This window comes from Coenobita brevimanus, chromosome 32, assembly GCF_032717465.1.
Source record: "Coenobita brevimanus isolate Jiangsu-jjx chromosome 32, ASM3271746v2, whole genome shotgun sequence".
Lineage (NCBI taxonomy): Eukaryota > Metazoa > Arthropoda > Malacostraca > Decapoda > Coenobitidae > Coenobita > Coenobita brevimanus.
The window spans coordinates 11,507,329-11,651,507 of record NC_136985.1 but is presented as its reverse complement, the minus strand read 5'-3'; positions in this window follow the sequence as shown (position 1 = coordinate 11,651,507).

Sequence of the window (144,179 nt, the reverse complement as noted above, 5' to 3'; positions counted from 1 at the left end):
TTACAGATTCCAGAGATCGTCTGTGGGAATCGGTACATATGGTTGGTTCAGTGTTGGAAGCTTGGCTACAAGGGAGTTGTTTTCCAATGCTGCTTACGGACAACATGGGAATAAATAGCACCATAATAAAGGTAATACAAAAGAACATGTTAATGGATGTTAAATAAGGCACCTTAACTGGATGAGATCATTACTTTGATAGCTAAGTTCATTAACAGTGTGATGGTCTTACTGCTAGAATTGAGTTTCAACACCAAAAGTTTCCTTTGATACTCAATAATACACAGAAAACAATTTATTCTTTTGCAATAGACATTACTGTGCTGTAATAAATACCTTGATAATTAGGGAGGATGTACAGAGAGATAGACAGGGTTATAAAGAAGGTAGTAGGGGAGTGAAAGATAGAAATGGTAGATTGTTAGTAGAGAAGGGAGAGAAAGTGAGCAGATTGAGAAAACATTTTTAGGAATTATTAAACATAGGGAATGAAAGTAGTGCAAGTACAAGTAGCTGGGGAGTGGCTGGGACGAGGAGGGAGATATGGGAGGAAGTGATCTGTATGATGGAAGTAATGGAAGCAATGAAGAATGTCAAAACGGGGAAACTCCAAGGCCTGGGAGGAAGGTAGAGTCCCGGAGGATTGGATGTCAGGTATAATTATTCCCCTGTGTAAAAGACAAGGGGAAAAGGAAGTGTTTTTAATCATAATAGCATTTGTCTTCTTAGTGTAATAGGAAAAGTATAAGGTAGGATACTTACTGACAGAGTTAAAGAAATACCAGAGGAATGAGTTCGAGAAGAATAGGGAGGTTTTGGAAAGGGAAGAGGTTATGTAGATGAGATATTTATTCTAAGTTCTTCAGTGGAAAAGTTTCTGCAGAAAGGAAAGAAGTTGAAGCAGCCTTCATGGATTTGGAGAAAGCAAATGATAGAGTGGATAGACTAGGATTATGGAAACTACTAAGAATATAATAATGGAGTTAGTGGGAAGCTGTTGAATGCCCTGAAGAGTATGCATGACAGTGCTAAGGCTGCAGTGCGTGCAGATAGTGAACTGAGTAAATTTTTCTACCTGAATATTAGATTGAAACAAATATGTATCATGTATCCATGGTTGTTCAATCTGTATATGGATGGAGTTTTAAGAGAGATACAGGGTAAAACAGTGGATGTAGGAGCGGTTCTAATGAGAGAGGGCAGCTTTTGGAAACTTCCTGTTCTGTTTGATAAATTACCAATATGCTGGGAATCGAACCAGGGACTCTCAGATTGTGACAACGTGAGTTAACTTTTACCTGGTCATGGTGTAGTGGTATGTTCCTGTTCTGTTGTTTTGTGATGACACTGTATCGCTAAATGTGGACGAAAGGACATGGGAAGGCTTGGTGAATGAGTTTGGGACAGTGTGTAAGAAACGGAACCTAAAGGTGAATGCAGGGAAGAGTACGAGTATAATTGTGGTCTTAGAGAAAATGAAATCACTGAATGCACATAGAGGCTGGATGATGTGAAAATGGAAAATGTGGGTGTATTTAAGTACTGCGTAGTGTGATGACTAAGGATCGAAGTTTAGAAGATGAAGTCCATGAAAAGATACAACAGGGAAGGAAGGCCCCTGATTCTTTGAAAGCAGTGATAAGGAATAGGGAAGTGAGCATGGAAGTAAAAGGAACGCTGCATTATAGGATTGTAATACAAACTCTAACGTATGGAGGCAATAACTGGACCTTGTTGGAAGGGTAGAAGTCAGGGGTGAGTGCAGTGGAAATGGGTTATTTGAGATGACCATGTGGAATTATATGGAAACACACACTGATTAATGGAAAAGTGAAGAAGCGTTGTGGTGTAGATGTTGATGTGGTAAAATGCAATAGGAGAAGTACATTAAGGTCATTTGGCCACGTGAAGTGTATGAAGAGCGAGAGACTGACAAGGAGTGTATGTGAGTAAGGTGGAGAGGGGGGAGAGGGAAGAGGAGACTGAGGATGAGATGGAGGGATGGATTGGAATGGTTTATGTGAGAGTAGGTGTGAGTTGGGGGAAGACAGCAAAATGGCTGAGAACAGAGTGACATGGAGCCGATTTGTCTGTTGCCTTCCCTTACGGGACTGAGACATCTGGCTATAGACAGATAGACTGATAGATAATTAGGAAGAGATTTTAAAGTAATAATACAATTCCTTCGCCGGCTTCTTAACCACATGAAAATTAATTTACTCTGTGTAATTATATACTGTTTTTTATTAGGGTATTGGTGATTTTGGCGCAGCATGGGGTGTCGGTCTGTTTGAGGTGGGTGTGGATGGCCAGGACGCTAACGTGACGCAGGCACAGCTCTGCCGGGTCGTCAGTCAGGCTCGTCAGGTAGGCTGCTCTTATATTTCTTCCCAAGTGGGAAGATCACTCTAACATTTCTATTGTGTTGGGAAGGCCACGCTCACATTCATGCTGGGGTGGGTACGTCATTTTAACATAACTGTTGTGGTGGGTAGGTCACTCTCACATTACTGTTGGGGCAGGCTAGTACTCTCTGTTACTGAGGTGGGTTCACCACTCTCACATCACTGTTTGGGCGGGTGGTTCGCTCTCATGTTACTGATGACGTGAGTAGGTCATTCTCACATTACTGCTGAGGCATACAGGTCACTTTCACATTAGTGCTGAGGCAGGTATGTCGCTCTCACTTCACTGCTGAGGTGGGTAGGTTATTCTCTCATTACGCTAAGGTGGGTTGGTCAGTTTCACAGTAATGCTCAGGCAGGTAGGTCACACAGCTAACCTGTACCATGGTGACGTCAACAGCTGCGGCAGGTGTCATCATGCGTAATGGTGGTGGTGGTGAGTGACGATCCTGTCTTCCTCACTGCCTTCGCCAATTGGTCTCTCAATGGCCGCCTCCTGGTGTGGTCGACGAAACTTTTGGTGGTTACTCACCTGCCCAACGAAGACCTCGGGGCTCTACTCATTTCCCACTGGACATTTTCCATGATGAACACATTGGTTATCAATGCAGAAACCTTAACATCTGACAGTAGGTAAGTATTCAGCAACAAAGAACGTACCTCTAATGCTAATATTTTTATCTGTAGTTTTTTGTAGGATGCCAAGTATTTGAAAGTGGCATGTACTTACTTTTTTTTTTTTTACCTTAAGGGTATAATTGTTGAAATCCTTTGCCAAGCTTATACTAATCTTGATTTTGTGTAGTACATCAACCCTCCTTCAACACTTAATCATTCTAGTCTTTTATATTCATTCGTCTCTGCTTACACAACCCTTTTTGGTCTCCAATGCCATACAAAGAATTTCTCTTCAAAATCTAATTTCCATTCCCAGTGCTACCTGTCCTACAGTATCAGTGTTGATCTACTCAAGCCCCCCAAACATGGCTTCAGTCACCATTGGTATCGCTCCTGTTCATTATGATATCTCCGACAGCTTCAGATTGTAATTACTAAAGTATTACACTCACTTAAATCTTAAATCCTAAACCTTGGGGGTCTTACAAGGCAAGCCCTTCTCATATGCGTTTTTTTTGTTTGTTTGAAAGTATGATTTTTCAACCAGTCATAATTGTATAATTACAGCACATCGAACTCTCAATTAAAAACCAGATTATTCACTTATCCTTCATCTCTCTGTTGTAAGTGTCCACAGGTCTGCTGTAGGTGGAGGCATTGTGGAGGTAGGAGGTGATGGATGGAGGGAATTTGGGGAGTGACAAAAGGCTGTGTTCATACGGGGGTGAGTTGGTAGTTACGGCCCACAGCCCTCGCACCAGCCTGGGAGAAAGAGGGATTCCGTGCTCGCATACACTCATTGCTCCCCCTTGCCCCTCTTGCCATTAACATTCCTCTCCACTGCCCCTGGCCACCGCCTTGTAATCGGTTTATTTGCTCAATTTTTCTGGCCTATCAAGAGTGTGTGGTGTGAGACGAGTGGGTGATGGTGAAAGAAAAGCAAGTGAATGGTGGTGCGAGGAATTAAGTATGGCTGTGGCTGAGAAGAGATGTGCATATGAAATGTGGCTACAGAGGAAGGATGAGGTGTCATATGAGAGGTATAAGGAAAAGAGGAATAGGGCGAGAAGGGCTCTGCGTGATGCTAAAGTGGCAGCAGATGAGAGGTGGGGTAGGCGGCTGACTGAGAATTTTCAACAGAATAAGAAACTGTTCTGGAAGGAGGTTGAAAGGGTGCAAAAGGAAGAGTCCAGGAAGGAAGAGCAAATAAAAGCAGAGGATGGAAGGATGTTAACTGAGATGGATGCAGTAAGGAAGAGATGGGCAGAGTATTTTGAAAGATTGTTAAATGTAGAAGAGGAAAGGATGGCTGAAATTGTGGCGGATGGAAGGGTGCAGGGAATAAATGTGTTGGGAGAGTTGGATGATTCTTTGATCACGAAGGAGGAAGTGGAGAAGGCAGTAAAGGAGATGAAGACAGGGAAAACTGCAGGTATGGATGAGTGTGCTGTGGAATGCCTGAAAGGTGGTGGAGTGACTATTGCTGACTGGTTAGTAAGATTGTTGAATGTGTGCTTTGAGAAAGGTATGGTGCCAATTGACTGGGAGAGTGTTTGTGTAGTCCCGTTGTATAAAGGCAAGGGTGATAAGTATGAATGTACTAGCTTTGAGGGTATAAGTCTGTTGAGTGTTGTAGGTAAGGTGTATGGTAGAGTGTTAATTATGAGAGTTAGAGAGGGTAGAGAGGGAGTGATTGGTGATGAGCAGTGTGGCTTTAGGAGAGGGAGGGGATGCGTGGATCAGGTGTTCGCTGTGCGACAAGTGTGTGAAAAGTATTTAGCAAAAGGCAAGGATGTGTTTTAGGCATTCATGGAGTTAGAGAAAGCGTATGATAGAATTGATAGGCAGGCTTTGTGGACTGTTTTAAGATTGTATGGACTTGATGGTAGGTTACTAAAAGGGGCGAAAAGTTTTTATGTAAATAGTAGAGCATGTGAAGAGTGGGAAATGCTGTGAGTGATTGGTTTCCCGTGAAAGTGGGGCTGTGACAGGGATATGTGATGTCGCCTTCGTTGTTTAATATTTATGTGGATGGTGTTGTAAGGGAGGTGAATGCAAGAGTTTTAGGTGGAGGTCTGAGTCTGGTGAATGTTGATGGTGGAGAGTGGAATCTGAACCAACTGCTGTTTGCAGATGAAACTGCACTGGTGGCTGATTCAGAGGAGAGATTGAGACAGTTGGTAGAGGAGTTTGGAAGGGTGTGTGAAAGGAGGAAATTAAAAGTAAATGAGAATAAGAGTAATGTCATGAAGTGTAGAAGTTGGTAGATGGTAGGGGGATGAATATAGTTTTGAATGGTGAGTTGCTTGAGGAGGTAGAATGTTTTAAATATTTAGGGTCACTTGTTGCTGTGGATGGAAGAATAGATGCAGAAGTGAAGTTTAGAATAAATGAAGTAAGTAAGGTGCTGGAAGGATTGAAAAAAATGTTTACATGTCGTTTGCTTAGAATGGATGTATGAGGGTGTTGTTGTGGTACCGACTGCGTTATATGGGGCTGAAACATGGAATATGGGTGTAGCAGAGAGGAAACGTTTGAATGTAATGGAGATGAGGTGTCTGAGGAGTATGTGTGGTGTGATGCGTATGGATTGAGTGCAAAATGATGAAGTGCGAAGGAGAACTGGAGTTGTTCGGGAGATGGTTGGTAGAGTTGAGCAGAGGGTGTTGCGATGGTTTGGGCATATGGAGAGAATAGATAATGAGAGATTGGTGAAAAAGATAACTAGATCTTATGTGAGAGGTGTAAGGGTGAGAAGGAAACCTAGAATAGGATGGATGGACAGTGTGAAGAGAGCACTGGATGTGATAGGGATGTCTGTTGAGCAAGGAAGAGAAATTGTGAATGAATAAATGTTGACGCAGTACTGAGAAGATTTTCTCCTGCATTTGGTCTGATCAGCTAGTCAGGTCAGGCGCGGATAAGAGGATGGGTCTATTATGATGTGGCAGGGGTAAACCAGCTCTGCTGTCGGGCCCTGCTGCGGATGTCACTGATTGCACTGAGCAGTTGACCCTTGTGCTGTGTGGTGCGGTGAGGATCTGTCCCTTCTCCCCTTTGGGGCTAAGATGCGAATGAATGTGTTTGAATGGATGTGTAAATGGGAAGTGTGCCGTCCTGTCTCGGCTACCTCCCTTTCCTTGGGGGAAGCAGCCTAGGTATACACATAGATAGATCAAGAGTGACAATGTGCATGACTGTGTCGAATGGAAGAGAGAAAAGAAATTCCAAGGTTTATTACACATGACTTGCCATTACAATTTCTTTACTTTCTCTGCGAGTACGTTTTCTATGTCGCATAAGATGACTTGAGCTATCCCTGTGGCCATGTCCATTTCTGACACATAGTTTTCTTTTTTTTTTTTTTTTTCTAAACCACTTCCTTGGCTAAGTTCTTATTGCACAACAGATCCTGAACTAAAAACAATACTATTTTACTATAAAAACAAATCCACTTTCCATGTATGTTTCACTGTTTTTCAACAATTATTTTTTTTATGGAAGTAAAAGAAAATAAATGCCAGAAGCTTGCAATTTGCTCCCGGTAAGCAAAAATAACTACACAATAATACAGAGCCAAATTCAAGATCTGTTTATTTCAAGATGCTTGGACACACTGTGTTGAAAAGACTGGAAATCATAGGCAGTAGGAAATACAGACAGAAGGAAACAGTTACAGAGTTGACCTGTTGCCTACATGAAAGAATGGGATTAATGGTTAACTCTTGCATTAGAGTGTTGGACAGAAAACAGATGAGAGTTTGTTGCTAGACGGGTGCTACATGTCTGCTACAGTGGTAGAGGGATACAAGCAGAAAGTTCAGGCGGGCAGAAATAATTAAATTAATGATAGAAAATATATAAAGATGCAACAGCGCAGTAAAGAAATGGAGGTTGAAGGAAGCCAGCAATAGGAGAAGAGTTAATGAAATGAAAAATCTTTGACTCCACTTTGCTGAGAAGAACTGTATATGGGAAGCCTCTCCTCACATAAGAGTAGTAGTCTACACCAGGGCAAATAAAACCCCTGGTTAAAGTCAACAACTGTGTACGAGTAAAGAAGGTACAGAGTCGACTTAGCAAACGTAATCTCTTTGAAGCAGATTTTGAAACAGAGGTAATACGAACTTTTCCAGGATAAATTCCAAGACAATGAAACCTCAAGTATGTTCAAAGATGATGCAGAATGAAACTGAGTATTGATAAAAATTAGAGGATGTTCCTGTGGTACATTATGATGAGTCGAAAGATGTAAGGAATGAGTTTTTGATGCAATAAAAACAACAAAATTACTTTTACCCGAATCAAGGATATGAGCCAAGTCAGATATTAATTGTGCAGTAGTCTCCTCTCGTTTGGTAAAGTGACTGCTAAGATGGATGTTGAGGGAAACGGATGGAAAGGTGAGGGCTGGAGTCATCAGCATATGAGTGAATAGGGTTAGATGTAAACCTTAGTAGGTCATTCTTGAATCGAAGGAAGAGAGTTGGTGATAGGCCAGAGCCCTGAGGAACACCATTATTGATATCCCGAGATAAAGAACAGTGGCAGTCTACAACAGCAGCTATAGATCGACTATACGATAGATACAGGCACAGATAGGACAGAAACTGTAAGAGGTAAGGAAAATAAAGATTTATGCCAAACTCAATTGAAAGCTTTTGAGATGTCTAGTGGAATGACAAATCTTTCACCAAAGTCCCAAAAGAAGGATGACCAGGAGTTTTAAAGGGAGGTGAGAAGATAGTCAGTGGAACACCCCTCTCTGTACCCATACTGGCAATCAGAAAGTAGGTTATGATAGGATAGGTGCTTTAATTGTTTTTATTAAAGAATAGATTCAAAAACTTAACAAAGACAAGATGTTAATGTAACTGAACGATTGTTAGAGGGCTGGGAATGATCACCCATCTATGAAAGCAAAAGTCTAGCAAGAAGGAAAGGTATAAGTTAGTTGACAAAGATGAAAAAGTTTACCAAGGCAGTGTGTAAGCACAGAAGTGCAGTTCTTGAGGACAACTTGAGAGACCCCATCAGGCCCACGTGCCCTGATAGTAATAATGCCAGTGACAGCAGAAAACACATCAACTGATTAAATCTTAATGTCAGCCATGAATATGCAAGAGGGAGGAAGAAATGGAGGAACACCACCAGAATTGTCTAAACTGAAATTACAGGAGGAAATCTGAGCAAAAAGTTCTGCTTTTTCATTAGAAAAAACAGCTACAGAGTCATCAGAATGGAAAAGGGGAAAGGGTGATGAAGTTAAGTTGTCAGAATGGTTTTGGTAAGCACCAGAATGAGCTGGAAGAATTTGAGTTAGTCTGACAAAAATTATAATTAGCAGAGTTAAGGACACACTAAACACAGTTCCATCCAGAAACATAAAAACGACGAGATTCAGGGATGTGTTGGCTCCGGTACCATTTGAAGGCCCTCTCCTTGCTGTGGACAGCATTAGAAAAAGTGTAAACTTTTTTTTTTCAGTAGTAACATGATAAGAGAAAGGAAAGTATGTTTCCATGCCTGGGTGAGTTTGTTGCTAGACACAATGCGTGAGTCACATTCAGATGGCTCTCGGCCACGGAAGCTAGAATCATTCCAGGGAAAATCAAAGAATGACTGCCTGAGGTTTCCAAATTATTAGAGATAAGAGACTATACCAAAGAAATGGAACCTCATATTATCTGCCTAACTGACACAAAATTAATCCCCTTACCGGCAGGCCGTCACTACCGTGACACTTGTTACACAAGTATCATACCACGGGGCGTCACTTCTGTGATCCAGTTTTTTCTTTTTAATCGCCCTGGCTTTCAAGTGCCGTCTTGTATCATCTATCAGTACTGCCAGTGAGTAGCTATAGGCAGCGCTGCTAATACTGCTAGTACTTGCATCCAGTGTTGCCAATTTAGCCATTTTCCTGTATTTGCCTCGCCTCCCCACCTCCCCTCCCTTACCCCTTACCCTGCCTAGCAATAGCCTGGCCGCACAATGCAACGCTTGGCTGTTTGTTTCCATTCACTTTTTCCATGGAAATGCGCCCAATGCCCTATTCTCATACTGAAAATATACACAAATAGGGAAATGGCTATTCGATACTGCCAATGCCATGAAGTAGATAATTTATAACCTGGCAACACCCATGTGCACTTGGTTGCTAATTTTCCCTGTTCATTACCCATTGAAACGTCCCTAATGGCCTATTCTCATAATAATAAATATATATAAAAAAGGAAAAAGGCTAAATGATACTTCCATTTACCTGGAAGTAGCTGATTTATCGTGTATTGTCCAGATTTCCTGATATCCCCGCGGGAGGGGCACGGCGCGGTCCAGCCATCCCCGCGGGTAAGGTGTTAAATGACACCCAAAGCTGTGCAGATTGCAATGAAGAAGAGGCAGAAATTTGAAAAAAGAAGAGTTCTGGTATTAACAAAGAAAAATCTACGAGTCAAAGAGATACAACTAGAGATAGCCTCACAATTAGAAATGATTGCAGTACAGACTGACCCATCTGGAGGGAAAATAATTGTGGCAAATTTATACATGCAACCCAAAACAGACACCTAGGAAAAAGATGAATATGAAGACTTGTCAGAGTTTAAGTGCCCTACTATACAGAATGGAAGAGAAATATGAAAGAATTATATTAACTGAAGATTTCAATACAAATATAAATTGGAATACTCTATATGTAAGAAGCTAAGAAAACTGTTGGGATCAAAAGTTTGTAGATCTTGCACATAAGTTTTTCTTAACACAACATGTAAAGGAAAACACGAGAAGTGGATTTGATGATGCATCATTACTAGATCTTTTATTTACCAGGCAAGATCATGATATCGACAACATAATGTATCATCCTCCATTCAGCAAAATTGACCATGTAGTATTAATTTTCAACTTCAGAATTCCAAATGAGATACTTAGCAGTAATGATAGTTACAAAAAGAGTCTAAACTACAAAAAAAGGGCAACTGCCATGCCCTAAAGAAGTACTTCACAGAAACACAATGGGAAGAGGGGCTTAGAGGACAAGATTTAAATGCTATATATAGAAAATTCTGAGAAATATATGAAACAGGAGTCCAAAATTATGAAACTCAGCACAAAGAAACAGAATTAAGGATAAAGAAGTAGTTTAACACACAAAGCAAAAAAATCAAAAGAGAAAAGAGACTTGCTGTGGAACATATACAGAAGACACAATAGTGAGACGGCATATAACAGCTATAAACAGGCAAGAAATGATTATACAAGGATAAGGAGAGAAGCTCAAATGCAATTTGGTGAAGACATTTTATATAAAAGTAGTGATCAACCGTATCGTATTGACAGCTACATTTAAGCAAAACCAAAGTTAAGGATAAAATTCTGTCCATCATGGATAAGGGAATAACTTATATCCAAGAAAACGATATTTGCGAAGTTAACAAGATTTTCCAATCAGTTTTTACAGCAGAAAGTAATTCTGAAGAGGTGATGCATGCTCACACATTACCTGACTTAAGATTATCAGAACATGAGGTACAGGCAGAGTTGAGTAACTTAGACAAAGGAAAAGCAGATGGTCCTAAAGAAATTTCAGGCTGGGTGCTACATGAATGTGGAGAAGAGTTAAGCAGACCAATATATTGTTGTGTTCCTGTTCCACACTGCCACAGGCTCCAAGAGCAGTAGCTCAGTATTGGAAGGACGTTACCCAGTGAGTTGTTCTTCCCATGGCCAGTCTTTCGGTGTACAGCACACAAGGTCAGGTGGGGCAAAAATAAACACTGGCTTCTTAACTTCACTGTCTTTATATTCCAGATAATTACACTTAATGGTTTCCAACTTCACCTCACTATTTTCACAAGCACCGAAGATACACAAACTGCAATAACACTTCATTGTTTTTCAACAATACTTCACTGTTTTCCACTGTTACCGATTATAGACAACTGAAAAAGTGGCTGAAACTGCTCTAGTCTCTTCCACATCCTTATATATTGTTCCTGTGTTCTAGAGTGTTCTACACTTCTCCACATGCCAGAGTTTTCTTACAATTCATAACACTATAACTTGTTTAGCATAAAAATTTGAATTAAATTTCATAATTTAACAAACAATCATATAAGTAAAACACCATAGAGAAAAGCAGCACAAAAACTGTTGCAAAACTTTAAAAATAACTACACTCACAAACAGCAGGCTAACTGGCAACTCTGACTCGTAAAGGAACTACAACAACATCGGGAATTCTCCAGAACAATCTAGCTAGCAATCCTGCTTCTCAGCACTAACCCCTCCCTATTCCTTTTGTCGCCCAGACAAAACTACATAATGTGTGTAAACATAGTCCTTAATCCAAACTAAACATTTAATCATACACAAAGTAATCCTTCAACTTATCAGGTCTTCTATTATGCCACTTCCAACGGCGTCCCTGCTCTTCCACACGGTCCACTCCTCCTGGAATGTCTTGGTCCTCTTCCCGATGCACTTCTTTTCTTTGGAGACTGTCACCATCCTCTTGTACTTCAGCTTCTTGGTCCTCCTTAACATCCTCGGCTGAGGGAGAGCACGCTTCCTCGGAGACGTCCCAGCTGTACAATTCTGGCCCATGGTACTGCCAAAGATGGTTCACGTGTATCACCTTTAGGCGAGACTTCCTGCCTCCCTGAATCTGGTATGTCACGTCGTACAGATGGTCCAACACAGTGTAAGGCCCGTCCCATGGGCTCTGCAGCTTTGGTGACTGTCCCTTCTTCTGCTGTGGATTATACAACCAAACTTTGTCACCACATGCCTTGGCATCATCACTTTCCCTGAAAACTTTAGAGCTTATCACACCTGATATGTACCTCAGCCATCCTTTCCTGAAAATGCTTCGCATAGAAGGTGCCTGTAGGCAGCTCTTCATTAGGTGGTATTCCCATTAACAAGTCTACAGGTAAGCATAACTCGTGGCCCAACATCAGTTTTGCAGGGGTGTTGCCGGTAGAATCATGGGATGCAGACTGATATGCCATCAGCAACACAAGAAATTTCTGGTCCCATTCCGCCTGTCCCTCTATGCAGTACATGGCCAGTTCTTGTCCTAGGGTCCAGTTGAATTTCTCCACCATCCCATCTGACTGTGGTCTTAGTGGGGTCGTCCTGGTCTTCCTGATCCCCAGTAACTTGCAGGACTCATGGAACACATCAGACTCAACGTTTCAGCCCTGGTCTGAATGTAACTCCTGTGGCATCCCAAAATGACAGAAGAACTGGTCAACCAACACCTGAGCAACAGTCGCAGCCTTTGATTGGGGATAGTATAGGCTTCTGGTCACTTTGTGGAGTAGTCCATGGCAACACATATATACTGGTTTTCTCTTTCAGTGAGTGGCAAAGGTCCAGCAATGTCCATCGCAACTCTCTCTATTGGTGCACCCACTTGGTAGCGTTGGAGTGGGGTGCAATTACGTTTCTTGGGTCCCTTCTTGGCACAGCATACATCACAGGCCTGACACCACTCTTCAACATCCTGCCACATACCAGTCCAGTAGAACCTCTGTCACATCTGGCTTAGAGTTTTCTTCACTCCCAGGTGCCCACTAGTGATTGCGTTATGAGACTCATCCAAGATCCCAGACCTCATTTTCTTGGGAACCACCAGTTGCCAGTACTTGCTGAGGCCATCAGGTGTCTCCCATTGACACTCCAGTGGTCCACTGCTCAAACGAAGAAGGTCCCACTGACATTTGGTGGGGAAGCTACTACAAGATATAAAAGCCACTCGACCACAAGTCTAAAATATACTTCTCTACAAGCAACTACAAAGTCTTTATGACATTTGGTAGCAGCGAACGTATACGAACCTCGTCTACGAATCAACATTAAATTCCTACAAAATATCAAGATTGAAAACAAGAATATCTCTCTTAACCAACAACATAACCTGCTCCTGACGCTTCTCTCCATCCAGCCCCCTCCGTCTTCCAGATCGTCATGCTGATGCAGAGGTCAAGAGATCACACGACGCCTTGCAAGTAGCTTAACGACAAACCAGCAAATCTACAGACATCGTCTCCGAATTAAAAGCAAATTTCTATAAAAGCAATAGAGACTCTACAAGATTAGCTTCAGTTCTACATTGAATCCTACAAAATACAGCCTACAGTGCAAATAGTCTACAAGTCTACGACGAATCAGCGAACTACAGCCATCTACAATCAACTACAATTAACAACTCTACGTCGTCTGTATAATCTTCTACACGCACCTACAAGTAGCGGCAGTCTTCATTCTACAACGAGTAAATCACTAGAGAAAAGGACCGAGAAAACATCAACATAGAAAAACGGAACAAACAAACGAAGAGTGAGACACGACTCATAACTCATCTTACTCACTCATCTTCACTCAAGTTACTTATCGCTACTCATTCACTCACCACAGCTACCAGTGTGGGAAGTTGAGGTCATCATGCGTGCTTGCTGAACAGACGCCACGTCAGTCAACACACCACCTGCACCACCACTCACACCATTCCCACCACGGTAAAATTAGTGAGTTACATAGTTACTTCATTTATACAATACACAGTGATAGACAATAAGCTTCTGCACAAACATATAAAACGTGCTGTATAGTTACAGTTTAAATACACTTACTTACTTCAGTTATCTGCATAACTCAATCACTAAATAATCACCAACAATAAATATTTTACACTGTATATATTCATTCATTTATTATAACATTTATTTACTGTCAACGAGTGTTACCATTTATACCTACGTAAAATACGTGGTTCATACATACAACTATACATTATTATATCTACAAAGTGATAAGGAAAATATCCAATCACAGTTACTCAGTGAGCAATTAAAAGAACTGTATTAAACATTTATTAATTAAAGCTACCTAGTGGAAACAGATAAATTAACTTACGAAAAAAAAAAAAAAATGGCCAACACAAATGCCGTTAGCAAGAGTGAACATCTTCAACACAATCGTGAAGACAATGATTTCCACACAGTGCTGACACACATAGTACCCACGATAGGTACAGGTGAACAACAAGTCAGTGTGTATAGTTAATACTGTATATAGTGTATATATATTTTTTTTTTATATAAAATAACAAAATATGGGACTATATAATATCATTTTATAGTATCAGTGCAATATAAACTAAACTTTAAAAAAGTATCCCAAGAAAATTAGCCAGCAATTATGTAACCATGAACAACATGGAAAAAGTGTACACAAGCAAAGAAAAACAAACTATAGAAAATCAATACATAAAAAAAGAAAAGAAAAAGAAAAGGAAAGGAAAGAAAGAAAGAAGAGTGAGAAGGAAAAAAGAGAAATAGAGTAAGATCACATAACAAACAAATGAAAATAAGTGTAAGTGTTACTACATATGCCAAAATACCACATAAACTACAAACAAAAAAGCAAATTGTGTCTCCACAAACAAGTGGCATGACACATCATCACTATCATCGATCGCAGCATATGTTAGGACTGCAGTTATTACAATTATGTTACACTTATTACAATTATGTAACTACAAACAATACTACAAACAATATGTACCATTTCTGTGACAGTTGCATTAACAAGATGTAACTTTTATGTAACTTTAACTACAATTATGTAACTACAAACGATATGTAACAATTATGTAACGACAAACGATTGCATTATGTTACACTAACTACAATTATGTACCTATAAACGATATGTAACAATTATGTAACGACAAAACAGTTGCATTAACAAGATGTAACTTTTATGTAACTTTAACTACAATTATAAGGCCAAGACACTTATGTAAGAGTTGCATTAACAAATGTAACTACAATTATAAGGCCAACACAATTATGCATTAACACAATATTTAGTAACATTTCATAAAATGTTACAATTATATAGTACCACAATGTTAGTACAATATTATAAGTCATACAATTATAGCACAATTCTGTATTACCAGTATCATCATACAAGTTAGGTGAAATATTAGACATTACTAAAGTGATAACTCTAAGTAATGTATAACCTAGCAGTATTACCATTGCACAATTATATGCGTACGTCTGTTGTACATGCACGTCTTACAAAGTGTTATACAACAACCATTGCATTTATTCAAATATGTATACAACTTGTTTAAATGTATTATTACTGAATAATCACTATTTACTATGAATATTATATGTATACACATATTCATACAATTATGTTACTTTTACATTATTATATATTTCACTTAATTAGCTTATAAGTTCATTATAATGTATATATAATATGTATTAATATATTATAACTATTAAATGTCGATGGTACGCCATTTTTGCGCGACCGAGCAGATGTAGGACTACATAATAGATAGATAGATAAATAGATAGATAGAAGCAGGGAGTCAGATGATGAGAAGGTGTTGTGTCTGCGAGAATCGAGCAGTGCTAAACATGCTTACACACTCTTAACACTGAGGAAAGCTGACGACAGCGGCCAGTAAGGAGATGATGCAGTTAGCTGTCAGCAGTCCTCTCGTGAACAAAGACCTAGTCCATCCACGAGGAACACACGTGACACAACCCTGCTACACCAGAATTTAGGAAAGAGAGCTCAGACGGAGATTAGCCACAGAAGAGGCAACAGAGGAGTAGACAGGCCTCAGAGGAGACAGGTGACGGGAGATGGGCTTAGCGATTTGAGAGAGAGAGAGACAGATAACGAGACAGGGAGGTAGCTACCCGGGACTTATACTCGTTCCGTGTGAGAGACTTGTTAATATTTCCAAGACAAATAAAAATAGTCCCATACTATTCTTTACCTCTCCTGTCACTACATGACAAATGGGAAAGAAGATTAGCTACTTACGAAGCTACTCAAGTATAACAACCGCTCGTCCATAAGTCTAATATATATATAACTTCTCTACAAGTAACTACAAAGTCTTTATGACAGTAGCTCTTGGTTGCAGGGCTTAACCTGGAAAGTTCTTCCCAAGATGGTCACACTGTACTCCATTGTAGCCACTGTAGCACTGTAAATCTGCATCCTCCATCTGTATCCTCTCCAGGTCTTCATCTGATGATGACCCTGTCACTGCAGCACAGCTGCATTTCTTATTATCTTTTTTACTATACTGTTGGCACTCTGGGTCACAAGGCCGACCACTCAGGCTGTCAGCATTGCTATGTACCCACCCAGGACGGTGCTTCACCTCATAACTGTTCTGGTCTAGCTTCCTGAGCCAGGGTGCCAGTTGTCCTTCCAGATTCTTCAACGTCTTCAGGCACTTGAGTGCCGCATGGTCTATCCTGATGATGAAGTAGGACCCATACCAGTAGTGACAGAAGAAATTAAGGCTCTTCGTTACTGCCAAGAGCTCCTTACGAGCCACACAGTAGTTTTGCTCCGGTGGGCTGGGTTTCTTGCTGTAATATGCCACCACATACTCCTTGTCATCCTTCTTCTGTAACAGGACTCCACCAATACCATGGTCAATGGTGTCACAGTCCAAGACTCTGATCAGGGTACGGTAATATTACAGAGTTTGCCAACACATGCCTGAGTTCGTTGAAGACTTTTGAGTCGTTGCAGAACACATAAACTTCAGCTTCTTCCCCAACAGCTCATGCAGAGGTGCAGCTATCATTGCAAATTTCTTGACAAAATGCCAGTAGTAGGTGCACAAGCTCAGGAAACTCCATAGCTCTCTCATACAAGTTGGAACTGGCCAGTTTTCCACAACTGCCACCTTCTCTGGATCAGTATGGACGCCGCCCTCACCTACAATGTGACCCAGGTACTTCACATCCTTCTGAAACAGGTAGCACTTCTTGGGGTTCAGCTTCAGGTGCGCTGCTCAGCTCCTGTTCAACACCACTTACAGTCTCTCCAATTCCTGGTAAAACGTCCGTCCAAACACAGTTACATCATCCAGATAGATAGAGCTGTCTGCCAGTGCAGGCCTTTAAGTACGTGATACATGGGACACTCAAAATTAGCTGGGGCTTGTATAGGCCAAATGACATCACTTTAAACTGCCATAAACCCTGCCCATATGAAAAGTCTGTCTTTTCCTCATCCTTCTCTGCAACCTTGACCTGATGATATCTTGCCTTCATGTCTAGGGTGGAGAACTGCATGGCACCTGACAGAGCATCCAAGGTGTCATCAATTCTTGGCAAGGGGTATGCATCTTTCACTGTCACATCATTCAGGGCTCTATAATCTACACAGCACCTTACTGAGCCATTCATTTTCCTTACCAGAACTGCTGATGCCCAAGGACTGCTGGACTTTTCTATCACTCCTTGACTTTGGAGATTCTTCATCGCTATCTACATTTCTTGCTATTGGGCTGTTGGGCTGGCGCCATCCTCTGTGCTAGCTGTTTAATCGGGTGGTGATCCCTAGTGTGTATATTATGCTTCACCAGATCAGTGCACCCCAGGTCTAGGTCTCCAGTGGAGAAGACATTAGCAAACTTCGTCAGCAGCTGCATCACCTTCAGCACTTGTGAGTCATCCAGGCATTGGCAACTCCTAGAAAATAGGTCTTGTAAGTGGTCTGGCAGATACCCATCTTCTGTGACTACACACCTACAGGCCTTTCTCTGATGCCACTCAGGGTCCACTGCCTGGCAGAGTCCCAGAACTTCTCCCTCATTGATCTTCTGTGGCTCACTTGAGAAATTGGCCACCACAACCAGTAGACTGTAGCACCAGTCGAGCAGGGCAGTACTCCCAAGGTGGATAGAAAGCTGATGACAGGGAGAGCTGGAGCTCCCGTTTCATCAGCCCTCGGGACTAGGTCCCGACCATCCCCTTTTGCTGAAATTTTTCAGTGTCTCAGTAACACAGAGAGTAGGCCAGCATGCTCTCCAATACAAGTTTCTCTAACTATCAACACCAAACTACATTCACAGTACACACTTCACTTCCTTTCCCAAAATTAAAAAATCATGGCAGCACTACACGTGGCCTCAGAGTTCCCGGGAGGGGGGGGACCATAAATGCCCCCACCTTCTGCCCCTCTCCCAGTGACGACTCGAGCTGCCTGGAACCACTGTCCGACTCTCTTCTTCATTTCTGCAACATTCGTGGCCTTTCCTCTAACTTTAACTCTGTTGAGCACCACCTCTCCTTCTCTAAACCTCACTTTCGTTTTGTAACTGAGACTCAGCTGTCTGAGGCAACTGACAGCAAACACTTTTCTGTATTCTCATACTTTCTCTATACTCATTTCAAAGCCAAAGGTGGATGTTGCGTATAAGTACACAACGACCTATCTTGTTCTTGTGTTCCTGAATTCGATTCTTCTGAATTCTCTACACTCTGGCTTCGGCTTTCCTGTCGTTCTCTGACTAAATATATCTGCGTTGTTTATCTCCTTATTCTATTGACTATCAAAAATTCTTTGACTATCTTACTTTTATGATGAAACAAATTCTATCCATTTCTCCTTTCTCTGAAATCTCCATTCTAGGAGATTTCAATGTTCACCACCACCTTTGGCTCTCCTCTCCTTTCACTGATCCACCTGGTAAACTAACCTACACCTTTTCTATCCTTAATGTCCTAGAGCAGCTTGTACAGCACCCTACCCATATCCCTGATGGCCCTCGGGAGAGCTCCAACATACTTGACCTCTTCCTTACTACTAATCCTTCTGCTTACACTGTTAATCTTTTCTCTCCATTGGGCTCCTCCAATCACAGTCTTATCACCTTGACCTGTCCTATTGCTCCGGTATGGCCTGTGGACCCTCCAAAGAAACGTCATCTGTGGCACTTTGGAGCTGCGGATTGGGAGGCCCTAGGCATTACTTCTTTGATTTTCCCTGGAATGATTATTGCTTCCATGGCCGGGAGCCATCTGAGTTTGCCTTGTGCATTACGAAGGTTACTCTCTCGGGCATGGAAGCATACATTCCTTTCTCATATCCTCTGACTAATGCAATAAAGCCTTGGTTTAATCACGCTTGTTCTAATGCTGTCCGCAACAAGGAGAGGGCCTATAAAAGGTACCAGAGGCAACCCACCCCTGAATCTCTTCACTCGGACTTTCTCCTCCAATTCCAACTTAAACGATTCTGGTGCTGTTCCTCCATCATTTCTCCCCTCTGACTTCCTCATGGCTGACATTAAAATGTCTTCAGCTGATATATTTTCTGCCATTGCTGGCCTGAACACTGATAAGGCATATGTACCTGCTGGAGTCCATCCTGTTGTTCTCAAGAACTGTGCTTCTGTGATTACACCCTGCCTAGACAAGCTCTTTCGCCTTTATCTATCAACTTGTACATTTCCTTCTTGCTGGAAGTTTGCTTTCATTCAGCCAGTCCCAAAGAAGGGTGACCATTCCCAACCCTCTAACTATCGTCCAATCACTTTAACATCCTGTATCTCAAAAGTTTTCGAGTCAATTCTTAATAGAAAAAATTTAAAGCATCTTTCCTGTCACAACCTTCTTTCTGATCGTCAGTATGGGTTCTGTCAGGGATGCTCCACTGGCGATCTTCTCACCTACCTTTCAGACTCCTGGTCATCCTCCTTTCGGTACTTTGGCGAAAGCTTTGCCATTGCACTTGACATCTTTAAGGCATTCGATCGAGTCTTGCACAAATCATTAATTTCCAAACTGCCCTCTTACTGGTTCTATCCTTTTATCTGTGCCTTCATCTCTAGCTTCCTTTCTGGTCGTTCTATAGATGATGTTGTAGACGGCCATCATTCTTCTCCTAGATCTATCAACAGTGGTGTTCCTCATGGCTCTGTCCTATCACCTACTCTCTTCCTTTTATTCACCAATGACCTAAGCTAAACATCTAACCTTATCCACTCATACGCTGATGACTCCACCCTTCACCTTTCCATTCGGTTCCCACAACGTCCATCCCAGCAGTTACTTCAACAAACAAGGGATGAGGCTATGGCACACCTAATGTCTGACTTGGCTCGTATCTCTGACTGGGGTACAAATAATCTGGTTGTTTTTAATGCATCAAAGACTCAGTTCTTACACCTATCAACCCGACAAAATCTTCCACGGGTATACCCACTAATGTTTAATAATATTCAGCTTAATCCTGCATCATCCTTGAACATGCTTGGGGTTTCATTCACTCGGGACTTATCTTGGAAAGATCATAGTACATCTCTTGTAAAATCTGCTTCCAAGAGATTAGGTATGCTAAGCCGACTCTGTTCCTTCTTTACCCCTGCACAATTGTTGACTCTATACAGGGGTTTTATCCGCCCCTGTGTGGAGTACTACTCTCATGTGTAGGGAGGCTCCTCACATACAGCTCTTCTCAATAGAGTGGAGTCAAATGCTTTTCGTCTCATTAACACTCCTCCTCTTACTGACTCCATTCAACCTCTGTCTCTTCGTCGTACTGTTGCATCTTTATCTCTTTTCTATCGCTACTTCAATGGTCACTGTTCCTCTGAACTGTCTGTGTGCATTCCTCCACCTCTACGACGGGCATATAGCACCCATCTAGCAGCAAACTCTCATCTCTCTTCTGTCCAACTCTCTAATGCAAGAGATAACCATTACTCCCAGTCCTTCATTTATGCAACAGGTCAACTCTGGAACTGTCTCCCTCTGTCTGTATTTCCTGCTTCCTATGATCTCCAGTCTTTCAAATGCAGTGTGTCCAGGCATCTCGAAATGATAGGATCTTGAATTTGGCTCTTTATTGTATTTTGTTTTTCTCTTGGAAGGAACAACACTAGTGGGCTCATGGCCTTTGGTTCCTTCTTCCTTGCATTAAAAAAAAAAAAAAATCCCACAAAAGTTCTCCTGACCATGACTCCAGCCTTCATCTTGCACCGCACTTCAGGCTCCACTACCACTAGACAACTGTCAAAAGAGCCACTTACCTTACTCTGGAGCAGTAGTTCTGATTTTTGAGGTATCACTGTAGGGCGGAGCTTCCTCACCTCGCCACCAGAACTGATACGTTTCACTGCTGTGACAGGAACCGACTTTCCTCGAACCTTCAACTTCATGGAGCAGAAGTCCAGCTCACATCCCATGGACATCAGATAGTTCAGACCAAGAAGGCAAGGATCCTCCATGTCGGCCACATAGCCTTTTGATCCGGACATCCAGGGGTCCCCTCAGTTCTGCTCGGTGCCCAGTAACGCCACACAGTTCTTCTGATGATCCAGGAAGATACAGATGATGTAATACATCAGGCCTCACAAAGGTCTGCTCTGAGGTTGAATCAATCACCAGGGAACACATCTCTCCATCTATTCTTCCGTCTACTCGCACACTGTCGATTGCCGTCCTCTTGCATTTTCTCGGTGGTGGGGCTACTTGGAACAAGCCAGCTGGTGGTTCCCCTTTAACACCAGCCTCCACCAGTTATCCGCTTCCTTCTGGTCTTCTGCAGCCTTCTTCTTATCCCCCTTTTTCTTCTTTGGGCAGAACTGAAGTGTCCCACATCATTACATTTCAAGATGCTTTTGTTACAATTTTAGATTTCCTTGCACTGCCCTGTTCTTGCCCCTTCTTCCATTTGAAACAATCGTCCTTCTTGTGTCCCAGCTTCCCACACAACCAGCAACTTCCTCTGATCTCCTGTTCTCTCTTCCACCTGTAGCAGTCCTCTTTTCTATGTCCTGGCTTTTCATAGTACCAGCAACTTCCTTCAGAATTTTCCACTTCACATACCTGAAAGGTCCTTGCTCTGAATCCTGCACTACAACCTGCCTGGAAAGTGGAAGTACTGGGCCTGACGTAGGACTCAAATTCTAGAACCCTGACTAGTGCTTCTTGCATGCTTCTGGGTTGTGCCTGTTTCACTTGTGTTTTGAACTCTGCACTGCCAAGAGTATCGATGAACTGGTCCCTCAGAAAAATAGCCAACAGGTTAGGTGCTGCTCCAGGGTATGCCTTCTGTGCCATACTCTCCAAGTCAGGAACAAGCTGCTGTAGGGATTCGCCTCGAGCCCGTACATGGCTCCGGAACCTTGCTCTGTAAACCTCAGTCTGGTACATGGTCCCATATCTGCACTCAAGCAGTTCTACTAAGGACTGATAACTGTTCCTCTACATCACTGACATCTGGCCCAGAATTTCCACTGAGGCACCCTTAAGGCTAATAACAAGCTGCTCAGCCCTCTGCCTATCATCCCAACCATTTTGATCAGTAGGTAACTCGAACTGTGCACGGTAAGCTTCCCAAGATATTCTACCATCAAATTCCAAAAGTTTCTTTTTAATTGGACCCTCATTATAGCCATGTACTTCACTGGTTTTGAGCCCCAAAACTGGGGCATCATAATAGTCAAGGACTTAAATCTCCTACATTCTGATTAATAAACTCTGTAATGCTACCTTTAGGTGCTTGGGATCTGTCAAGATTCACCATACACTGTCCATTATTTTCATATACTCCCTGTACACTAACCTCAGGCTCAGCAGTGCAATATTTCTCTACAGCCTCAATTTTCTCACAAATTATCTTTACATGGTCGACTACATGCTTCAACTGGTTATCTACATGCTGTCTGCACTCCATCACTATTCCCTCACTAATCTTCAGCTGGTTGTCAACATGTTGTCTGCACTCCGTCACTATTCCCTCATTAATCTTCAGTTAGTTGTCTACATGCTTCACCTGATCGTCTAAATGCTGTCTGAACTCCATCACGTTATTGCTTACCTCACACTTCTGCTGCTGTAGCTTAGCATATACTTCTCCCTTCAACTGCTGCTGCTGTTCTTCCTTCATTTCCCCCATGAAAACATCCAGCTGTCCTTGCATCATCAATTGTAATTCCCTCTGTTGCTCCTGTAATGCTTCCTGAAGCTGTTCACATCGTTCTTTCTGTTCTTCATTTTGTGTCTGTAATTTTTCTTTAAGTTCTTTCTGTCCTTCATTCTGTGCTTGTACTTGGACACTTTGTGCTTGCACTAGTTTCATAATTGCAGCCAAAGACACCTCGTCCTCTTGCCCAGCTCGGGATCTTGTCTGCACATCCTTTTGCTCCATGTCAAAGATTAGACTTACTGCAGCACTTGAATGATCCATACTCCTGACACCAGTGTTATGTCCCCATCCCACACTGCCACATACGAAGAATGTTGCCCAGTGAGTTGTTCTTACTATGGTCAGCCTTTATGTGTACAGCACACAAGATCAGCTGAGATGAACATAAACACTAGCTTCTTCAGTTCACTGCCTTTATTTTGCAGATAATTACACTTAATGCTTTCCAACTTCACCTCACTATTTTCACATGCACCGAAGATACACAAAGTGCAATAACACTTCACTGTTTTCCAATGACACTTCTCACTGTTTTCCACTGTTACCGATGATATACAAACTTCACTGCACTGACACTGCACAACACTCAAACTTATTTGCAAACTGACTGAAACTGCTCTAGTCTCATCTCCATGCTTATATAATCTTCATGCATTCTAGAGTGTTCTACTCTTCTCCATAGTTCTTGTGCATTCTCGAGGGTGCAACAGTAACAACAGTTACCAACTCTGATACATCCGAAACATGCCAGAGTTTTCTAACTTTCATAACACTGTAAATTATTAAGCATACAATCTATCTATCTATTGTCAGACGCCTTAATTCCGTAAGTGGTGGTCACAAACAAATCATCTCCATGTCGCCCTGTCCCCTGCCATTTCACTGTCAGGTTCCCAGCTCACACCTCCTTCTCTCATAAACCTCCCCACTCCATCCCTCCATCTCATCCTTGGCTTCCCCCTCCCTCTCTCCCCCTTCACCTCACTCACATGCACTCTCCTCATCAGTCTTTCACTCTCCATCCTCTCCATATGGCCAAACCACCTCACTGCATTTCTCCTAATGCTTCCTATCACATCCATATCCACACAATAATGTTCCATCACATTCACATTTGTCAGTCTGTCTCTCCATGTGAGCCCATATGCTCCTGTCAAATAACTCATTTCCACTGCTCTCACTCATGAATTCTGTTCCTCCAACAAGGTTCAAACTTCACTTCCATATGTTAGAGTTGGTATCTCAATACTGTCATGTAGTAACTTTTTCACTTCAATACTCACTTCTCTGTTTCTTATCACTGCTTTCAATGAACTAGCAACCTTTCTTCCTTGTTGTACTTTTTCAAACACTTCACCCTCCAAACTTCCATGATCCATCTTTACTCATCACACTACCCAAGTACTTAAACGCACTCACATTTTCCATTTCCTCCTCATCTAACTGTACTGTACATTCAGTGACTTCACTTCTTTGAAGACCATTAACTTTACTCTTCCCTACATTCACCTTTAGAATTCGTTTCTTGCACACTCTCCCAAACTCATCCACCAAGCCTTGCAGCTCCCCTTCGTCTTCACTTAACAACACAGTATCATCTGCAAACAACAGTACAGGGAGTTTCCAAACACTACCCTTTTTTACTAAGTCTGCTCCAATATCCGCTGCCCTCTCTTGCATCTCTTTTATAACTCCATCCATGTACAGATTGAACAACCATGGAGACATGACACATTCCTGTTTCAATCCAACATTCAGGTAGAAAAATTCACTCAGTTCACTATCCACACGCACTGCAGCATTAGCACCCTCATACATACTCTTCACAGCATTCAACAACTTCCCATCTACTCCATATATTCTTAATACTTTCCACAGTCCTTATCTATCTACCCTGTCATATGCTTTCTCCAAATCCATGAAGGTTGCATACAACTTTTTTCCCTTCTCTAGAAACTTTTCCACTAAAGATCTAAGAATGAATATCTGATCTACACAACCTCTCCCCCTCCTAAAGCCCCCCTGTTCATCTCCAACAAATTCCTCTGTTCTTTCCCTAACTCTGTCAATAAGTATCCTACCATACACTTTTCCTCTTACACTAAGATTACCACACACTTCTTTTTCCCCTCTTCCTTTGTACAAAGGGATAATTATACCTGACTTCCAATCCTCTGGGACTCTACCTTCCTCCCGGGCCAATCTGCACATCTTCCACATCCATTCTACTACTATCTCTCCCCCATGCTTCAGCATTTCACCACACACTCCATCAATTCCTGGGGCTTTCCCCAATTTGACTTTCTTCATTGCTTCCACAACTTCTATCCTACTGATTTCTTCCTGTCTTCTCACCTCACTCCTTCTCCCAGTCATTCCCCAGCCACTTATACTCGCATTACTTTCATTCTCTACGTTCAACAATTCCTTAAAGTGTTCTCTCCATCCGCTCACTTTTTCTCTCTTCTCCACTAGTAATCTACCATTTTTATCTTTCACTCCCCTGCTAACTTCACTGCCACCCTATCTTACTCTTTTCACCTCTTTCCAGAACATTTTCTTAGTCCCTCCACTTTACACTCAAATTCCTTCCAAATGCCTCATCCACTCTCTTCTTACTCTGTCTTACAAATCTTTTCACCTCTGTCTTCCTTTCTACATCTAACTCTCTCTTCCGCCTCTCAACTTCTTCCACGTCCCTATTTCTCGTCCATTCATTGTATGCTTCCTTCTTTTGTGCCACAGCCTGTCTCACCTCGTCATTCCACCACGCTGTTCCCTGCACCCCCCTTCGTCTTCTCTTCACCCCACACACCACATCACATGATGCACATATTTCTTCTGTGAATATCCTGCACACACCTGCCATTTCTCCCATCTGCTCCAATCCATATTTACCTAATCGCTCCTCCACTTCTCTCTTATATTCTGCCTTTTTCTCATCTTGTAACCTTTCCACTCTCCTTACATACAGACTTAAAGAATTTACATAATTTAACAATCAAATAAGTAAAACAATATAGAGAAATGAGCACAAAAATAATGCATAACTTACAAAATAAGTACCCTCACAAAAAGCAGGCTAACTAGCAACTCTGACTCGTACCGGAACTACAACAAACATCGGGAATTCTCCAGAACACTCTGGTTAGAAATTCAGCTCAACAATATATAATATTCAAGGAATCCTTAAATCAAGGTAAACTACTATTTGAAAGAAAGCAAACATTGTTCCCGTATTCAAAAAAGAAACAGATAGAATCCACTCAGCTACGACCAGTATCCCTGACCAGTGTTGTACACAAGGTACTAGAAAAGCTAATAAGAAAAATTTGGATAAACCGTCTGGAATAATACAGTATGATAACAGAAAGACAATTCGATTAAAAAACAAAAAAAAAAAAGGAAAATCACGTGTTACAGATCTATTAAGTTATTGTGATAGAGTTGGAGAAACATTACAGAAAAGAAAGGGATGGTTGGACAGTATCTATTTAGATTTTAAGAAAGCATTTGACAGAGTACCGCACCAAAGACTTTTATGGAAACTGTACCATCAAGGAGGAATCCAAGGTAATCTGTACTGTTGGATGCAGGATTTTCTCAGAAAAAAAGGAATTGAGAACGTTACTAAGGGGTAATTACTAATCATGGAGGGAAGTGACTAATGGAGTTTCACAGCACTCATTGCTGGTACCAATTATGTTTTTAGTGTATATAAATGATATAGACAGGAACATTGGAAATGGAAGCTATCTAATTATGCTGGCTGATGATGCAAAAATACACAGACTCTTGCAGAGAGCTACAAGAAGAACCAAAAAAGCTTCATGAATGGAGCAATAGACTGCAAATGTAATTCATTGTGGAAAATGCCATGTAATTATGTTTGGCAAAAGTGGAAAAAGGCCAGATTGGGATTATAAGCTAGGAAGTTCAACCCTACAAATATAAGAAACGGAAAAGGACCTAAGAGTGATTATCAATAACAGACTATCTCTGGGTGGCCGCATAAATGAGAAGATACGAACCATGCACGCACTGCTTGCTAGTATGAGAATACCATTCACATACATAAAAGAAGACATTCTGAGAAAGATAATAACATCATTCATCAGACCAACCCTGGAATATGCATCAGTGGTCTGGAATCCTCATATCAAAAAATACACAGATAAAACAGAGAATGTACAAAGGACTGCTACAACATGGGTACCAAGCTTCAAGGATCTAAGCTATGAAGAAAGACTAGGAAACCTGAACCTACCAACATTACAAGAGAGAAGGAAAAGGGGAGACATGATTACTCTTTATAAATGCATCTCAGGGAAAGAGAAAATAGACATAAATGGGTATATAACCTATGGGGAGGCATCAGGAAGAGGACACTGCAAAAAAACTGTATCAAATAAGAAGTGACAGAGACTTACGGAAATCAGTTTCCCAAATGGGGCAAATGATTAATGGAATGCAATACCCAATGAAATGGTGTGTGCCAAAACTATTCATAAATTTAAGGATATGTATGATAACAACACAAATTTAATACGCTGGACAGTATGAGCTTGACTCATTCCTGTAAAGATACAGTTAGGTAAGAAGACACACACACACACACACACACACTCAGATCCAGGCGGTTACATTATCGTCTCGCTAGGTGGTCGATAACTATAAAGTTCAGCATATATCCAATCCTATGGTCACAAGCAACAAAGAATGTGATGCATAAGCAGTGACGTTTGGGCAATGTGTATTGGATAAATGCCAGTCAACCCAAGAACAATACATGCGACAGAACAATACAAAGGCGAAAAATGGTGGAAGATCCTTCTAGCATGGCCAGAATTGGGCGAATATTGCACACCCTGTCATTGGGTAAGGATCCCACATTGGGGAAAAAGTGCAGGACCCGTAGTATGGCAAGTGTCACGGGGTTTTTATAATATCACGGTAATTTTGATATAAATGGTTAAATATTATTTAAATTGATATTTATATTCAATAATATTGAAGCGCAGAGACAATGATTGTCTTGCTACATCAAGCAACGATTACTTTACGCTGGCTTGTGCACGATTCTCTAAGAACGAGAATTTATAAACTTTCTCAACAGTACACAGCAGAGACTAATTACTCACAATTGCTGAATTACTGTACTGTTAGCCTCTGGAGAAAGTTACATCACCCCTGACAATAAATAACTAATACTAATAATAATAACATCAGGTTCTTGCTGATGCATTAACTCCTGGCACAACGGATTTTAAGTTAATACAACAAGACTGGTCTAAGTACCAGTTATGAAAGCAAACGTTTATGCAAGCTAGAGCTATATGGAAAATAAGCTTAATTATGGAGAAATGAAACAAGATTTTTACTCTACATTAAGCTCAAGAAATAGAACTGTTAAATTTATTAATTACAAAAACAAATTTAACATTACATTTCAAATCAAATTAAATGAGACGCACTCGCTCACTCACACAGAAGCTAAATACTTACGCCTAGGAAAAACACCTTAACTAAACTCTTAAGACTACAAAATACACAAAGGAAATACTAGTCAATGAATGCGGTGTATCACCCAAAGCTGGAGAACTAAAGGTGGGAGCTTGGAGAAACTGTAAGTGGAGTTTGGGTACTAGCTGACCTCTCGCACTGCTGCACAGGTCCTGTCTCCGTCACAGCAAACACTAAACTGAATTCAAATAATGCATAGGCAGGACGACAAGCCACCAAAAGAAGGCGTGGCTAACGGTTTATGCAAGCAGAGGCGAACGATAAAGAAACAATTGTATCGCTCAGTAACGCACTTAGTGGCGTGCATTAAATCGGTCACTTTTGAAAGTGACGAATGATTTGGAAAGTATACCCCGAAATGGAGAGAGAAACGGTTAACTGAGCGATACACAGTGAGTTTTCCACTAATAGTTCGTGGCTTCTCACAAAAAGGAAATGTTGCGAATTGATTCGTGACAGCAAGGTTCTCTGTAATGTGCCATGTACCTCCCAAAGACATGGCTATGAGGTCGCCCATGACCCAGTAGTCCTATATGGCGTGCTTTTTAATGTGTGCCACCAACATGGTCAGAGGTAACCACACTTAAAATTCACCGACTTCAACAGGATACCATTCCGTCATGTTGGTTCTTGTCATTGGAGGGCAGGTCAAGCCAGTGAAGGAAGATTTTCTGGTGATACTGATCTTGTGCCTAGGTATCCCATTATGGACAATGAAAGAAATGCCGTGAAAAATCCATGATGCACGAGTTGCATGTCCTCAGAAAATCTGCCCAAATACATGCCTGAGGATCATGAAATGCAGCCTCTGTGGACTGAAACCCGTCCCCCTCTTTTCACACAATAATTTTGATTGTCCTCACACTTGGCTTGTGGGAAATGGTGCAATGGGCTCGTGCATCACGTATACCTCGGCCACAGACATGCGTAAATCTCTGTTATTATCTAGGAGTCTGTATTCCCCTTTGTAATTTAAGTATACTGTCATTTGTGTCGATTTTCCATTGGCTTATGAGAGAGGATGGATTCTTTTTCCTTACTAATTTTGCATGGGACATCCTCTTATATGCTTGTGTGTCATTTAAATAGCTTTAACTATGATGTATACGTAATCAGAGACGAGATCCTAGCACCTTAAGAACTATAACGTCTCATTAATTTTAATCAAGAGTAACACCAAAGAATATAAATTGATTTTTGGAATGAGTATGCATTGCGAAATATTTGATGGAGGCTATAATCCCGTATATTTAAAAACTACGAAATTTAATAAAATCATCTACCAGTTGTAAGAATCCCCCCTTCACCCCCTTCACCCCCAAAAAAAAAACATGCCATAATATCTAGGTGGCTAATATATACGGTACGTACATTTTTGAGTAACAGTATCTGCCAGCCCTCTAATATTCACAACAAGTAAAAGGAAATTGTAGCCAGAGTTCCATACTGAATAAAAGCCCACTGTCCAGTGATGAGTTGGTAGTTCAAAACTTTATTGGACTGAAGAGAAGACAATGCACAACGATATTATTATTTTTGCATTCTATATTCTCATTTTGTTTCCTTCATTATAACTTGTCCCATATTTTTTTCCTTTTGCATCTTATTTCACACAGCAAAGTGGCACAATAACAATTTTGTGGTTATACTTCCTTTCTATGACAGTTTTCATGACTAGCAACAAATTATCATAGTGCTAATATCTAGCCACAGCTTAGCATTCAAGATCGAGAGGTACATTAGGCTAAGTTAAAGCCAACAGAGTAGATTAATCCTTTCGCGCACTATGATGCAATGCAAATCATAGTCCTTGCAATCTGAGGAGTAACCGATGATACAGAATGATGCAACTTCCCTATAAATGATCATAGAAACTTTTCCTATGGCTGAAAGTGCGTCAAATTTTGGTGAGTCAAAGGTGAGGGTGGCCAGGTCTGAGGGAAATATATGACAACACCTACTAGCTTATTGAAGGAAAAGCGGCCTATTTTTAGCTGTGTCCTCTTGGCAGTCAGTCTAGGAAGGTATGTGAGCACCCGGCCGGCCATCATATTCCTCATTTTCTATTACTGCACCGACCATACCTTACGAGTATTATAGTGATAGTGCGCTATATATATAGTGCAGTGTGTTTGTGAAGAAGGTTTATAAGTGTTTCTTATATTTTTTTCAGAGACATCCAAATTTGAAATTTCATAGCCGATTTTGACCATTCCCCTCCTGTACACTGAAGCTACGAATGCAGGCAGGGGTTCATCAGAGGAGGAGTATTTGAAATACTAGTTCAGTGGGATGGAAAGAGAAGAATCTATTGTAGGACTCGCGTACGTTTGCGGCTGTGGTGTGGCCCGCACCTGTGTACAATGGTGCCACGTTTCCCCAACTTGCGATGTGAAACGGAAGCTATTTATGTACAAGGCAACACAAATTCGATAAATTCAGATGAATAAAACTTACACTTGTGTATTTTGATGGATGAATCAACAGTAATCTTATTATGCATAAAATATTTATACAGTAACAGAAACATGGCATACATATTGTACAGTGTTGCTAAAAGAAATTGTAGTCACTTTTAATGGTTTTTAGCGTAGTTTTAGGGTGGGTAATAATATCACAGTTATGGATATAAGATAATGAGCCTGAAAAAAGAAGAAATATGCCAATATCCAAAGTAAAAGAAATAATTCATGTAATTCTTGTGAGTGGCAACACTTACACACCCAGTCTGGCCTAAGATAAAGTAGTATCCCTCCGTAGACCCAACCATAGCTTGTACAGGTGTTGCTAGGGAAAAAATGCTCACATTTACTGGCTTTTACCGTAATTTTAAGGGCGAGGAATAATCACATTTATAATCATAAGCTAATATGTAGGAGAAAATAGTAGGCATATGCCAATACCAAAGTAAAAAAAAAAAAAAAACATTATTCACTCGCGAGCGGCAACACTTCCACACCCAGTCGGTGAGAGAGAGAGAGAGAGAGAGAGAGAGGCAGGAGAGGGGCATGCACTGAATGCATTGTCGGCATCACTAAATATAACAAAACCAAATTAACAAATGAAAGCACAATTATAAATAACTTATAAAAGAATAAAAAGTACTCAGGGTGGCTCACATTTCCCGCCAGGAGAGAGAGAGAGAGAGAGAGAGAGAGAGAGAGATAACGGTATAGAAAACGTGGCATCACTGTACACAGGTGCGGGCCACACCACAGCCGCAAACGTACGCGAGTCCTACTATAGTGATAGTGAATGTGACAGTGAATTTGGTGAGGAGGAGAGAGTGAGGTAGAGGAAAGGGAGAGGAAAATCCTTCCCCAGGGGAATAGATAAACCCAAAGCCGCGGTCAAGGCTGCGGTGATTAGCACTACAGGCAGTAGCACCATCACTACCACCACGCCTATCACCACTGCCACCACTGGTCTTACCACCTGCTATCACCACTGCCACCCTATCACCACTGCCACCACTGGTCCTACCACTGCTGTCACCACTGCCACCCTATCACCACTGCCACCACTGGTCCTACCACTGCTGTCACCACTGCCACCCTATCACCACTGCCACCACCGGTCCTACCACTGCTGTCACCACTGCCACCCTATCACCACTGCCACCACTGGTCCTACCACTGCTGTCACCACTATCACCACTCTTATCACCACTGCCACCACTGGTCTTAACACCGTTATCACCACTGCCACCCTATCACCACTGCCACCACAGGTCTTACCACTTGCTATCACCACTGCCACCCTATCACCACTGCCACCACCGGTTCTACCACTGCTGTCACGACTATCACCACTCTTATCACCACTGCCACCACTGGTCTTAACACCGTTATCACCACTGCCACCCTATCACCACTGCCACCACTGGTCCTACCACTGCTGTTACCACTGCCACCACTGGTCCTACCACTGCTGTTACCACTGCCACCACTGGTCCTACCACTGCTGTTACCACTGCCACCACTCCTATCATCAATGCCACCACTGGTATAACCACTGCTATCACCACTGCCACCACTCTCACCACTGCCACCACTGGTCCTACCACTGCTGTCACCACTGCCACCACTGGTCCTACCACTGCTGTCACCACTGCCACCACTGGTCTTACCACTGTTGTCACCACTGCCACCACTCCTATCACCACTCACCACTCCTGTCACCACTGCCACCACTGGTCTTACCACTGTTGTCACCACTGCCACCACTCCTATCACCACTCACCACTCCTGTCACCACTGCCACCACTGGTCTTACCACTGTTGTCACCACTGCCACCACTCCTATCACCACTCACCACTCCTGTCACCAATGCCACCACTGGTACAACCACTACCACCACTGCTATCATCCCCCCCCCACACACACAGACACTCACACATCATAAATGCACACACACACACACACACACACACACACACACACAGGCTGTGATAGTACCTTTCCTCCTCTCTGCGACTCCATCTCCTCTCAAGAAACACAACAACACTGCTAGGGGATGTGAGTAACCAGCTTATTTGTCTAGTTTTTATATTATTGTATCGTAAGGTATAAAATGTGTGTTTACTATATATTCTCATAGGGAAAATGTGGTGCATTTCATTGCTATTCTCTCAGTTATTTTACTCATAAAGTATAGGTCGCATCAAAAATCCGAAGAAAGCACAATCAAGCTGATGATTTCTTATGCACACTTTTGTAAAGCATAGTAACCTATGTGTGCAAATAATTATTTTGGGAAAAGTTCTGAAAGACAAACACAGCCTACAGGCCGGAGCGTACGTGCTGTTACCGATTAACACATCATAACTTTTCAAAATTCATTTTCTCAATGACAATAAGGGTTATAACCCTGTAAATTATATCATGGGCTTCCTTAACCTTTGGGCTACAAAACTAGATATAATTAGCATACATGTTTGTTATAGTGTCACTAATAATTTATGAAATAATAAACAAATCAGACTTTTTAGGCGATTTTCGTATTTTTTTCGATTTTCTCGAAAAGTATTGGACGTATCATATCGCAACCAAGCTCATTTGAAAGCTCGTGAAATTCTGCATATAGACATGTCTTTTGCAACTGCGCATCACAGGAATAATTTTGCACAGTGATGTTGGAAAGTTGTTGGAAACTAGTTGTCACCTGAATAATGTTTATTTTCACTTCATTTCTGAACGTTTATTTATGATTTATGTTTATTTATTTATTTTTTTTTTGCTTATCTGATAGTATAAACATCAGCGAAGATGATGGGCTACGATTTATAACAGTATAAGTATTTTCCGAGGGTAAATTTGGCCATAGATTTCTTTTCCTTTCCGCGCGAGCGGAGGCAGCCTGAGCGGGGTTTTGGTTCTGTGGGGGGGCATCGAAACTTACTGGCAACTTACGGTGCGCGAGAGGGTTAACTGGTCTTTTTCCCGTGAGAAACCCTGGATACGACTTTGTTTCGGTGAGAAAAAGTGGAGAGTACAATATATAGAACCAATGGCTGATGACTCTACCATAGTAAGCAATTAACTGGACAGGATTTATTACCAGAAAACATCCAAGGCATCGACAAGATGGCCCTATGTGATGAACAGCCTATAAGTGGAATTAACAGCATACAGTTTTTTTTCTCGATCACTCAGGAGACAATTTTCAGACTGAGGGATTAATCATACTTATTTTAACAAAGGGGTTAAATTATAGCCTCGATTAGAAACTCCCTTCATTAGCTAAAGGAAATGATAAATTACACTCTTGTAGTGTCGAGGAAATATAATTCATTCTGCCTGAATACTTCAAACGTATTTGCAGGTACAGCATGTTGGTTCACTTGCCGTACAGTCCTGACGGTGCCCGGGTGCTGCAAGTGGCTTCCTGGACCCCCACATCAGGTCTACGCTATCTCACACCTCCCACCCTTTTCCCGGAGAAATACACCAAGTAATGTGTACAGATTACTGGCCATTTCAGAACTGGAGTATCTTATGTACTCTGTTCAAATTACTGGACATTACAAAACTGGAAAAATATAAGTAATATAATCAGATTACTCACGTATATGGACTGGGCTATACTGACTTTATTCTAACCCGACCTAAGGTTGTCATCTCTCCATATTCTATGCTTAGGTTTAACGAGAGATTAACATTAGACTATAGTACTGGTCATGAGAAAGTGTTATGGAAATGAAGTAGAGCCCTAGCTTTGTATTTTTCAGCATCTGAGTTATGTGAAATATATTGCGAAAGGCTGAAAATGTAGTGCAGATTAATGTAAAACAGTTATAACTTGTAACTTGCGTTACACATGTTATAGACAATGGAATCAAAGAGAACATCGAGCCGAGAAACAATTATTTAAATGAAATTAATATTAGTAATCCAGTAATAAGCAATTATAAAAATTTGTCGTGGAGTACCTTTACTTGCTTTGAACTATATGCAATAGCTTTTATTCCTATAGGATTATCATAGGCTGAGTAAAAAGTCACTTCCACCCTAATGTTGCACTGCAACTTCCTTACATTCAGAATATTACATTATTTTTGGCAGTTTCCATGGTGCGATGATAAACGTGACAGCGTTTATATATGAACCCTTCTGGAGAGAGTCCATTGAGGGCAACACCACCAGGTACTCAGGCACTGACTACAACCAGCTGGTTGTGGTTGGCCAGGCCCTGAATTTTACTTTCCATGTCCTTCCATCACGCAACGCGAACGAGGTGAGGATTATATACTTGTATATAGTCAAAATTGTGCTGTCAGTATCTGTTGCTGTTGTAAATTAATTAATTTGAATATTACATCCGAATATAATATCAGCATCGTGTTGCAATACAGCCCACTCACTTTCTTGTGTGATATGTTGGCGATTATTTAAATGCGATCTCCACAGAAACTACATTGTTTTTCACAAAATTCATGTTCAGAAAGTATTCACTGCAAGGGTTAGGATTTGATCTCATTTTGCCTGCTACTGTTAGAAACCAAATTTCAAATCAGATCTTATCCCTTGTAAGGTGATATTCAAACTTGATTCAGCTCCAGCATATCAGTGTTCTACAGTATCATCCTAGATGAAATGTGTAATCGTACTGAAACAGGACTTTAACATCTCCACTGCCCTCGGTGATGATCGATGTCGATCAGTACAAACTCGCTGGCATCGGTCTCGTCAGTGCCACCTAAAACTGCATGATAAGCCCCAGGGATTGCCTATTTGGTGTCTTTTATGAATCCCCAGTGTGTACATAGATAATTTCAGTCATAGTGCACCACTGTTTGTGACTGACGTTTTTTCTTAATTTGATATGCACTGATCCGTTTCTTTCGACTCTATTGCTGTTTAGATATTGTTACATCCCCTCCCCACACTGCCACAGTCTCCAACAATAATAGTTCAGTACAGGAAGGACGTTGGCCAATGAGATGTTCTTCCTATGGTCAGGCTTTCGGTATACAGCACACAAGTTCAGCTGAGGTGAAAATAAACACTGTCTTTATTTTCCCAAATAATTCCATTTAATGCTTTCCAACTTCATTTCACTGTTCTCACAAGCACTGGAGCTATACAAACTTTAATAACTGCAATTTCACTTAATGCTCGACAACACTTCACTGTTTTCACAAGTACCGAAAATATACAAACTGCACTGCACTGACACTTAATGCCTGCCAACAACACTTCACTATTTCCACAAGCACTGCGCTGACACAGAACTACACTCAAACTGAACTGAAAACCAACTGAACTTCCCATAGTCTCTTTCATGCAACAAGTCATTCACGCTGATCTGGGTGCCTGGTCATTGTCGTATCTACGGCAATGAGCAGGCTGACTTACTTGCAAAGTCGGCTGTAGAGCTCGGGGAGACTTGGGACGTTCCTCGTGATCTACGGTCGAGTCTCTCTCTCGGAAAGAAATCAATAAATCTTCTGTGGCAAGGTCAGTGGACCAGACTAAATATTCCAACTTGTAAGCCTTACCTGGGCGACTGGGAGACTGCCAACCGCCCTAGTCGCCTGGAAGAAAAAGTGTTGGCACGGTTACTGCTCAATGCCACCATTTTAACTCACATGAAACCATATAAGGAAAAACGCTTCCCACCGCACTGCGACATCTGTAATGCGGTGTTATCTATCAGTCATATCATCCTGTGCTGTCGGCGATTTATTCGTGAACGTGCTTCACTTATAAATTTCTGCGGCGCAGGAGACGTCCCCTTCACCCTTTCCACCATCCTGGGTGATGGGGACATTGTTATGACTGATAAATTGATGGCTTTTTTGAGAGAGACCGGACTGATCAGAGTGATGTGACTTTTTTACTGTGTGGTTATGGTTTTTATCAACGGTAAATATGTATATATTGTAATATTAATTAGGGTTGACAGTTGACATATTTGAAATAGTTCCTCCTCCCACTGATCTATTTCTAATATACAGTAGATGTCCCCTACATTAAGCCAAGTTCCTCGCCTGACAGTCACCAGCTGATGAGTGCAAGTGTGCAATATATGAAGGTATTGGGCACTTGCAGTCGATGGTGGTCTGCTGGGTGAGGTTCTTCACTTTTTGTACAAATTATGTAAATACATTATACCATCTTGCTTAAGTTATTCTAATTAGGGACGACTGACGTATATGTAAATGTTCCTGACTCGTCTGGTTCCCTTTCATATATCGATGTTCCCTATATTAGGTTGTGCCTCGACTGACAGTCACCAGGTGATGAATGCAGGTATGTAATGCAGAAAGGCATTACATATCTGCAGTCGATGGTGTTCTCTTGGTCGAGGCTTTTTTACTATTAGTGTAGGTCTAGTTATTTGTCTCTTAGGATTTAGTATAGGTTAGCGATTTGTCTGTTAGGTGGTTAGTTTTAGGGTATTTAGATTAGGTATTTTTTATTATAAGTAATATAAGGTTAAAAATAAAAAAATAAAAAAAATACAAATAATAAAATAAAAATTATTATATATATATATATATATATATATATATATATATATATATGTACGTGTGCATGAAAGTGTGTATGTTCATATTCATGGATGTGTGTATGTATGTATGTACGTATATATAGATGTTCGTACATATATGTATATATGTGTCAATGTATATACATATATATACATTTTTGCCATAATGACCAGGGCCTCAGGCCTCAATGGTCGATAGGCAAAAAAAAAAAAAAAAAAAAAAATAGTCTCTTATCCATCCTTATATATGCTTGCATTATTCGAGAAACTTCTAGCACAAACTCGATGGGCAATAGCTTACAGTTACCACCTAGGCAACATCAAAACATGCCAGAGCTATCTTACATTACATAACACTAAATTATTTAGCATACAAACTTAATTTCAATTACATAATTTAACAATCACTTAAATAAAACAGTATTGAGAAAAAAGAGCATTAAAATTAATGCATAACTTACGAAGTAACTACGCTCACAAACAGCAGGCAAACTGGCAACTCTGACTCGTACCGAAACCACTGTAAATATCGGGAAGCAGCAAGAAGCCTCTCAAACACCCAACTGGCAAATCTCGCTTCTTAACACTACCCCCTCCCTAGTTCTTTGTTGTCCCGACAAAACTACCCAGTATATCCTTTACAAACATAAACCTTAACTCTAATGAAACATCTAACTAGTCACAAAATAATCCTTCAGCTTATCAGGTCTTCTTCTGTGCCGCTTCCAACGACATCCTTGCTCCTCCACGCAGTCCATTCCTCCTGGAAGTCTTTGTCCTCTTTCTGATGCACTTCTTCTCATGGGGAACCGCCACCATCCTCTTGAACTTCAGCTCCTTGGTCCTCTTCAACATCCTCGGTTGCAGGAGAGCAGGATTCCTCGCAGATATCCCAGCTAAATTTGCGACAATCCTCCTTCTTGTGCCCCGACTTCCCGTAGAACCAGCAACCTCCACCAGTCTTTTCCTGTTCCCTCTTCTACTTGCAGCAGTCCTCTTTTCTGTGTCCTGGCTTTTCACAGTACCAGCAACTTCCCTAAATTTTTTTCTTTTCACATACCTGCCCTCTTCTTGCCTTGAATCCTGCATTACAACCTGCCTGAAAGGCGGCTGTACTGGACCTGACGTAGGACTCAAACCGTAGAGCCCTAGCTAGTGCTTCTTGCATGCTTCTTGGTTAACACTGCACTATCAAGAGCATCGATGAACTGGTCCCTCAATAGAATAGCCAACAGGTTAGGTGCTGCTCCAGGGTACGCCTTGTATGTCATACTCTCCAAGTCATGAGCAAGCTGCTGTAGGCATTCTCCTCCAGCCCGTACACGGCTCCAAAGTCTTGCTCTGTAAACCTCAGTCTGGTACATGGTTCCATATCTGCAGCACTTCTACTAAGGACTGATGACTGTTCCTCTCCATCACTGACATCTAGCTCAGAATTTCCATTGTGGCACCCTTAAGGCTAGCAGCAAGCTGCACTGCACTCTGCCTATCCCAACCATTTTGATCTGCATGTAACTCGAACTGTGCACAGTAAGCTTCCCAACATACTCTACCATCAAATTCCTGAGGTTTCTTTTTAATTGGACCCCCATTACAGCCATGCACTTCACTGGTTTAAGGCCTATAAACTGGGGCATCATAATTAAGGACTGGACTTAAAACTTCTGCATTCTGATTATTCAACCTCGTAATGCTACCTTTAGATGCCTGGGATCCGTCAAGATTCACAATAAACTGTCCACTTCTTTCATTTGCCCCGTGCACACTAACCTGAGGCTCAGCAGTGCAATATTTCTCCACAGCTTCAATTTTCTCACTAATTATCTTCACATGTTCGACTCCATGCTTCTACTGGCTATCTACTGTACATGCTGTCTGCACTTCATTAAAATTCCCTCACTAATCTTTAGCTGGTTGTCTACATGCTGTCTGCACTCCATTACAATTCCCTCACTAATCTTTAGCTGGTTGTCTACATGCTGTCTGCACTCCATTACAATTTCCTCACTAATCTTTCGCTGGTTGTCTACATGCTGTCTGCACTCTGTCACTGTTCTCTCGCTAATCTTCAGCTGGTTGTCTACATGCTTCACCTGGTCGTCTAGATGCTGTCTGAACTCCATCACGTTATTTCTTACCTCATACTTCTGCTGCTCTAGTTTGGCATCTACTTCATCCTTCATTTCCTCCATGAATGCATTTAGCTGTCCTTGCATCCTCAACTGTACCTCCTTCTGTTGCTCCTGTAATGTCTCGAAGTTGTTCATATCGTTCTTTTTGTTCTTGATGTTGTGTCTCTAGTTGTTCACTCTGTGCTTGCAACTTTTCCTTGATTTAGTTCCTCACCTTTTTCTGTTCTTCACTCTTTGCCTGTAGTCGGGCACTTTTTGCTTATATTAGCTCCACAATTGTCGCCAGGGAAATTTCCTCCTCCTGCCCAGCTCGAGACCCTGTCTGCACACCTCCTGCTTCCATGTCGAAGGTTTGACTCACTGCAGCACTTAAACCACACTCCTGACACCAGTGTTGAGTCCCAACCCCACACTGCCACAGGCTTCAACAGTAGTAGTTCAGTACAGGAAGGACGTTGCCCAGTGAGTTGTTCTTCCTATGGTCAGCCTTTCGGGGTCCAGCACACAAGTTCAGATGAGGTGAAAATAAACACTGGCTTCTGAAAGTCCACTGTCTTTATTTTCCCAAGTAATTCCACTTTATGCTTTCCAACTTCACTTCACTGTTCTCACAAGCACTGGATCTATACAAACTTTAACTCATTCACTGCGTCAGTGTTTGTTTACATTTACATCCTGTGCGTGGCAGTTTTCAAATATTTAGAAAAAATATATATTAGAAAAAAAATAATATTGGCAAAAGATAGAGAAAACTATCCCGAGTTCAATGGTATATAACACAATATAGCAAACAAAAAAATTACCTCTGATACAGGTCCGTGAAGTAATAAATATTCCCTGTGTGGTGGCGCCAAGCAAACGATGTGTTATGGTTGCACTGTGTTGTCAGTATCAAACTGGCGATCAGATAAGGTGTAAATCAGCATCCAAACCATCACTGTCATCACCTAACAACGTATCACTATCATTACTACACTCATCCAGAGATTTAATCCAATATTTGCTTGGGCTACTGCTAGCGGCGGCATGGAGAAGATTTCATACCCTTACCTTCGGCATTTTGTAGTTAACTGAACTATAGTGATGTAAGACTCGCGAGTCAATCGTTCAAATGGAACGATTCCTTTCGCTGAATCGGGTGTATCGAGTCATTGTTTTCATTAACTCCTTCACTTAGTATTAGTTTATAGTCTAACATTATATTTCGGTTGAGACTCGAGAGTGGTATGTGCACTGCTCATATCACTGCCTGGCATGAGGACACACCACCACTCATACCACACCATCACTGGCCGTACACTGACCAAGTGACCAGACCTTCAGCTCATGGCAGGCTGCGGGTTTCAGCCTCGAGTTATGGACACGAGTGTCACGAGTGGCTTATAACTTTAGAACTCGACGGACTCAGGCCGCTCCGGGCAAATGTGGCGGGGCCCGACCCGGCTCACCACTCACGAGTTTGAAATACCCGGTCGCGGTATAAGTATTGCTCAGTGTTCACACCACTGCTTGGTATGAACAGTAGTGTGAGCACACATCACCACTCATAGCACAGGACCACTTGCAGGCAGCGTGTTCCAGCCTCGATTATTGAGTGTGAACACGATTTCGTAGAACTCGAATTACATGACTCAGGCCACCCCGGACAGATGCGGTGGGGCCCGGCCAAGGCCCGGCTCACCGAGTCACTGGTGATTCACGAACTGGGAAGGATTTTAAATAACAGGTCGCTGTGTTTTTCATTTCTGTTTTATTCTAGCAATAAAGGTCCGTGAACTTGTTTTTTAAAATACTAATTTGTAAAGAGTATATGAAATGTATGGAGAGTGAAAGACTGAGAGTGAGGTGTGAGGGATTAGTGGTAGGGGGAGACCAAGAATGAGGTGGAGGGATGGAGTGAGGAGGAATATGAGGTCGAGTGGGTTTGAGTGGGAGGAAGGTCATGTCTGGCGGGAGAAAGGTTGGTTTAGAGACGATTCAGTCTTGGTAACCCCATCGAGGATAATGGCGTCGGCCAAGAGATAGAAAGATAGAATTTAACTGCCACAGTTTAATGGATTATGTTTGTTTTTGCTCTAAATATGTCATTTATTCAATTTGTTTAACGGAATAGTAAAGTTTTTTTTTTTTTAATTATGTAATATAGGTGTTTCATTCTTTACCCTGATAATTAAAATTTTCTTGCATCAGGTCCATAGTTAAACACTAGTCAATAATGAACAGGAGGGAGTTGGCAACATTCAATGATTAACCGAGTGTTGAGCGAGCGAGCTACGCTCTCTCACCCAACGACTTGCTCGGCTAGTCGGCTGGCAGAAGTAACGGTTGCTACAGCCAGGCTACTGACTTGGTGAATCGAGTGACTCAACTACCCGATTCTCTTCGGTGAGTGACTCGTAAAAACTCGAGTCACCAAAGTGAATCGAGTTTTCCATCTCTACTGAGCTAAGCTCTGCACCTCGTAAAAATGCATGAGCTATGCTTGGCAATATTCTGTAGGGTGCCATGAGTTGCTAGCTGATTTATTTCGTGCCATTAATGACGGCTGATTTTTTGAAAGAAGGAAATCATATATGATACAGCCGCAGTCAAAGCCATTTGGAATCAGATATCATATATAATACAGCCGCAGTCAATCGTTAATAACTGCAATTACACTTAATGCTCGACAACACTTCACTGTTTTCACGAGTACGGAAAATACACAAACTGCACTGCACTGACACTTAATGCATCCCAACAACACTTCACTATTTCCACACGCACTGCACTGACACAGAACTACACTCAAACTGAACTGAAAACCAACTGAACTTATTGTAGTCTCTTATCCACCATTGTATAAGCTTGCATTATTCGAGAAACTTCTAGCACAAACTCGATGGGGCAATAGCTAACAGTTACCATCTAGGAGACATCAAAACATGCCAGAGTTTTCTTAGTTCTTACATTACATAACACTGTAAATTATTTTGCATACAAACTTAATTTCAATTACATAATTTAACAATCACATAAACAGAACATTATTGAGAAAAAAAGCATAAAAATTAATGCATAACTTACAAAGTAACTACACTCACAAACAGCAGGCAAACTGGCAACTCTGACTCGTACTGAAACCACTGTAAGTATCGGGAAGCAGAGAGAAGCCTGTCGAACACCCAACTGGCAAATTTCGTTTCTTAACAGTATATATCTCATTATTTATGATATTATTACATTTCCTTTCATAAAGTTTGGTACCGAAAGCAACAATTTATGTTTCATTCTATTTATTCCCTAACTGGTAAAAATAGAAAATAGAAAGAAAATTGCCTTACCTCATCCATATCCCTGGATAATGCTGGCTTTGTCCAAGGGATATTTTTTACTGTAAGAAGTTCTGCTCTCTCTCTCTCTCTCTCTCTCTCTCTCTCTCTCTCTCTCTCTCTCTCTCTCTCTCTCTCATTTTCAACACAGTGGAGGTAAAGGAATAACTTCCCACCATCCCCCCGCTACTTTGTGGCATCATGCTTCTCGCACTTCACTTAAGTGTTGCGTATCCTTCCATATTCTACTGACATTTCAAAGAGCATTATTTTCCTGAAGTGAATCCCTCTGTCCCTCCCCAGTAACAGAAGCTATAGCCTATAGCACCCCAATGCAGTGAATCCTACTCCCCTTTCCTGTCCAGCTCTTACTTGCAGGAGTTGCCAGGTATTCTCAATCGTCCTGTATACAAATGATCAAATAAGGAACTGTCATCATTCTGTATTTCACTCTGCCTATAACCTCCAAACTTTTAAATCATGTGTCCAATCCAGACATCTCGAAATAAATTGACGATTTGTTTTAGTTCTTCCTAGGAAGAACAATACATTATTATACTTGGAGCCTTTGGCTCGTACTTTAATATGCAGTAAAATAATCAGTTTCTTTCAAATTTGGAAGGGCATCTTGCTGGTAAGCTTTAAGGAATGTTACATCATAAATTTTAGTTCCAAACATTTCCCTGAAAGTTTTTATGGTAAAAATGACGCACGAGAAAAAATATATATCAATTGGGGCTTTCATTTCTGTATTTTAATGTTACCTTTACTTGCAGGTGACAGATCTGGTGCAGATTCGTAAATCATTCATGGCAACAGTGATGCATGGTGTTATTCCACAAGACCTAGAGAGGTGAGATTCTAAGCTAAGGTTGACCTTTGCACTGCAGTGTTCACTGATGTTATTGATAATCCAGTTCAATTGCAGATAATTTTATGCAGCAAAGAAAAGCTATACAATGTCAAAAGATAGAGATAGTATATCTAATTTGAAACTTCCTTATGTCTTTTTAATTTCATATAATGTAAGTGATGAGGAAAATAATTTTTACATTTTGCATTACTTGCTATGGTGGAGTAACTAGATAATGAACTTGTCATTGCAGAAAAGTCAAGAACATTCTTCTACTGACTGCCTACAAATGTGGAACTGCATTCTGTACATATTACCTCCTTTTACTTGTTCACAATAATGACACTTCCTTTGGTTCGCTTATATTACTAAGCAACATTAGTAAGCCTATGAAAGTCCATCTCATAATGAAGGGGTTAGACACGGACTCGTTTAACTCAACTTTTAAAAAGAATCTCTTGTCAGCCGAGGGAAAAAAAATGTGTCAGTACCAACATGTTATATTCTGGCAGTGCGTCCAAGAAGGACTATATGTTCATCTGTGATAAGAACATATTATCTGCACCTAATTCTTGGTTATTTTCGTCTTTCCAACATAATAAAACAGAACTGGGAAGGATAGATGGATGGGGAGATGATGATGGAGTTGTAAATAATATACTGTAGCTTCTTGTAGTCTGACAATGTTCGATAGTAAAGGAAATAATCTGGAGGGTATGCATGGAGCATAGGCATACGGGGGCTGTTGATTTGGGGGGGGGGGGTGAGAATTCAACTTGCCCGAGAATTTTCCACTCTGTCATCCATGTGACTATGTCATCCACGAAACCGTATAACATCGAAACTCGTTCAAGAGCCCGTGTCAGCTGTAACGTACTAGCACAGCCAACAGAACTGCGGCGAAACCAGCAACAAAAAGCACACAGAAATAGAAAAAAATACAGGAATACTGACAACAGAACACTGTTTTCAACAGAGATGTACATCTTGTATTGTCATATTGAAACATAGCACACACAGTTGCATAAGAAAATATTGAGTTCAGTAATGCTAATTTTCATAAATTCGCTGGGAGTTGAAAATCCAGTAATTCAAGACAGAATTATTATGAGAAGGTAGCACAAATGTATGGAATGGTTTGCAGTTAGTCTGTGCTCTAACCTCTGAGTATTGGCACCTCCAGAGGAAATACTGCTTTCTTCGTTGCTTAGAACCGAACATATCCACTATGTTGTCCAGATTCTTGTCAGCTGACAAATTTGTATCATGTCGCTCTACATTCAGTATGGCTACACTGTTCAGACGTGCCTGACCCATTGTGCTCCTCAGATATGTTTTCAAACGTCGGAGCACACTGAAACTGCGTTCTACCTAACAAGACGTCACAGGAATGGTTGCCAGGATGCCGGCGGTCCTGTTAACCCCTACACCGTGGGCATGTTTACCAATGTTTTGCGTGTCCCGCAGGGTTATTCGGGCTCCGACAGACTCTCAAAAAATATTTGCCAAAAATCAGTTATTAGTCCTAGAATAATAAAATTAAATATGCTTATGGCACATACCTTCAGCTTTCTCCTGGAATGTTTGTTGAGCCTTCGTCTGTTACCGTAGAACTTGTGGAGACCTCTGAAGTTGGGTAACGAAGTCTCCACTTTACACTTCCCGACAACCCGTAATATGATTACCACAGCCAGATATAAACACTATAAACACTATTCTATGATTTTCAAGTAGTTTGGGATCCATACTCCAAAAAAAAAACACTGTGAAAGCAATGGAAATTAAGAGCGCGTCTGATCGTCGCACTTGTGCTAGTTCGCTCTTGGTACTCTGTCATTTATTATTCATAAAACCCCTCACACTTTATATTTCTATTACTATATCACGCTTATATATATCTGGAGTCTTTCTCCATAAGTTTCCTTCAGTCGTATTACTTTATTGTCACTGAAGTCATTCAATTTTTCATTCAGTAAAATACTAGAGAGCCACGGATTCACTTTCACTGTTATAACATAAATTATTTGTACTCATATTCTTATATTACTAATTACTTACATTACTATTTACATTTTCTATTCTATTTTCAATATTTACCGTTCTATTTTACTTACACTATGTTATTCACGGTCACTTTCAGTAAGATAAAACTATAATACACTGTTCAATCATATGTACTGAACATCCATTGCTTTCACCTGCTATTTACACATTATTTACACATTATTTCCAAATTATTCTGCTTTCACACTTGCACTGTTAGAACTACTTCTGGCTATGGTAATCGAAGAAGCAGGTAACACAGAGGGGAACCTGGCATTCAGAGCACTGCCAAGAGGTGCGTTTGTGCTCAGGTGTGTGGCGGGTGGTATGTGCACATACATGACACCTGCGAATCGCAGCCTTCCTTTTCCCTGTGGCAGGCATAAGCTCAAGTCTGTGCCGATCCATATACGCCCTCTGCTCAAGTCGGTCGGGAAGTGTTACTGGATGGCGCCTTGGAGTTGCTGCTGTCACCCTACCATATCTTTCCAGCAGCTGCTGGACACAAGTCCTGGTGAACAACCTCAGGGAGAAGGACTTGGGTGGCTTGACCTTCATCTTGTACAGGATGAAGGTGTCCAGCATCGTCACATCTATCAGATGCAGAAAAACTTTCCTGTACCACCTAGTATTCTTCCTGAGGCAGTCGATCTCACCAATCATCATGTCGGACTTGTCCACCAGCCGCATGTTGATATTATAGTCCAACACAGCATCAGGTTTCATCACAGGTTCGCCTGTCCTACGGTCGACCTTCCCACTGTCTCTCATCTCCCCCTTATGTACGGTGGTGAGCATGTGTACGACCCTCTTGTCATGCCACCGTATTGCCAGCATCTTCTCAGACTTGCGTAGGTGCATGTCTCCTCACTGCGAGGTTCCTGCCTCTGGGAATTTGGGGAAGTGGGCACGATTAATTTTCACAGTGCCGCAGGAGCCAATGCCGTGCTCAGAAAGGTATTTGGCAAGTTTCAGTGCTGTATAGTAGTTGTCTGTATACAGTACATGATTCCCACCAAAATACTTTTCTAGGAGCACTTTCACTACACAGCCTGAGAAGCCAAGGGGGTGTGTTTTATCCAGATCGACAGTGCTGGCTGAATATATGACGAAGTCAAGGATGTACCCCGTCTTACAGTTGCACAGTACAAAGAACTTAATTCCAAAGCTATGGCGTTTGCTTGGAATGTACTGAACAAACTGAAGACGTCCTCTGAACAAAACCAAGGATTCGTCAATGACAGCCTTCTGAAAGGGGTGGAAGAATGACATAAACTTATCCTTCATTTTGCTCAGAATCTCCCGGATCTTCCAGAGTGGGTCGGTTTGGGAAGGTACATCATTGTCGGCAAAGTGCAGGTTTCCCATGATGTTCCGGAAGCGATCTCTGGCCATGTACTTATTGAAGGTGGGTGAGGGTAGTAAGGGGTCCATGGACCAGTATCCTTCCAACTCATGCTTCTTGGAGTGTGGCATGAGAAACATGAGGGCAAAGAACACATACAGCTCCTGCACTCCCAGCATGGTCCACTGTTGCATCTTGGCTGCACCTGTACCACTTGCAGCACGTTGTGATTCATACTTGTTGGTCTCATCACATATGTGCTGCATGACTTCGTCATCTAGGAAGGCCAAAAGGTAGTCGACACACTCAGCATTTTCGCCCATAGTGAAGGCAGTCTGAACTCCTGAGGAGCTCTCATCAAACACTAAATTTTCTGGCACAAAATCTGACCCTTCCGTCCACGCGAAGGCGTCCAGGATTCCCTGTCGTGGCGGTGTATGGCGGGTGGTGGTGGTGGTGGTGCAGGATGGCTGTGAGGCAGATTTATCTCGGTCAAGGTCACTCGCACTGACCCTAGGTTGCCGTACAGCACTAGCAGCCCTTACCCTACTAGCTACACTACTTTTCACTCTCCTTGATTTACCTCTACCTCTATGGCCTGCCTTCAATGTTGATGCTGGTGGTGACTCTGACGACGAAGACTCCGGAGATAACTCAGCCGACGATGATGAAGAAATGAGTGAAGTGGGGCTTGGGGAATGGGGAGGTGAATGCACTCGTGACTCATGGCGGGCTGGGTCACGTGGGGGCATTGTTCTGGGGCTAACACGCCGCCTTTTCACTCCCTTCCCAAGTTCCTGTCCTTGCTGCACTAAAGGCTCTTTTCCCTTGGAGCTAGACACTAATTCTGACACTGAAGCACTCGTTGTAGCTGTTTCTGGCATGAAAACCTCACCCGGCTCATCACAAGATTCACCCGAATCATCGAAGTCACTGTCCATCATAACCACGGACAATTCTGCCAGTTCACATGCCACTGCAGAGTCACTAAGGCCTTTCCTGCTTGCCCCACTACTTTCCTTAGGGGTAGAGGTCACGAGGCCCTTTGCAATGGGCGCAGAAGCGGCAGGAATCGCGGGGTGCGAGTGCGACATTGTTTCTCTACGGAGGAGGACAAGGAACTAAATGCCGCAGCTTATCTGAGAAGGGAAGGGTTGACAATGACACTTAGGCTGACTGCTGCTAACTTACATGCTAATTTTTTATAGGTAGAAAATCTTGGCAATACATAAAGAAATAAGTAGTTCCAGGTGAATGTAAATGTCACTTAGGCTTCTCCCTTCCTTTCTGATATATATTTTTATTACAGACATCGATTACAAGGCATAATTCAAAGGGGAAATTACCGTGATAATGTAGCGAATGAATGCATGTGAGGTTTTGTCAGGTGATAATTAGCCAATTCCTGGTGTATAACACTATCACTTACCTGTTTTTTTTTTTGGTATATATTATTTTGTATAAGTTTAGGGCATAGGGCTTATTTCAATGGATCAAATCTGTGGAAAAATCCGGGAGAAATTTGCGTAGCGCAGCGCGGCGTGGGAGGTGAGAGGACAGGGTAATGGAGGGCAGGTAGGGAGGGGAGTCACGAAGGGGGTAAAATCGCTAAATTGTCAACAATGGATGGGAGTACAGATGAGATTTGGAGTGCTGACTATTGTTGGACATTGGCAGTACTGATAGATGATACAAGCCACCACTTGAGAGCCGGGGATAATTCAAAATAACACAGAATCACAAAAGTGACGCCCCGCGGTATGATCCATTATGGCCGAGCGTCACGAAAGTGACGCCCCGCGGTTAAGGGGTTAAACACTGGCAGCACGCGATGTACATCATTTCTGTACAAAGTTTCCACAACACTGGCTGCAGTTGGCTGCGCCTCTGAACCTGACTGGCGTGTATGATCATGCACGACATGTGGATGAATATTGTTTTTTCTGCCTTGAGCAGGTCCTGATCAACACCATAGTGCGACACACTATATATCTCCAACTTATACCCCCTTAACCCATTTGTTTTCTTGTTTATGTTATGTATGGTATATCCATTTCTGTCGTGTTAAAATGCATTGTTCAAATTGTATACTGTGTTCAAGCAAAATTTTGTTTCAAGTATGGGTCATGACCACTTGCCCGAATTTCTTTCATTTCTGTCCGAATCCGGGGGGATGACAGCCCCCTCCCCCACCACCCCAGCCTGTACGCCTATGCATGGAGTTATGGGAAGATGATGAAGCTGGAAATATTTAAAAATCTGTAATATTCCAGTACTGTTTCCAGATGGGACTTCAGTTTCAGCTGTAATAATAATAATAATAATATTATTATTATTATTATTATTATCTGCATTACCGATGCTGATATTGTTTTCAATCTGTCCGTCTTTCTGACCGTCTGTCTGTGTTTCTGTTGATACGAAACTGCTCAAGATATTCTTTATAAAATTTATCATCATAAAATTTTGCAGGTGTATAGTAGGGATAAAAATCTATGAAACTGAAATTGGTGAAAGTAAGAGGTCTGTGTGTCTGTTACCATGGTAACTTTGCAACCACTCAAGTTATCATCATAGAATTTTACAGGTATGTAGTAAGCTTGATGGCAAGCTGGTGATAGGGAGAGCTGGAGCTCCCATTTCACCAGCCCTCAGGACTTGATCCTGACCATCTCCCTTTGCTGAACATTTTCAGTGCATTCATTGACATGGAGAGTAGGCCAGCATGCTCTCATAATACCTCTACCTTCAACTGTCTACACCACACTACATGCGCATAACATATCACACCTTCTATTCACTGTCTTTAGTAATGGCCGCTCCAATGTTACTATTAAATGAGGTGGCACCTCGGATTGCCACCATCGGCAGGGAAGGGCTGGCGGCACAGGGTTCTCCCGGTCGCCATCAAGTGACTGTGCCTGCATCGACTGTTACTATTTCTGGGAATGGTCGTCAACGAAGAGGTGAAAGTGCGGCCTTACTCTTCACCAAGATCCATGGCCTTACCACAAATTTAAACTCAGTTCATTTTTTCCTTCAGTCCATATCCCCTTTGGCCCTTTTCCTCACAGAACCACAAATCTCACCCTCTACTGATATATCTCCATTTTGTTTTCCCGGTTACCATCTCCTTACAAACTTCCGTAACAAGGGCGGCACCTGTTCTTATATCAATTCCCAATATGCAGTTGACACTATTTTAACCCACCGCATCCCATTGACGTGAATAAAATGCCCACACATTTTGTCACTGCCAATCCTGTTGACGTACATAAACTCGAATCAATTGCAAGGTCCCTAATTTGCACAATTTTCAATTGTCGTGAGTGAGTTTTGGTACATATACACGGGACACCTTCCTCTACAAGATGCCAGGCAGGGACAATGCCTTACCCAGCATTACCTCCCCCCCATGCACGCCATTGTCTCGGCAATTCACCTGTTACCAATGACCTGGCCAGTAAAGACATGTCGTGCCACGGTACGAAATTCAGGGCTAGAGTGATTCCCCAATCGATGACAATGTGGAGGACAAACTTTACATAGCATTAGGGGAAGAAACAATCAGAAATGATGATCAGGTAATGTCGCCAAAAAAGGTCAGGTATGTTGATGTGTTTGGTGAGTGAAACAATGCTTATATTGCCTATATTACTGTGTGAAAAGCAATATACTCTCGTACTACATATAAATTCGTACCAAATAAATAAATAAATACCGTTTATGAATGGTGTGGAATGGTTAACCTCCCATAGAACTCGTTTTCTATGGAGCCAGCCTGATAGAAAACACAGTAAGGTGAGAAGGTACTGCTACCTGTATCGAGTATTTTAAACCTCAGGTGAGTGATTTCTCTATGAATTATCGATGTTTCTCACCAAAAGCTGAGGTTTGAGCCCAAAAAAAAAAAAAATCCAAAAATGGTCGGGATTGGGGGGAGTCAGTGATGGAGAAGTGGTTGGGATGGGGCGGGTTAAACTTCACTTCATCCAGTTTTGATTACTCTTTATATAAACTAAATTGTCAAAATATTACCAAATATATTTGTGTAGTTTATTGCTCGCCAGTGCTTCTTTGGAACCCAGTCTATTTGATTCCATATCCACTCAGTTGAGTAACCTTAACCTTGCCCTTAGCACCGAAATTACCATTTTGGGTGATTTTAACATAGATAATGTTGAATGGTTATTGCATTCTGCCAGGAATGATGATGCTGGTCTAGAGTGCGAGCTGTTTGCAGAATCATTTAATCTCACCCAGCTGGTAAAGCAACCAACCAGAATACCTGATAATCCTGACCATAATGCCCATCTCTTGGATTTATTCTTGACAAATGATCCAGATCAATACAGGATAGAGGTACTATCACCACGTGGATCCTCTGATCACAATCTCATCAAAGGCTCATTAGTTAACCCTCCCACACCTCCCCGTTCTGAACTTGTCAGGGTGAATCGATGGCACTTTGATAGGGCAAACTGGGATGGATTTAGAAATTATCTTGCTGAAATTCCATGGCAGTCTTTCTTCGCTAGTGATCCCAATTCTACCCAGTCCCACATTTGCGACTTAATACTAGCTGGTATGGATTTATTCATACCAAGTCAACAGTTGACTAAAAGATCGAACTCTCCAAAATGGTTTGATGGCAATTGTGCCAGAGCAACAGTGCAAAAGTCATTAGCATATACTGTAACTCTTACTTAAAATAAAAAACATCTGAATCACTCTCCCAATTAAAAATTGCTAGAAATCATGCAAAAGCTGTATTAAATCTATCTAAATCAAACTTTCTTCAAAAGCAAGCATCAAAACTACTTAACAACCCTAATGACAATAGAATATTCTGGTCAACTCTTAATTCTTTCATAAATAACTTTAACAAGTCACCTTCCATTCCCCCACTAAAATCTTCAGATGGCAACATTACAAATGACTCGCATGGGAAAGCAGATATCTTTGCCAGTACATATGCCAGAAACTCTACCATAGACGACACCAGCCAGAATGTCCCAGTACTAGAACTTGACTCTCCTGAAAATGCCCCACTTAAAATACAGACAAGATACGTAAAAATCCATCCTAGACAATTAACCCACCAACAAAGCTCCAGGCCCAGATGGAATTCTGCCAATTGTTTTGAAAAAGTGTTCCCCTGAACTTGCCTCTGTTCTAGCTAAATTATTCAGACTATGCATACGTACTTCTTTATTCCTTAATTCATGGAAAGAAGTCAATATTCACCCAATTCCGAAGAAAGGAAATTCGTCTGACCCCTCTGATTACAGACCAATAGCTGTCACATCTCTTGGTAAGGTATTTGAAACTTCAATTAATAAGCACATTGTTAGACATCTTGAATCCAACAACTTAATTAATGTAAGACAATATGGTTGTCGCCAAGAAAGATCTACCATTGACATACTCAATCTCCTAACTCATACCATCCATCAATCAATTGATCTACATGGAGAAACTCAGGCAGTAGCTCTTGATATTTCTAAACCTTTCGACAGAGTAAGGCACTGTTCCCTGCTGTCCAAACTCCCTTGCTATGGACTAACGTCTTTTGTTCCTTTGATTTCTTCATATCTTAGTGACAGGAAAATAAAAGTAAAAGTAGATGATGTATATTCCAATTTCCACTCAATTAACACTGGCGTGCCGCAGGGATCAGTTCTGGTGCCAACCCTATTCCTGGTTCATATTAATGTTCTCTTATCTGTCACCCACAATCCCATTCACTCATATGCAGATGACTCAACACTACATAGTTCATTCACACTCAGACACCCATTTACAAAGTCTAATATCTCTACCTCTCAACTCAGTACAGCCATCTCCATAAATCTCCGATCAGTGAATGGGGACAAAACAACCTTGTCTCTTTTAATGCTAGTAAAACCAAATATTTACAGTTTACTAATAGACAGATATTGCCAGATTCGTACATTACCTTCAGTGCTACTAATATTCCCATCTCCAAGAGTATAGAAATTCTTGGCATCTCACTTAACAATGCCCTCAGCTGGACCTCTCAAGTCGGATCACTTGCTAAAGCTGCCTCAAGGAAGCTTGGATTATTGTACGGAGTCCATAACTTCTTCGTTTATGAGCAGTTAGCTATATTTTATAAGAGTCATGTGCACTCTCAGCTTGAATATTGCTCACCCTTATGGAATGGATGTGGAGAGGTTGCATTATAACAACTAGACAAAATTCAGAACAAAGCTGTTAGAATCATTAACAACTCTGCCATTACAAATAAACTACTGCCCCTGCAAGTAAGAAGGAATGTTGCCTCCCTTGCATTATTTTAGATATATTTTTTTGGCAAATGCTTAAGCTATCCACATCAAACCTTCAGGGCATCAAGATATGGCCAAAATCTTGGCTGAGATCAAAAGTGGGCACTCAGGGTCAAGGTCAAGGTCACTAAAATGGCTGTCAAAGGTCAACTACTTTTTATTGCCTGCCTTTAGCACCATTATATCTCATGAACGGCTGGAGATATCAACATGAATCCTTCAGGGTACCAAGATATGGCCAAATTGTAGGCGGATTTCGAAAATGGGCACTCGGGGTCAATGTTTAGGTCATAAACATGGCTGCCAAAAAACAAGTATTATTTATAGCCTGCCTGTGGCACCATCATATCTCATGAACGACTTGAGCTATCAACTTGAAACTTTCAGGGATTCGAGATATGTCCAAAATCCTGGACATTGTCGAAAATGGGCACTCGGAGTCAAGGTCAAGGTCACCAGAATCCTGCCAAAGAACTAGTTTTTATTGCCTGCCTTTAGCACCATCATATATCATGAACGGTTTGAGCTATCAACATGAAACCTTCAGCATATCAAGATATGGCCAAAATCTTGGATTTGGCCAACAGCATATTCTTGCGGGGAATGAGCATTCAGGTTTCAAGTGATTTTCTTTCATTCTAAAATTGTATTATTTTTATTACTGATATTATTATTATTATTATTATTACTATTATTGTTCGAGAATAAATTCTTTTCTATGGTTAGATGGAACAAATGGCTAGAACATCTACAAATGTAGTCTCCTTATTTCTAACAATGTTTCCAGATGGGATTTCACTTTCGCCTATGATCAAGTTGCTGTTAAATTCGCCATGGCCACGCCGGTCATAACACCCAGTTGGCTGAGCTTCTACTACCCACTGAGTGGCCAAGTGTGGATCGGTGTCTTGGCTTGTACGCTGACTGTCTGCTTCACACTTGTCAAGGTAAACATGCAAGTGGTCAGGCATGGGCACATCCAGTATTAGTAATAACAGGCAGCAGAAAACGGTTCCTTATGTTTTTGTTGTTATTATTATTTTTATTATTATTATTATTATTATTATCATCATCATCATCATCATTATCATCATCATCATCATCATCATCATCATCATCATCAATTTAGACGTGGGACATTCTCAGTTAGGAGCCCGAGTCCATCTTCCGGTGTTTTCACCAGGCAGGTGCTTCTGTTTAGCTCTTTCAGGATATTTACACAAATGTGCTTTACTCTAGCGAAGCACAATATTGTTCTTCAGTTTAGCGAAGTCCCGTATGGTGCCAAATATGTCTGTTGCCATTGTTCTTTATTGTTTTATACTCACCGAGGACAATGATGCATTTAACCCTCTCATGGTCGCGCTTTCTTGTTCTTCCCTTTTATATCACATGAGCCAACAGTATACGATTTACATTTAGGTGAATATGTCAGTGGAGACAGGTTCTTATTCTGGTACCATGAACACTCCCTTGGTTAGGTTAATTCTATTATCTTTCCAGTTAACTCCAGAGGATAGGTTCAAGAGAGTGTTTAACAGGAGACACAGAGGAAAATCAGAGCAAGCGATAAAGAATTGTAATGGAAAAATACTGATTACATTTTACACCTATAAGTATACCGACCCTTCTTGGATGATGTTAGATTCATGCAATAAGAAATTAAAGAATATATATTGCTGTTTTTATACAACATATCCTTAAACACTTTGCTGGAATATATATTTAAGGTATAGATGAGTAAAGTATGGGCTCCGATTGTAACTTCCACCCCGAGCCTCCACTACAACAACAAGTGTCATGTAAGTGGTGGGATACTTCACTCCTGTTGATTTCTTGAAACCACAACATGGAATTGTTGATTAATTCTGCTTTCATAAAATTTTAATTTGATCTGCCTTTTTCGACGAGGAAAGAACTTTAGCCATTCCAAATCAAATTAATTCTAAAAAAATGTACAATACATCTTACCTTCACTATAACCAGTATCTGACTATTCCATATCATTTTCACCATTTTAGAGCGTGCTATATGTAGCCGAAATAATACATTAAGAAAAGCAGTAAAAGATCAAAATTACCTTACGAAACTGGACATACCAAGCAGCTCCGCAAAAAAATGGTGCAAATGACATCATTAGAATTCTTTGTCTTCCTAACGGTAGCAGATGCGAGGAGGTGCACTTTCTTTCATGGCTCGTATTATCAAAACTATTCCACTGTCCGAAACATCACTGTTCGCCCCTATGACACAATAAAGAAACAGCTACACATTCATATCATTGTATATGTATATCATTCTATATGTACAGTATGTTTTACAGATTACCAGGAGTAAAACGTGGCAAACGCGGCATGGAGGGCTGAGTACTGGATCGGTGGTGTTGGAGTCTGTGGGCACCCTGTTGGGCCAGGGACTGTACGGACGACTCTCAACAAGCCAGTCCAACCACATCCTGGTCGGCACTTGGTTGTTCTTCGGTGTGGTGGTTGGCACAGCATATCGCGCCAGTCTCATCGCTTCCCTCACCCTCCCAAGGATGCCACCCAGACCAGAGACAGTTGAGGAGCTGGTCAAAGTAATTGACAGGTGAGACATCGAGGAACAAACGTTTGGATGCAAAGGTGTTGGATGAAATTGAAAAGTAAGTTAATGCTGGGCCCTTTGGTTATGTTCTATCACTGCATCAAAGTTCTTAAACCCCCAGTTCTGTTTTTCCCCTCATTCACTAACACATCACACAGTGAGTTAGCTTTCACACAGCAGCTGGTGTTTTATTCAAATCCTTCGATACGGTACTTTAGCCCTGATTGTTCAAAAGCAGGGCAACACTGAAAGATTCAATAAATGATGTTCTCAAGTACCACGTAATACATCATCCACATAACCATACTTGAAATATTCCATACCTCAATATTTATCTCCGGCTTTACTTTTTTCTTTTGTCATTACATTTGTGCTCACCGCTAACCTTATTCTCTTCCACATGCACTGCCCTCCAGAGACGCACAGTCTTTCGTTTATGCTTCCTCCACTGTCTGCCATATTATATGGACTTCATCCGCACATCCTGTAACATTTTGGAAATTATTCAGTTCATTGCTTATCGTATATTCAGACAGTTGTGTAACTTTATTACTATTCCTATACTGCAATTGGATAAATGCAAAGAATGTGCTGTAATAAACGGTAGAGACAAAGACGAAATTAAAACACAATAGTTCTATATATAGGTCTTTCAATTTAACTTGCCCCATTTTTTTTTTTTTTTTCATTTATACCTTATTTCACGAAACTCAGTGGCACTTCTTCGCGACTAGCATCATATCTTGGTTTTAATTGTCACAAGTTAGCATTCCAGATGCAAATATGGCAATATTAGGTCAATTTTAAAGTTAACCAAAAAAATAAATAAATAAATAAATAAATGTATCTTGAAGTTAAGTGTTGGTGTTGTGTTATTCTAGGGGCCTCAGTAGTAATACTAATTAAACAATTTTTACTTGTACATGTTACAGGGTGACAGTAAGATCTTCTGGTGGTTCAAACACGAAATTCTTTTTAAACTCGGAATCAAGTGCCTTTAGAGAACTTGGGAGCATGATGGTCGAGGGAGATGATATGGACGGACTCAACGCAGCTCTGAAGATGAAGTGAGTTGGTTTTGCTTACAGTGATACTTTTTTTTTTTTTTAAATAACAGAACAGAGAAAGGAAAAACATATGACTAAAAAAAATCCATACACCAAATTACTGGAGTCCTCGGTTAATAAAAGTCTCTAACAGTTGTGCACGAAAAGCTGTAAGTTGAATTTGGGGGGAAACAACTCTGGGGAAGAAAGTTGCAAAGAGATGTACTTGAGGGAATAAAAGATTTCTGATAGGAGGAAGTTCTGCAATATGGTAGGGTGACATTCCAGTCATGAGCGCTACCAGATGCCCATGTAGCACAGGGGAAGGTATGGAGAGGTGGCACAATGGATGCAACATCGTCTGAGCATTTGCCATAAAAGTATCTGTAAAATAATGGAAGGTAGGCAATACTCCTTACCTGTAGGGGAGGAAGTCTGTTTGTAATATCAAAGTTACTGATTATTCTAACAGCTTTGTTTTGAATTTGTCTAGTTGTTTTAATGCAACCTGTCCCCATCTATTACACATGGGTGAGCAGTATTGCAGCTGAGAGTGCACATGACTCTTATGAACTATAACTAGCTGCTCATCAGTGAAGAAGCTACGAACACTGTACAATAATCCAAATTTCTCTGAGGCAGCTCTAGCAAATTATCTGACATGAAAGGTCCAGGTGAGGGCATTGTTAAGTGAAACACCGAGAATTTCAATACTTTTGGAGATAGGAATATTAGTAGCATTGCAGATATTATAGGAATCTGGCACTATCTGTCTATTAGTGAACTGTATATATTTGGTTTTACTAGCATTAAATCAGACAAGGTTATTTTGTCCCCATTCAGTCATCCTAGATAAGTCTTGAATTATGGAGATGGCTGTATTGAGTTGTGAGTTAGAGATACTAAATTTTGTGAATGGATGTTTAAGTGTGAATGAACTGTGAAGTGTTGAGTCATCTAGATATGAATGAATTATTAGTGATAGATAAGAGATCATTCATATGAATTACAAGTAGAGTTCGAGCCAAAACTGATAATTGTCGCACGTCGTTCGTCATTGAGGGATATATGAATATATATCATCACTTTTACTTTTATACTTCTGTCGCTGAGATATGAGGAAATCAGAGGAACAAAAGATGTTAGTCCATCGCAAGGGAGTTTATATAGCATGGAATGGTGCCACATTCTGTTGAAAGCTTTAGAAATATCAAAGGCTACTGCATCAGTTTCTCCATGTTGGTCACCTGATTGATGGATGGTGTGAGTCAGGACACTGAGTATATCAATAGTGGATCTTTCGTGGCGAAAACCATACTGCTTATCACTAATTAAGTTGTTGAATTCAATATGTTTAATTATGTGCTTATTCATTGCAATTTCAAATACTTTACCAAGAGAAGACCTGATAGATATTGGAATGTAATCAGAGGGGTCAGAGGAACTTCCTTTTTTCAGAACTGGTTGGTATTGGCTTCTTTCCAAGAATTAGGGAATGAAGAAGTACGTAAGCATAGCCTGAATAATTTAGCTAGAACAGAAGCAAGTTCTGGGGAGCACTTTTTCAAAACAATTGGAGGAATTCGACCTAGGCCTGGAGCTTTGTTGGTTAGTAAATTGTCTAGGATGGATTATATGTATCTAGTGTGTATTTTACAGTAAGTGGAGCAATTTCAAGTTCTAGTACTGGGACGTTCTAGCTGACTTCTTGTAACGTAGCAATTCTTTCAAATTTACTAGTAAGAATATTCGCTTTACCACGTGAGTCATTTGTCATGCTACCGTCTGAAGATATTAGTGGGGGAATGGGTGATGACTTGTTACATATTTTTTTGGTATTTCGGAGATACGTTGACTGCCATATAATAAAGTTACTGGGATGCTTGCATGAATAACTTTGATTCTTTTAATGTGCGTAAATCTTTTGTCATATATATTTGCAGTAGAAAAAAAATAGCTATTTTACTGTATATGAACAAATTAAAAAGAAAAGAAAATTGTATCGGCATTATAAATTATTTATGATTTTTTTTTTTCTTTGCATACCGTATATTATACACTGCCTTACGTTACTGTTTCAAGTAAGATAATTTAATATCATGACTTTTTAAAATGTGTCAGAATCAGGGTGTAAGCACCAGATCCCGTTCCTTGAAGTCCAGCAGTCCCTCTGCGTACTGCACCATACACCTTCACATGTCACCACTTCTACGCTAACATCCGCCATCCATATTTAAAACATGCTAAGGCTGTCTCAACAGGACTGGTGTACTGATATCAGCGAGGTTGTTGTTTCAACATGTTAGCGGGTCAGTAAAGTCTGCTTTTTAACTAAATTCAAATCAATAAACTGTTCCCTGCCCCAGCAGGGATTTGAACCCGCATCCACTGGGATATTAGGACACCTTTCTACCGACTCGGCCACCAATAGATAACGATAATTATTACCCAGGGTCCGTTTTGTGTGTGTGTGTGTGTGTGTGTGTGTGTGTGTGTGTGTGTGTGTGTGTGTGTGTGTGTGTCTGACTCTGGGGATAGGCTTCACAGCCTGCTCTCAAGGCCCAGTAGTCCTTCTTCATACAATACACCTCTACATGTCACCACTTTCGGAGTTAACACCAACCATCCATATTGAATGCATGCTAGGGCTGTCTCATACAGGATTGCTTAAACCTCATTACCGTCCGCCTTCAGCAAGGTGGAGAGATATTTTTTTTTCTTTTTTTAGTGTCTGTGGATGTGCAGAATCCTATTACTTATGGTGTGAATTTGATCAATGACGGCCGAATGTCAGCCGCCATATGTTTTTTAATATCGACGGGCTTTTGTGCGAAGTGCGGTGACTGAATTCCGTAATGTTTTGTGAATCTTCTTCAGATTTATGTTGTAGTGTTCCTTATACAATGACATATTTTGGCAGGCGATTAGCATTCGGCCCTCGAATGCATTTGTTTCATTAATTCATGTTTCCTCAGACGACATTGTTCGGTTTTAGGCAGATTTCTTGTCATGAAGGGGTAAATGGATGTTCGATCCGTCCTCACCTGTTTGAAAAATCTCTCCAGACCTGAATGACATTGCTTGGATATTGCATGGTTGAAAAGTCAAGTGTCAGCGGACTGAAGGTAACAGTAGAACGTAGGGGTCTCGCTAGTGCTTCTGTCAACTGTATTTATTCTCGACCATTTACAGCAGTGACTTCCATGTGATGTAATTACTTAAAACAATTACTTATTATCCGGAGAAGACAAACTATAATTCTGTATGGTGATAATTTGTTTGGTATTTTGACCTCACAAAGAGTCATGGCAATAGTTTATGAACAAATAAAGCTGGAGGAACACAAATTATAACTATAACTGAGCTAAACTTATGAAGATTTTCTCTTCTTTTGTAATTTTTCACAATATATCATAAACATATTTTTGCCTACGGTTTTCGATCTACAAATCTTTATCATACTGATACGAGAGTTTTAAAAAAATGCAAGTAAACACACTGATACAATTTTCCAGAATAGCGAAAAAGTACTTGTTTTTGGTTTAGTCTGTTCCCCAAAGCAATGCATCTCTCTTAGACATAGGCCCGTATTTTTGTTGGATAAGAAGGCTCCCTAGCACCCCATCCATAGCGATTAATTTTTGGATATGGCTGATTAAAATCCTTTTGTACGTTATTTATGCAGAGTACGGCGATGATTCGAGGATTATAACACGGAATATAACAGTAAAGTGCAATAAGCAAAATAAAGGGTTTAGGAAATGATGTTATGGAGCTTTCTTAGCCAACGATAATACAGGTCACAATAGCTATATCAACAGTGACCCTTGTTATATGTACTAAGTCTGTTACATGTCATTCAGAGTGAACTTAGAATACTGACTGGCATTACTGTCAGTTATTACAGAGAGAAAATGCAACGCGTTAATAATTGATTTTTTCCCTTTGCAATAATATACTCGGTGGAAAAGTGACAGAAACCTCTAAACTAAGAAACCGTGGACTAAATCGCCACAGTTCATGTTAGTTGTCATGCTACATTTGTTCACTAAATACCTTGTGTTAACATCTTACGATCTCCTCACGATTATATTGAAGACCTTTAGAGGATGAAAAGCCAGATACAGCTTTCAATAATCCCTTCATATCAGGCTGAATACAGTGATCTGACTTTAAGTAGAACTAAATAGGAAATGTGTCCTCCAAGTAAAGGAATTAAGAGAAACTTTGAAAATGAAAGACTCCATCATCATCATCATCATCCGGACCTCCTTTCCCACTCCAGGGCAGAGTGAGGAGTAGCAATGTCCAGACAGCCCAAATTTGCCCTATCCAATGGGCCACGCTTTCATTTACTCATCATTCAAGCCCACTGAATCCTGGTTCCATCGGATATGCCAGAAACATTAACCACATTCTGTAGCTTCACATAAACGTATCCGATTGAGTCAATCCAGATGCTGCCACGTTAAAAAGGGGCACCAAAATCCCTGATAATGCATTTCTTCTCACAACATTCATCCACCTAGCTCGATCTCGTGTCAGTTCCCTAGCCTCACCGATTTCCAAACCTTTCTTCCTCACACACTCATCCACCATATCTTTCCACATTCCCTGTGGTCTACCTCGCCTCCTCCCACCTTCAAAATCACTTAGATATACCCTTTTTACCACTCTATTGTTATCCATTCTCTCCACATAACCATACCATTTCAGTACACTCTCTTCGATTCTGGTGTCCACCGACTTCCTCACTCCACACCTTCACGAATCACATTATTTCGGATCCCATCCACTCTCTGTACTCCACAGACATTCCTCAGCAGTCCCACATCCACTGCTCTTACTCTTGATTTTGCATTTTCATGCCACACCATAGTCTCACATCCATATGTTAAAGTTGGCACCAACACTCCCTCATGTAAGCCTCGTGTAGTTGCAACACTCAAGCCTCTGTTTCTTATCAAGGCCTTCATTGCACCAGCACTTTTCTTCGTTGTGTCACTCTACTTTCAACTTCTTTTGCACATTTTCCTCTCTTTTCTATCCCTGTACCCAAGCATTTGAACTCTCTCATCAATTCCAGTCATTCACTGTAACATTACACTGGGAGTCACCTTCTTTCTCAATAACCATCACTTTACTCTTTTCTACATTAACTCTCAGGGCACGACGCTCAAAGACATCAGCAAAACTGCACTAGCCTACCAAGTTCTTGTCCGGTACTTGCAAGCAGTACTGAATTATCAGTATACAACAAATTTGAAATATTCCATCCATCACCTTCCATTACCAACGCCATCCCTCTCTCCATTACTCGTGTTTTTACTTCTTTCATCACCCCATCCATAATATATATTGAACAACCATGGGAACATCACACAACCCTGTCACACGCACACACCGATCGTGAACCATTCACAAAGATGCCCATTAACCCTTACACATGCTTCGCTACCATCATAAAAACTCTTGATAGCACCTAGCAGCTTACCATCTACACCATACGTGCACAAAACTTTCCTAAATCCCTCTGTCTACTTTGTCGTATGGTTTTTCCAGATCCATGAATGCCATAAACACCTTACGGTCCTTCTTGCAAGCCTTCTCTGCTATCTGTCTCACTGCAAATACTTGATCCACACATCCCCTGCCACTCCTAAAGCCGCCCTGTTCATCACTCACTAGGACTTCTGATATCTCTCTTACTTTCTCTATAATAATTCTTCCATATACCTCCCCTACCACACTCAATAAACTTATGCCACGATAATTCTTGCACCCACTTAGCTCACCTTAATTTTTGAACAGCAGTACAATCACAGCCTTTTTCCACTCTGCTGGCACAGTTTCACTCATCCACGCCTTCTTACATATCTCCAGCAAACACTTCATTCCACTCTCTCCACCACACTTAAGCATGGCTGCATACACCTCATCAACCCCAGCTGCTTTCCCATTTTTCAGCCGCTTCACAGCACTCTTCACCTGTGCGAGTGTCACGTCTCCTGGCACTGCATTCCTTCTCTCCACACATCCAAACCAATCATGTTTACAGTCGCTCTGCTCTCTCTATTCCCATTCATCAGGCTTTCAAAGGAAAAAAAAAAAAGATGTTGTACCGATGTTCTTTAATCCTTTCATTATCCATATGTCTCTCAGCTGAATAAATATTTCCAGGTTTGAGCGTAAATGAACCAATATTTATGTCCTTTCTCAAAGGAGTGGTTCATTCACATGAAGGGTATGAAATTGTTTATTAATACTGAATATGCTCTTATCGTTTTTTACCTTGTAATACTAACAGCCAGTTGAAAAGTCATTTGTCAGCTGAATTTGAAGGAGAAAAAACCGTGTAGATGGTTTGGCATCTGACGAAGCGCCAGGATTCCAGAGGACTGAATGGTGTACGAAAGATTATGTGGCCCATTCTACTGGGCATGCTATGCATTATTCTCCCAGTATCGAATATTCCGTCCTTATATAATCATACCCTATGCTGTTTCTAGGTGGGGAAAGCATCTGGGTTATTATGTTTTACTATTTTTTGTGTTTATTTCAGGAGTGCCCATCTTGGTGCCACTCTAACCCTGCAGCTGATAATATCCCGAAATTTTGCTAAACTAGATGGCACTTCACCGTTGTATATAGGCAAGGAAAAGCTGTTACAGGTTTCGATAGCCTGGCCAGTGCCTCATGATGCCCCCTACACACCTCAGATTGATAAATGTCTGAGGATTATATCGCAGGTGGGTAAGAGAATTTAATCTTTGGGCTTAATATGTGTTTTACACGAAATCACTCCTTATCTGAGTAACAAGTGTAGTGCCATAATTTTAAGTAATAGTATAAGTTAGTATTGTAAGTATAAACTAAGGTAATGTTATAAATATAGTCTGTACAGTTCATGATTTAACCGTTAAGTTCTATATTTAAGTCTAGTCTTAGTTGATATTCATAATGTGAGCATGATTCTGTTATTGATAGTACCAAATTGAGTATTGGTGTGAATATGATTAATGTTTATACATAATGAATCAGCCGTTTCAACAAAGAATTATAACCGCAGAAATTTTAGTAGGGATTAGTAATCGTAAATGTCATTCTTCATATTCTGATCTAGAGATTTACCTGCCGAAGTTAATAGTAATCCCCTTTTGAACTACGCAGTGGTGATTGAGAGCTGTCTGAAGTAAGGTTCCTGATGATAATCATTAGTGAAGCACTAAATTCGTGTTATTGGAGTCTTGTTTACAGTCACGTAGGCATATAAACCAACACGGGTAATAAAATTGTTCTGATTCCTAATTGATTTGGCTTCATTATGATTAAAGTTCCTGTATGCTTGTTACAAAAATTTTAAACATCATAAGTCATTCATCTGCGTATGTCAAGTACAAACTTATATCTCGTATTCTTTGGAGATCTAGTAGAAACAAAATATTACAAAGTAATTAGTTAAAGTTTTAGCCGATTCCCGAACACTGTCTTGATACTTATAAAAGGAGAGAAGCGGCGTTGAGTATTTCAGATAGTCGCTCCTCTTCATCGTTACAGGATAGTGTCCAAACACTCATCATCCCCCTCTCTCCCTCGTGTGATAAGTCCTCATATACGTAAGTTAAATTTGTGATATTTCCCTTGATCTCTCTTGTACTGTATAATGAGACGCTGCTCCGCTTTCCATCGTTACAGAGATCGTCTGTTCAAGCCACTGCCAATCGCATGACACTAAATCACAACACCCCCCCTTTTTTTTTTTTCCTAGTTCATGTAGCCTAAGTAACGAATATATCGGCTGGTCCATTTTGATTACAGTCCATTTGATCACTGTTCATATAATTACTGTAACTTTACTGCATATGATTCTTGAGTTATATGAGTTTAATCTTAAGAGAATATCTTGGGAGTACTCTTTGAATTTTCCCGAGAGTCCAACTGTGACCACGGGATTAATATATTCATGTGTATCGGTATTCTTTGAATCTTCCTGAGAGTCCAACTGTGACCACGGGATTAATATATCCACGTGTATCAGGATTCTTTCAATAGTAATTTGGCTTGTAAAGATCCATGTTTCTAGTGATGTAGATCCTCATTATTATTTCGTTTGGGTTCATTCACAATTTGAAAAGTAATCTGTCTCAGTTCTTAATGTTTAGTAAATCTTAGGTCACGTTATTTCGAGTTCGAGTTTTGCCATCCTTTAAGGAGTGGTACAGACGAGATTGAGTGGCCCACAAGGTGTGCTAATAATTAACTAGTCACGCCCTCTCAAATAATATCACGCTACCTAATTTCCCATAAATTCTCATATAAGATCACATTACCCTATTTCTCTTAATTTCTGAAATCCTCTAATAAGATCATGCTACTTCATCTTCCATAATCTCTAAAATTCCCAGCATTACACTGGTGTAATTTATTGATGACTAAAATTTGCGTTACACTGGTAACAAAATCTCTGAGCATTGCACTGGTGGCAGCGGTGGAATACGATATTGGTGTGGATAAGATATTGATGTGGGTTAGATATTGTTACAGTTAATTATCGAATTGAGTTAGAAACCCTCAATAACAGTACACTGGAGGCCCACTTAATCTCGCGATATTTCTAGAATTAATGATCCTAAATCTCCTGGAGGACGAGCAAAATTATTCTTCATCAATAAGAGAATGAATATCGACATGGAAACACAACTTATGTATACTGTGGCTTGGTCTAGTGAAAGGAGGAGTAAAGTGAAAGATAAGTTGTTAATGGAATTAAGGGTCACATTTCAAGGAGAACAGAGTGAGACAGTGTTGAAATAAGAGTAAACCCCCCCTTTCCTAACACCATGAACTGGAGAGATAATATGAAATTTAAAATTAAGTGCTAGCCATGAAGCTACTCAATGCTATGTCTGGTTGTTATGAATGAAAACGGAAAGTTCAGGGGTCACTCTACCCTTCGCAATCTGAATACACATCACATCATCAGAATCACATTGCTCAACTAATTCAAAAAACATTTCCAGACGTGCTGCTGCATCGATACCCTGTAACTGGTGGAGTTCTAGAATCCGGATATTGCGAGGCCTTGCGAGGCTCCTTTTTGCTCTCATTGTTGGATGAGAGTAAGAAGATGAATGATAGGAAGGATTCGTGGGGAACAGTTGAGTTTCTAACTCGTCTAATTCATTCACTACCCAAGATCTAGATGAAGGTGTCTCCTCCTCCTCTTTAACCCCTTAACCGTGGGGCGTCACTTTCGTGACGCTTGGAAGCAAAGGATCATACCACGGGGCGTCACTTTTGCGATTCTGTGTTATTTTGACTTCGCTCGGGCTTTCAAGTGGTAGCTTTTATCATCTGTTAATACTGCCAATGTCCAACACTAGTCAGCATTCCTAATCTCATCTGTACTCCCATCCATTGTTGACAATTTAGCCATTTCTCCCCGTTCTTGACTCCCTTCCCTACCTTCCCTCCATTACCCTCTCCTCTCGTTTGCCCGGCCGTGCTATGCTAAGTAAATCTTCCCTGGAATTTTCCACTGATTTCATCCATTGAAATAAGCCCTATGCCCTATTCTTATACCAAATAATATATACCAAAAAGAAGTAAGGTAAGTGAGAGTGCCATACACCTGGAATTGGCTAATTATCACCTGACAACACCTAACGTGCACTCGTTTGCTAATTTTTGCTGTTTATTTCCCCTTGAAATATGCCGTATAATCTATTCTTGTACTAAAAATATATATAAGGAGGGAAGGAAGAAGCCTAAGTGATATTTACATTCACCTGGAACTACCTAATTTATAATGTATTGTCTACATTTCCTGCCAATCATTTCACTGCTATATATTAGCAGCTCTCAAGAGGCTGACGTTGGCACTAATGCATTTCCCTAGGTAGGCCACCCTGGCCCACCCCTATCGGTTCACTGTTGTCTTCCAAGGTGAAAGTATGTCAGATTCGCTCCTGCTAACTTCCGCTGCTTTTTAGCCCCATGCAAAGGGCCCTGTGACCTTTACCCCCTACTAAACCTCATGTGGAAAGAGGTAAAGGGCTGACAATTGAAAGAGAGTGACTATGATCTCTCTGTTGAGTAAAACAGTGGAAGTGGAATTGTAAATAATGTGTAACAGCAAGTGAAAGCAATGAATGTAAATATAAGTGAACAGTGGAAAATAGTTTTATAAGTTACTTTAAGTGACAGTGCATAATAGTGTAAATAAAATAGAAATATAAATAATGTAAATAAAATAGAGAACGTAAATAGAAATGTAAATGAGTAGTATTATAAAAATACGAGTGTATATACTAGGAGTAATGAAAGTGAAAGTTTCACTCTAGCATGTATGAATACTATGAGTTATGAGAGTGAAGGTGAAAGTGACATTCACTCTCAATGCTAGTATACAGGATGAGAAAGTGAATGCTACGTATTTTACTGAAAGAAATTGAATGCCTACAGTGACAATAAACTACTATTACTGAAGGAAACTTATGGATAAAGACTGTAGATATATATAAATGTTATATAGTAATAGAAATATAAACTGTGAGTGTTTTTATGAATAGTAAATGACAACACCAGCGGCGAACTAGTGCAAGTGGGGAGGTCATACGCCCTCTTAATTTTCATTGCTTTCACAGTGTTTTTTTTTTTTTTGGAATATGGATTCCAAACTATTTGAGAATTATAGAATATAGTTTCTAGTGATAATATCAGGCTGTGGTAATCATATTACGGGTTGTCGGGAAGTGTAAAGTGGAGACTTCATTACCCAACTTCAGAGGTCTCCACAAGTCCTACGGTACTCGACGAATGGTTCAACAAACACCCCAGGAGAAAGCTTAAGTATGTGCCATAAGCATATATGATTTTAATATTCTAGGACTAATAACTGATTTTTGGCAAATATTTTTAGAGAGTCTGTCGGAGCGTGAATATGCCCGCGGGAGCCGCAAGAAAAAGCAAAACAAGCCTGCGGTTAATGGGTTAACTCCTTAACTGCGGGGCGTCACTTTCGTGATGCTTGGGAGCAAGGGATTATACCGCAGGGCGTCACTTTTGCAATTCTGTGTTATTTTGAATTAGCCCAGCCTTTCAAGTGGTAGCTTGTATCATCTGTCAGTACTGCCAATGTCCAACACTAGTCAGCACTCCTAATCTCATCTGTACTCCCATCCATTGTTGACAATTTAGCCATTTCTCCCCGTTCTTGACTACCCTCCCTACCTTCTCTCTATTACCCTCTCCTCTCACCTGCCCAGCTGTGCTATGCTAAGTAAATCTTCCCTGGAATTTTCCACTGATTTCATCCATTGAAATAAGCCCTATGCCCTATTCTTATACCAAATAATATATACCAAAAAGAAATAAAGTAAGTGAGAGTTCCATACACCTGGAATTGGCTAATTATCACCTGACAACACCTCATGTGCACTCGTTCGCTAATTTTCGCTGTTTATTTCCCCTTGAAATATGCTGTATAATCTATTCTCTTACTAAAAATATATATGAGGAGGGAAGGGAGAAGCCTAAGTGATATTTACATTCACCTGGAACTACTAGTTTATAATGTATTGTCTACATTTCCTGCCAATCATTTCACTGCTATATATTAGCAGCTCTCAAGAGGCTGACGTTGGCAGTAATGCGTTCTCCCTAGGTAGGCCACCCCGGCCCACCACTATCAGTTTACTGTCGTCTTTCAAGGTGAAAGTACGTCGGATTCGCTCCTGCTAACTTCCGCCGCTTTTTAGCCCCATGCAAAGGGCCCTGTGACCTTTACCCCCTACTAAACCTCGTGTGGAAAGAGGTAAAGGGCTGACAATTGATAGTGAGTGACTACGATCTTTCTGTTGAGTAAAACAGTGGAAGTGGAATTGTAAATAATGTGTATACAGCAAGTGAAAGCAATGAATGTAAATATAAGAGAACAGTGGAAAATAGTTTTATAAGTTATTTCAAGTGACAGTGCATAACACAATGTAAATAAAATAGAAATGTAAATAATGTAAATAAAATAGAGAACGTAAATAGAAATGTAAATGAGTAGTATTATAAGAATACGAGTATATATACTAGGAGTAATGAAAGTGAAAGTTTCACTCTAGCATGTATGAATACTATGAGTTATGAGAGTGAAGGTGAAAGTGACATTGATTCTCAGTGCTAGTATACAGGACGAGAAAGTGAATGCTACGTATTTTACTGAAAGAAATTGAATCCCTACAGTGACAATAAACTATTATTACTGAAGGAAACTTATGGATAAAGACTGTAGATATATATAAGTGTTATATAGTAATAGAAATAGAAATTGAGTGTTTTTATGAATAATAAATGACAGAACACCAGCGGCGAACGATCAGAAGTGGGAAGGTCATACGCCCTCGTAATTTTCATTGCTTTCACAGTGTTTTTTTTTTTTTTTGGAGTATGGATTCCAAACTATTTGAGAATCATAGATTAGTGTTTCTAGTGATAATATCAGGCTGTGGTAATCATATTACGGGTTGTTGGGAAGTGTAAAGTGGAGACTTTGTTACCCAACTTCAGAGGTCTCCACAAGTCCTACGGTACTCGACGAAGGCTCAACAAACACCCCATGAGAAAGCTGAAGGTATGTGCCATAAGCATATCTGATTTTAATGTTCTAGGACCAATAACTTATTTTTGGCAAAATATTTTTAACCGTGCCATCCAGGCGATTTGAATTAATGCGGCAACATTGCACAATTTTCGATTTTTGCGAGTGATTTCGCGAGTGATTTTTGGCACGTATGCACGGGACACCTTCCTCTATTCCTCTACAAGATGCCAAGCAGGAACAATGGTTTACACCGCATAACCTCTCCCCACCCCTGCACGTCATTGTCTCGGAAATTCACCTATTACCAGTGACCTGGCCAATAAAGACATTCAGGGCCAGAGTGATTCCCCAATCGATGACAATGTGGAGGACAATGTTTACATAGCATTAGAGGAAGAAATGATGATCAGGTAATGTGGAAAAAAAAAGATCATGAATGGTGATGAGTTAGTGAGTGAAACAATGCTTATAATGCCTATATTACTGTCTGAAAACCAATATACTCTTGTACTACATATAAATTCGTACCAAGTAAATAAATAAATACTGTTTATGAGTGGATAAAATAGTTACCCTCCCATAGAACTCGTTTTCTTTGGTGCCAGCCTGTTAGAAAACCCAGTCAGGTAAGGAAGGACTTGTACCTAAATCGGGTATTTTAAACCTCAGGTGAGCGATTTCTCAATGAATTTTCGATGTTTCTCACCAAAAGCGAATGTTTGAGCCCCCAAAAAAAAAAAAGGTCCAAAAACGTTGGGATGGGGCGGGTTAACCCGCGGCGTCCCGGGGACGTACTTCCACGTCCTCACGTTTTGTCACAGCCAATCCCGGCGATGTACTTCAACGTCCTGCAATTGCAAGGTTCGTAATTTCCACAATTTTCAAAATTCGCGCGAGATTTTCGTTTCGCCTGGGTACCCAAGCCTCCCCTACCTGCCGCCAGGCGGGCAGCGTCCTAGACCTTGCGTGACCCACGCTCGCCCTTGTCTCGGTCACTCACCTGCTAGCAGTGACCTAGGTCAGACATGGCACGGAAAAGTCTCTCAGACGAGGAAATCGCATCCGTCCTGGAAGCCTTCACTGGAGACAGTGATTCTCCACTCAATGATGATGTGGTGGATCGCGATTACGTCCAGCCAGAGGAAGAAATAAGTAGCAGTGATGAGGAGGTCCCTTCGCCCCGAAAAACGAGGTATGTGACATACCGTAAGGCAAGGGAAGGCCAGCCTGCTCCCCAGCCACGTGCACAGCTATCTCTCCATCCCGAATCTGATGAGGACGAGGATGAGAACGATGAGGATGACGGAGGCCTAGGACGTGATATCGCCGCGTGGTTGGGAAAAGAGAAAATATCACCACGAGGATCAGAAGGTGGGGCGAGATGACACATAAGGTATGGTGAAAGTACTTTGTCTGGGGAAGTGGCAAGTGGTGTGGTGGGATTGCTGGGAGAAAGGGAAAGTGTTGTGGTGGCAGCGCGGGGTGAAAGTGAGAGTGGTGTGGGGGTAGTGCGGGGTGAAGGGGCAAGTGGTGTGAGGGAGGCAGCACGAGCACGTGGTGCTCGTAGGCCTAGGGGAGAGGAGGTTGAGTCACTCCCCAGCACTTCTTTCGCCCCTGAATATTCCCAAACTTCCTCCCCACAGCCCCAGGATGTGGGGAAAGGAAAGAAAGGGAAGGGAAAGGGTAAAGGAAAAGGGAGAGGGAAGAGAAGTGCGAGTAATGAAAGGCGCCGCTCTCCACCTCCCCAACCTCCCCCACCACCCTCACCTCCCCACCCTGACGAAGGGGACGATGGTGACGTGGCTGGAGACGGTGGTGTCACGTGGAACTGGGAAGATGGGAGTAATTACTCCCATCATTCACCCTTTCACTGAGGAGTGGCGGTCAGGTTGCACGGCTCCAGGTGTAAATGCAGGTTCGTCACGGTTGGATTTTTTCAACTTGTTCTTTGGTGAGGCGTTTGTGGGGCGCATAGTTGAACAAACTAATATTTTTTCACAGTCACAGCGCCGTGAAAGTGAACGTTTGGGAACCACGAGCAGGCATTCCCAACAGTATGACTATCCCGTGACTATTTCAGAGATGTTCCTATTTTTGGCCCTGGTTATCTTGATGGGTGTGGTAAGGAAAAACCAAATTCCTGCCTACTGGACAAATGACCCAATCATCCTCTTACCTTTCTTTGGAAAGGTGATGGGTCGTAACCGATTTCAGTATATTCTCGGCCGCCTCCACTTTTTTGATGCAGATGATCCAGCCAATGCAATAACACCGATAAAATGAGGAGAATTAGGCTGGTATTTGATCATTTACGGGAAATGTTCCGCTCCTCATTTTATCCCTACAGAGACCTCGTCATAGACGAGAGTCTTGTGTTGTGGAGAGGCAATATTTCCTTTAGGCAGTACATACCCAGCAAGAGACACCGTTTCGGGTTCAAGATCTTTGTTATGTGTGACTGTAAGACTGGTTATGTGCAAGACATAGTCTTGTACACGGGCGCACAGACAGATATAATAGAAGATCGGAGTATAGGACTCTCTGGGGCCATGGTGAAGACAATGATAGAAGAGTACTTTCATCGTGGTCATGTGTTGTACCTGGACAACTGGTACACTAGCCCTCTTCTCGCTAGGTTCCTCCACCAACACGACACTGGAGTCTGTGGTACAGTCAAGAGAAACCGTCGCCATATGGTCAAGATAGGGAGGAAACTTGACAAGAACGAGGTGGTTTTCTTCCAGGCCAATAACATCCTTGCAACCCTGTGGAACCACAACAGGGAAGTTTGCCTCCTATCAACTGTTCACAGCCCCCTGATGCACCGCACAGACTCCGTGGATCACCGTAGCGAGAGGAGGCGCAACGTATGGAAACCAGAGTCTGTACTTGCCTATAATCTGAACATGAGGCAAGTCGATCAGTCAGACTCGATGATTTCAAGTGTTGACTGTGCCAGGACCACGATGAAGTTGTACAAGAAACTCTTTTTTCCACTTGCTCGACATCACGGTCCTGAACGCCCACTACCTGCATGCAATGACCACCGGAGTATCCGAGACCTTTGAGGGGTTTGTGAGGGAGCTGGCACGTGAAACAATCACCAAGCATGCCCAGGACAGACCCACACACCGCACCCGCACCCCCCTGGCTGCTCAGACTCCCCTACGTCTTGCAGGACGCCACTATCCCAGCGCAATCCCTTCCGAACCAAACCGTCGTAAACCCCAGCGTCGCTGCCATGTATGTAGGCACTCGACAGTCAGACCATCCACTCAGAGAAAAGACACAAGACACGAGTGTGTCGAGTGCAATGTTGCGTTGTGCCTTCAGCCTTGTTTCAAGGAGTATCATAATTTCCTACACTACTGAAACTGTGTGGGAAGGCGAAATGACGCTCATGATAATGGTAAGGCCAGTCAGTAGGTGCTAAGTCAAATATAAAGTTGAAACGGGTGTTATTTTTTCAGAAAAGTAATGTATAAGATGAGAATTAGTGTAAGTGGAAAGAATTGTTATCAAAACTACACCCACTGTGTAAATCTGGTCAGTAAATATGTGATAGCAAGGAAATAAAGTGGAAACGGGTGTAATGTTAGCATGAATAAAACGTATAAGTTGAACATTAGTGTAAGTTGTCATAATTGATGTCACGAGTACACCCACATTCTGGTCAGTAAATATGTGATAGGAATTATATACAGTGGAAGATGTTGTAATGATAGTAAGGTATTTTATAAGTTGAATACTAGTGTAAGATGAAACAAATGATATCGCGATAACACTCCCTGTGTAAGTACGCGCAAATATGACGCTCAGTTCCATCGTAAGTTCAGAAATGATGTGATATCAATTATATCAAGTGTAAACATGTGCAATGTTAGTGGAGAATTATTATATAAGTACAAAAATAGGTTGTAAGTTGAAATAGTAGTCATAGCGACTTCACCGTCTGTGTTATTATGCGCTATTATTACGCTAAATATTTACTTAAGGCCTGAAATAATCTCAAAACAGTTCTATAAAGTTGAAAAGTGTATAATAATATTAGAAAAGTATTATGTAAGTAGAAAAAGCACAATACGAGTTGAAACAACAGTCACAGCGAGTTCACTCACTACGTAAATAAGCGCTAACATAATGCTAAATGTTATCAAAAGGCCTGTGAATACGTAAAAACAGTTCAATAAAATGTAAAATGGTATAATGTTATTGTAGAAGTCTTATGTAAGTAAAAAAAATTATATGTATCATGATTTTAGAATGTTGGCGATTCATCGTGATCAAGTTGGCCGAATTTGCTCGTTTTGCACGATGGTACAATGCTTATTTCTGCTCTATTTTTGTATAAAATCCAATATACTCTTTTATCACATGTTTTTATGTTTGTAATAAGTTCATTTCTACTTACTTTCATTGGTTTCCCAGACTTATAATACCATAGAAAACGTTTGAGGCTCAGACCGCCTAGGGAGAACACGGGGCCAGGTGGGACCAAGGCATACCTGGTTAAGGTAATTAGGGACCCCGGGGACCAATTTCTTTGCCACCAACCATTGTTTCTGACCAAAAGCGAAAGTTTAAGCAAAAAAAAAAAAAGGTCGAGAAATGGTCGGGATTGGGAGGTACCAGTGGTCGAAAAGTGGTCGGGACGGGGCGGGTTAAAGAGTCTGTTGGAGCGTGATTATGCCCACGGGAGCCGCAAGAAAAAAGCAAAACAAGCTTGCGGTTAAGGGGTTAAGGAATTTCTTTGAACAGAGTTTGCCATTGAAGTCAGTATTGATCGGGCTTGGCAGGAATTAGAATCAATGTGTTATGATTGGATAGAATCACCCCAGGCTTTCACACACACACTGTTTCATCTGCCAGCATGCGGCGATAGAACATAAATTCTCCAACGAAAAGTTCCCTGACCACGACAAAGCAGTCACATGGAAGCTGTGGTATGGCTTACCTCTCCCATCACGAGAAAAACTCAAGGGATTCCTAGACGATAAGTACCCATTAAAGAAGTTGCTTGATAGAGTTGAACATGAACATCAGTTGTTTGAAGTGATTCAGACCCCTCGTGTCAATGCAGTGCCTGCCAAGAATAACGTCAAGGAAAGGAGTTCGAGAATCGGCCGTTGCCGTCCACATCGGTGTACCAGACAGATCACTCGAGTCCAGTTGGGCCGAAAGACGAAGTGAAAGAATTAAAACGCCAGGTCTGCAAGCTCAAATCTAGCCTAGCATGAGTGAATAAAGGGCAACCTAGTAACTCCAAAACATGTAGTGGTAAATATTGTTCCCACTGTTTAGCTTCATCACATAGTCTCCAAGAGTGTTGGCAGAAGCCTCCTCCCAGACATTGTTTTGACTGCCGCAGACCTGGATGTCGTCGTGGAGACCGTGGGTGTCCTGGACGTAACTATAAACCTCCAGGACAGAATGACTCTAAATCAAAAGATTCACAAAATCCACCCCAGAAGTTATGACTAACCGGTGGTCATACATCCCCCACCGTCACTGTATTGGTTAATGGAAAGATAGTAGAAGCTATAGTTGATACAGGGAGTAGCTACACTCTAATTAAGGAATCACCTGTCTAGTGAATTGGGGGAGAAGTAAATACACAGTAAAACCCGCCTCTTTTGCATGGAGTCACTGGCGCCCATTTGAGATTTTGGGGAATGTTGCTGGCAGAAATTGGAGTTGGAGATGAGAAGATCCATAAACAATGGTTCTCGGTAGTGCCAAATTCTTATATTAATACGGATCTGCTCCTAGGTTGCGATGTACTAGGTCAAGCTTCTCTCATGTGGGATGGAGTAAGGAGAGTCATGGTATGGGGAGGCACCCCTTATGTTGTGAATCACATTCACTGACAAAGGAACATAGTTGAAAGAGTGAAGGCTGACCCAGTCGAACCCTCCAACCCATCACAACACTTTCCACAAATCAATCTTCTTACCATCATGAAAGTAGATCCATATCAGTTGCCTATCCCTGTAAGAGACGACCCAGGCACTAACCTTATCATTTATCCTCAACCTAGGATCAGTCATAACAGTCACCCAAGTTTGGTCAAAGTCAGTTCTGAGAATTCAGTCTACTTTCCTCTCACTAATGCAGCTAAGAAGGAGAAGGTATTTCGTAAGGGCACAATTATTGGATCGTGCAAGAGAATTGATAATCCACCTGGTAAGGTTAATGTCACTTAAAGTCACAATGACCTACTCCCAGAAAATGATCATCAGACAAAGCGGGACATGTGTTCAGAGGTTGAAAGAATTGATTGAAGAACTAAACTGGTAACATCTCACTAGTGCCCAGCAAGAAGACTTATCTCAGTTAATCCTTAACCCGCCGTGTGCCGGCTATTTTTAGCCCTATGGGTCACCCCAGTGCCGGCCATTTTTCAACCTTTTTTTTTTTTTGGCTAAAATGATAGATTTTGATGTGGAAACAATGAATTTCGCCATTAAAATGCTCACAGAGGCTCGGAAATGAGTTTTATTGAGTCCTACATACTCGTGTACAGGTACAGCTTCTCTCCCATGCTCACCATGTACGTGAGAGAGAGCCGTTTTCTGTGTTAGGTATACTCAGGTATTTATGCTGGGAAGGTATAGCCATGTTCAGTACACTTTTCTGATTGCTTATTACTTCAGCATCTATCACAATTTGCATGTCCTTCTCACTGTTAATGCATTATCTTACACTTACTTGATGATAGGTACAACATGACCTCATTATGTACAGTCCTGGCACTTACAAGAAGGTATTTACAACTTGATTTCACTATATAGTCCTTACACTTACAAGAAAATATTTACAACTTACACTTAGATGAAAATATTTACAAAATGCCTTCACTATGTACAGCAGTGGGTGAGGCACACAGACAGAGTGAGCCACAGTGAGAGTGAAGGGGGGGGAGAGAGTGAGTGTATGGCCTTGACAGCCTGGGGGATGGTAGAGGAACAGTTACCTTACATGCCTGCCAAACTTACCCGCGAATCTTGAAAAATGCGGTCACAGTGAAGTTGTAATTTAAACCGTTTTAAAATGGCACTGGCACTGGCCGTGGAATTATGTCAGACCTTTTTAAAACGGCACTGGCACACAGAGGGTTAAGCACGACTCTCCTTATTCTCGACAAAAGTGAGTTAGGACTCATCAGTGGCCCTCCTGCTCATATCAAAGTAGCTGATCCTCAACCCAGTCATGGACCCAGGTACCACTATCCCGAACAAGCGAAACAGATCATTGTGGATATGGTAAAAAATATGGAGGACAGAGAAATCACAGAACAATCTACCGTGCCTGGCTGCCACCCATTGTACTTGTAAATAAGCTGGATGGTAGCAAACATATGTGTCTCGATTATCGTCATGTGAATCAACACCTTGCGACAGACATCTGCCCCCTCCCACAATTGGATGAACTAGTAGAACAAGCGACCGGACATCAGTATTTTGTCACTTTTGACATGCAAGAGGCTTATTTCCAAATTCTGTTAGATGAAGAAAGTCATGACCTTACTACTTTCAGTGATGGGGTTGCACAATACAGATTCAGACGAACTCCCATTCGGACTTAATTGCTCCCCTGCAATCTTTTCCAGGCAAATGAGTTAAATACTTACACCCCACCTACAGAAAGGATCAGTCAGAAATTACTTAGACGATTTGATTCTTTGGGCTCCAAACTTCCCAACTTTACTAGACCACCTGAGGCAGCTTTTCTAGTTACTTACTGAAAAAGGAGTGAAATTAAATCTCAGTAAATGCAAATTCAGCTTTAAAGAAGTCACCTTCCTAGGTCATCAGATTTCTGCTGAAGGAAGGAAACCTGATCCAAAAAATGTTGAATCAGTCGCAAAGATGAAACCTCCCACCACAGTAAAGGAAGTAAGGCGATTTCTAGGAATGTGCAGGTTTTACAGAAAACATGTTCCATCGTTTGCAAAAATTACTACACCCCTTACCAACTTAACTAAATCTCGAGTAACATTTATCTGGACGGATGAATGCCAGAAATCCTTTGAACATCTCAAGTCTTGCCTCATGAATGCCCCAGTCTTAGAGCTCAGGTAGAACAACCATTCATTCTCACTACTGATGCAAGTAAAACTCATGTTGGTGGAGTCCTGATCCAGATTCAATTAGATGGTTCCAACAAGCCGATCAGGTATTTCTCTAAAAAGTTGAACCCCTGTGAGACTCGATATTCAGCGACAGATAAAGAGGCCTTAGCAGTAGTCCTTGCATGTCGTACCTTCCATCATTATCCGTGGGGTACCGTTTTACCCTAGTTACTGATCACCAACCTCTCACTAGTATATTCAAGCAGAAGTTTAAATTGCCTCGAATGAATCAATGGATCCTAGAAATGCAAGAATATAACTATGATATCCAGTATCTCAAGGGTAAGAACAATTTTGTAGCAGATCAGTTGTCACGCCCAGTTTGAGCAGTAGTCCATCCACCTGAAGCCACCTGGCTCAGGTTAGATCGAGAACAAATGAAGGCCTGTCAAAGAGAAGAACCCATGTGGGGAGAACTAGCGCAGTATCTCGAAGGTGGTAGAGTTCCTGCCAAAATACTACCTAAAACCACCTTAGATCAGTTTTCCTTAATAGACGAAGTGTTATATTTTGTGCGGGAGAAGACAGATGGTAGTCTTCATTACAGCCTCATAGTCCTTCGTGCCTTAGTTGTACAGGCCCTTCAACATGCACATGGGTTAACTGGTCATTTAGGACAAAAGAAAACTATCAAGAAGGGAGAACAACTGTAATACTGGCAAAATCTTAAGGTTGATGTGTGTGAATAAATAACAAAATGTGTAATTTGTCAAAGATTCCAAGGGGACACTGGATTACAGCAACAGTGGAAGGAATTGCCTCTAGTGAATGAGCTGCTGGAGGGGATAGGGATAGATTTTCCTTATATGGTTGCTGGAGTCCAGGAGTACCTTTATGTTCTTACAGTAGTGGACCATTGGAGCCGATTCAATAGGTTCGTCCCCCTCAAAACAAAACAGTCCACACAATCACAGACAAACTTGGGCAGTACGTGGCAGACTATGGCACACCTCATGGTATCGTCCTGGTCAACGGAGGCGAGTTCACCAGCAGAGACTTTCACCGATTCTGCCAGCAACACCAGATCACCCTCTACTACACGACCCCCTATCATCCCCAAGGGAATGGCGTCACCGAGCGGATGCAGACTCTGAAGTCAGTCCTGTCCGCCCTATGTCAGGGCCACCCTCTTCGATGGCCCCATCTGCTCCAGTCATGTCAGATCATCATGAATCAGGCAGTCCATACATCCATGGGACAGCAACCCTACTTCGCCTTCTTCTCTCGCCATCCACCTAGGTTGGTCGGCGCACCCTTACCCTCTGTCGACGGTGAGGAAGACGAGATGGCGGTCGCCCATGATTTCATTTGGGAAACATACTGGAAGATGATGCATTGGTATAAGGACTTGGCAAACCGGTTGGAGTTGGAACCCTTGTGTGGATTAAGACGGAAACTGTGGCACCTGGTCAAAAACTTAGTGTGAAATGGGATGGTCCGTACCGTGTAGTGGAAGTGTTGATGGACGGAAGTGTGTATGTGGTAGAAAATGTGCTCACGGGGAAAAAGGTGCAAAGAGCCGCAGGACAAGTGAAGCCCGAGTATGGAGGTGAAGAGTGGCTCTTAGAACCCCTGGAAGAGGCCTTTGAACCTGATTCGATTGATGAACAATTACCACCCCATGAGAGATGCCCTCCCCAGAGACTTATTGAAGAATGTTGAGTGTCGAAGCTGGTTATTGCAGTATTAAGTTAAGGGATGGTTAGGGAAATGTGTGTGGGTTGGACTGTCTGATTATTGACTGTGACAATTTTGAGTTCAAGAGAAGTTTCATCGATCGAGAGTTCAGAGAGTTTCATCTTGTTTATAGAGTTCATAGGATTTTGGGGTATTTGGCGCAGCCCACTTCAGTGGGAAGGTTATCTTAATTCGAGGGGCAGTGTGCACCTACCCCCCGTCTAGTTACAGTCAACACGGTCTAGGGTGAAACAGTGACTTCAGGACCTGATAGGTCCTCGTCAATTGCTTGGTGGAGAGGTGGAAGCATAAGAATGAATGGATGAGAGTGAGGATGCAATTAGTCCGTATGTTGTGTGAATGGTAAGCACCCCTGGGATGATCCTGGCAGTGAGATTACGGGTTAGTCCAAATGAGACGACCTTGTTGCCACCCAGGCAGGAGGCTGGCTGGAGCACACCTCTCCACTGGGTTTCGAGAGTTTACTGTGACAGAGAAACGACCCCCTGGGGTACGTGTTTTTACTTGTGGACCAACAGGTGCCACTTATTGGAGGACGAGTCAGGCAAATCTTTGTTCATAGAGAGGTTCACAGTCAAATATGGTAAGTCTGTCCCATCCGCACACACGTCCCTAGGAAATGTAGATGAACAATTTGGATGTTGATTTCCCATGTTAATTTTTTTTTTTTCCCGGAGGAAGGACCCGTGTAGTGCCATAATATTAAGTATTAGTATACGTTACTAACAGACAGTATTGTAAGTTTAAACTTACAGTAGGTAATGTTATAAATATAGTCTGTACAGTTCATGATATAACAGTTAACCCTTTCCCGCATGGTAAGTTTCAGTAAGTTTTCTGGTGCAGGAATTTTCATTACGAAGCCGCCCGGCCGGGGAGCGCGAGCGCGGCAAATTTGAGCAAATTTGAGCGAATGAAACACATTCTTGCCTTATTTTTGCCACCCAAAAATCCATGTATTCCCATGAAACCTATTTCCAGGTATGCATGGATGTTTGTTCTATCTGATAAACATGACCAAAACACAGGAAAACACCAGCAAAAAAAGTTATTAGCCCTGGAAGCATGGTCGAGTAAACTTTTTTCACTTCCCAACATCGCCGTTTGAAGGTTTTCCATCATACAGGAAAATGATCTAATGAGTTTTTAGAGAGAATTTCATCAGCTTTCTAACGAAACCAATCCGGTTGAGATACGATGTATACTTTTCGAGAAAATGGCCAAAAACTGAGAGCCATTTTTGGAAAAATTTCACTGACCTCTGAGAGCAAAGTTTTCCCTGGCACCTTATGTTTCTATTACATAGTAATATGCCCCAATTATCCAGCTTTCCCACTGTGACGGGAAAACCCCATACGCCTCATAGTTCTCGAGTAAATCGAAAAAAGTACAAGGCACTCCGTGCGTGATTGACTTTCGTGATGCGCGCAAGGCGTACGCAATGTTCCCGTCTACGTAACAACGAATTCTTATCAGAAATATTACATATTTATGTATTGTACATATGTAGAATTTCCTGCTCTTCATTATGGTTCAAACGTGAAATCGATACGTCCAATAGTTTCCGAGTAATTGGCAGAGAAACAGAGAGTATTACTACGAGCATTTTTCAATGGTAACAGCCGGGAAGAGACACTCATTTCCACCGCCTTTTCTCGCACAAAACGTAAGATAATGCTTACATTTTGGTATTGATCATACGTAGAATTTAGTGGTATAGATCATGGTTGTTACAGAAAATCGATAAGTCTAATAGTTTTCGAGTAATTGGCCGACAAAGTGAGGTTAGTACTCCGAGCGCTTGTCACTGATAACAAACGCGAGGAAAAAGAAAAAAACCCTCGCCTTTTACCCCCCAAAACGCTACCAAAGGCTTACATTCGGGTATTGATTATACGTAGAATTTAGTGGTATTGATGATGGTTGTAACAGAAAATCGATAAGTCTAATAGTTTTCGAGTAATTGGCCGACAAAGTGAGGTTATTACTCAGAGCTAATGTCACTGATAACAAATGCCCCCAAAACGCTACCAAAGGCTTACATTCTGGTATTGATTACACGTAGAATTTAGTGGCATTGATGATGGTTGTAACAGAAAATCGATAAGTCTAATAGTTTTCGAGTAATTGGCCGACAAAGTGAGGTTATTACTCCAAGCGAATGTCACTCATAACAAATGCGAGGGAAAAAAACATTTCCCTCGCCTTTTATCCCCCAAAACGCTATAAAAGGCTTATATTTTGGTATTGATCATACGTAGAATTTAGTGGTATTGATGATGGTTGTAACAGAAAATCGATAAGTTTAATAGTTTTCGAGTAACTGGCCGACAAAATGATGTTATTACTCCGAGCGCTTGTCATGTCACACAACAACCGCTAGGAACAGAAACATTTCTCTCGCCTTTTACCCCCCAAAACGCTACCAAAGGCTTACATTCTGGTATTGATCTTACGTAGAATTTAGTGGTATTGATGATGGTTGTAACAGGAAATCGATAAGTCTAATAGTTTTCGAGTAATTGGCCGACAAAGTGAGGTTACTCTTCCGATCGCTACCAACTTTTACACACACTGTTTTTTCCTTGCACACCTGCCTGAAGACTATGCTACTAACTTTTTTTTTCCCCTATCTGTACAGACTGTTACATCTTCCATGGATGTTTTTCTATTGTTATAACCTACTACACATAAACATAACTCTTCTATAGTTACTGCTGTGGAGATTTACTTTCTTTCATATGTGTAATCTGTAGGAGAAAATGGTTATTTGTCTGAAAGTGTGAGAGGTAATGGTAATAGATTATTACATATATCAACAAAATTTGCAGAACTCACTTCCTCCAGGGGTGTTGATCCAGTTAGACCAGGAATTTGAAGATGAGGAGTTATGTAGTGTGTGTGTGTGTGAGTCAGCTTCTCCCTGACAGTATAAGGCATTGCTATTTTTAGCACACACCACACTCGTTCACGGAAACTCGCAGCTTGTTTGACGTATATTTCATACAATTCCATACGCATTTACACTATCAGAATCACAATAATTCCAGCCCTAAAACACCGGTAATTCTCCCCTCGCAACTTCAGGTTTGCCCCTTCACAACACTCTGTTTCATGCCACACGTAACGCTTGCTGGCTCCATAATTTCACCAAGCCATCCACAGTATGTTTCACACAATATATATTTATGCCTTGGCTTCATTTATATACGTATTTCCACTCACGCCATACGGCCTATGGGGGGGCGGAGTGGCGAAACCCCGCTACACTGACCATGCGTCTGGCTCCAAGGCCCAACGATTGCTAACGGCCAGAATTGCTTTTCAATACATATATGTATGTTCCATCGACAATATCACGTCACTATATGTTCACATACAATGTATTATCTCACTGAGTCAATAGGGCCTTTGCCTTGGGCGAGAGGGGGAGAATTATGGATGATTTAAAGGGAACCACGAGCTGTCAAACACCACCGCCTGACTGCTCAACAAACACTGAGGTTGGACGGAGCGGGCTGAGGTAGATAAGGCAAAGCAGCGCTGCCAATGACTTACCTCTAGAGAGCTTTGGCGACCCTATGACACGCCCAAAAATCACCCAAATCGGCCTATAAGTTTTTTTCTGACAAATATTTTTGTGCCTAAACCACGCGATTCGCGTGACTGTGCAAGACAGAGTGCTGGGCGACGTCACGCGAATCGCGTGACTGTGTCTGGGAGGGTTAAGTTCTATATTTAAGTCTAGTCTTAGTTGATATTCATAATTTGAGCATGATTCTGTTATTGACAGTACCAAATTGAGTATTGGTGTAAATATGACTAATGTTTATACATAATGAACCAGCCGTTTCAACAAAGAAGTATAACCGTGGAAATTTTAGTAGGGATTAATAATCGTGAGTCTTTTTTCGTATTCTGATCTAGAGGTTTACCTGCCGAAGTCAATAGTAGTCCCCTTCTGAACCATGCAGTGGTGATTGAGAGCTGTCTGAAGTAAGGTTGTTGCTGATAATCATTAGTGAAGCGCTAAATTCGTGTTATTGGAGTCTTGCTTACAGTCACGTAGGCATATAAACTGACATGGGTAATAAAATTGTTCTGATTCCCAATTGATTTGGCTTTTTTATGATTAAAGTTCCTGTATGCTTGTTACAAAAATTTTAAACATCATAAGTCATTCATCTGCGTATGTCAAGTACAAACTTATATCTCGTATTCTTTGGAGATCTAGTAGAAACAAAATACTACAAAGTAATTAGTTAAAGTTTTAGCCGATTCCCGAACACTGTCTTGATACTTATAAACGGCAAGAAGCGGCGTCAAATATTTCAGATTGCCGCTCCTCTTCATCGTTACAGGATAGTGTCTGAACACTCATCACCCCCCTCTCTCCCTCGTGTGATAAGTCCTCATATACGTAAGTTAAATTTGTGATATTTCCCTTGATCTCTCTTGTACTGTATAATGAGATGCTGCTCCGCTTTCAATCTTTACTGAGATCGTCCCTTCAAGCCACTGCCAATCGCATGACACTAAATCACAACAACCCCCCTTTTTTTCCTAGTTCATGTAGCTTAAGTAACGAATATATTGGCTAGTCCATTTTGATTACAGTCCATTTGATCACTGTTCATATAAATACTGTAACTTTACTGCATATGATTCTTGAGTTATACGAGTTTAATCTCAAGAGAATATCTTGGGAGTATTCTTTGAATCTTCCCGAGAGTCCAACTGTGACCAGGGTATTAATATATCCATGTGTATCAGTATTCTTTGAATCTTCCTGAGAGTCCAACTGTGACCATGGGATTAATATATCCAGGTGTATCAGTATTCTTTGAATCTTCCTGAGAGTCCAACTGTGACCACGGGATTAATATATCCAGGTGTATCGGTATTCTTTGAATCTTCCTGAGAGTCCAACTGTGACCACGGGATTAATATATCCAGGTGTATCGGTATTCTTTGAATCTTCCCGATAGTCCAACTGTGACCACGGGATTAATATATCCAGGTGTATCGGTATTCTTTCAATTGTAATTTAGCTTGTAAAGATCCACATTTCTAGTGATGTAGATCCTCATAACTATTTCGTTTGGGTTCATTCACAGTTTGAAGAGTAATCTGTCTCAGTTCTTAATGCTTAGTAAATCTTAGGGTAAGTTATTTCGAGTTCGAGTTTTGCTATCCTTTAAGGAGTGGTACAGATGAGACTGAGTGGCCTGTATTGTGTGCTAATATCTAACTACTCACGCCCTCTCAAATAAGATAACGCTACCACAATTCCTATAAACTCTAATAAGATCATGCTACCTCATTTCCCATAAATTCTCAAATAAGATCACACTACCTTATTTCTCTTAGTCTCTAAAGTTCACAAATAAGATCACACTACCCTACTTCTCTTAATCTCTAAAATTCGCTAATAAGATCACGCTACCCCATTTTCCATAATCTCTAAAATTCCCAGCATTACATGGGTGTCATTTATTAATGTCTAAAATTTGCGTTATACTGGTGAAAAAATCTCTGAGCATTTCACAATGACTGCAGGTAGCAATATTTTTAAAGATATTATTGTAGTAGAGAAGTTATTAATTTCACAAGGATGGTGTCTTACATATTGTATTTTTGCAACCTCCAAGCACTATTACCCAGTTGTGGATAAATCCCTAGTAGTGAATGAGTCATCACCAATTCCAAGTCATCGACGAGTTACATTCTCAGAGATCAGTACAATTTTTCTGTAAATGACAAAAGAATTGAACTTAATTATTGGAAATAATAATTGTGGCACTGCAACAGCTCGATTATCAGTCATCTATAAAAGGTGTAAGCATTTCACTTCCTTAACCCCTTAACCGTGGGGTATCACTTGCGTGACGCTCAGGAGCAAGGGATCATACCGTGGGGCGTCACTTTTGTGATTCTGTGTTATTTTGAATTCGCCCGGGTTTTCAAGTGGTGGCTTGTATCATCTATCAGTACTACCAGTGTCCAGCTATAGTCAGTTCTGCTAATGTCATCTGTACTCCCATCCACTGCTGACAACCATTTTTCACCTGTCCTTGACTCCCCTCCTTACCTCCCCTCCAGTACCCTCTCCTCCCACCTGCCCAGTCGCGTTGCACTACACAAATCCTGGTTGGATTTTTCCACTCATTTTATCCATTGAAATGTCCCCTATGCCCTATTCTTATACAAAATAATATATAAAAGAAAAAGAAATGGTAATTGATACTGCCATTCATCTGGAATGGGCTAAGTGTCACCTGGCAACACCCCACATGCACTCGTTAGCTAATTTTCCTTGTTTATTTCCCCTTGAAATATGCCATATGACCTATTCTCATAATAAAAAAATATATAGGAAAGGATGGGAGAAGCCTAAGTGATATTTACATTCACCTGGACCTACCTAATTTATTATGTATTGTATAGATTTCCTGCCAATCATTTCATAGCATATAAATTAGCAGCTGTCACCATGCTGACACTGTCAACCCTTCCCTGCCCATAGGCCACATCATTCAGTTTACTGTCATCTTTCCAGGTGAAACCATGTCGGTTTCGCGCCTGTCCAATTCCGCCGCTTCTCAGCCCACTGCAAAGGGCCCTGTTATCTCTACCCCTACTAAACCTCGTGTGGGAAGGGGTAAAGGGCTAAGTGAGTCTGCTGTGGAATGTGAACTGACTAATGTATCAATGATAATGATGGACAGTGACTACGATCTTTCTGGTGACTCTAAAAAAATGCATGTGGAAATGTAAATAATGTGTAAATATATATATTTTTTTTTAGAATAGAACAGAGGAAGGAAAAACATATGAACAAAAAAAAAATCAATGCCCCAGATTACTGGTGTTGTCTGTTCATAAAATATCTGTAACAGTTAGACTTGAAAAGCTGTAGGTTGAAGTTTCGAGGGAAATAACTCTGGGTAAGCGAGTTCCAGGGAGATGCAGTTCGAGGAATGAAAGAATTCTGATAGGCAGAAGTTCTGCGATATGGTTGAGTGACATTCCAGTCATGTGTGCTGCCAGATGCCCGTGTAGCACGATGGAAAGCATGGGGAGGTGGCACAATGGATGCAACTTCGTCTGAGCATTTGCTATAAAAATATCTGTAAAATAATGCAAGGGAGGCAGTATTAATTCTTTCTTGTAGGGGAGGTAGTTTGTTAGTAATAGCAGGGTTATTAATAATTCTAACAGCTTTGTTCTGAATTTTGTCTAGTTGTTTTAATGCAATCTCTCCACATCCATTCCCCAAGGGTGAGCAGTATTCAAGCTGAGAGCGCACATGACTCTTATAAATTATAGCTAACTGCTCGCCAGTGAAGAAGTTACGGACGCTGTACAAAAATCCAAGTTTCTTTGAGGCGGTTTTAGCAAGTGATCTGACATGAGAGGTCCAGCTGAGGGCATTGTTAAGCGAGACGCTGAGAATGTCAATACTTTTGGAAATGGGAATATTTGTAGCATTGAAGGTAATATACGATTCTGGCAATACCTGTCTATTAGTAAATTGTATATATTTAGTTTTACTAGCATTATATGAGACAAGTTTTTTTTGTCCCTATGCACTGATCATGGATAAGTCATGATTTAAAGAGATGGCTGTACTGAGTTGAGAGTTAGAGATATCAGACTTTGTAAATGGATGTCTGAGTGTGAATGAACTATGAAGTGTTGAGTCATCTGCATATGAATGGATGGGATTGTGGGTGACAGATAAGAGATCATTAATATGAACCAGGAACAGGGTTGGTGCCAGAACTGATCCCTGCGGCACGCCGGCGTTGAGTGGAAATTGGAATATATATCATCTACTTTTACTCTTATTTTTCTGCTGCTGAGATATGAGCAAATCAAAGAAATAAAAGAGTTTAATCCATAGCAAGGGAGTTTGGACAACAGGGAACGGTGCCACACTCTGTCGAAAGCATTAGAAATATCCAAGGCTACTGTATGAGTTCCTCCATGTAGGTCAACTGATTGATGGATGGTATGAGTCAGGAGATTGAGTATGTCAATGGTGCAACATTCTTGGCGAAACCATATTGTCTATCACTAATTAAGTTGTTGGATTCAAGATGTTTGACTAGGTGCTTATCAATTACAGTTTCAAAAACCTTACCAAGAGAAGATGTGACAGCTATTGGTCTGTAATCAGAGAGGTCAGAGGAACTTCTTTGGAATTAGGTGGATATTGGCTTCTTTCCACGAATTAGGGAATGAAGAAGTACGTATGCATAATCTGAATAATTTAGCAAGAACAGAGGCAAGTTCTGGGGAACGCTTTTTCAAAACAATTGGTGGAATTCCATCTGGGCCTGGAGTTTTGTCGGTAGGTAAATTGTCTAGGCTGGATTTCACGTATCTTGTCTGTATTTTAAGCTGAACAATTTCAGGAGAGTCAAGTTCTAGTGTTGGGACGTTCTGGCTGGCTTCCTTTAAGGTAGAATTTCTGGCAAATGTAAATAGCAAGTGAAAGCAATGAATGTAAATATAATTGAATAGTGGAAAATAGTTTTATAAGTTACTGCAAGTGACAGTGCATAACATAGTGTAAATAAAATAGAAATGTAAGTAATGAAAATAAAATAGAAAATGTAAATAGAAATGTAAATTATTAGTAATATAAGAATACGAATATAAATACTTGGAGTAATGAAAGTGAAAGTGAAAGCTTCGCTCTCTACGCCAGTTTACTGAACGAGAAAGTGAATGCCTGGAGTGAAAATAAACCACTGGTACTGAAAGAAACTTATGGATAAGTATTGTATATATAAACAAGTGTAATAAAGTACTAGGAATATAAAGTTTGAGTGTGTTTGTAGATAATAAATGACAGCTCTGCATTAGAATACCATCAGGGAACGAGTGCGGGTGGAAAGCTCGTATGCACACGTAATTTACATTGCTTTCACACTGTTTTCTTTTTTTTTGGAATATGGATTCCAAACTACTTGAAATTCATAGAATAGTGTTTGCAGTGATAATATCAGGCAGCGGTAACCATATTACGGGGTATCGGGAAGTGTAAAGTGGAGACTTCTTTACCCAACTTCAGAAGTTTCCACAAGTCCTACTGTAGTCGACGAAGGCTTAACAAACATCCCAGGAGAAAGCTGAAGGTATGTGCCATATGCTTATTTAATTACAATATTCTAGGACTAATAATTGATTTTTGGCAAATATTCTTAAAAATTCAGTCAAAGCACGATTATCCCCACGGGACTGGCACGGCACACTCCCAACATCCCCGCAGTTAATTGGTTAAGAATAAAATATCAGTCTGATAGCCGGAGGCTCCTCCAAGTATGAAGGATAGAGAACAGGCACCATCCACCTTGCTATGCCTACGGAGAAACCTCAACTGCAGGTTCCCAAGCTAAGGCCACAGGCCTAGCATGTGATGGACAGTAAGGGGAACAAAGCAGTCATCACAATTCGGTTGAGCCCCACCACACTTTAGGAACCTATGACTAAGCCATGAGTGCCCAGTGCGTAGCTGGACAAAAGCCACCTCAAATCGCTAAGACATGGAGGGGAGAACCCTCGGCACTAACACTCTCTGAGAAACAGTCCTTAATTTATTATTAATAACAGCATTCCACAGGCTCTGCCAACAAAAAAGAATCACATACTTCAAGTAAGGCATCAAATCAGAAGCAGGAAGGGGGTAGTTGGCAGGGATCATTGGGAGGATGCGGATTTTGCTAATATATCTTCCGCCTCATTGCTGTCCACACCGACATGCTCATGAGTCCTTGCCTTACTCGAGAAAGGCAAGGACAGGGGATGAAGTGAATTCAATTCTGAAGTAAAAATAGTGGAAATTAGAAGAATTCCTACCCTTACAAAATCTGGGAATTCACCCAATACCCAACACCAGTGTCTGACTCTAAACCATCTGTATATACAAGGAAAGTTTCTTTGTGAAATGACGATTGTGTCATAACAGCTACAGAAGAGCCAGAGACAACACAAAAGACTTCGTAACCTGAGAATCCTTGCACAGCTGCACCTCAGGAAGGGACCATGTAGGGATTTTGGGGAACTGGACACGGCAGACACACTGCAGAGAAACCTAAGCTCACTTAATCGGCCTGACCCAGTACGCAAAGGAATGTGGAGTGTGAGGATGAGAGACAATAAGTGTGTGACTCTGAACCACCTTTATATACAGGAAGGGGTGCCTCTGTGAATGGAATGTTCCAGAAACAGTTGATGGCTGATGAAGCGCCAGAGAAGGGAGAGAGAGAGAAGATTTAGTATCCTAAAGATCTCTGCACACCTGCACCTCGGGAAGGTACCATGGTGCAATTCTTTGTTGCTGAGCAGGGCAGACAGGCTATGCAGAGATACCTAAATCCTTCATAACCTGCCTGACCCTGTACCCAAAGGAATGTGGAGTGCGAGGATGAGAAACATGATACTGAAAAAATGACTGCCATGATACACAAACAGCAATAAATGACTATGGATTATATCTTATGTGACTCCAGCAATGAATGATTAGAGACTTGTTCTGTAGATAAAAGGAAGGAACACCAACCTCCACAGGGTAGGAACTGGGTAGGATCTGAAAGCATCAATGGCAAGACACAAAACTGCATGATGCAAAAGACTGAGAACACTAAGCTGTGGTATAGTGGAGGAGGAGTAGACCTCGCAACCGTAGGCAAGCTTAGATCCCACTAAGGCTTGATACAAATGAAGGAGTGAACTCCGAGCAGCACCCCACGAGGTGTGAGATATAAGACAGCAACCTATCTTCAACAAATTCATTGCTTGCACACATGACACTCAAAGAAATTTCAAATGTAAAACTCAAGTAACCTGACAGTCAAACGTTAAGCCTAGAAACTTAGTCTTCTCCATGCACTGTTGCAGGCACCAGCCCCTTTAATCTATAAAACTGGACAGAAAAATCAGGCTTGAAGTAAAACAGATATCTCTCCAGTCTGCCCAGCTGACGACCCTTTCCAGCATCAGCTGCATCCTCCTCTCAACAGCACACATCTGGGAACCAGCAAACCATATCACTAGGTCAGCCACATAAAAGAAAGAAGACACCCTTTGTGGCAGGGAATCAAGTATGCCATTGACTGCAACAGGAAGTAAAGGAACACTTAGCACACCCCTCTATGAAACACCTTCTGCTTGAACTCGTAGGACAGAGTGAGGAGAGCACATGGACCTGAAACCTGCAGTTCAACTAGAAGTCTCAAATGAACAATGGCAGGTGGCCATGTAGCTCCAAATTGCGAAATACAGAATGCTATGGTTCCATTCCATATCATATGCCTTTTCCAAGACAAGGAACAAAGCTGCTAGATGTTGTCCAGACTGCTGACTCAGGTCCGATGAGGTAATCCAATGTACATCTCATCCAATGAAACCCTCTTTGTGACAGAGAGAAGAAACCTTTTCTTTAGTTAGCCTCACGCTAACCATCTTCTCAGTCAGCATACACAAGAGGTCAAACATGTTGACAATATTTAGACTCATTAAAATAGTTTTTAAGTGGCTTAGGAAATGGAAGAACCATTTGCATCCCCCAGTTAGTGGATACTTTTATCTTCATCCCTTATCGAATTATAAATTATTAATAAAAATAGAGAATTGTACGGAAAATGGTAAATCATTGCAAAAAGAGTGTCATTAGGTCCAGCAGCAGAGTCATTACACTGCTGGAGAGCAGCCTTGCGTTTAGAGACGGCAAAGAAAACATAAAGTTCCCATTCAGTCTACAGAAAGAAAATACCAAACCTTTCCTGTTGAAGCCGGAATAAGATACATGGCTTGGAGGGATCTGAACAAAAAAAATCATAAAAATGCTCTGCCAGGGCTGAAACTACTTCAGAGGCGTTGGTTAAAGAAGATCACTGAATTTTAAGCACCAAGGGAGGAGAAGGTGACTGCTTACCCGTTATTTTCATCACCATCTTCCAGACCAATGGTAACGGAGTGGATAAGGTGGCTGAGGAGACATAGGTTCTCCACAAGGTTTCACACGAGTTCTTAAGAACCCACTGATAAGGGGCACGAGCTTTCTTAAACTGTGGCACCAGTCGAGCAGGGCAGTACTCCCGAGGTGGATGGAAAGCTGATGACAGAGAGAGCTGGAGCTCCCGTTTCATCAGCCCTCAGGACTAGTTCCTGACCATCCCCCTCTGCTGAACTTTTTCAGTGTCTCAGTAACACAGAGAGTAGGCCAGCATGCTCTCCAATACAAATTTATCTAACTATCTAAACCAAACTACACTTCCTTTTCCAAAATTCAAAAAAAAATCATGGCTACTCAACACTCAGACCATAAATGCCCACACCTTCCGCCACTCTCCCGGTGACAACTTGAGCTGCCTGGAACCACCGTCTGACTCACTTCTTAATTTCTGCAACATTCGCGGCCTTTCCTCTAAATTTCGCTCTGTTGAGCACCACCTCTCCTCCTCTAAACCTCACCTTCTCTGTCTAACTGAGACTCAGCTGTCTGAGCCAACTGACAGCAAACCCTTTTCTGTATCCTCCTACTTTCTCTATACTCGTTTCAAAGCAAAAGGTGGATGTTGTGTAAATATACGCAACGACTTATCTTGCTTTCGTGTTCCAGAACTCGATTCTTCTGAATTCTCTACGCTCTGGCTTCGGCTTTCCTGTCATTCTCTGACTAAGTATATCTGTGCTGTTTACTTATCCCCTAATTCTACTGACTATCAAAAATTCTTCGACTATCTTACTTCTACAATGGAACACATTCTTTTCATTTCTCCTTTCTCTGAAATCTCCATTTTAGATTTCAATGTTCACCACCACCTTTGGCTGTCCTCTCCTTTCACTGATCTACCTGGTGAACAAGCCTACATCTTTTCTATCCTTAATGACTTACAGCAGCTTGTACAGCATCCTACCCGTATCCCAGACCGCCTTGGAGAGAGCTCCAACATACTTGACCTCTTCCTTACAACTAATCCTTCTGCTTACACTGTTAATCTTTTCTCTCTGTTGGGCTCCTCCGATCACAACCTTATTACCTTAACCTGTCCTATCACTCTGGTACAGCCTGTGGACCCTCCAAAGACACGTCCCCCGCTGAGGGGGGTCACCTTGACGTGGTGGCGGGGTTTGAAGCGTGGTTGGCAGTGCCACCTACTTGGGAGGCATGCCTACCTTTGTAGGGTTCGGCAATTGTCGGCCTCGTGGACCAAGCACTCCCTACATCACTGGTAGAGGAGGCCTACTGGTGATGTCAGTCCCTACCCATTTGTCATCTAGGGCAGGACTGTTGCCTCCCCACGTGTTTGCCGTGCGTGGCGTCCCGTAATGCTGGGAGACGGGAGTCCTGGAGGTTGAGCGATGCTGCATGGTGCGCCCTGCAGCTAGCAATACACCTCTTTGGTCCCTTATTCTGGCTAGACGGGTGGCCTGGTTGGGCCCGACCAGGTCAATCGGCTGGTCACTGGCTAGCCATCCAGGCTAGTCACTTAGTGGCTTTAGGGTCAAGCGGGCACTGGGGGACCTGGTGGCTCCTATCGTCCTGGAGTCACCCTTGTCAGGGTCCCATGGTGGTTACCTGCGTATACTTTCCCACTACCTCTGGGGTCGCCAGTGGGGCTTTCCCTGGCATATGGCCTCCCTTTGTTGGGCTCCATGGTGGGTGGAGGGGTGGGGGAATGAAGGTAGTTATTTTTTATTATGGCTAGCAAAATTTCATCAGCTGACGACCCTGGTTCCGTCCATGATCATCCTTTTCAGTCTCCCTCCTGTGCGCCTCCTGTGCCTCTGGCTGGTGAGGCCCATATTGCCACCTTGGCACCATACCTACCTGGTTCCAGTGGTTTACGGTCAGCAGCCACTACAAAGAAGAGCCGGACACAGACAACAACATATAGTGGACATGCCCGTGAGGTCCTGCCAGGTGTCTTTGAGAGGGTTGATTTTGCAAGGTACTACACCATTCGTACTTTGGATGGTCAACCTATTGGGAATTTGGATATTTTTACTGTTCATCGGCGCATTATGTCAATCTGTGGGAGGGAGCCGAAGATTTCACCTCAGGGGGATGGTAGCCTACTAGTGGAGGTTACATCCCCTGAAGAGGGTTCCCGGCTGGCTGCCCAGTGTAAGGACCCGGATGCGCTGTTTTCTTGTGTCCCTCATGCTTTTTTCAATCAGTGTCGAGGTGTTGTTTTCTCCAAAGACTTACTTCGCTACAGTGAAGAGAAGCTACTTGAAGAACTCCAGGTCCACAGGGTTGTCAAAGTGGAGAGGTTTCGGAAGAAGGTTGATGGTGTAATTACCCCAACTCCATCCTTGTTGCTGACGTTCGACTGTACTGTTCTGCCTTCATCCATCAAGGTGGCTTGGTTGTCCCTTAGGGTCAAACCCTTTGTACCAAACCCACGACGCTGCTACCACTGTCAGATGTACGGGCATGTTGGGCGAGTCTGTCGTCGTTTGCAACAGGGCCTCCCAGTGGTGTGTGTCAGTTGTGGAGAATCCACTCATGCAGGACAGGACTGTCCTGGACCTGTTTGTTGTTTGCACTGTGGCGAGGCACATCCTGCTTCATCTAAAGACTGTGCCCGGTTTTGCTTGGAGAAGGAGATCCTCCTCATCCGTAATCGTGATAAAATAAGCTTTTCTGAGGCCAGGAGTAGAGCCATGTCATCTGTTTTCCATAACGGAGTGTCTTATGCGTCAGTTTTGTCCAGTCATAGCCGTCCTCATCGTCCTGTCCAGCAGCAGACTCGAGTTCCTCCTGTTGTGTCAGCTCCTATGCCTTCATCTGTTGATCCCATGCCAGTGCAACAATCTCCCGCACTTGAGACGGTTGCCGCTATAATTCAAGACTCGACCTCTACATCTATGGTATCCCCTGGTAGTCATGGTGCACATTCTTCATTTGCTAAACGTCATCGTGGTTCCTCAGAGTCTTTGAGTCTTGAAGATCCTCCAAGCAAGGTGTCGGTCGTGGAGTACACATCCTCTGTAGTTAGTCCATCTGTGCAACAGCCCTCAGACCCTGCTTCTGGGTCTTCGGGGGCTTCTGGGGTGTCAGGTCAGTCTGGCACCTCTTCCTCCGGGGTATCGGATGTTCCTCCTCCGGTTACCTCTGAGGATCCTGTCCTGCCTCCTCCACGTTTGGAGGCCAGGACCCCAATCCCTCCTGCTCGACCTCTTGGTTCACTGGGGGCCCCGGGCAGGGTTCGGAGTAGCTCTTCCTCTCCTGCTGGGCAGCGACGGGTGTCTGTGAAGTCTCCCAACACTTCGCAGACCCCAGGCCCTCGTTCTAGCCATGCTGCTGCCCGTGGCAAGCCCTTTAGTGGGCGTATCCGCATTCCCAAGAAGATTGTCTCCCAGGGTCGCTCAGTGGTTTCCACTAAGTGACCCTTTCTTTTGTGTATATAGTTCCTCCATTTTAAAATTTTTAGTATTTTTTTATGGTTTTCTGTTTGTCCCTCTCCCCTGCCCCTTTTTATTTCAATAGTTTTAATGGCTAATATTATTCAATGGAACTGCCGTGGTTTACGAGCCAACTGGGAGGAACTCCATTGGCTTCTGGCTGAGTATTCACCTGTGTGTGTTTGCCTACAACAGACAATGGTTGGTGATGCTGCACCTCCCAGTCCACCTGGTTACCAGGTTTTTTATTCAGATCCTCTTCCTGGACAGGGTCATGGTGGGGGTGTGGCTATTCTAGTACGCAGTGACATACCTTTCACTGCTGTGAATCTTAACACTCCACTGCAGGCTGTTGCTCTCCAGATTTTCCTTCCCCGTCGTTATACTGTGTGCTCTTTGTACCTCCCTCCTAGTGCCACTATTGAGAGGGTTGATCTTGAAAATCTTATTCGTGCACTTCCCTCACCCTATTTCTTGCTGGCCGACATGAACAGTCATCATCCCCTGTGGAGTGGCTGCACAGCTGATGCTAGAGGTACTATGTTAGCCTCCATTGTGGAGGATGTGGACCTGTATATTTTAAATTCTGGTGAAGTTACTTACTTCCATAGTCAAACGGGTATTTTTACTTCTATTGATTTGTCTCTGTGCTCTGCAGGGGTAGCCCTGAATTTTACATGGGCTGTGTTACCGGACTTACATGGCAGTGACCACTTCCCTATTTTATTAAGATCGACACAGAGTGCGCCTCGGCGTCGTCTTCCCCGCTGGCGCTTGGATAGGGCGGTCTGGCCGGTTTTTGAGGAGCTGTGTTCCCCGAACCAATGTGTGGAGGATTTTGTCAGCATTGATGCTGCTGTTGAGTATTTCACAGACTTACTACACTTGGCGGCACTGCAGAGTATTCCGAGAACAGCTGGTCACTTTCCTTGCCGTCCAGTTCCCTGGTGGGCTGATGAGTGTGCTTCTGCTGTTCGGGCTAAACGTGCTGCTTTCTCCCGACTTCGTCGTCACCGAGGTGACCCTGGTTACTTAGCGGCATATAGGAGGGCCCGAGCTCATGCCCGGCGGGTTGTGAAGGAGGCTAGGAGGAAGTCTTGGGCATCATTTGTTTCTTCAATTTCTTCACAGACTCCTCTCACAAAAGTGTGGAAACGGGTGAGGAAGATTTCAGGGAAATTTCCTGTTCCCTCTCCTCCTGTTTTATCTCATGCAGGTGTGGTGGAGGCTCATTCTTCGTCTGTTGCCGAGATATTTGCAGCTCATTTTGCTAATGTCTCTAGGAAGGACACCTCATCCCCGTCGGCACGCCGCCGACGGCACCTGGAATCTTTGGGCATTAGTTTTCCATCTACTGCGGAGGAGTCGTATAATGTTGCTTTTTCTGCTTCTGAACTTCAGACGGCATTGTCGCAGTGTCGCGACTCGTCTCCAGGCTTGGATGATGTCCCATATGCCTTCTTACACCACTTGCCTGATGCAGCCCTTCATTTTCTGTTGTCACTGTATAACAGAATTTGGTGCAATGGTGGGTTTCCGACCTCATGGGGTGTTGCTGTGGTTCTCCCCATCCCTAAGCCGGGTAAGGATCACTTGCAGGCCACTAATTATCGCCCTATCTCGCTGACATCTTGCCTTTGTAAGGTCCTCGAAAAGATGGTGAATAGTCGGCTCATGTGGTACTTAGAGAAGGGTGGTTACTTGTCTCCAGTCCAGTGTGGGTTTCGTAAGATGCGGTCGACCACAGATGCTCTCCTTTCTTTAGAATCTTCCATCTGCCAGGCTTTTGCAACTAACCAGCATCAATTCACAGTGTTCTTTGATTTGGAGAAGGCGTACGACACTTCCTGGCGTCATGGTATATTGCAATCTCTTTATGAGTTTGGTCTCCGTGGGCGACTTCCCACTTTTATCCGGGAGTTTTTATCTAATCGTTTTATTCGGGTCCGAGTCGGGAGTGAGCTGTCTACTACACGTCCCCTTGAGGATGGTGTACCACAAGGGAGCATACTAAGTGTTACCCTTTTCGCAGTGGCAATTAACAGCGTTATTTCTGTACTCCCTGATGGTGTTCGTGGCTCTCTCTATGTTGACGATTTATCAATCTCTGTCACTGCCTCACGGATGTCAATGGCAGAAAGGAGGATGCAGATGGCTCTCAACCGTGTCTCTAGATGGGCTGATGAACGAGGTTTTCGATTTTCCTTCAAGAAGACCGTTGCCATGCAATTTTGCCGCGTTCGTGGAGTCCACCCTGACCCAAACCTTTTTTTAGATGGGCGTCGTATTTCGTGTTTTAAGGAAACCCGGTTTTTAGGGCTGATTTTTGACAGCCGGTTGACTTGGGTCCCTCACTTGAGGTACGTAAAAGCTGAGTGTCTTAGAGCATTGGGTCTCTTGAAAGTTTTAGCACACACATATTGGGGAGCTGATCGCAAGACCCTCCTCCTCTTGCATCAGTCTCTGATTTTATCCAAACTTCATTATGGATGTGAAGTTTATTCCTCTGCCTCAGAAGCCCGGCTTCGTATTTTAGATTCCATACATCATGCTGGTGTTTGTCTCGCCACTGGGGCATTCCGCTCTTCCCCGATTTCGAGTTTGTTGGCTGATGCTGGTGTCCTTCCTCTAGACTTGCTCCGCTCTTCCCTTTTGATGAGATGTTGGTATCGCTTATCTCGTCTCCCAGACTCTGTGCCCTTTCTCAAAGTCTCTCAAGATTCTCGGTCACCTATTTTTGCCACTCGGCCATCCTTTCCAAAGCCCTTTGGTTTCAGGGTGCAGTCGATTATGTCTAGCTTCTCTGTTCCTTCTGTGCCGATCACTCCCCACCATGTCCCGAGGGTGGGCTACTGGCTTCTCCCCAGGGTGACATTTTGTCGTTTCTTCTCAACCAGTAAGGCCTCCCTTCATTCTCAGGTTTTATTTTCTCTGTTTTTAGAGCATGCCTCTTCTCATGGGGACTCCATACCAGTTTATACTGATGGATCTAAGTCTGATGCGGGTGTGGGCTTTGTTGTGGTGTTTCCCACCTTCTGTCGAGGTGGGAGCCTCTCTTTGACTGCTTCTGTTTTTACGGCTGAGCTGACTGCTATTTTATTTGCCCTTCAGATTCTCTTCACTCTCCCCCACACTGCTTTTACTGTTTTTAGTGACTCACGAGGTGCTCTTTCTGCAATGGAGTCTTTTAATCCCTCTCATCCTTTGGTTTTATCCATTTTAGAGTGGCTTTTCCTTTTAGGGCGTCGTGGACGTCATGTAGATTTCTGTTGGGTTCCAGCTCATGTAGGAGTGGCAGGGAATGAACGAGCTGATCAGCTGGCCAAGGCGGCAGCGGCTCGTCCCCCACTTGCACAGTCCCCTCTGTATCGTCTGCCTGCTGCAGATATGCGCTCCTTTATTGCCTTCAGGTTTGGTGCTGTTGGCAGGAGCATTGGGATGCTGTGGGTGCCAATAAGTTGTGCTCGATTTGCCAGAAGGTGGGCTCATTCAGTTACCAGGGCTTCCCTCGTCAATGGGAGACTGCTTTGTGCCGCCTCCGCATTGGCCACACCCGTTTCTCTCACGGTTTTTTAATGGAGAGGGCTCCTCCTCCATTCTGTGATGACTGTCTGGTTCCCTTGACTGTTAGGCACCTGTTGGTGGAGTGTCCTAGTCTTGAGGATTTGCGGCGTCGGTTCCTCTCTGACCACCAAACGGATGGAGGTGTGTATCATCTTTCCTCCGTGCTTGGGGAGGATGCCTGTGCCTTGGGAGGGGCAACCCTCTCCTTTGTGAAGGAGGCAGGACTTCTTAAGGATATTTAGAATATCTCCTTTTTTATTGTGTGGCTTATCCTCTATTTTTTGTTTTTTGCTTTTTACTTCTTTGTTATACGGCGGCATATGACCCTGGCAGTTGCGCCGCCATGATTACATTATTATGAAAAAAAAAAAAAAAAAAGACACGTCATCTGTGGCACTTTGGAACTGCGGATTAGGAGGCCCTCAGGCGGCACTTCTTTGATTTTCCGTGGAATGATTATTGCATCAATGACCTGGAGCCATCTGATTGTGCCTTGCGCATTACGGAGGTTATTTCCTTGGGCATGGAAGCATACATTCCTTTCTCGTATCCTTTGTCTAACGCAAGAAAGCCTTGGTTTAGTCACGCTTGTTCTAATGCTGTCTGCAACAAGGAGAGGGCCTACAAAAGGTACCAGAGCCAACCCATCCCTGAATCACATGATCTTAACGTTTCTGTTCGGAATCATGCTAAGTCTGTTCTTCGCTCTGCTACGAAAATTTCATCCGTACTAAATGCTCTCAACTTTCCAACTCGAATTCTTCCCACTCCTTCTGGCACCTTGCCAAAAACCTTTCAAACAACATTACCTCATCAACCTCCCCTCTTCTTTTCTACTCTGATGATTCTGTAGCTATTTCTTCAACTGATAAAGCAGATCTCTTCGCTCAGACTTTCTCCTCCAATTCCACCTTAGATGGTTCAGGTGCTGTTCCTCCATCACTTCCCCCCTCTTACTTCCTCATGGCTGACATTAAAATTTCGTTAGCTGATGTATTTTCTGTCATCACAGGCTTCAGTACTAACAAGGCATATGGGCCTGATGGAGTCCCTCCTGTTGTTCTCAAGAACTGTGCTTGTGCTTACATCCTGCCTAGGTAAACTCTTTTGCCTTTGTCTGTCAACTTGTACCTTTCCTTCTTGCTGGAAGTTTGCTCTCATTCAGCCAGTCCCAAAGAAGGGTGACCATTCCCAACCCTCTAACTATCGTCCAATTGCTTTAACATCTTGTATTTCAAAAGTTTTCTAGTCAATTCGTAATAGAAAAATTTTAAGTCATCTTTCCCATCACAACCTTCTTTCTGATAGTTAGTACAGGTTCCGTCAGGGACGCTCCACTGGCGATCTTCTCACCTACCTTTCAGACTCCTGGTCATCCTCCTTTCGGGACTTTGGTGAAAGCTTTACCATTGCACTTGACATCTCAAAGGTTTTCGATCGGGTCTGGCATAAATTTTTAATTTCCAAACTGCCCTCTTACGGTTTCTATCCTTGTATCTGTGCCTTCAGTGCTAGCTTCCTTTCTGGTCGTTCTATAGCTGCTGTTGTAGACGGCCATCATTCCTCTCATAGATCTGTTAACAGTGGTGTTCCTCAGGGCTCTGTCCTATCACCAACTCTCTTCCTTTTATTCATCAATGACCTTCTAAGCTATACATCTAACCCTATCCACTCATACGCTGATGACTCCACCCTTCATCTTTCCATTCGGTTCCCACAACACCCACCTCCGCAGTTACTTCAACAAACAAGGGATGAAGCTATGGCACACCTAATGTCTGACTTGGCTCGTATCTCTGACTGGGGTAAAACTAATTTGGTTGTTTATAATGCATCTAAGACTCAGTTCTTACACCTATCAACCCGACAAAATCATCCACAGGTGTACCCACTAATGTTTAATAATATTTAGCTTAATCTTGCATTATCCTTGAACATGCTTGGGGTTTCATTCACTCAGGACTTAGCTTGGAAAGATCATATTACATCTCTTGTAAAGTCTGCTTCCAAGAGATTAGGTGTGCTAAGCCGACTCCGTTCCATCTTTACGCCTGCACAATTGATGACTCTATACAGAGGTTTTATCCACCCCTGTGTGGAGTACAACTCTCATGTGTGGGGAGGCTCCCCACATACAGCTCTTCTCAATAGGGTGGACTCAAAGGCTTTTCGTCTCATTAACTCTCCTCCTCTTACTGACTTCCTTCAACCTCTGTCTCTTCGCCGTACTGTTGCATCTTTATCTCTTTTCTATCGCTACTTCAGTGGTCACTGCTCCTCTGAACTGTCGCATGCGTTCCTCCACCTCTACCACGGGAGCATAGCACCCGTCTAGCAGCAAACTCTCATCCTTTTTCTGTCCAACTCTCTAATACAAGAGTTAACCATTACTCCCAGTCCTTCATTTATGCAACAGGTCAACTCTGGAACTGTCTCCCTCTGTCTGCATTTCCTACTTCCTATGATCTCCAGTCTTTCAAACGTAGTGTGTCCAGGCATCTCGAAATGATCGGATCTTGAATTTGGCTCTCTCTCTTGTATTTTGTTTTTCTCTTGGAGGGAACTGTTATTGCGGGCTCATGGCCTTTGGTTCCTTTACCCTCGCATAAAAAAAATCTTCCTAAAGTTTTTACAAGGAGCTTTGTGGTCACACCTACTTAAAGCACACGCCTCATTCCAGGATGGCATAGGTCACAGGCAAAAGTTTCTAGACGTTCGTGGAATAGAAAAATGGCCAGCCTGATATACAGTAGATGTGCAATACTGTTCTTCATCATCAGCTCTTTGAAAGTTGGGAACACTACTATACAGTCGAGACTACAGTGATCTGCAAACTTTTCCCACTCAGTCGTACTCAAACACCAGCGAGGGACCCGCTTCACAGACACAGAGCTGAATGCTTTAACCACAATAGGGCAATGATCAATACCATTCAAGTCATAGAAAATCAAATCAGACAAAATCTCACATGAAAAGTTCAGCGAAGAGTCAAGGATACCAGTGTAAGATCAGTAATAGATAGAGTACCAGTTTATACAAGAAATGTGTCAGGTCTCCTGTGCTCAGGGGAACCAGGTCCAAATCCTCAGCCAAAGATGCCAGATCACCACAGGCGTTACAAAATTTTCCTCTCCACAACGCATGATGCCCATTCACGTCACCTAGAAGAACAAATAGCCTAGGAAGCTAATGAATAAAGTGGTCAAGGCACAGAGGGGCGTGGAAGGTAGGGGGTCAAATAAAGAAAACAAAATATGTAACTCCTCCCCAGGTGTAATTGAACAGCCACAGCCTGAAGGAGGGACCATGCAGGAAAATAAGTAAATGGAACATCAGTACAGCATGGGAGAGCACAGCCACCTCAAGAACCACAGTCCATAAGAGCTGGTGAGTGAAAGACTGTATATCCTCTTAGAGCAGGTAGAGCCTTGTCTCCCACCATAGTCTCCTGAAGGCAAACACAGGTGAAGCTCAGACACAAGCAGTTGAAGTTCCTCCCAGTTTGCTCAAACACTCAACAGTGCCACTGCAGAACAACCATTACAGGACGAGGCATGGCTGGTTATCTTAATACAAATTATTAAAAATTTTTGCTGTAGCTTCTAAAGCGTGTCATGAATGGTGGGTAACATACACCGCCGCTGCACTTAACCCTCCAAAACCCTAAGTTGCTGCTGATGGGATTTTATGGGAAAGGTTCGTAGCGTTCAACCATTCGTCTATCAGGTCATAGTTTCAAAGATCATAGGACCCAGCCTGGGGTTCTCTTCTTATTTATGTTGTGAAAATGCGCAAAACCTTCACCCCTGGGTGACTGGGTTAAACGTAGAAAAGAATTCTCGTTCTGAAGTCTGGTTAAATTTTTAGTGAAATGAAAAACAAAAGCATTCGGAGGCCAAATTCCGATCACTGGCAAAATATCTTGGCAAAGGTACAAGCTACCTTCAAACCTAATTTTAAGAACATATCTTTGTCCACTGTTGACATAATGGACAAAATGCACTTTGACGTTTAGCAACTGGTATTCGGTCACCTTTGTTCGAGTCCTTACTAAAAGTTAACCGCTTCTGTCATTTTGTCATGGTTTGGTGGAAATTCCACAACTCTTCGACATATTTCTGGCACATACACACACACACACACACACCGGACACTGAGCAGAGTGGATGCACGTCAACACCACTCCGTACCTGCCCAAAATCTGGCCAGTGGTTATACCTAAATTAGTATCTTTATATGAGTCAAGCTCTGTACCAGGTTAGACTAAATGGTTTCCCAATATAAAAAGAAGTTATCAGTAAGACTGTTGTTCAGATAGTAAAGAAAACAAAGTAGGGCAAAATTGGGCAAGATCAGCTGATCAGTTGTTTAGTCTGCGACTCTGTGCCAGGGAATGTACTGTAAGTAGAATCTGTGCTTTTATTACTGCATGATGGCCTACTTTGGTAAAGCAAATTTGGAAAAGAAAAGGGATGAAAGTCGAAAGCAGGATGATGATTTCTACCAAGAACTGGTTGAAATGGAGACTTATAATAAACTGGTGGAATGAGTAAGCAAATTAAAGATGGCTTTTCAGAATGAAATTGATGAAATCAAGAAACAGCTGCACTGGCAGAAGGAAGAAATAAAAAAATTAGGAAAAAAAATCAACAAGAAAGATACAACAATAGATGAGCTGACAGTAGAGGTGGGTTCACTTAGGAGAAAAATTAGTGAAATGGCAGGTACAGTCGTACACCACGAGAGCATTATGGAAGAGTTCAGAAATGATACAGAGACAATTAGGCATGCCAGCAATCTGCTACAGCAGAGCAGTGATATTGTGGAGAAGATGACACAGGTGAATGAAGCGGTGCAAAGCTACAAAAATGATGTTGAAACCACATATGCTGAATTGTTGAAAGTAAAGAAAGACTTAGAAACAAGGGTGGAAGAAAAAAGCATTAAAAAGGAAGTGAAAAGAATAATCCAAAACAACCTAAATTGGTCAGAGATTCAGTAGATATCAACAAATCTATAGTAATCACTGATATTGAAGAGGAAGAAATAAGAAACAAGATCTGGAGAGACAAAAAGGAGATGGCAAATGTAATGAGCATATTGAAGGAAGTATCAGAGGAAATCTGTAATAAACACAGAGGAACACAAAAGGTTAGGGACATACGAGAGAAATAAGTCAAGGCCCATAAAGGTAACCTTCTAGAGTGTAAACACTGTGGAGGAGATACTAAAAAATGCAAAAAAAAACTCATGGGAAAAGAGGATTTCAAAAATGTAGAGATAAAAAAATGCCTGACACAAGAGGAACTGGAATTACTGACAAAGTAATTGGACTGCAGGTTCGAAAGTGGTACATAAACAGGAGGGAATAAAAAGGAGGAAGGTAGCAAAACCGAGTCATGACAAGTATGTAAATAAGATGATTAAGTTGATGTACTCAAATGTGGATGGAATCGTACCTAAATTATTTGAGATGAATGATTATATCAGAGAAAATGAACCACATATAATATGCCTAACTGAAACCAAATTAACACCAAGGATATCAAATGACATCCTCAACTCAGAGGAATACAGTATATGGAGAAGAGATAGGAACTTAAAAAAAGGAGGAGGAATTATAATATTAACAAAGAGAAAGGTGAAGTCAATGAATGTACAGTGAGGTTGGATGGTGAGGAATTGGAAAATGTGAGTGCGTTTAAGTACTTGGGTACTGTGATGAGTAAGGATGGAGGTTTGTAGGGTGAAGTGCTTGAAAGGGTACAGCAGGGAAGAAAGGTTGCTGGTTCTTTGAAAGCAGTGATAAGAAACAGGGAAGTGAGCATGGAAGTGAAAAAGTTGCTACATGACAGTATTGTGATACCAACTCTAACGTACGGAAGTGAAGCTTGGACGTTGTTGGAAGGACACAAGTCAAGAGTGAGAGCAGTGGAAATGAGTTTTTTAAGAGGAGCCTGTGGAGTCACATGGAGAGACAGGCTGACGAATGAGGATATAAAGGTGCATTGTGGTGTGGATGTGGATGTGATAGGAAGCGTTATGAGGAACACACTGAGGTGGTTTGGCCATGTGGAGAGGATGGAGGGTGAAAGACTGACGAAGAGAGTGTATGTGAGTGAGGTGGAGGGGAAGAGAGGGAGGAGGAGGCCGAGGATGAGATGGAGAGATGGGGTGGAGAGGTATATGAGAGAGGGGGCGTGAGTTGGGAGCAGGGCAGTGAAATGGCGGGGGACAGGGCGACTTGGAGGCGATTTGTTTGTGGCCACCCCAAACGGGATTGAGGCGTCTGGCAATAGATAGATAGATAGATAGATAGAACAAAGAAAAATCCAAAAGTCAAAGAACTAGAACTAGATATACCCTCACAAGAAGAACTGATTGCAGTAGAGATCAATATATCTGAAGGGAAAGTAATTGTAGCCAATTTGTACATGCCACCCAGATCAAACACATGGGAAAGAGGCGAATATGAGGATCTGGCAAAGATTACAATTCAGAGTTTAAGAGCATTACTACATAGAATGGAAGAGAAATCGGAAAATTATACTAACTGGAGATTTTGATACAAATATAAATTATAATATTCTAGATATAATAAGCCAAGAAAGCTGCTGGGATCTCGTGCAGGAGTTTTTCCTAACACAACATGTAAGGGAAAGCACCAGAAAAAAAGGACTCGATGCACCTTCTGTGCAAGATCTTATATTTACTAGGCAAGAAAATGATGTTGACAAATAATGTATCACCCTCCCTCTGTTCGGCTAAAGCGACCATGCAGTACTAAATTGCAACTTCATGATTGCATATGACATAGTTAACATCAATGAAAATTACAAAAAGAGCCTAAACTATAGAAAGGGAAACTATCATGACCTAAAGAAGTACTTCTTAGAAATTGATTCGCAAAAGGAGCTTAGATGACAAGATTTGAATGCTATATATATATATATAAAATTCTGTGAACTTTATTAAATAGGAGTCCTGAAGTACATTCCACAACACAAAGTAGCAGAAAAGAAAATTAAGAAATGGTTCAGTACAGAATGTAAAAAATCAAAAGAAAAAAGAGATTTGATGTGGAATAGATACAGAAGACACAATAGAGAGAGGCCATATAACAACTATAAACAGGCAAGAAAAGATTATACAAGAATAACGAGGGAAGCTCAAAAACAGTTTGAGGAAGATATCATAAATAAAAAAAGGGAGTAAACCGAAGCTATTTTATAACTACATCAGAAGCAAACCAAAGTAAAAGATAAAATACAATCCATTACGGATGAGGGGATCACCTATATACAAGAGAAAGATATTTGTGAAGCACTAAACAAGAATTTCCAGTCAGTTTTTACAGAAGAAAATAATTTTGAGAGGGATGATATGGAACAGGCATGCCCACACATAATACCAGATAGATAAATAACAGAAAAAGAAATACAGGAGCTAAGTAAATTAGACAAAGGAAAAACAAATGGTCCTGATAAAATTTCATGTTGGGTGCTACATGAATGTGCAAAGGAGTAAAGTAAACCATTATTTTTAATTTTCAAAGAATCCTTGGGACAAGGTAAACTATACCTGATATTTGGAAGAAAGCAAACATTGTTCCCTTATTCAAGAAAGGAAATAGACAAAATCCACTCAACTACCGACCAGAATCACTAACCAGTGTTGTGAGCAAGGTATTAGAAAAGCTGATAAGAAAAGCTCGGGTAAATCATCTAGAAGAACACAATATGATAACAGAAAGACAGTTTGGTTTCAGAAAAGGAAAATCTTGTGTTACTAATCTGTTGAGCTACTATGACAGAGTAACAGAAACTTTACAGAAAAAAGAAGGATGGGTGGACAGTATCTATTTAGATTTTAAGAAAGCATTTGACAGAGTACCGCACCAAAGGCTTTTATGGAAACTGTACCATTAAGGAGGAAATCGAGGCAAACTGTATTGTTGTATGCAAAATTTTCTCAAAAACAAGAGAAATGAGAACAGTACTAAGGGGAAATTACTCATCATGGAGAGAAGTGACTAGCTGAGTTCCACAGGGCTCAGTGCTGGCACCAATCATGTGTTTAGTGTATAGAAATGATACAGATAGCAACACTGGAAATGAAAGCTATCTAAATATGTTTGCCGATGATGCAAAAATACTAAGGTCAGTTACTAATGCAGACTCTTGTAACTAATCTACCAGAAGACCCGCCGACACGTCGTAAAAATATCCCCACTAATAAAAATACACCAGTCCCGTATGAGACAGCCCTAGCATGTATTTAATATGGATGGTTGGTGTTAGCGCCGAAATGGTGACATGCAGAGGTGTATGGTATGTAGGAGGACTACTGGGCCTTGGTAGCAGGCTGTGAAGCCTATGCCCAGAGTCGGACACATAAAAAAAAAAAAAGTTTGGTAAAAGTGGAAGAAAACCTGACTGGGATTATAAGTTAGGAAATAAAACCCTACACACATCAGAAAGAGAGAAGGACCTAGGTGTGATTATTAATAATAGACTAACTCCGGCTGACCACATCAGTGAGAAGGTACGGAACATGTATACATTGCTTGCAAATATGAGAATAGCAGTCACATACATAAATGAAGACATGCTAAGAGAGATAATAACATCATTCATAAGACCAACCCTGGAGTATGCATCAGTAGTCTGGAATCCTCATCTCAAAAAACAAATAGATAAGATTGAAAAAGTTCAAAGGGCCGCTACAAGATGGGTGCCAAGCTTAAGGGATCTAAGCTACGAAGAAAGACTAGAAAAACTGAATCTGCCTACACTACAAGAGGGAAGGAAAAGAGGAAACATGATTATGATATATAAATGCATATCAGGGAGGGAGAAAATAGACATAAATGATTACATAACCTATGGGAATACATCAGCAAGAGGACACTGGAAAAGACTGCATAAAAAGAGAGGTGATAAAGATGTAAGGAAATTTAGTTTCCCAAATAGGGCAACTGAGCAGTGGAATGCACTACCGAATGATATAGTGTGTGCCAAAACAATTCATAAATTTAAGGTTATGTACGATAAATATGGTTTAAGACACGGGACAGTACGAGCTTGACTAATTCATGTAAAGATACAATTAGGTAAGAACAATTAGGTAAGAACACACACACAGAATATATATCGCCTCGCCTTGCTAAAAGTGGACGATAAAAATCATTACTTGTCTGTAGTATCCCAGCACTGTTTATGGGTCTGGTAACAGTGTGTATTATGAAGAAGTAACCTATGAATATCAAACTCTAATACTAGAATTATGTTAAATAACCAGCATGTAAAGAGAAAACCATACTGAAACACGGATATATAACTGACCTATTTATTTTATTTTCCTCTCAACACTGCCTAGTGATAAAGTTATTTTTATTATAATAGCCTCGTTACCCCATATGAACCGGCAGTTGATACCCCTCCAGTGAGGATTCCATATGATACATTAGGCAATTTTTCCACGTATAAGATCTGCTGTATCTGGAATCGTCTACCAGCACAGGTAGTTGACACTTCGTCGACAGAGCAGTTCAGAGTTATGCCAGACCTCACTTTTTGTTAGAGTGAATATTTCCTCCAATTTCCTAGCCTATGCTTTCCCCCCCGGGTTAGGTGTACATCCTTTTCCGTGCCCGTTTCGCAGGTGGGAGAGGTGGGTGGCGAGAGCCTTTATCTCTACTCCATTTTCCACTCTTTATTTGAATGGCAACTAATACCTGGTAAATTTATTCATGGAATATCATTGTTGGAAGGACACAAGTCAAGAGTGAGAGCAGTGGAAATGAGTTATTTAAGAGGAGCCTGTGGAGTCACGTGGAGAGACAGGCTGACGAATGAGGATATAAAGGAGCGTTGTGGTGTGGATGTGGATGTGATAGGAAGCGTTATGAGGAACACACTGAGGTGGTTTGGCCATGTGGAGAGGATGGAGGGCGAAAGACCGACGAAGAGAGTGTATGTGAGTGAGGTGGAGGGGGGAAGAGGGAGGGGGAGGCCGAGGATGAGATGGAGGGATGGGGTGGAGAGGTATATGAGAGAGGGGGGTGTGAGTTGGGAGCAGGGCAGTGAAATGGCGGGGGACAGGGCGACTTGGAGGCGATTTGTTTGTGGCCACCCCAAACGGGATTGAGGCGTCTGGCAATAGATAGATAGATAGAATATCACTCATAAAAGTTCGTGGGGGTTCAGGTGTGTGTGGGCCTGTGCAGTCCCCACCCCTTTCTGGTCGGCGAGTCTGTAAAACCACGTGACAACGCACACACACATACACACGACAGAACTGTGACGTTGATGTAATAAAGTATGAAAGGATTATGTTTGTCAGTCATGTGTTATCGGTAGTCATAATGAATTACATATTCAATGTTGTATGATAAGATATGAAGGTTAGAGCCCCTTCAATATTTAAGTTTTTATTATGGGCATTGACGACGGTAGTGCAGTCCGAGATGCACTTGAATCTTTCTGCAAATATGCTTCGTATCCACATGAATAATATTGTAAACCATTAAGAGCTAAATGCACATAGTATCTACCTCTTTCTTACAACTAATCCTTCTGCTTACACTGTTAATCCTTCCTCTACGTTGGGCTCCTCCGATCACAACCTTATTACCTTGACCTGTCCTATCACTCCGGTATGGCCTGTGGCCTCTCCAAAGAAACGTCGACTGTGGTACTTTGGAGCTGCGGATTGGGAGGCCCTCAGGCAACACTACTTTGATTTTCCCTGGAATGATTATTGCTTCCATGGCCGGAAGCCATCTGAGTGTGCATTGCGCATTATGGAGGTTATTCTCTCCGGCATGGAAGCATACATTCCTTTCTGATATCCTTTGACTAATGCAAGAAAACCTTGGTTTAATCACGCTTGTTCTAATGCTGTCCGCAACAAGGAGAGGGCCTATAAAAGGTACCAGAGCCAACCCACCCCTAAACCACATCTTGCTTATGTTTCTGCCCTGAAACGTGTTATGTCTGTTTTTCGCTCTGCTAAAAACAATTTCATCCGTACTAAATGCTCTTACATCTCCAACTCGAATTCTTCCCGCTCTTTCTTGCACCTTGCCAAAAATGTTTCTAACAAATTTACCTCATCATCCTTCCCTCCTCTTTTCTATTCTGATGGCTCTGTAGCTATTTCTTCTACTGATAAAGCAGATCCCTTCGCTCAGACTTTCTCCTCCAATGCCACCTCAGATGATTTCGGTGCTGTTCCTCCATGACTTCCCCCCTCTGACTTCCTCATGGCTGACAATAAAATTTCTTAAGCTGATGTATTTTCTGCCATCACTGGCCTTAATACTAATAAGGCATATGGGCCTGATGGAGTCCCTCCTGTTGTCGTCAAGAGCTGTGCTTCCGTGCTTCCACCCTGCCTAGGTAAACTCTTTCGCCTTTGACTGTCAACTTGTACCTTTCCTTCTTGCTGGAAGTTTGCTCTCATTCAGCCAGACCCAAAGAAGGGTGACCATTCCCAACCCTCTAACTATCGACCAATTGCTTTAACATCCTGTGTCTCAAAAGTTTTTGAGTCAGTTCTAAACAAAAATTTTCAAGCATCTTTCTTATCACAACTCCTTTCTGTTCGTCAGCATGGGTTCCGTCAGGGACGCTCCACTGACGATCTTCTCACCTACCTTTCAGACTCCTGCCATTGCACTTGACATCTCTAAGGCTTTTGATCGAGTCTGGCAAAAATCTTTAATTTCCACACTGCCCTTTTACGGTTTCTATCCTTCTATCTGTGCATTCATCTATACCTTCCTTTCTGGTCGTTGTATAGTCGCTATTGTAGACGGCCATCGTTCTTCTCCTAGATCGATCAACAGTGGTGTTCCTCAGGGCTCTGTCCTATCACCGACTCTCTTTTATTCATCAATGACTTTCTAAGCTGTACATCTAACCCTATCCACTCGTACGCTGATGATTCCACCCTTTACCTTTCCATTCGGTTCCTGAAACATCCATCTCATCAGTTACTTCAACAAACAAGGGATGAGGCAATGGCACACACAATGTCTGACTTGGCTCGCATCTCTGACTTGGGTAAAAATAATCTTGTTGTTTTAATGCATCAAAAACTCAGTTTTTACACCTATCAACCCTATACAATCTTCCACAGGAGTCCCCACTAATGTTTACTAATATCCAGCTCAATCCTGCATCATCCTTGAACATGCTTGGGGTTTCATTCACTCGGGACGTATTTTGGAATGATCATATTGCATCTCTTGTAAAATCTGCTTCCAAGAGATTAGGTGTGCTAAGCAGACTCCGTTCCCTCTTTACCCCTGCACAGTTGTTGACTTTTTACACGGGTTTTTATTCGCCCCTGTGTAGAGTACAACTCTCATGTGTGGGGAGGCTCCTCACATACAGCTCTTCTCAATAGGAGGAGTCAAAGGCTTTTCTTCTCATCAACTCTCTTTCTCTTACTGGCTCCCTTCAACCTCTGTCTCTTCTCCTCACTGTTGCATCTTTATCTTTTTTCTATCGCTACATCAATGATAGCTGCTCCTCTGAACTGTCTGCTTGCTTCCCTCCACCTCTACGACGGGCGTGTAGCACCCGTCTAGCTACAAGCTCTTATCCCTTTTCTGTCCAAATCGCTAATGCAATAGTTAACCGTTACTCCCAGTGCTTCATTTATGCAACAGGTCAACTCTGGAACTGTCTCCCTCTGTCTGTATTTCCTACTTCCTATGATCTCCAGTCTTTCAAACGCAGTGTGTCCAGGCATCTCGAAATGAACGGATCTTTAATTTGGCTCTCTTTTGTATTGTTCTTGTGTTTTTCTTAAAAGGAACGGTTTGCGGGCCCCTGGCCTTTTCTTCCTTCTTTCATGCGTCAAAAAAATAACGTTATTTAGCATATCGTCCTCATACTGTAAATCCCTCCAAATATTCAATGTAAATCAAAGCTGGATAATACGAAACAAAACATTCTAAGTAGACCAAAAATCGAAACGATGAACAGTGGAGCAGTCTGAGTTGGTCAAAGTTGTAATGGAACAGCCCTGAGTCAAAGGCAACACTACTGAAGGAAAAACACGAAGCAGGAAAGACACTATTCACGTACTATTTACAGGACTATATTGAAGTAAGTCAATTGCTTCCTGTAGTTATTACATGAGTAGTTTCTGTCCTGCTTTGTGCTTTTCCTTCAGTAGTGTTGCCTTAGATTCGGGGCTGTTCCAAAACGACTTTGGCCAACTCAGACTGCCTCACTGCTCATTGTTTCGAGTCTTGGTCTACTTAAAATGTTTTATTACCTACTATTCATTGGTTTTCTTTGGATATTAGGAGGAATATACGGTATGACGATTATAAGCTAAACAGCCTTAATGGCAGATGCTGTGTGCTTTTAGCTCTTAATGGTTTACAATATTATTCATGTGGATACGAAGCAAATTTTCAAAACGATTTAAATGCATCTCGGCCTGCGTTACCATCGCCACTGCCCACTTCATTATTAAAAACTTGGACATTAAAGGGCCTTAAACCTTCATATCTTATCATACACATTAAATATGTAATTGATTATGACTACCGATAACACACGATTGACAAGTATAATCCTTTCATACTTTGTGACATCAACGTCACAGTTCTGCCGTGATGGGTGTGTGAGTAGTCAGGTCGTTATCCTAAGACTCGTCGTCCAGAAAGGGGTGGGGACTGCACAGGCTGACACACAAACGGACCCCCACGAACTTTTATGACTGTACCTCTGAGGTACAGGTCGTACGACCTTCTGAGATACTACTACTCTTTGGAAAGCCCTCCCCCCCTCTCTATCTCTCTCTTTCTGTGTCTGTTTAAGAAACATATCTTATAGCGTGTTATCCCAAGGATCGTACAGGCGAAAGTCGGTGAAATCTGCATAAACGTTGACTATATTTGGGAGGTATAACAGGTGAAGAGTTTTCTTTGATGACTAAAATATGCATTTGTAATGCACAGTAAAAGCCTGTAAGAAGACACTTAAGAACAAAACTGATGCTATGGAATCTTGCATCATATAGGCGTTATATTAGCATTAACTAATAAATGACGGATATTGCAACAATGTTAACGGATCTAGTTCCAGTGGCTGTTTATGTGTCCTAGGGGAAGTTTGTAAACAGACAGTTTTGTCAGTCTGAGCCAGGTGGCCCTTGAAAACGTGACATATACTTCAAATGTAGCCCAAACGTGTTACTCATTGAAATTTATACCTGCATCTCCCCAGTAACAGTGGAGTTACATGGGAATATATCAGACGGCTCTATAAATCACATTAGTCCTATATAGGCCTATGTGCCGATGAATGATCATTATCAAAAGTTCAAAACATGAAAATAATGCTTAAAATTAAAAGATTACTAAGAACTTTGAGGATTGTTAACATTTACTTTTATACAGGTAATGTGATATATGGTTCATGTTTGAAGCAAAGCTATATGACTTAAATGAGAGAATCTGTTCCACCGTTCAGCGATTAAACACCAGTATTTTGCCTTTTTTTTTTTTGCTGAATGTAACTTGAAAATATATCAGCAAACATTCTTTTCAGCTGCATTATACAGTACCTAATACATCATTTTGCATCATTAAAAGTATTGGCCCCTATTTCATTGCACTAAGATATCCTTTTCGATTCTGCAAAATACTGCCCTAATTAATGTATTTGTACGATTCACACGCACCGTACCATTTCCACAAGGAGTATAAAAAGTATAAACTGGGGACGAAGAGAATGTTCCGAATAATATAATAAAGAAGTAATTCCTGACGATGCGGCCTGACTACTCAAAAGCATGCTACAGAGAGACAAGTAGCGACCACATTGTTTTAGACCACGTTACAGTATATCGATATAGTCCAAACAGACCGACAAAATGTGGTGATGGTACCACTGTGTATGAGGGGGCGGTACAGTATTCTTAGCTGTTGCCTGAACTATAGCACAACCAGCCACGTTACTTTGAATGAGAGACAGGAGTGACCAGCCTAGATTGATGCATTATATGTAGTGATTTTGCTTTATCAGAGTTGTAGAACAGATTGTTAAATCGATTATTAACATGTTGTATTGTCAATAAACACTGCATGTACCGCTATACATATAACTGGTGACTCCACATAAATTCAGTATGTCCAATGCATTAGAATACAGAAGAATAAATATCAATGTTATAATACAAATGGTTAAGAGATTCCTACAAGGTTTACATAAAAATGAGAGCATGTACTTCATTGGGACCTGACGATGGCTATTTTAGGTTCTTCCACTACTCACTACTGCAATTGTCTGTTTTCAGGCTGGTCTGTATGAGCAGTGGAAAAAGGAAACACTGGAAGCTGCTGCACGTGAAAGTCGAATGAAACAGAGGGAAGAAATAAAACAGCAAGGGCAGGATGGAACAGAACACAGCCAAACTAATTTCAGGAGTCTGTCTGTTATCCATGTGCAGGGACCTCTGCTGCTTCTCCTGGTGGGCATCACCCTGGGCAGTGTGGCCTTTGTAGTGGAGAGGCTGCTGGTGTCGGAGCCTCACCCTTCTCCTACATCGGGACCTACGAGACTAACATTAGACTGATTAATTTCCCATATGATTCCCGCTGGCAGATTTTTTTTTTTTTAATTGATATGAAACAGACCCGTAACATAATTTAGTATCTGACCTCTTCAGCCTTAGGGCATCATTACTTTTGCATTCATACTATTAGTAATCATTTGGAGGACACGTGAATAATGTAGAAAAAGCGTCCTGGGGTACATAGTGTATTAATATTGTATTTTTAGTCCAAAGAAAAAAAAACTAGTTCACAAGTCCTTTTACTCTTACGAGGTATATGTAAAGTCAGATTCAGATAAAAATAAAAACGAATTAATTCACGTGATATATATATTTTTTGTCTGTAACAGCTCGTAACAGAAAGATGTTAACATTAATTATTCTTGCTACTTTTAGGCAAGGAATATACTGTAAAGTGAAACAGATATGACCCTAAGTCGTAACGTACTTTCCATTTTATTTATAGCAGAAAATACAAATGCATTTTTTTTCTTCTTCATCCTTCATGCATTGAACTGGTGACAGTACAGCAAGATGGAAATGTATTGTTGACCTTTGATAAGCCTTGTATCAAGAGAGGTATTAAGGAAGGAAGCCTGAATGATGTGGCATCGATATAATTGGGCAGTTCCATTGCATTCCTATAAACGTCCCTTAACACCCTGTCCCCCCTAATGGCAATGCTGGATCTCAAGAACAGGACAGCTTTAAAATTCAGTCTATTGAGTTCATATTCAGACGAACCTGCGGCAACAAAAACAGTAACAACAACAAAATCATCACCTCTATCAATCACCACCACCACCACCACCATCACCAACAACAACAACAACAACAACAGTATCAATGAAGCAGATGGTTCATATAAAGACATCAAGTATTTCAGGATCTTTAATTCAACTCTTAAACATACAAGTAACTACTGCCACTGTGGCTCACGGCGACAAGGGAGGAAACCTACCTACAGTACTGAACATTTACAAATGTAGTACACATATGGACTATACGGGATTTTGATAAAGCCAGATACCATGTAGGGATTCCCAAGGGTTAATAACTTGCGTGATAAATCCTTAGGAAGCTACACTGAAACATCAAATGGGGCTTAATAAAGCTGAGTTCCTTGCTTATGACAATCCTTAGTCGCTAAAACGAAGCATTATATGAGGCTTCGTTAGAATGAATCGCCTTGAGTGTGAATTCCTTAGTGGTGCTTGAATGACTACAGTAGATAGTCCAGTAAGCTTAATATCTGTAGCAACAATCATCTATCTATATACCTAGGATGCTTCCTCCAGAGAAAGGGAGATAGCCGAAACAGGACGACACACCTCCAATTTACTCATTGACACACACACACACACACACACACACACACACACACACACACACACACATTTACTCATATCTTAGCCGGAAGGGGAGAAGGGACAGATCCTCACCATACCACACCGCACGAGGGTCAACTGCATAGTGCAATCAGCTACATCCGCAGCAGGGCCCAACAGCAGTGCTAGTTTACCCTTGCCACATCATAATGGACTCATCCCATTACCTACACCTAACCTGGGCACCTGATCAGACCAAATGAAGGAGAATATCCCATTGCCGCTGCGTCACCATGTATTCATTCACAATTTTTCTCCAGTCATCTCTATCATGTGCAGCCACTCTCCTTTGCTCTACAAACATCCCTCGTGCATCTGACACTCTTTTCACACTGTCCATCCATCCTATTCGTAGTCTTCCTCTCAGCCTTATACTTCTCACATCCAGTTCAGTTATCTTTTTCACCAATCATTCTTCATCCATTCTCTCCATATGCCCAAACCATTGTTACACCTCTGCTCAACTCAATCAGTCATCTCGCACATAACTCCAGTTCTCCGCTCTTCATCTTTTCTCACTCAATCCATATGCATCACTCCGCACATACTCCTGAGACACCTCATGTACATTACATTTAAACTCTTGCTCTCTGCTACACCCAAAATCCAAGTTTCACCCCATTTAATGCAGCTGGTATGACTACACCCTCATGCAGCCTTGTTTTTACATCCATTCTATGTGAATAGCATCTGAACACTAATTTCATTCCTCCCATCACCTTTCTTACTTCATTCATTGTAAACTTTACCTCTACATCTATTTTTCCATCCACAGCAACATGTGACCCTAAATACTTAAAACACTCTACCTCCTCAAATAACTCACCATTAAAAACTACATTCATCCTCCTACCATCTACCAACCTCGTACACTTCATCACTTTACTCTTATTCTCATTTACTCTCAATTTCCTCCTCTCACCTACCCTTCCAAACTCCTCTTCCAACTGTCTCATCCACTCGGAATCAGCCACCAGTGCCGTGTCATCTGCAAACAGCAGGTGATTCAGATTCCACTCTCTACCATCGGCTTTCATTACACTCAAACCTTCACCCAACGCTTGTGCATTCACCTCCCTTACAACACCATCCATATAAATAGTAAACAACCAAGGTGACATCACACATCCCTGCAGCAGCCCCAATCTCACAGGAAACCAATCACTCACAGTATATCCCACTCGTACTCACGCTCTACTATTTTCATAAAAACTTTTCACTCTTTGTAACAATCTACCATCAAGTCCATACAGTCTCAAAACAGTCCACAAATCCTCCTTATCAATTCCATCATATGGTATCCCTAAACCCATGAACGCCCAAAACACATCCTTACCTTTCGTCAAATACTTTCCACACACCTGTCTCACAGCAAACACCTGATCCATGCAATCCCTTCCTCTCCTAAAGCCACACTGTTCATCACCAATCACTCCTTTTTTACCCTCTCTAACTCTCTTAATCAACACTCTACCATACACCATACCCACAACACCCAACAGACTTATACCCCTAAAACTGGTAAAGTCATACTTATCACCCTTACCCATATACAGTGTAACCACACATGCACTTGCCCAGTCAGTCGGTACCATACCGCTAACAAAACACACATTCAGCAATCTTACTAACTACACAACAATAGTAGCTCCACCATCTTTCTGACATTCCATAGGACAACCATCCAAAACTGCAGCTTTTCCTGCATTTATCCCCTTGACTGCCTCCTGCACTTCCTCAGTTGTGATCAAAGAATCATTCAGCTCTCCCAACTTATTTATTCCTTGCATCCTTCCATCTGCCACAATCTCAGCCTCCCTTTCCTCCTCTACATTTAACAATCTTTCAAAATACTCTGCCCATCACTTCCTTACTGCATCCATCTCAATTAACATCCTTCCATTCTCTGCTTTTACACGCTTTTCCTTCCCAGACTCTCCCCTTCGCACTCTCTTCACCTCCTTTCAAAACAATTTTTTTTTCTCTTAAAAATTCTGTCAACCGCCTACCCCACATTTCATATCCTGCCACTTTAGCGTTGTTCACACCGCTTCTCACCCTATTGCTCGTTTTCTTATCTCTCCCATAGGACACTTCATCATTCCTCTACAGCCACACTTCATATGCACGTCTCTTCTCAGCTACAGCCATACTTACTTCCTCACACCACCGTCCACTTCCCTTTCTTACACCACTACCTACTCGTCTTACAACACACACCTCTTCCACATACCCCACTACAGCACACTTAAACAACTGCCATTCTTTCTCCACACCGCCATTTTCTGATCTTTCACTGCATTCCACTCATCTTTCAACTTTTCCTGATACTATATAATTTTCTCTCTTTTATCCAGCTCACTGATTTTCAAAACCTCCCTATCACACCTAAGTCTCCTTGATCTCACCCATCTCATACCTACCCTCATCTTTCCCTCCAGCAGGTGCTGGTCAGACATACCTCCACCCTCCTGTCTCAAAACACTCATATCCAGGAATTTTTCTCCCACATTCCTTTAGACAACCACATAGTTCATCAGTGTCTATCAGCAACTCTTCCACCTTCCTGTCGTACCCATGTATACTTATATCTTTTTTCCCAAACAAGGTATTTCCAATCGCCATCTCTTGCTCAACAGACATCCGTATCATACTTTCCCCATTATAAATTTATTGCAGGCACACCATGCATACCAACGAAACCTTCAACTGCTACATTTCCCACTCTAGCGTTCAGATATCCCATCATTTTCACATTCACATTTGCTCCAAAACTCTGCAAACATTCGTCATTCCAGAATAACTCCCTCACTTCTTCATCCCTTTCCCTACCAAGCTCATATGCACTCACAAAAACCCACAGCTCACGTCCAAATTTCGCTTACACCCACGTTAGTCTCGATGACACCTTCCATTCAGTTACACACTGCTGCACTTCCGGGCTCACTATCAAGGCCACTCCTTCTCTCACTCTTCCTTTATCAACACCTGACCTCCTTCCAGTCACACTTCTAAACTTACAGTACAGTAGTTTCACCTCTCTCTTTCATCTTTGTTTCACTCAAAGCTAACACATCCAAGCTTCTTCTCACAAACATTCTCCCAGTCTCCTCTCTTTTAGCATGAAGTGTACAACATCCACGCACATTCAAATAACCCAGTCCTCAGGGTACTGGGATAACTCAATCCCCCTTCTCTTTCTATGCCCTGTCTCACCGTAGTAATTAAAAATACAGAGGAGGAGGTCCCTAGTCCCTTCAGCTCGTCCCTTTTAGTCGCCTTTTATGGCACGCAGGGAATACGATGGCAGAATTCTTCCTAACACAACCTGATCGCAGAGTGGTGGTACCATCCCATCATGCGGCTAGATTTTGTCCCCTACGCCACAGGGACGAACACAACCGTGAATACTAATAAAGAAACAGGAAGAATGCCAGTAGTCTGCCACTAAAGGGCAGGTTAATCGCACATGTCCACCTCCCCCCCCCCCACATATAAATACTCTCCTTACCCCCACCAAAGCACTGATTTGTAAAGTGGATGAATTGGAGATCTAAAGCTTCTCTCTCTCTCTCTCTCTCTCTCTCTCTCTCTCTCTCTCTCTCTCTCTCTCTCTCTCGTGAAATAGTAGTTTCATTTATCCTATTAGGTTTATTATTACGTGCATAGACGGACCTTCACTTCCATGTGAAGAAATTATTTTGAAGTTTTAGCAGGATTCTGAAAAATGACCCAAGTGTACCATATCTATTCAAATATTTGTCCATCATCTTCTAAACGATATACTAAAATCCAAGTAAGAGAGACATATTATATGATTACTAGCGGTATAAGTCCATCTCCTGCCTTGTTATCTGGGGAGCCACATATCTACCTACCCACTCATCCACCTACTGACTCACCCCACCAAACACAACCCCACCTTGGCTGCATTTTTTTTTTCTTTGGCAGCACTCACTCATACAGTCCTAGTGGCAACATTGGAGTGAGTTCAGTGTGAATGATTCGGCAACGTCACACCTTCGCTTGTGAACAGATGAAATAATTGGGGAAATTGGTCTTCCATAAGGTCTTCCTCATAAGGTTTTCAGTAACCATAGCTTGGTAGGGGTCTTCAGTAAATGTAGCTCGGTAATGATAGAGAATTGAAGCCATGTAGATCAACATTTATACCCTCCACCTGACAGAGTCTGAGTATGTTGTTATCACTGGGATCAATAATTGCTGGGTGGCAGGGCGGCTGGCTGAGCGTTGATATTTCGTTTCCGGGCCAGAACTCAAAAAGTATTCACAACACAGTCATGAAATTACACATGGTTATGTGTCTTATACTGAACTGGTGCCTTTCGATAGGTAGAATGCTGTGTCTTAAGTATTTTTTTTTTTTATGAAAAAGTAGCAAAAATAATTTTTCCATAGATTTCAATGCAACCTTCACGAGGAATCTGAAGCGCTCATTTTTATGGGTTCTCAAGGCGTGCTCCTTACTCCCACCTTTAAAAGAAAAGACTGGGGGGGTGAGGGCCGTTATGTGCTTGGGTAGGCGTGCAGGGAGGTGGGGGGCATGTGCTTTGTCAGGTGGGGATTTATAAAACCGTAGTGTTGCCCATGTTTTACTTTGAATTACTTCATATATTATTTCCCAAAGCTATGCCCATCTTCCACGATACCCTGCATATGGTCGTATTTTGTTCGTCTTACACCTGCCAGACGATTACAGTCAATTTAGAAGTAACTTCCTACTAGACAAGTTACTGAGGGCTATGTCCAACTTCTCGAGTTGAATGTTGAATGGTCTCTTTAAGGTAAATGAAGATGTTGGAGGGGGACGCCTTTATGTAAGAGCCCAGTCCATAGCAGAATCAAAATGGCGACCTCTGCCAGGATAGCCTAATGATTATGGTCTGAACCTAATTACATATTTATCTATCATGATACTGACAAATATTGGTGATGTTAGAACATGTTTGCAAACTGACCCTACACAGTATAAGCAGAAAATCTTGCTAAATTTGACCTTAAGCCGACAACTCAAGTCTTATGAGTGAAACTTCTCAGTAATAATAAACTTAATTTAATTAGTTTGATTCATGACTCAGTGCTTAGAGTGAGTGAAGATGCTGAAACTGATAAAACTACAACTGGTCATGATCTCAGGGAACATGAGTCATCTGTTCACAGTGTTGATAATGTTCAGAATCCTAAGTTTTTGTACTGTACCAACAGCCACATATGCACGTTCATACTACTCAGAAATAGATGTTAATGCCTTAAATACTAATGTCAGTGAACAACTTGGAATAGCTAAAATTCAGCTGCAAAATTAGACAACTTCAAGCACGAGAGTAACAACATGAACTAATTCATGAGCGCAGACTGAGGCAGCTTGGCGGTTCATCTAGTCCTTGTGGTGCCTCTTTAAGGAACTCTTTTGATGCTGCCGAGAACATTTAGTCTTTCCTTTAGGCGTAAAGTGTCACTAATATTTCCAAATGTTTGAGGTGGCAGCTCGTGTTTCCTGGCCTAGTAACTCTTGATCGATATTACTTCAGTGCACACTTTGTGTACAGCACAGGAGGCCTATATTGCTTTATCAGCTGACCAGTATGCTGATTATGAGGTGGTAAAAGATGCAATACGCGTTGTATATGAACTTGTACCAGAGGTATACGGTCTCAGGTTTAGAACCACTTACAGACAAAAAGTTCAGACATATGTGTAAGTTATTAAAAAAAATACTGGAGAGGAAAGAAAAAGTGAATTAAAAAATAATCCATACATCAGATTACTGGTGTCTTCCAATCATAAATAATCTACAACTGTTCGACTTGAACAGCTATTGATTGAGGTTTGGAGGGAAACATATCTGGGGATGCGAGTTAAAGACTTCTGACAGGCGGAAGTTCTGCAATATGGCAATGTGACAGTCCAGTTATGAGTGCTACCGGAAGCCTGTGTAGCACAGGGAAAGGCAAGGAGAGGTGGCACAATGGATCCAACTTCGTATGAGCATTTGCCATGAAAGTATTTGTAAATAATGCAAGGAAGGCAACATTCCTTTTTACCTATAGAGGAGGTAGTTTATTTGTCATAGCAAGGTTATTAATATTTCTAACAGCTTTGGTCTGAGTTTTGTCTAGTTGTTTTAGTGCAACCTCTCGACATCCATTCCACATGAGTAAGCAATATTCCAGCTCAGAGTGCACATGACTTTAATAAACTACATTTAACTGCCAGTCAGTAAAGAAGCTACGAACTCTGAACAATAACTTTGGAGGCAGTTATAGCAAGTGATCTGACATGAAAGGTCCAGCTGAGAGCATTGTTAAGTGACGCACAGAGATTTTCAATTCTTTGGAGACAGGAATATTAGTAGGATTGAAGGTAATATAGGAATCTGGCAATAATTGTGTATTAGTATACTGTATATATTTGATTTTTCTAGCATTACATGAGACAAGGTTATTTTGTCCCTATTTAGTGATACTAGATAAGTCTTGATTTATGGAGATGGCTGTACTGAGTTGTGAGTTAGAGATATTAAACTTTGTGAATGGGTGTTTAAGTGTGAATGAACTGTGAAGTGTTGAGTCATCTGCATATGAATAGATGGGATTCTGAGTGATAGATAAGAGATCGTTAATATGAATTAGGAATAGGGTTGGAGCCAGAACTGATCCTTGTGCACGCCAGGGTTAATTGAGTTGAAAATGGAATATACAGTACGTCATCTACTTTTACTGCTATATTTCTGTCACTGAGATAAGAGGAAATCAGAGGAACAAAAGACTTTACTCCATAGCAATAGACTAGTGGTATATCTGGAAAATGTGGCTGTATAAAAATCCTTAGGCATTTTAGAGTCAAAGTTGTCAAATAGGCTTTCCTAGTGTGTTTTTTTGTGCTGAATCCATTTTTGCTGTTTGCCAAGCTGTATCTCGTGCGGTTTTGCTCCTAGCGGACAAAATCCAAGATGGCCACCATTTTTCTAGAAAATGCATATTTTGAAGAATTGCTTCAAATACAAAATATATTAATTAATTATCCAGCGCCTGATCACTGCCTACGAAAGTGGCCGACGTGTAAACCTGTCAGAAGTAATGATGCATGAACTTTTAACAGTCCCCCAGGCTCTAGCTAAGACAAACGGTAGACTTCGATCTGGATCAAAAGCAGACTTGGCTCAAGTACTCACTTCAGGAATACAATGTCCTCCCAGCATAGGCGCTGCAGATCTTGGGGAAACAGCAACACCCATAATTGATGGTCAAGCAATGGTTTGTTCCATTGGGAAACCACTCAAAGCAGCCACATTTGGAGACCTAGCTGACGTGTTCATTGGAGCTGTTCTTCAATGTGGGACACTGTTCAAACGAATTGATGTAGTGTTTGACAGATACTACGAGAAATCCATCAAAGAAGGAACAAGGACACGACGTGGTCAAGCATCAGTGGCGATCCGACGTTTGATTGAAGGCAGGAATGTTCCACTCCCAGCAAAGTGGGATACTTTCATGGCACACCCTGAAAACAAGGCAGACTTGGCCAATTTCCTCTCACAACAACTGATGCTGAAGGTTTCAGCAGACAAAACTGTTGTGGTATCTGGCGGATTCGTCGATGAAGAACAGGTGGAATCATCGGATCCAGAAGTGGACACAGACAAACTCAAAGCTCAGCACGAAGAGGCAGATACAAGAATGATTCTGCATTGTACAGAAATTCGAGGCTCTAGCATTGTGATAGCTGCACGTGACACAGATGTCCTGGTATTACTACTTGCACATTTCCACAAAATGCCCAGTGACAAAGTTTGGTTGAAGGCAGGAACAGCTGCAAACAGGAAGTATATTCCTATACACACCATTGTGGAACGGCTTGCTTTTGATAACGATAAGATGGAATCCATTACAGCGTTTCACGTCATCACTGGTAGTGACACAACTTCATACCTCCTCAGGCATGGAAAGAAAACTTGCTGGAAAGTGTTTCAAGAACACTCTCGCCTTCTTGAAGGTCTAGGTCAAGGTGAATTCGTTGACGCGACAGCAAAGAACGCTGAATTATTCATCTGTAAGTTGTACAATGTCCCCAACGTCACAACAGTCAACAAGGCGCGTGAAATCCTGTTTGTGAAGTCCAGTGCTCCAGAGACTCTTCCTCCAACTGGAGATGCCCTTTCGTTTCACATCCAAAGAGCTCACTATCAAACAGCTGTGTGGCGACAGGCAAACGAACAGTATCCAGAACTACCTCAACCAGAGACGATGGGATGGAGGATGGAAGTGTAGTGCCACACATTTGATATTCATGTATGTGTTTAGTAGTACTGTAATTTTAAGTTAGATAGGGTGTAACCTGAATATTAGTCTATAAGTTCCTACCTTAAGTAGTAATTCATATATTAATAATTACTGTAGGGCTAACTCTATTTTCATATGTATGTATCTCTGTATCTATGCAATGGGTGATGTAATTGTGATGTTGAGCTATGGGAATTCCCCGTCTCGTAGAGTAACGAATAACATGCGGCAACTTTTCTTGTTGTTGGGCGCCGAGTTTAAACCTTAAACAGAGTAATGAATATACAATTCTTTCCGTAACCTAGTTGTGAAATGTTTGCTAATGAAGCTGCTAGAACACAAGTATGTGATTAGCAGTCCAAAAGGCCTAAATAATGTTATTTGTGAGGATTTAAAGTCCCGTTTATTTTGGCCGTCACTAGATGGCATGAGCTGCTCTCAGATTCAAATTGAAATAGTAATAGAATCAGTATCTAAATTAAGTCAGGAATAAATCCCAAATTTTCCCCAATTCAGTCAAAAGTCCTGGCGTCATGGGTACACTGCTGGATAAGTTGTAAAGAGAATTGAAACCCACCATATTTCAAAAACATAATCTCATTTGAGCTAGCGGTGGCGTCCTGTGGTGCCCGACAGGCCCCACTTGCTGCCCAGACATCGTGTGTAACAGACGTTCGTTTAGTCCCCAGACACCGGCGGCGACGTCCGTGTGAGCACGCCATTATTCCCAAGTATTGCCCATAGACTTTTACACTTACACTTACACCACTCACGAGTTATTTTTACAAACCGCAGGTAGTTGATGTGTTATTAATAATTCTATCAAGTGAACTTTTTTTTGTAGATAAGGAATAGAAATAAAAGTGATATGTTCTGTAACGGAAAGGACAAATTCAAATTCATTAACTGTTCTCTTTCTTTAAAATTAGTTTATTAGAAAAATTATAATCAGGAGCGTGGAAGGGAACTTACTGATTGTGAGTAATAATGTGATATTTAAGTTGTACCTCGAGGCTAAACAAGCCCGAGTGATTGGGGTGTTCCTAGTGATTGTATTTCTTTTTTTTGAATTATTTTCTCGAGGCTAGACAGGCCCGAGAGATTATGTATTTCTAGTGATTATATAACATTGTTGATGGTGAACTGTAAATAATACTGTCTTGATGTGGGAACCGAGAAAATTATATGAGGAGAATACCTTATATGGGTGAAAGATGAATACAAATAATCACTCTTATTGATTCGAGGCTATGCCAGCCCGAACAGACAAATTATATCCGTAAAAGTGTCCCTGTCTTGAGGCCATTGTTGAGCCCAAGAGTAACGGCCAAAAGGAAAGTAAAGTACAACGACTCCATACCTCGCGTGTATTAAATTGTTTTCGTCTGGTAATAATGTTAGAGGAATGATCACCCAAAAACCTTGGTAACATATACAATCTTCTCTCATACTAAAAAGGGTCATGTAATAAAAAAATGTTTTTGTGGAAATTAACAGAATTATTAGAGTAAAGTATATAGCATTTTCTTTTCTTTATTAGTATACCTAATCAAGGAAATTATGTCCTCAAGCCAAATTCACTCCCCTTCCAATTCAAGATTCCTTCGCTGAGGGAACGACAACCACCTGAGGTACCGACTAAATCTAAACTCGGCCAAAAACCACTACAAACGCTACCACAATTCATTCTTTTCATAAATATCATCCACTATATCAAGTCGAGTACCACTTGTATATCCATGGGTGAGTTGATCAATACCCACAACAGGTAAGAAAATACCCCCCTATCAGCATCACACTGGTGAATACCGGTGGGATAAAATTCTTAGCTTTACACTGGTGTCAACTGGTGGGATAAAGTTTCAGGTTTTACAGAAGGTGCATCACTGGTGCCAACGCTGATGTCCCTACCCCCAGTCCCAGACTCATGTCTGGAACTGATCACCTGCAACTGCGCCAACCGATGTATGAGTGCACGTTGCAAATGTAAAAAGTCCCACTTGCGTTGTACAGCAGCATGCAAATGTAGAACATCCGATGACGATTGTAGCAATGTCGAAGCCCAACAATGACACTGTGTAAAACACACTGCCACTATGCCTGTTCATCAATTTGCAATCTGCAACTTGTTGTAATATAAATGTGTTGTCAGCCATCCTGGATTTATGTTTATGTTTATTAATTAAAGGAAAAGTAATATCAATAAAATAATTAATGTACAGTGACTTTATAGTGGGTTTTAATAAGGTTTTACGGTCGTCATAATGATATACGGACGAGGCACCACTTGTAAAAATGATGCTTTTGAGTATAAGGCGGCCATCTTGGATTTACCCGTCTGACGGTGTCAGCTTGAGAGATACAGCTTGGCAAACAGTAAAAATGGATTCTGCACAAAAAAACACCCTAGAAAAGCTTATCTGCCAACTTTGACTCCAAAATGCCTGGAGTTGTCCAAATACCTGAAAACCGGACTAGACTACAAGGGAGTTTCGATAACAGGCAACAGTGCTACATTTTATCAAAAGCTATAGAAATATCAAGGGCTACTGCATGAGTTTCTCCATGTTGGTCAATTGACTGATGGATGGTGAGAATCAGGAGATCGAGTATATCAATGTATCTTTCATAGTGATAACCATACTGAGTATCACAAATTAAGCTGTTGGGTTCAAGATGTTGAACTATGTGCTTATTCATTACAATTTCTAATACTTTACCATGAGAAGACGTGACAGCTGTTGGTCTGTAATCAGAGATGTCAGGGGAACTTCCTATCTTCAAAATTGGGTGGATATTGGCTTCTTTCCATGAATTAGGGAATGAAGAAGTACTATTGCGGCCAGGAGTTCTTAGCCACCCTCGTCTAGCCAACCTGTGTATGTGACAGCGTCGCATTCACGAGCACAGAAGTTGCCTTCGATGCATTTCTGTCGAAAAATATCCCTTCAGCTTTGGGCTTGTACTAATGGATAAAGCAATAGTAATATTTACTTTGAAGGTTTGACTCTGATAACACGAATATATCATACTGATTATTTAATAACTTGTTTCTCGTATACAGCCAAGCAAGTGACAAATATGTATATTTGGTTCCACTCCACGACTTCCTATAGGTTTGAACCAGCGAACACAGAGTGAACAAGTTCGAAGCATTCATTTGTTAACAGAAGAGAGAGAGAGAGAGAGAGAGAGAGAGAGAGAGAGAGAGAGAGAGAGAGAGAGAGAGAGAGAGAGAGAGAGTAGCGGGTGCCCGTGAATTTTAGAGAATGAGGTGGAGAGATGAGGTGCTCAACATAGTTAAACAGGGATTTTTCCTTTCGTTTCGGTTGGCTTTCTATGTCTAAATGAAGGTAAATTATGAAATATAATGACTGGCTAATGGTTGTTTGGTCCAAGGTGTGCAGCGGTAAGCCTAATTCCAGGCAACGATCGCTGTTAAAAGTTGGATATTTTAGGTCCCATTTATTGTAAATATCCCCATGTATGTTTACAGTACGTGTATGCCCCTTTGGACCTATTTTCACCTCATATTTTTATCAATGGACATTTTCACCACTCGGAGCACATCCCACATGGACCTGTTTTCCTTAATGACTTTTTTTTTTTTTTCAAAGATGCTTACTTTTTTACGTAACCTATTTTCCCACGAACTAATTTTACCAATTGGTGTATTTTCTCCCCACGGACCAATTTCTCCGTCGACCTTGAATCTCTCCATGGATGCAGGTTTCCTACATGGTCGTATACCCATGGATGTATTTTTCACAATGAACCTATTTTCCCCATAAACCTGTTATCCGACGTGGTTATATCACCCACTGATACGTGCAGTTGAAACACAGACCTCCTAACCAACAGACGTATTGCTCGATGGACCTGTTGTAACCCACTGGATATATATATACCTACTTCAGCATGATTCCAGAATAATATCCCCTGTGCACCGATTTGCCCAACTCGGACATTAACTCAAATCACCTAACCCCAGTGGCCTGTTTTCCCAGTCCGTCCATCCACCTACACACCCACCCATCAACAAACATAACCACAACCTTACTCAATACAGTATCTCTCAAAAGTAGGACGACACAAACCCGTCTTTTGCCTTGTCCTACAGGTAGCCCCACCACCCACCCCACTTAAACAATGCACGAACCACACTCCACCCCACTTAACCAGCCCAACAACCCTTTCCCTCCCTCTCACCCACCCACTCCACCTAATCCGCCTGCGAAACAACCAGCCTACACTAACCAATCCACCCACCCAGTCACCAACCTTCCAACCCGCATACCATGCTCCACAAGTCAGATGACTCTCAATTCAACACACACACACACACACACACACAGACACACACACACACACACACACACACACACATTGCAGGTACGAAAGTGGTACACAAACAGGATGGAAGAAAAAGGAGGAAGTTAGTAGAACCATGTCATGACAGGTATATAAACAAGATGATAAAGTTGATGTACTCAAATGTGGATGGAATGGTATCTAAATTACTAGAGATGAATGATTATGTCAGAGAAAATGAACCACAAATAATATGCCTAACTGAGACAAAATTAACACCAAGGATATCCAATGACATACTAAACTTAGAGGAATAAAATATATGGAAAAGAGACAGAAATTTAAAAAAAGGAGGAGGAATTATAATATTAACTAAGAAAAATCTAAAAGTCAAGGAAATAAACCTAGATATACCATCACAAGTAGAACTGATTGCAGTAGAGGTCGACACATCTGAAGGTAAAGTAATTGTAGCCAATTTGTATATGCCACCCAGATCAAACACATGGGAAAGAGACGAATATGAGGACCTGGCAGAGAGTACAATTCAGAGTATAAGATCCTTGCTACATAAAATGGAAGAGAAATCGGAAAGAATTATACTAACTGGGGACTTCAATACAAATATAAATTGGAATACTCTAGATATAAATAGCCAAGAAAGCTGTTGGGACCAAAAGCTCCTGGATCTCGTACAAGAGTTTTTCTTAACGCAACATGTGAGGGAAACCACTAGAAAAAGAGGACTTGATGTACCTTCAGTGCTAGATCTAATATTTCTATCTATCTATCTATATACCTAGGCTGCTTCCCCCAAGGAAAGGGAGGAAATGAGATTGACAGTTTAATATATCACCCTCCACTCGGCAAAAGCGATCATGCAGTACTAAATTATAACTTCAGGATAGCATATGACATAGTAAACAGCAATGACAGTTACAAAAAGAGACTAAACTATAAAAAGGGAAATTATCAAGGCCTAAAGAAGTATTTCTTAGAAGTTGATTGGGAAAATGAGCTTAGAGGACAAGATTTAAATGCTGTATATAAAAAATTTTGTGAATTTTATGAAATAGGAGTCCAGAAGTACATCCCACAGCACAAAGAAGCTGATATGAAAATACAGAAATGGTTCAATACAAAATGTAAAAAATCAAAAGAAAGAAGAGATTTGTTGTGGAATAGATACAGAAGACACAATAGTGAAAGGGCGTATAATAATTACAAACAGGCAAGAAACGATTATACAAGAATAAGGAGGGAAGCCCAAAAACTGTTTGAGGAGGATATAATAAATAAAAGTAGTGATCAACCAAAGCTGTTTTACAGCTATATCAGAAGCAAAACCAAAGTAAAAGATATAATACAATCCATCACGGATGAGGGAATCACTTATACACAAGAGAAAGATATTTGTGAAGCAATAAATAAGAATTTCCAATTAGTTTTTACAGAAGAAAAAATTTTGAGAGGGAATATGTGGAACACGCATGTCCACACATACTACCAGATATACAAATAGCAGAGAAAGTAATACAGGAGGAGTTAAGTAGATTAGACAGAGGAAAAGCAAGTGGTCCTGATGAAATTTCGTGTTCGGTGTACGAGAATGTGCAAGGGAGTTAAGTAAACCATTATTTTTAATTTTCAAGAAATCCTTGAGTCAAGGGAAACTACCTGATATTTGGAAAAAAGCAAATATAGTCCCCATATTCATGAAAGGAAATAGACAAAATCCTCTCAACTACCGACCAGTATCACTGACCAGTGTTGTAAGCAAGGTATTAGAAAAACTTATAAGAAAAGCTTGGGTAAATCATCTAGAAGAACACAGTATGATAACAGAAAGACAGTTTGGTTTCAGAAAAGGAAAATCATGTGTTACTAATCTGTTGAGCTACTATGACAGAGTAACAAACACAATACAGGAAAGGGAAGGATGGGTGGACAGTATCTATTTAGATTTCAAGAAAGCTTTTGACACAGTACCACACCAAAGACTTTTATGGAAGCTGTACCATCAAGGAGGAATTCGAGGCAAACTGTTTTGTTGGATGCAAGACTTTCTCATAAAAAGAGAAATGAGGACAGTACTAAGAGGAAACTACTCATCATGGAAAGAAGTGACCAGTGGAGTACCACAGGGTTCGGTGCTGGCACCAATCATGTTTCTAGTGTACATAAATGATATAAACAGTAACACTGGAAATGAGAGCTATCTGAATATGTTTGCAGATGATGCAAAAATACAAAGGAGAATTACTAGCACAGACTCTTGTAGGGAGCTACGAGAAGAATTAAAAAAACTTCATGAATGGAGTAGTACATGGCAAATGGAATTCAATGTGGACAAGTGTCATGTAATCAAGTTTGGTAAAAGTGGAAAAAGACCTGATTGGGATTATAAGTTAGGAAATAAAACCCTATACACATCAGAAAGAGAGAAAGACCTAGGTGTGACTATCAATAACAGACTATCTCCGGCTGACCACATCAGCGAGAAGGTACGGAACATGTATACACTGCTTGCAAATATGAGAATAGCATTCACATACATAAATGAAGACATGCTAAGAAGGATAATAACATCATTCATTAGACCAACCCTGGAATATGCATCAATAGTCTGGAGTCCTCATCTCAAAAAGCATATAGACAAGATTGAAAAAGTTCAAAGGGCCGCTACAAGATGGATACCAAGCTTAAGGGACCTAAGCTACGAAGAAAGACTAAATAAACTGAATCTACCAACACTACAGGAGAGAAGGAAAAGAGGTGACATGATAATGCTATATAAGTGCATATTAGGAAAGGAGAAAATAGACATCAATGATTACTTAACATATGGAGAAGCATCAGCAAGAGGACACTGCAAAAAACTGCATAAGAAGAGAGGTGATAAAGACGTAAGAAAATTCAGTTTCCCAAACAGAGCAATTGATCAATGGAATGCACTACCGAATGAAATAGTGTGTGCCAAAACAATTCACAAATTTAAGGATATGTACGATAAATATGGTCTAAGACACGGGACAATATGAGCTTGACTCATTCCTGTAAAGATACAATTAGGTAAGAAGAATTAGGTAAGAACACACACACACACACACACACACACACACACAGGCGGGGTCGATTTCCTTAAAAGAAAGATGATTCTCACCACTTAACTCAGTCTGTCGGTAGAAAATAGTACCGGGTACTCTTTACAGGAAGTTTGCCAGGCCATAGATAAGGGGATTCATTCCGGCTACATACACATGATTTTATGCGATATGAGTAAATAAGGTGCTCGAGCTAAACAGGGAATTTTTCCTTTGGCTGATGACGAAGGAGTTTATTTATCCCAGGATAACGTCTCGTCGGACAAAATGAAAGATGGGTTTTATTCTGGGTAACGCCAGTTGACTTCGTCAAATAATTTGGCAGGCCGCGTAACTTCTGTTAAATGCCTTATGTTTGCATTTTTTTCTCTCTCTGGTGGTTGACACCTGGAGATTTTTGGCAAACTCATGAGTATTTTTCTCATTAGCTGGATATCTCTCTCTGGACAGAGAGGCAAATTACTTTCTTAAGCACAGCTTTTTGTTAAATCAACAGCAGTATATATATATATATATATATATATATATATATATATATATATATATATATATATATATATATATATATATATATATCACAAAGCAAGGCAAGTTCTAGTGACTGATGGAAGAAATATTCACACTGTGGCCTGTTTTCAATGGATCACAGGAATCCAGGGTTTTTCATCCCTTGCATTTCCCTGCGCCAGTCTGCCTCCACCTCATTATTCCAAAATTCACAGGCGCCCACCATGCACGCTCTCGCTCTCTCTCTCTCTCTCTCTCTCTCTCTCTCTCTCTCTCTCTCTCCTGTTAACAAATGAATGCTTCGAACTTGTTCACTCTGTGTTCGCTGGTTCAAACCAACAGGAAGTCGTGGAGTGGAACCAAATATACATATTTGTCACTTGCTTGGCTCTATACGAGAAACAAGTTATTAAATAATCAGTATGATATATACGTGTTATCAGAGTCAAACCTTCAAAGTAAATATTACTATTGCTTTATCCATTAGTACAAGCCCAAAGCTGAAGGGATATTTTTCGACAGAAATGCATCGAAGGCAACTTCTGTGCTCGTGAATGCGACGCTGCCACATACACGGGTTGGCTGGACGAGGGTGGCTAAGAACTCCTGGCCGCAATAGTACGTATGCATAGTCTGAGTCATTTAACTAGAACAGAAGCAAGTTCTGGGGAGCGCTTTTCAAAACAAATAGAGGAATTCCATCTGGACCTGGAGCTTTGTTGGTTAGTAAATTGTCTAGGATGGATTTTATGTATCTAGCCTGTATTTTAAGTGGAACAATTTCGGTAAAGTTATGTTCAGATACTGGGACGTTCTGCTTGATTTTCTCTACTGCAAAGTTTTTGGCAAATGTACTGGCAAGGATATTCACTTTACCGCGTGGGTTATTTGTAATGTTACCGTCTGAAGATTTTAGTGGAGGAGTGGGTGATGACTTGTTAATGTTATTATTGAAAGAAATGATAGTTGACCAGAATATTCCCTTGTCACTGGGGTTGATTAGCAGTTTGGATGATTCGTTCTGAAGAAAGTTTGATTTTGTGATTTATTACTGCTTTTGCATGGTTTCTAGCAATTTTAAATTGACTGATTAATTCAAATGTTATTTATTTTAAGTAAGAGTTATATGCTAATGATTTTTGGGCCATTGCTGTGGCGCAATTGCTATCAAACCATTTTGGGGAGTCCGATCTGTTATTGAACTGTTAACTTGGTATGAACAATTCCATATCAGCTTGTACTGTAATTAATGTGGGCCTGGTAGATTTGATGTCAGTAGAGAAGAAAGACTGCCATGGAATGTCAGCAAGATCACTTCTGAATCCATCCTGGTCTGCCCTATCAAAGTGCCATTGGGTCACCCAGACTGGTTCAGAACGGGAAGGTTTGGAGGAGCTGACTAATGAGGCTTTGATGAAATTGTGGTCAGAGCATCCAAGTGGTGAGAGTACTATCCTGTAATGATCTGGATATTCTGTCAGGAATAGATCTAAGAGATAAGCGTTACGGTCAGGATTATCTGGTATTCAGGTTGGCTGCTTTACCAACTGCGTGAGATTAAATGATTCTGCGACCAGCTCACATTCTAGACCAGTATCGTCAGTCTTGGCAGAATGCAATAACCATTCTATAATATGTACGTTAACATCACCCAGAACGGTAATTTCAATGCTAAGGGTAAGTTTAAGGTTTGTCAACTGTGTGCATAAGGAGTCAGATATACTGGCTTCTGAAGAAGCATTGGGGGAGTGAATTCTTCCTGCTCCTTCTAGTACCTTGCCAAAAACCTTTCTAACAACTTTACCTCATCATCCTTCCCTCTTCTTTTCTATTCTGATGGTTCTGTACCTATTTCTTCTAATGATAAAGCAGATCTCTTCACTCAGACTTTCTCCTCCAATTCCACATTAGACGATTCCAGTGCTGTTCCTCCACTACTTCCCCCCTAAGACTTCCTCATGGGTGACATCAAAATTTCTCCAGCTGATGTATTTTCTGCCATCACTGGCCTCAGTGCTAACAAGGCATATGGGCCTGATGGAGTCCCTCTTGTTGTCCTCAAGAACTGTGCATCTGTGCTTACACTCTGCCTAGGTAATCTCTTTCGCCTTTGTCTGTCAACTTGTACCTTTCCTTCTTGCTGGAAGTTTGCTCTCATTCAGCCAGTCCCAAAGAAGGGTGACCAATCCCAACCCTCTAGCTATCGTCCAATTGCTTTAATATCCTGTGTCTCTAAGGTTTTAGAGTCAGTTCTTAACACAAAAATTTTTAAAGCATCTCTTCTATAACAACCTTCTTTCTGATCGCCAGTATGGGTTCCGTCAGGGACGCTCCACTGGCGATCTTCTCACCTACCTTTCAGACTCCTGATCATCCTCTTTTCGGGACTTTGGCGAAAGCTTTGCCATTGCACTTGATATCTCAAATGCTTTCGATCGAGTCTGGCATAAATCTTTAATTTCCAAACTATCCTCTTACGGTTTCTATCCTTTTATTTGTGTCTTCATCTATAGCTTCCCTTCTGGTCGTTCTATAGCCGCTGTTGTAGACGGCCATCGTTTTTCTCTATCTTGCATCATCCTTAAACATGCTTGGGATTTCATTCACTAGAGACTTATCTTGGAAAGATCATATTGCATCTCTTATAAAATCTGCTTCCAAGAGATTAGGTGTGCTAAGCAGACTGCATACCTTCTTTACCCCGGCATAGTTGTTTCCTTTATACACTGGTTTTATTCGCCCCTGTTTAGAGTACAACTCTCATGTGTGGGGAGGCTCTCCACTGTTACGGAACAGAGAAAGATAATGTACACTTTAAGTGAGAATACTAAAAATCACTACTGTCCCGAAAAGTTCCAGGTTCAAAACAAAAGAGTTAGGTAAAATTACAAGTTAAAGTTTAATGCTCAAACTAACAACAAAACATTCAGGACTCATAAGGATAATGTAATGGCAAAAAACAGGTTAAATATATGGTTAACTGCAATAGCCTCTATTAACACGAAATTAGCAAGAGTAAATTTATCTAAGTCAGCCCTGATAAAATGACAATACCAGATAATACTCAGTGAATGCAAGATATATTATTACAGATACACATTATTATTAATAAGGGCTGACACCCAAAACACATGAATCACAAAAACTTCACTAGGCCCACGAATCAACACCCTATGCTATAAAGTGCAAGGAAAAAATGTAATAACAGTTATACTCAAATTACACAGCTGCTAGATGGTTGGAGACTTCCTGAGCACTCACAATAATAACAACTGTACAGGGGAGGACAGAGATATGAACAAAATGAGGAGTAGATCTAAGTGGCAATAATGCAGAGACTGAGCTCCTTATATAGGGGCCAGCAGAGCTTGATACAACTTGTAAGAAGGACGCGCAAATGAGGCCATGGGGACAAAGAGTTGACAATCCTGCTCTGAACAACAGAAAGTATGACTTACTCTACTATAATGGAGGACGGGGGGAGTGAGGTAGAACACGCTCGTGATCAAACATGCAGCATACTGTACGTTAGAATTACACAAAGGATGATGAAATCATAGGCTATGAACACCTCCCCACAAAGAAAAAGAAATTTACAAAGGAAATTTCTTATTACTCTAAAACAATCTGTCTAAAGTCTAGATAAGCAATCTGCAATAACATTTTCTTTCCCCTTGACATGTTGTATGTCTAATGAATACTCCTGAAGAAGTAGACTCCATCTTGTCAATCTCTGATTTTTATCTTTAAACTTACTAGGAATTTCAGTGGGTTATGATCGGTATAAATGACTATGGGGTCAAAACCAGAACACAAATAAAATGAAAACTGCTGTAAACCCAAAATCAAGGCCAAAAGCTCTTTCTCAATAGTTGAGTAGTTCTTTTGAGGTGGAGTGAACTTCTTACTGTAATAAGATACAGGGTGTTCAATACCCTGATCATCCTCTTGCAGCAAAACAGCCCCAGCTCTTGTATCACTTGCATCAACAGCCATCTTAAAAGGCTTAGCAAAATTTGGAGTAGCGAGCACTGGCTGACTTAATAGGATAGCTTTAAGTTTACTGAAAGAGGATTCACAGTTATCGGTCCAGACAAATTTAACTCCCTTTTTCAGTAGGTCTGTAAGTGGTGATAGAAGAATTGAAAAGTTAAGAACAAATATCCGGTAATAACCTACCATTCCCAAAAATCTTTGTAGCTCTTTCCTACTTTTCGTTCTGGGAAGATCACTTATAACCTGAACCTTAGCTGCTGGTCGTGCAACATGTCCATCACCAATTACATACCCAAGGTACTGAACTTTAGCTTGACCAAACTCACATTTTGATAAATTAGCTACAAGATTAGCCTGAACCAAACGCTCAAGAAATTTATTGACATGGCATAGGTGATCTTTCCAGTTGTCACTGAAGATTAATACATCATCAATATAAACAACACCCCCTGCCAAACCCTCTGTTACAACTTTCATGAACTTCTGAAATGTGGCTGGTGCATTCTTCATACCATATGGCATTACAGAACATGCAAAAGTCTTTCCTAGTGTTACAAAACATGAGATCTCCCTAGCACGTTCAGTCATAGGTACTTGCCAGTATCCTTTTAACAAATCAAACTTACTTATGTACCTAGCCTTTCCGATCTTGTCTATGCAATCTTCCACACGAGGGAGAGGGTAAGTGTCTGTTTTGGTTATCTGATTAACACGTCTGTAGTCAATGCAAAGCCGCTGTGACCCACCTGGCTTAGGGACTAGAGTGACAGGAGAACTCCACTCGCTCTGACAGGGCTCAATCATCTTGTGGTCCAACAGGTAGCCAAGCTCCTTCTGGATGAGAGGAACTTTCACTGGGTTCACACTGTAAGGAGGCAGTTTAATTGGCTTTGTGTCTCCAACATCGACATCATGCATCAACACAGTGGTTCTTCCTGGAGTGGCACGGAACACTTGCGGGTACTCCTGCAGTAATGGCGAAAACGCCTGCCTTTCCTCGGGAGCTAGATGAGAAAGCTTAGTCTGGAGATCATTCATGATATTAGGATTCTTCCCCAAACTATCACTCAGGCTCATACTGCATGGGAGAGCTTCACTTGCAGACTCGGGTGGAACAGCTACAGTGCAGACTGGATTATTTTCGTCCCGCCTGTGATATAACTTTAGCATGTTGATGTGACAAAGTTGCTTGTTCTTTCTACGATCTGGTGTGGCGATGACATAGTTGACATCACTGAGTTTCTTCTCCACGAAATAAGGACCACTAAACTTGGCTTGAAGAGGTTGCCCATGAACCGGTAGCAGAATCAAAACCTGATCTCCTGGCTGAAAGTGGCGTAACCTGGACTTCTTATCATACCAAGTCTTCATCTTCTCCTGAGCAGCTCCTAAATTCTCTCTCGCCAGCTGTAAAGCAGTGGACAGCTGTTCTTTGAACTTCATCACATACTCCAGCAGGTTGACGTCATCTTCCTCCGACAGCCAGTATTCCTTGAGTAACGTAAGGGGTCCTCCTACTTCATGGCTAACCGGTAGTTCAAAGGGTGAGAAGCCCATTGATTCATTTGGAGATTCTCTTGCGGCAAATACAACGAATGGAAGACCTTTATCCTAGTCTTTCTGATGTTGCAAACAGTATTTCTTGAGCATCGATTTGAGTGTTTGATGATATCTCTCCAACGCTCCTTGGGTCTGGGGATGGTAAGCTGAAGACGTGATCTGGGTGATGCCCAACTCTTTCAGAGAATGCTTGAAAACATTTGACATGAAATTACTTCCCCGGTTGGACTGTACCTCCTTGGGCAGACCAAACTTTGTGAAGAACCCTAGCATTTCCTTAACCACGTTCTTTGCTGAGATATTTCTAAGTGGAATGGCTTCAGGATAACGAGTAGCCATATCAATCAGGGTCAACACATAAGAAAATCCTGAAGAAGTCTTAGGAAGAGGGTCCACAATATCCACCAACACACGGGTGAATGGCGCCTCAAAAGGAGGAATGGGAACTAGAGGTGCAACCTTTTCGGTCTGATTACACTTCCCCACAACTTGACAGGTGTGACAAGACTTACAATACCAGGAAACATCCCTGAAGATAACTGGCCAGTAGAAGTGTTTCAAAATGCTTGCCACAGTCTTACTCACTCCAAGGTGTCCTGCCAAACTGGAATCATGAGCCACTCTAATGATATCCTGCCTACAAACACGAGGGATGACAACTTCATGTACAACCTCCCACTCACAGTCGGCTGATGCTGTTGGGGGTCTCCACTTCCTCATAAGTACTCCTGACTTTATATAATAACAAGTAGAAGCACCAGCTGACTCTTCCTCACTGCAAGCAGAGTTAGCTAGACCTTTCAACTCAGGGTCAGCAACCTGCAACTCAACCAACTCTTGACGAGACAAATTATCAACACTACGGGGTACTGCCTCATCTGGTGAGTGGTCCAAATTAGCAAGAAAAGTGTCAGCTAGGATAACATCATCATCATCATTATCCTCTAAGTCACTAGTAACTTTAGACTTAGCCCTAGTGACAGCACATGCAGGGAACACATCAGGGACATCACAATCCTGAGCCGCAGCCACTGGCTCACTAGACAGCTGAGGAGCTGGACATACTTGACTTCCACCAATATCATTTCCAAGTAAGAAAGTTACACCTGACATTGGGAGTGTCTCAACCAACACAACCATAACAGAACCATTAACAAAACCAGACTCTAAATTCACTCTGCACAGAGGGACAGGGAAGTAATTATTCCCTACACCTTGTAAGATTACAGTTTCATCAGAGGAATTAACATTAGAGCCTAGAACACTGGTCAGCATAAGGGATTGGCAAGCACCTGTATCACGATATATTTTAACTGATTTCCTGTCATTACTGTCCAGAGGACTGACAAAACCAACAGACAGGAAATTAGCACATGAACTCTTGAGAGTGTCACCCACGTTACTGCTCAAAAGAGGAGCTTCATCATGAGGATTTAATTTACCCCTCAAAGCAGGTTCAGTTAACTCAGTTAAAGAATTCTGGGAATTCTCAAGGGTGGACACTAGACCAATTGACTGAATATTTAAAGACTCCTTTTTGTTCACATCACACTGTCTCCTGAAACATTTCTCCGTAGTATGACCAAGCTTACTACAATAAGTACATTTACTTTTCTGAAATCTAGAGGTGAAGCTGGTATTTACTTCCTGAGAAACATCATCTTTATTCTCTTTCCTGTTACCTGTACTCTGAGTAGAGGCAACGTACTTACTCTCAGCTTTCCTTTTTTCTTTATAATATCTCTTGTGAGTGAGAACATATTCATCAGCTAAAACTGCAGCATCAGACAAATTATCTATTCTTCTCTCATCAAGATATAGGCTTACATCTTTATAAATACACCTTTTGAAGTCCTCCAGCAAAATCATCTGCTTAAATTTACCAAAATCAGAAGCCACATTCTTAGAATTTAACCACTGCTCTAACAGATCTTCTTTGATTTTTGCATACTCAACATGGGATTGCTTATCTTGCTTATAAGTTGTCCTAAATTTTACTCTATAGGCTTCAGGAACAAGCTCATAGGCCTTAAGAATCAAGCTCTTAACTACATCATAATAATCAGATTGATCCTGAGACAAAGATGCATAAGTTACTTGAGCTTTACCGGTGAGAACAGTTTGAAGGAGTACTGGCCAATACTTTTTGGGCCAATTAAAACTTGTAGCTACCCTCTCAAACAACTGAAAATACTTTGTTAAATCATATTCATTAAAAGGAGAGACAAGTTTAACATATTTAGCCACATCAAAATCATCAGAGCTAGATGATCCAGTTCCACATTGTTTCATGCGATATTCATGGTCTGCCTGAATCCTAGCAAGTTCAACTTGTGCCTCAGCCTCCTTAGCACGGGCCTCCTGCAGGGCTAGCTGTAACTTAGCTAATTCAATCTGCGTTTACTCATTTCGAGGAGTTACATTAAACAAGCTTTCATTAATCATGTCAACAATTTGATCTTTAGAATGATGAGAGCGAACAGCAATTCTCAATTGTTGAGCAACAAGCTTAAGTTCATTCTTTGTTCTGTTTTGTACATCACACACTGTTTGCACATTTGACAAAAAAATCTTTGGCTTCATCAAGAGTAGACATCATGAATAAATCACAGTCGCAAAATATCAAGCAATATCCTAATGATAATATCCTGAATATCCTGATAAGAGGTCGCCAAATTTATGTTACAGAACAGAGAAAGATAATGTACACTTTAAGTGAGAATACTAAAAATCACTATTGTCCCGTAAAGTTCCAGGTTCAAAACAAGAGTTAGGTAAAATTACAAGTTAAAGTTTAATGCTCAAACTAACAATAAAACATTCAGGACTCATAAGGATAATGTAATGGCAAAAAACAGGTTAAATATATGGTTAACTGCAATAGCCTCTATTAACACGAAATTAGCAAGAGTAAATTTATCTAAGTCAGCCCTGATAAAATGACAATACCAGATAATACTCAGTGAATGCAAGATATATTATTACAGATACATAATATTATTAATAAGGGCTGACACCCAAAACACTTGAATCACAAAAACTTCACTAGGCCCACGAATCAACACCCTATGCTATACACTACAAGGATAAAATGTAATAACAGTTATACTCAAATTACACTGCTGCTAGATGGTTGGAGACTTCTTGAGCACTCACAATAATAACAACTGTACAGGGGAGGACAGAGATGTGAACAAAATGAGGAGTAGATCTAAGTGGCAATAATGCAGAGACTGAGCTCATTATATAGGGGCCGGCAGAACTTGATACAACCTTTAAGAAGGAAGCGCAAATGAAGCCATGGGGACAAAGAGTTGACAATCCTGCTCTGAACAACAGAAAGAACGACTTACTCTACTATAAGGGAGGACGGGGAGATTGAGGTAGAACACGCTCGTGATCAAACATGCAGCATACTGTACGTTAGAATTACACAAAGGATGATGAAATCATAGGCTATGTAACACCACATACAGCTTTTCTCAATAGGGTGGACTCAAAATCTTTTCGTCTCATTAACTCTCCTCCTCTTACTGGCTTCCTTTAACCTCTGTCTCTTCGTGACACTGTTGCATCTTTATCTCTTTTCTATCATTACTTCTATGGTCACTGCTCCTCTGAACTGTCTGCTCGCATTCCTCCACCACTACGACTGGTGCGTAGCTCCCGTCTAGCAACAAACCCTCATCCCTTTTCTGTCCAACTCTCTAATGAAAGAGTTAACCATTACTCCCAGTCCTTCACTTATGCAACAGGTCAACTCTGGAACTCTCTCCCTCTGTCTGTATTTCCTACTTCCTATGATCTCCAGTCTTTCAAACGCAGTGTGTCCAGGCATCTCGAAATGAAAGGATCTTGAATTTTGCTCTCTTTTGTATTGTTTTTGTTTTTTTCTTGGAAGGAACGGTTTGCGGGCTCCTAACCTTTGGTTCCTTCTTTCTTGTGTTAAAAAAATGGTAATATTGAGATAATTTAGTTTATACAGTGAATAATCAAATAAGCTGCAAGGAACTTCAAATCAGTGCAAATTCAGATTTGGTGTAACAACAGGTGCCACCCTTGTTACGGAAGTTAGTGAGGAGATGGTAACCAAGAGAACAAAATAAGGATATTTCAAATGGGGGAGAGATTTGGGATTCTGTGAGGAACAAAGCTAGGGGGGATACTAGTTGAAGAAATAAAGTGAACTGAATTCAAATTGGTACTAATACCACGGATATTGGTGAAGTATTGGGCCGAACCTGTGCTTCTCTGCTGAAGAGGATGAACTGTATTTGCAATAGTCGCTGTCGTCACTTGATAGCAAGTGGGTTGACGCTGAGCTGCCAGTCCCACCCTGGCGGTGGTGGCAATCCGAGATTCCATCGCGTTTGCTGAAGTTAATGGAGCGGCCATTGCTACGGCTGAATGGAAATAGGTGTGATATCTAATGTGCATGTAGTGTGGTGTAGACAGTTGAAGGTAGAGGCAGTATGAGAGTATGGTGGCCTACTCTCTGTGTAAGTAAGAGCACTGAAAATGTTCAGCAAAGGGAGATGGGCAGGACCAGCTACTGGGCCGGTGAAACGGGAGCTCCAGCTATCCCTATCACCAGCTTGCCTGCCATCCACCTCGGGAGTACCGCCCTGTTCGACTGGTGCTACGGTGTACTCCCTTGAGTACTTAAAGCTTTTGATCAGTGGCAGTACTCTAAAAGAAAATTAATAAGGATTTCACTAAGCTGGGAGAACTTATAATCATGGAGAACTTCACAAGGAATAAGAGTATTGCCAAGCACGTTGACACTCACCTAGTTAAGAAAGAGGTGGATAATTTTGCTGAGGCAGCTGTTGTGACAGGTAATTATAGTATTATCAACATATACGATTCTAAGCCTCGTTCAATTGGTAGATATAGGTGAGTGGATCAATTAAACTTAATAAATCCATCCTCTTGCAATGCAGTTAAGATTAATTTAGATGACTTCCACTGGCAAAACTGTGACCCTAAAGCATGTTAGTTCGACTACAGAGATGGAAGCATTGTTGCTAACGGACCAGGAAGAATTCCCAAGTTTTTATTGTTTCATAAAAAGAAGGGTCGTGTAGAAAAATGGAAGGAAGTCATAGAACTAAAGCAAATGCTCTGCTAAATACTTGGAGGATTGTTAATGTTGAAGCGAACAACCACATTAAAAAGACCGAATGGTAGTCACACACATCTGCATTAGTGTTAATAAGTGTGAAGCCAGAGTGGAGCACTCAGCTGTTGAAAGTCAAAGTCCTGAAGAGCTATCACTGAACATTAGTGAAACTGGGATTCGAATCTGGGTCCACAAGAACTGCAGGCCACTTCTCTACCGTCTCGGCCAACGCCTGCCCGTAAACCCAAAACACTCCTCGGTTGTCTTACAGGCCACATCCGATCATAGTACTTTCACCAGCAGACCGCCAGGCCTTAATGCGGTTGTCTGGACTACACGAAACCATTTGGGTTGTCAGTCAGTGTAGTGTCACCTGAAGACAGCATTACACACAGTGTGTAGATGGTGGCGATCTGATTTAACAGAGGTGCAAAACATGTAACGGGGCAGATTTAAGGATACATTGGAAATGCAGAAGTAGGTAGAATTGACTATGAAGGTAGCAGGGCAAAGGGAGAGTACAGTAAATCTTGTCAAAGCGACTTCAGCAAAGATTTCCTCGAGATGAAAAACGCGAAAGTACAATGCGTTCCTGTCATGGACGGTACCTTACTGTTTGCTGCGTATGTAATTGTGTGTATTATTAAGCGTGCTTACCAGATTTCTACTATCTACAGATTGAAGTGGCCAGAAGTAGCTCGTGGTATAACAAAAAGCTTTATTTGGGCTGGAAGAAAATCGTTCATAATTACGTTTCATCATTCTACTACCGTTGTTTTATGTCGGACTTTTCAGTAACAGTAACGAAATTTGATACTGGAAAAAAAGTATAGCGTTCTGTATCTTTTTTTTTTTTTTTTAGCTTTGAAAGTATTATTTAATCACAAAATCATTGGCATTCAGCCTGTATGATATAGGGTCACAGTGGACGTCTTGATAATGGATTGGCCAATTATTTGGTTTTGCAGGAAAACCTTGATGTCACGACGTGCCAAACTATTACCGATTCTTAGTGTCAGACAGACATGTGGGAAGAGTATTTCTTTACAGGATCTTTATTTGTTATGAAATACTTTGTTTAAGTCTTGAATATGAAGTAAGAAATTAACATTCCTCTCAAACACACACACACACACACACACACACACACACACACACACACACACACACACAAATTCCAGCTGAGTGAGGGCATTGCTACCTGTTGGTAGCTCTGTTTTCCTGGTACAATTTAACGTGAATTATAAATGACATGTCCCGTTGTGTGTTGTACATCAATATTTTGGGTGAAATAACCAAAAAAATAATGTATTAATCTCTACTGTTCAGATAATTTTGGAGCAAGCATATGGACAAATGAAACTATGTTCATTTACATTTACGTGATATCATACGTGAGCTTGACTATAGATATATGGTCTAAAATATTCCTCCAGATGCCACACTATTTTCCAGACTCGATACACCAAAGAAAGAATAATAACAACAATGATCAGTTCTCTTGGGAGGCATTTACTGTTATTTCTAAGGTAAGTTTGCTGTTTTTGTTCTCGTCACGTTGTTTATTCATCCCGGAAAACAAAATGTCAAGCCAAGCAAAATGCGGCAGAGCAGAGCATGTTCTGCGTCGTCGCTCTGTGCCTGGCGCTGATGTATAAAAGTGAGATGATCGAGAAGACACTCAGTAGGGAAGGTATCCGAGTGATGGAAGTTTCTGCTGTTTGGAAACCTTACGAAGACAAGGTAGGGCCTGCCATGCCCTTAAAGAGGTGTGTTAATACTTCGTGTTGTGATTTATTTACAGTTGCAACATTCTCTCTCTCTCTCTCTCTCTCTCACACACACACACACACACACACACACACACACACACTGAAATAACAGTTGGCTGCATTACTGATGTTACACTACGTCGCCAAAATTACTGGTGTAATCTTTATGTTGT